The following is a 112,854-nucleotide window of genomic DNA, read 5'->3' as shown; positions in this document are numbered from 1 at the left end:
TTCTGTTCATAAACAGTTGAGATCTTCATCTACTTACACAAATAGACTTGACTTGTTTTAATATATATTTATAAGCTGTTAAATGAGATTAGCAGGATACTTTCAACAAGCCTTACAACTAACCCCCTGCCTCGTAGCTTTTCCTAACAAATTACTTTCACAACTTGCTCTAACAACTTCCCTCACAACTAATTCTCACAACTAATCTTTACAAGATACCCTTGCAATTTTCCCTCACAACTAATTCTCACAACTAATCTTTACAAGATACCCTTACAATTTTCCCTCACAGATTCCTAAATATCCTTTGATGAACTGAACTAGTCTCTTTTTCTCTGTCTACACTTCATAATGGAAGTACAGCATGCATAAGTCTTGACCTTTATGTATCAGACCTGTCCGGCTTTGTTTAATTGGGAAAGAAAAACACAAACTATCAAATCTCTGCCAATCAATGGACAGAAGTAATAATAATGCTGATGCAGCACTTATCTGAAATGAGTTGGTTCATGTTCTTTAATGTATTTTGTTATTGATGACTGAGAAGTATTAATGATCTGGTCAAATCATAATCATTGATCAACCAAGCCACTCAACACTGGCATTTTTACAGCGGGTAATGAGCTACAAAAAAAAATTGTGTGTAAGAGAATAAAAATAAACAACTCCTCTCTCACTTCAGAAACAAACAAGTACTGCACCTGTTTTGTTTCTTTAGCTTCAAAGCTCGAGATGTCACAATTCTGAGCATCAACAAACATGCGACACTCCATATTTAACAAATAAAAGTGGATCAAGACTTTCACTATCACGAAGAGTTTACATATTACATCAGGTCATTAGGGAACATGTTTCAACTTTAAACATTTCAGCTACAGACATCCGTGACGTGAATGCACTTTAAACCTCTCAGCTACAGACATCCGTGACGTGAATGCACTTTAAACCTCTCAGCTACAGACATCCTTGACATGAATGCACTTTGAACCTCTCATCTACAGACATCCTTGACATGGATGCACTTTGAACCTCTCATCTACAGACATCCTTCATCCTTGACATGGATGCACTTTGAACCTCTCAGCTACAGACATCCTTGACATGGATGCACTTTGAACCTCTCAACTACAGACATCCTTGACATGGATGCACTTTGAACCTCTCAGCTACAGACATCCTTGACATGGATGCACTTTGAACCTCTCAGCTACAGACATCCTTGACATGGATGCACTTTGAACCTCTCAACTACAGACATCCTTGACATGGATGCACTTTGAACCTCTCAGCTACAGACATCCTTGACATGGATGCACTTTGAACCTCTCAGCTACAGACATCCTTGACATGGATGCACTTTCAACCTCTCAGCTACAGACATCCTTGACATGGATGCACTTTGAACCTCTCAGCTACAGACATCCTTGACATGGATGCACTTTGAACCTCTCAGCTACAGACATCCTTGACATGGATGCACTTTGAACCTCTCAACTACAGACATCCTTGACATGGATGCACTTTGAACCTCTCAGCTACTGACATCCTTGACATGGATGCACTTTGAACCTCTCAGCTACAGACATCCTTGACATGGATGCACTTTGAACCTCTCAGCTACAGACATCCTTGACATGGATGCACTTTGAACCTCTCAACTACAGACATCCTTGACATGGATGCACTTTGAACCTCTCAGCTACAGACATCCTTGACATGGATGCACTTTGAACCTCTCAGCTACAGACATCCTTGACATGGATGCACTTTCAACCTCTCAGCTACAGACATCCTTGACATGGATGCACTTTGAACCTCTCAGCTACAGACATCCTTGACATGGATGCACTTTGAACCTCTCAGCTACAGACATCCTTGACATGGATGCACTTTCAACCTCTCAGCTACAGACATCCTTGACATGGATGCACTTTGAACCTCTCAGCTACAGACATCCTTGACATGGATGCACTTTCAATCTCTCAGCTACAGACATCCTTGACATGGATGCACTTTCAACCTCTCAGCTACAGACATCCTTGACATGGATGCACTTTCAACCTCTCAGCTACAGACATCCTTGACATGGATGCACTTTGAACCTCTCAGCTACAGACATCCTTGACATGGATGCACTTTGAACCTCTCAGCTACAGACATCCTTGACATGGATGCACTTTGAACCTCTCAGCTACAGACATCCTTGACATGGATGCACTTTCAACCTCTCAGCTACAGACATCCTTGACATGGATGCACTTTCAACCTCTCAGCTACAGACATCCATGAAAGGGACACTAAGTCATTGTTACATATTCATTTGATAAATAGTAAAGTAAGGTATAAGTTTTTCATTCTGCCTGTACACACATTCAAATGTATTAGATATAATGATGTAAAGCTCATTTGGTTCTACAGCCGTACGTAGCCTAAATTTGTATTTTAAAAAAGGTTCAATTATAAAAGTAATATAAAAATGAGACATTGCATCTATATTGAGCAAGGAAAAAAAATTGCAATCTCTTTTTTAATAGCGCTTATTCAGTGGCGTAACTAAGGGGGGGGGGATAATTTTAAAATCCCCCCGCCCCCCCCCCCCCCCAGGGAGGCACAAGTGGTTGTCCGAAATTTATTTGTAAATACATAAATTTATATATTTGATTGACAAATAGTGTCAACGGGTGTCTTTTTTTTTCAACATTTATGGATTAAATTAATCACAAAGACTAAACCTCGATCTAGGTCTATCAGTACGTTGACTTTATTGACATTTTAAAAATATTTTTTCCCAAAGAGATCAAAGTTTTTTTTTAAAGTTAGTCTTTTATTTTAAACTTTGTTGCCACGAATAAAACTGCATGATATTATTGATATACAGCGAATTCCAGGTATCTTGTTACCTTTACTAATAATAGATCTAAATGTCGAGTATTTTATGACTACACTAATTAACCTTGAAGCAAAATATACAGAATCTAGTATAACAGATCTAAAAGTTATTCTTAATAATGCTATAATAGTCCATTATTCGGGTGTGGCGTCTATGATTTCAGAATTAAACTTCACACTCGAGTTATTACCCCTCTATTCATCTTTCCTTAATCCAATGGAAACTCTCTTTTTATTTCCATCTAATCCTTTTGATTTCGCACAAAACATAAACAAAAAACAATGACGTAATATCAAATACTATTAGCACATCCTTCCTTTTGAAGTAATTATCATACCCTTCCTTTTAAAGTTCTTAAGAGTGATATCTACTAGTAGGGCCGGCCCTAGCATTTGCGGGGCCCTATGCGAAACGGATTGCGCGGGGCCTAGTCTGGGTAGGGATAAGCATAATGTCAAAATTATTTATTTTTTTAAATTAGAAAATAGGCCTACTTTCGTCTTTGCAATAAATTTTTATCAAATGAAAGCTCGCTATGCCACTTTTTATTTATTGGCACCCCAAAATGTCCATTTGGTCTATTCTTTAGGAGATTTGAATAAATTTAAAAAAGTTCAGGACTTTATCGTATATTTTGCCTTTTCATGAGATTTCCTGGAGGCCCTGGAAAATCAGGAGGTCACGAAAACCCTGTTATTTTATATACGTTTTAATGGTTTAATTTAATAATGTACACTTAGAATTAGCGCGGGACCTATGAAAGCGCGGAGCCCACTGCGACCGCATAGGCTGCAGTGGCCTAAGGCCGGCCCTGTCTACTAGGAACTTTAACAATTCGTCCACTTCTGGTTGTCTTGACTGGCACAACAAGTTCTCTAGACGTTGGTCTATAACTGTCTGTTTCGTTTGTTCCAACAGTTTGCAGTTCATTGTCTTCATCGGTATCATAGTACCCAGAGATGTCTTCATCGAAACTCTTATGTAAAAAGCGTTGATTTCTTCTGTATGTTTTTCCATCGTTTGTCTTTATGATGTAAGATCTGGGTGCTGAATGTTTTTTTTATGACAACTGCTTTCTGCCATGTTTGACCTAGACGAACTCTCCGACAGAATAATCTTTAGGTAGGAGTCTTGCTTTTGCATCGTATTTCACTTTGCTTTTCATCTGTCGTTCGTTGAGTAATGTCTCTGCATTTTCAGCTACCGATGGTTTCAATAGTTTGGGATCAGTTGGAATGATTCCCTGAGTCTTCTACTCGTCAGCAGTTGTGATGGTGAATACGGCAGTCCACTTATCGGAGTATTTCTATACTCGAGCATAACGAGATATGGATCTTTCCCACTTTTGTATGCTCTTAATCCTTTTGCTTTCGCACAAAACATAAACAACCAACACTGACGTAATACAATTATAATATTAGCACAGAATCTTCTTCATGCAGTGGAAAATTAAGAATGTTTTGCCTATCTGGAATTCTGGTCAAAGCTCCTGCGCCCAATTAATATAGTTCAGAAGAAACTACAAAAGTCTGGACTGCATATACGGGAAGCTGCTAAAGAAATTAGTACCATTTCATGCTTTCTGCAAAATGATGAGAAACTGACAAAAACCCAATCCATCGAAAAAGCAAAAGAAGGTAGTGAATACTATGGATTTCCTGTAATCAAAATAATCAGAAGAAAGAAAAGACTTGATGGGAAGTTTAGTTCTAATGTAGGACTGTCAATAAAACTGCCATTCAAACGTGTTGTGACAGAAGAGCTGGACAGATTTCATATGGAGATGAAGGGCAGATTCCAAAGGCTGGAAAGAAAATGGATACCTTTGGGTTTCTTCTTGAACCAAGACACCTGTTAGATGAAGACACGCTTATGACAAACTGTGCTATTTTTCCTGTTTTTATGATGAAATAAATGGAAAATCGCTTTTTCAATGATGTCATTGATGCACGAGCACTTTTCTTATCTTATCTTATATAATACAGACGTTACTTCAAAAAAGAAGATGATTACGTCCTACGCGTCATGCATTCAGTCATGCATATTAACCAATGACTTAAATTCAGCCAAGTCATTGGTTTTCCTGGCTAGCTCAGGCAACCCATTCCATGCTCTAATAGCACTAGGGAAGAAGGAGTGTTTGTACAAATTTGTCCTAGCATATGGGACGAGAAATGTGCCTTTATCTTTGTGTCTTTCAGAGTATTTTATTAAATTTTGTTTTTGTAGTTGAAGGTTATGGTTCAGTGTTTTATGTATGATTGCTACTTTACTTTTGAGCCTTCTGTCCTGAAGGCTTTCTAAATTTAGTGATTTTACTAAAGGTGTTACTCTAGTCAAATGTGAATATTCGTTTGTTATGAATCTCACTGCTGTATTTTGTGTCTGTTCCAGTTTTTTAATGTTTTCTTGAGTTGAGGGGTCCCAAACGGAGGATGCATATTCTATTATTGGCCTAACCAAGGTTAAATAACATTTTAGTTTTATGTTCTTATTTGATTTATAGAAATTTCTTTTAATAAATCCTAATGCTTTGTTTGATTTTTTTGTAGTTTCATCAATATGTGGATTCCATGACAGTTTTTCATTTATTATAACACCTAGGTATTTTGCGTTTTTAGTCTGTGTTACTGGTTTGCCATGAATAAGTTAAGTGGAATTAATTTGTTTTAGTTTTTTTGTTACTCTTACAACTGACATTTTTCTGGGTGGAAAGACATGCTCCAATTTGATTCCCATTTCTGTAATTCATCTAATTCTCTTTGTAAAATATCTGTGTCCTGTGTTGTTTTTATTGTTCTATATATTATGCAATCGTCTGCAAATAATCTGACTTTTGTTCCTGAAGTAATGCAATTTGGTAAATCATTTATGTAAATTAAAAATAGTAGTGGACCCAAGACTGTTCCTTGAGGTACACCTGAGTTTACTGTTATCTGTGTTGATTTAGAGCCATTTATTATTACAGTTTGTTCTCTCCCTATCAGAAAATCTTTAATCCACTGATGCAGTGAACCATTAATGCCGAAATATTTTAATTTTTTAAGCAAACTATGGTGGTGGACTTTGTCAAAAGCCTTAGAAAAATCTAGTAAGATAGCATCTATTTGTCTAAACCTTTTGAAAAATCATCAATTAGTCCTATCAGTTGTGTTTCACATGATCTATATTTCCTAAAGCCATGTTGGTATGGTGTGAGGACATTATGTTTGTCTAAGTGGTTTATGATGTTGCTAAATATTATGTGTTCTAGGATTTTACATGTGATGCTGGTAAGTGATACTAGTCTGTAGTTTCCTGGGTCAGATTTGTCTCCTTTTTTAAATAGGGGGGTGACATTAGCTTCTTTCCAGTCCTTTGGTACTCTGCCCTGGTTAAGTGAAGCCTGAAAGAGTATTTTGAACACTGGGGCTAGCTCATTGCTTAGTTCTTTGAGTAATCTAGCTGGAATACCATCAGGTCCACAAGCTTTATTTGGTTTGGTGTTGGCTAATAGTTTTTGAATTCCATTTTCTTGTACTACTATATCTTCTATGTTGTTTACTTGGTTCAAATTCAGTAATATGTCTTTGTCTCCTGGGGCTGAGAATGCTGATGCAAAGTATTTGTTTAGGATGTTTGCTTTAGTTTCATTATCATTATGTATTATGTTATGTTCATCTTTTAATGGCGCTATGCCTGTTGTTTCCATTTTCTTAGACTTAATGTATGACCATAGGTTTTTGTTGTTATCTTTAGATATTACATTGTTTATGTATTCACTCTGCAGCTGTCTGCTTACTTTTTGGGTTAAGTGTTTAATTTTTATATACTTTTTGTAAACTCTTTCTGCATTAGTTTTTTTAAATTTTCTATATAGGTTTTCCTTCTGTTTACAAAGCTTCTTTAGTCTATTATTAAACCAGCATTTATTTATTTTGTTTAATGTGTATTTAGTTGGTATATGATTTTCTATAATGCTTTTAAGATGGTTTTTAATGAAATTCCAGAGGTCATCGACTGGTTGGTTAATGTCTTTTTCTAATAAGAATGTTTGTTGAAAGTTTAATGCAGTTTGGTGTAGTTATGCCAGGTTACATTTATTCCAGAGTAAGATTTTTCTTTTGGGTTTTGTATTGGCTACTACTTTTATCTGACTGTGTATTTTTATGATCTCATGGTCTGATAGACCAGGGATAATTTCATAATCAACTACTAATCCAGGTCTGTTGGTTAAGAAGAGATCTAATGTGTTGTTTAATCTAGTTGGCTTTTTAATGGCTTTGTTGAAAGTTTAATGGCTTTTTCATCAACAAACCAGTAATACTATCACCAATAGACATATTGAGGAAACAAGCTTCATATGGGAATTACGTGTGCTCAAAGTATCGACGTAGATGATGTTATAGATTTCTTTGCTGCACAGATTGCACGACGTGAAGCGATATTAATTGAAATTTGTCACTAGTGCATTATTTAACTAATAAATAACGGTATTATTCATTAAAAGAGTCTTGATGATTACTTTTTGTTAAGTTTACTGATATACTGAACCAATTTGATTTGGGGCTTATATATTTTTGCGTACATGATATCATGTCATATGCCGAATGTCAAAATGCAAGGGGCCACAAAGAGGTCAATCCCCCCGGGCCCCCAAATCCCTAGTTACGCCCCTGCGCTTATTGTTTTGAGATCTAAAAATGACAGACAGACTGACTGACCTACGGACCGACAGACTACACAAAATTAAGAGTGGCTTTTTCCCTTTCAGAGGCCGCTTGAAATAAGAGACTTTCTCATTAAAAAAAACAAACCCTGGGCAACCCAAGAATTTACACACTGGGATCATATAAAGATCGAACAAGATATACATTGATAACCCTGTCTTAAAAAATGAAGTTCGAAATAAATATTTTGTGGCCTAACTGGAAAAAAACATGTCACATTTGTTTGATTGAACGATTTCATTGCATTCTTCCTTGTTCACAGAGCTATAAAATAAAGTCAAAGCTGACGCTCTAGGTTCATACTTGAGTAGTGAAGTAATATGATACGACCAATGCAGAAATTAATTTATTAAATTACGAAATGTCTTTCACGTGCTGGACCTTAAGCGCGGGGCGTCTGCAGTAAGATGAACTCAATACATTCTCACAGGTTTTTTTTTTTTCAGAATACATTGCAATGTCTCTGCCAACGCGATTCTACCCATCTTTCTCCCTTCGTAACGGTCAAAAGTTATCCCATCAAATTTTATGATTGAAAATTATTTTAAAAAATTACTCCAAAAGAAAATAATTTTTAGATCCTACACATTAACTACGCACGTGCTCTGGATGTCTCTCCCACACCCTTCCCTCCCAAACCCTTCTCCCCCACACCCTTCTCTTCCACACCCTATTCTCCCACACACTATTCTCCCACATCCTTCTCCCACATCCTTTTCTCCCACACCCTTTTCTCCCACACCCTTCTCTTCCACACCCTATTCTCCCACACACTATTCTCCCACATCCTTCTCCCACATCCTTTTCTCCCACAACATTCTCTCCCGCACCCTTTTCTCTCACACCCTTCTCTCCACACCCTTCTCTCCCACACCCTTCTTTCCCACACCCTTTACGCCCACACCTTTCTCTTCCACACCATTTTCTCCCACACTCTTCTCTCCCACACCCTTCTCTCCCATAACTTTCTCTCTCACACCCTTCTCTTCACACCCACACCCTTTTCTCTCACACCCTTCTCTCCCACATCCTTCTCTCTCACACCCTTCTCTCCCACACCCTTCTCCTCCGTATCCTTTTCTCCCACACCCTTCTCCCCCACACCATTTTCTCCCACACACTTCTCACACACACCCTTCTCTCCCATAGCCTTTTCTCCCACACCCTTCTCTCCACACCTACACCATTCTCTCCCACACCAAATTCTCCCATAGCATTCTCTCCCACGCCCTTCTCTCCAAAACCCTTCACTTTCACACCCTATTCTCCCACACACTATTCTCCCACATCCTTCTCTCCCACATCATTTTCTCCCTCACCCTTCTCTTCCGCACCCTTTTCTCTCACACCATTCTCTCCCACACCCTTCTCTTCCACACCCTTCTCTTCCACACCCTATTCTCCCACACACTATTCTCCCACATCCTTCTCCCACATCCTTTTTTCCCACACCCTTCTCTCCCGCACCCTTTTCTTTCACACCCTTCTCTCCCGCACTCTTTTCTCTCACACCCTTCTCTTTCACACCCTATTCTCCCATACACTATTCTCCCACATCCTTCTCCCACATCCTTTTCTCCCACACCCTTCTCTCCCGCACCCTTTTCTCTCTTACCCTTCTCTCCCGCACTCTTTTCTCTCACACCCTTCTCCCCCACACCCTTCTCCCCAACACCCTTCTCTTCCACACCCTATTCTCCCACACACTATTCTCCCACATCCTTCTCCCACATCCTTCTCTCCCACACCCTATTCTCCCACACACTATTCTCCCACATCCTTCTCCTACATCCTTTTCTACCGCACCCTTTTCTCTCACACCCTTTTCTCCCGCACTCTTTTCTCTCACACCCTTCTCCCCCACTCCCTTCTCTCCCACACCCTATTCTCCCACACCCTATTCTCCCACATCCTTCTCCCACATCCTTTTCTCCCACACCCTTCTCTCCCGCACCCTTTTCTCTCACACCCTTCTCTCCCGCACTCTTTTCTCTCACACCCTTCTCCCCCACACCCTTCTCTCCCACACCCTTTCTTGACATTATTTACCTACACTCCATATATTTCTATTAAACCACTTGACACACTTCCATACATTTATACCTAGACACACCTTACATTTATACCAAACCACTAGACACACCTTACATTTATACCAAACCACTATACACACCTCCATACTTTTATACCAAACCACTAGACACCATGGCGCAGACCCCCCCCCCGCGCGAAAAAAAAATGTGTGTGTACATAATTAATCTTTATTACATTCTGACCCTTCATTCTTTGTGTTTATTGTACCCTAGAATAGGTTCTTCCTGGACTTAGTTTAAAAATTGTAGACTTCACGCCATTGCCAGCAAAGGCGTCTGGGGAAGCGCTGTGAGTTTCCTCAGTGCGGGTTCTCTGAGGACCTCCATGAAAGTGTGGCGCCAAGTTCTACTAGGATGTCCCTGTTTGCGCTTTCCTCGTAATGGCCTCCATGTTATCGCAACTCTTATTGTGCGTAATTCATTTTGTAGGAGAACATGTCCCACATGTCCCGCAAACCTCATGCGACGCTCTGTCACAACCTTACTAAGGAGTCGACTCCTAGTTCGGCATAGGATTTTCTTGATTGAGACCCGATCTCTATAACTGACTCCTAAAATCCTGGTTACGCCCATCGACACCCCTATCTTTTCATAAAGAAAACACCGTCATAAAATGCACCCATTTATTTATAAGAGGCTCCCATCCAATATGAAGACACACTCATCTATTCACAAGACACAGTCGTCCATTCATTCATAAAACACATCTATTCATTAATAAGAAACATATTTCCATTCCTAAGACACACCCATCCATTATAAAACGCCCCCATCCATTCATAAGACATATTCATTCACATGATCTTTTCTACAAAATTCTAATCAATATGATCAGATAAGCAAAACACCAGACACTAAGTACAAGCTAAGATTCAGAAATCTGTCTAGACACTTAGTACAAGCTAAGATTCAGAAATCTGTCTTCATGTCTGCCTGTCTGTCTATACATCACCCAATCTATCTTTCCATCCGTCAACTACCTGTGCAGAAGTGACATCAAAATCTAAAGTGCTGCTTTCAAAATTTAAAAAAAATTGGAAAATTCATAAAAGCTGGAAATTATTTTTATAATTTTAATAAAACAAAACAAAAAACAAGTATGAATGAGTGTAAAAAAAAGTCCTCTCTTACGAAGAAGGGCGGAGCTAAATCTCTGCAGTGAAGACATTATTCGATTCATCCGCTATCAGCATAAGCTAACAATGTTTCGCAATGACAAGGTAGTCACGACAAATCTCTGTCAGAGAGATAAGACTTCAAGACTTGTGTTTACATAAATAGCTTTTAATGTGACGTGTAGGGCTGGACAAACGCAATGATGTGACTTGGAGCCTTCAGTCTGATTTTATTAGTGTAGTCAGTGTAGTCATTGCCACTACAAAGATGTTTTTTTTTTAAGTGATTCACAGGATGGCCCCTGGGGGTGGAGACTGGGGTGGGGGGGGGGGGAGGTGCAAGTTTTTCACACGTCGCGGATATCAATTCAGAATTGAAAATTATTACATCTTAGCCCAGACCTCCCGCAGAACGACAGAGGATGGCGGCGGGCAAGGTTCAAACCTGAGACCATCGAGACGACAGTCCAGAGAGCTTACCGCACGACCAGGCAGAAATTGGGGATAGGTCTACAACAAAGTTATCGGTTGTAGATCCTGTAGATTTATATATTAAATACTAACTTATCATTAATGTGATGTAGGCCTAATATAAATTTTTTGCTAATTTCATCCCCTCCCCCCCTTTTTTTTTTTACCAATTTTTTTAATTAAAAAAAGGCGGGAAAAGTTGAAAAACAAAAGACCAGCAGACAATAGATCTAATTATTATTAGAATGTTCATGAATTTACATGGACGTTTCACATACTCCACCTTATCACCCCTGGCTCCGTTCTTCTCAACCCTTCCCATAAACCATTCGCCTCATCGCGATGTCGCTTGCTACTGTCTGTCTTCTGCTCACACTTCATCTTTCTGTTTTTTTTTCTCCCCAGCCATTCGTCGAGCAGACGATACTTGTAGCCGTGGCTACTCGTGACTCCTCCCATCGTGGGGGGATACTACGGGAACGTATGAAATACCAATCATTGGCGCGGGAGTGTTGAAGCTGTCGTCTGCAGGATTTAACGTGTTGTCACTTGTGAATCTCTCTTCGGACAGGATACGTGAATAAATTCCTAGAAATTTAACACCGATGAAATAGTTAAAAAAAGAAAAACCGGTTTAAATCAAATTAATCCAATTACTTTCAGTAATTAATCATAATTCTCCATTAGAGTGATGGTTCTTGACTAAGACCAGCCAATGAAACGTAAGTACAAACAATAATCTTGACCTAGTTTTTTTTGTAACTACCAGATTTGAAAACTTCTTTAGAAGTACTTCTTGTTTTCATAACAAATTTAGAGTGGATCTTTTGTAACTCTCCTTTCCCTTTCTGTATTGTACTTTTAACTCAGCGGCTACCAACCCAGTGGGTCTCGAAGAGTTTCACTGACTATATATAGCACTCTATTCTCTTTACATAGTGTTGTTTTATTCTGAGGTCACTTGGGGTCACTTTTATGTTGTAAAAGAGGACACTGAGTCAGAGGAAGGAGATAGTGAATACCTCCTAAAGCAAGCATTACGCTGCAGACAAAGTATCCATCATAACGCCGAGGTAAACGACAAGCCGAAATGAGAAGATGAATGAAAACATCATCAAACTACATTAGGCTCATTGTGGAGACTTGCAGATGTCAGAACGAGGTTATTAATGACTCTATCAAATGAACTAATGGTGTCGAGAAACAAAAACAGAATCAGATTTAAAAGAGAAACAAAAAACGTAAAATTGTCCAGACTAAGTGAAGGTAAGAAGGCAACTTTAGGCTAGAGGAAAGGACAGAAAGAAGAGAAGAAGAGACGCAATGTAAATTAACATAGTCACTCCCCTTTTCTCAAATAAAGAACGAAGCACAACCAGTTGACAACCATCTCTTGACCATGACGTTTAAAACAAAACTTTATCTACTAAGCATTAGCACACCAACGCAATGACATAGTGTCAAATGGATTGGTCGTTTAGTAAGATATTTCGACTGTAAAATGTTTTGTAAAAAGTTTTATATGTTTCGGATGTTCCTTCAAAGTTGAAGATAATTTACTTCCTAGTCCAAACCTCCCGCAGGACGACGTGGGATGGGAGCGGGCAGGGTTTGAACCCGGGACCATCGATAAATCCGAACAACAGTCCAGCGCACAAACCGCACGACCAGGCAGTCACGATGGCCGTAAGTTCGAATCCTGATCTCTGCCATCCACTACCCTTCACTACCCTCCACTGCCATCCACTACCCTCCACTGCCATCCAGCAGAAGATGTATGAAAGTCTCTAATCTTTATTTCTGAAGGAACTTTCCAAAAGTATAAAAAGACTCAAAAACAAAGATGAAAATAGAAATAAATACAAACACACACACACACATGAGCAAGTTGTAAGTACCTTGCTAATTGGTACGCAGTAAGATGAAAATAGAAATAAATGCAAACACACACACACACACACATGAGCAAATTGTCAGTCTTGCTAATTGGTACGCAGTAAGATGAACACAAAGTACCAGATTCCTTACTGAAAAGTGAGTGCATTCGCCGTTGTCGCATCACACAAAGAATGAATGGATTTAAACATGAAATGTTTTCAGTCTGACCAAGCGCGGAACTAACATTGGTAGCTTACTGGACTGCTGAATAGATTGCATGCACATTGTATTTATTTGTCTGATAAAACAAAGAATATTTGAATTAATCAATTGAATAAAACAATGTATAGTTACATCTATAGTCTTTGATCAAAGTTTGGAGTTGGCTGTTAATTAGAACAGAAAATATTTTATGGGTCCGAAACCTGAAAAAATTGCCCGAATAGAACGCCTTGAGTATTGGGCTGCCGCGTCAGACCCTAATGATAAAGTGTTATTAACTGGTACGAATTATTCAATAAGGTTAGGGTTATGGTTAAGGTTAGGGGTTTTGTCAGGTCAGTGATTTAAAAAAAACACTAGATGTAGACACTAGATATCAACACTATCTGTTTTTGTTTTGCGCAGAATACGAAACTAGCTGAACTATAGGCTTGGTAAACAGCTGCTTAGTCTTTCTGGCTTGGGACAAGATATTGACGTCGCTTCAGGAGTTTTGAAGCATTACATACTGTGACACTCTTCTTTACTACTCAGCTGTGAAGGCAATTTTTTTTTGTTATATTTTACATTACAACAGCAGCGTCAGTGTAAACCTTCATCTTTTCCTTGACATAACTTGCACCTATCCTCTACATATGTCCACACTATTAGAAATGTTGTGTTCTGCGCATTATGCCAGATTTGATTATAAAAAACCTTCCAATCCTAGACAAAGGTGTCCTTATATATATATATATATATATATATATATATATATATATATCGAAAGTTAATTATATCCTATAACATTTATAAATGTATTTATTGACTGGACAAAGACATGGGCGCTGGTTTATTAAGTTTAGAGCTGAAATGATTTTGTACACGGACAATGGGGAATCACGGAAGTGACCAAAATAAAAACTGACAGAAGACAGCAGGCGCTAGTGACCGAGGATCCTTCGTGTCGTCTGAATGGCAGGTGGACATGAGGACAAAGATGTACTGAAAAAAATGTGAAAAGATAGCAGTGACCTTTATAACTTGAAGGTTGAGCTGTCAGTAGGTCAACAGTTATACATTTATGCCATGTTCAATTATTAAGCACAACCACGCACATACACGCACAGAATTCAAGAAATCTCGTCTCCAAGTCCGAGGTTGTTTTATATTTACGGGGGCCAGCAGTGACCTACATATTTTGTCTCAACCACCATAATACACACTCAACAACATTCCCTATCAACTTTGTCTTAGAGCTACCAATATACACAAAAGTAACTATCAACCTGGCAACCTAAACAAATATTCTTTCTCAGCTATACTGTCGTAGCACTACTCATTTCAATATCTTGACTTTCTGGTTCACTTGTTAACTCACTAATTGTCTCACATCGTTTCAGATGAAAGGTTCCTTTCTACTCATTCCGCTATACCAAATATTTGGATATACATTCTACATACATCTCATTTTCTTGATTTACTTTGATCATTGATTGACATTCTTTGATTGACATTCTTTGATTGACATTCTTTGATTGACATTCTTTGATTGACATTCTTTGATTGGCATTGACTCTTTATTGACATTCTTTCAGGAACATTGAAAACTTTATTCACACTGATAGTATCTTTTTTAAGAACAAAAGTTGGTTGCATTTCATAGTTATTTTAAATTTTAGTATTAATGGCATCATCCTTAAGTAGCTACCAAATTTTTAGAAATTAAATTATTATTTATGTGACGACGTTTTATCGGTCCAAGTAGAACTTTTCTACGTTAGCAGCAAGATCGATTCAAAAGTCTCTATTCAAGAAAACATTTCAATGCCTCTTCAACAACGTGATTCTAGAGCCTACTCCTTTTTTACGTCATCCTACTATTGTTTATGTGAACTGAACAGACCCGCTACAAGACGCCTTCTTAAGATGAGGATGATCTTTGGACCAGAAGTCCATTTGAAACTCGCATTAACTACTGCAGCTTTCCTCAAGCTGTGGTGGGGGCTCTTCATTGGGGGGGGGGGGGGGGGTTGACGCTCTCTCATGAGGGCGCGACGTCCTAACCGATGGGGAGGGGATGAAGCTATTCAAATTATTTTACACGGGTAAAGTTAAAAAGTTGTTCGTTCATTGTTGTTATCAAACAAATTTTGATTATTAACCCAGTAAAATAACATTATCAATGTATAAAAAAGTTAAAATACTGTAAGATAAAGATTTCGTATCTTCATTTAAAATGTCTAGCTTTTTTGTGAGGCTTCTGCAAAATATTGATTAAAAACGTTTTGAAGAAGACATTTCAAAACTTCTCTGCTGAGGTGATTCTCTTTGAATGGTCAGAATGGTCCAAACTCTCTCAAGTGTTTGACATCGCCATGTTGTCGACTTTTTGTGACAAAAACTAAAAAGTTCGCGGCAAGGCTTCTTACTGAACATGAAGATGATTTTAAGACATGCCGTGTGCTATGTGTACCTCGAACGAGTCTAAATAGTGCGATCAATAAAATACTTCATTCTCTGAACGTCTCACTCCGTTATAATTGAACATTGACATGAGCGCTTCTTACTAGGAGAAGAACAATACATTGAAAACGACACAAGCTGAGAACGAAAGGAAAACTTGGAGGAGCTAACGGCGCTTCAACAGACGATATTGCTGCACGGATAGGGAACCTGGTAGTCCTAATGCCCCTCTAATACAATCTCCAGAAAGAACTTTTTGGTTTATACAAAACAGTTTAAAATTACATGACACTATTTAAAAAAAAAGACTTAACGTTTAGCGGTCGGGGGCGACAACAGGAAAAGTTTGAGAAACACTGCTCACTTGCCTCGAATGCCTCGAATGTCTCTCACACCTCGGCCCGTTCACCTCTTCTTAATTGAATTTTATCTGACCTGCACACTTCTTACTGGTAGAAATTGTTTATGCTAGACTTAAGGAGAATGAGTTTCTGAAGCTCAGAAATGCTGAAAAATGCTTGGCGCCTGGGGCTTTTCCCCGGACATCGCTGAAGGATCTTTAAGCGCTCCCCGAGACAAATAGATGACTAAGGTAGCGACAAAGTTCATTTTCTCCTTTAGGTGGTAGTCACAGTTTGAATGACACAGCTTAATGTTATATCGTTTCCCGTCATTAAGTCTAACAAAAGAAACATGTTTGGCTGATGTTAAAAAATATACAATGTAAAATATGCAAAGCTATTTTTAAAACGTCAAAACAATTGGATTTTAAAACAGAATTGCCACTCACTCAGATTAAATTTGTCCAAAAAGTAGGTAATCAGCCCACTGTATTGGTTCAACAAAACAATTACGATAGTTTCTATTGGGAAAAGTTTGGATAAAGTTGATGGAGGGGGGAGGAGTGACACGCTGAGCTAACCGCACCGGTGACACCGACCCTCGTGACGCCACTGTATCTAATATAGGTTTGTTGTTGTTTTGCCTTTGAGCCACATTACACAATAATTTTTGCTGAACTTTTCGAGAACTTTGATTCTCTTAAAAAATATATTTAATGAAGTTTGAAAAACCAAACGTGAATGACAACTTGAGCGACATTCAGTTCTCTATTGCCAAACAGAACAGTGTCTGACTTTTCACAGCAAACAAGTTGGAGATTAAAATGTCCACAGATTACCGTCGTGATGTCAATCAAATTAAAAATACACACACACAAAGACACACACACACACTTAATTAAAGTGATGCCTGAATGTTTCACCAAACTCTGGCTGAGAACTTGCCCAAAGGGAAGACACAAAACAAACGACCGGAAGTCTTGTCTCGCTAATAATAGCACATACATGGCATAATGACTGCAGTTTTAGAGGCTTCACTAAGTCTGGACTGCCGCAGCAGCATGCATGCGGAATTAAGGAATTAGACAAAACACACTTTCTCTTACACACACACACACGCGCACGTGCGAATTTGTGTAGCATTTGTTGATGTTAGATTTCTACGACGGTGAGGGTAAAAATGGGGGGACGCTAAAAACGGTGAGATTGATGAGCAGACGCGAAATGGTGTCAGATAAAACGAAAAGAACCATTGGGTGTCCACATCTTGTTATGCAGAAATGCTATTTAAAAAAAATGAACATTATTTAGACATTTGCATATTCCTGATGAAATGACCACTCTAATGTTCATTTTAAGTGAAATAAAGGAAGTTTGGTGAGAATGACAAAAAGGCAGCAACACGGGCGAGGTCAAAGGTGATATAGATCAGTGGAAGTACAACAAAATGTATGAGTTATATAAGTCAAATGTCCAAGGACTACAGAATTAGTCAACTGCTCGATGACATTGCTGTAATGGAACTAGTAGTTTATTATCAGCTTCTATTTGACCAAAGAAACAAGTTTCTGTGATTATCAGTTTTTGTTAAAAGCATTATCTCTTTTTTTTTTTTGACAAATTTGTTTTTATTTTAATTTAAAGTAAAAATGATGTTTGAAATTGTTAATCTGATGGCTGCCTGGTCATGCGGCTTGCGCGCTGGGCTGTTGTTCGGATTTATCGATGGTTTGCACTAGGAAGTAAATTATCTTCAACTCTGAAAAAAATCAGAAACATGTTAAACATTTTTAAAACGTCTAAAATGAAAAGTCTACATTTAAATCGTTTTATTTGGATGTCAACTTTCAAATAACCACAAATAAAACGTGTTTTAACAATTATAAAAAGAATATAGCCTAAAATTTTATTTGATCTCCAGAGTTACATTTTGCCGATAATCCTTTACGTCTGTCTCATGTTAGTTCGAGGCAGAAGTGAAAGCAGAGCAGTGAGCGGGACATGCGGGAGGCAGTGCCGCGTGATGGAAGACTTGCAACTTATGAGAATATTGTTGGCATGTTCTATAATTAATAACTTAGAAAGGGCAGACAATCTTTTATGTAAGGTTTTCGATTTACCATTACGACAGTGTTAGCTAGAAAGTAAACTAAATCTGAACATAGTCCATTTATCATAGTGGGAACTACAAAACATCTGTTCATGTCGAGAAAAAAGAAAGGTATTGCGCTTCTCATCAAGTAGACAGATATTCAAATTGTGCACATCTTTGTCTAGGTCAGTGTTTCACAACCTGTGTTCCGTGGAACACCCAGTGTGTTATGCGAGGCCTGACTAGGCGCTCCACGAACTGACTGGAATAAGTCACTAGAAAGTCACAACGTGAATTCATCTCTTGAAAGAAAACAAGCAAAGTGTTACTCAGAAATACTCAGAATGTGCGAAGCAATCCGTTAAGGAACAAGTTTGGGAATTACTGATCTAGATAGAAAATAAGATTGGGAATCACTGGTCTAGATAGAAAATAAGATTGGGAATCACTGGTCTAGATAGAAAATAAGATTGGGAATCACTGGTCTAGATAGAAAATAAGATTGGGAATCACTGGTCTAGATAGAAAATAAGATTGGGAATCACTGATCTAGATAGAAAATAAGATTGGGAATCACTGATCTAGATAGAAAATAAGATTGGGAATCACTGGTCTAGATAGAAAATAAGATTGTGAATTACTGGTCTAGATAGAAAATGTGATTGGGAATCACTGGTCTAGATAGAAAATATGATTGGGCATCACTGGTCTAGATAGAAAATATGATTCTGTTTTTCTTCCTCTATATAGAAAATAAGCTTGGGCATCACTGGTCTAGATAGAAAATAAGATTGGGAATCACTGGTCTAGATAGAAAATAAGATTGGGAATCACTGGTCTAGATAGAAAATGTGATTGGGAATCACTGGTCTAGATAGAAAATAAGATTGGGAATCACTGGTCTAGATAGAAAATATGATTCTGTTTTTCTTCCTCTATATAGAAAATAAGCTTGGGAATCACTGGTCTAGATAGAAAATATGATTCTGTTTTTTTTCCTCTATATAGAAAATAAGATTGGGAATCACTGGTCTAGATAGAAAATAAGATTGGGACTCACTGGTCTAGATAGAAAATAAGATTGGGACTCACTGGTCTAGATAGAAATTAGAGTGTGTTTTTCTTCCTCTATATAGAAAATAATATTGGGAATCACTGGTCTAGATAGAAAATAAGATTGGGACTGACTGGTCTAGATAGAAAATAAGATTGGGAATCACTGGTCTAGATAGAAAATAAGATTGGGACTGACTGGTCTAGATAGAAAATAAGATTGGGACTCACTGGTCTAGATAGAAAATAAGATTGGGACTGACTGGTCTAGATAGAAAATAAGATTGGGACTCACTGGTCTAGATAGAAAATAAGATTGGGAATCACTGGTCTAGATAGAAAATAAGATTGGGACTGACTGGTCTAGATAGAAAATAAGATTGGGACTCACTGGTCTAGATAGAAAATAAGATTGGGAATCACTGGTCTAGATAGAAAATAAGATTGGGACTGACTGGTCTAGATAGAAAATAAGATTGGGACTCACTGGTCTAGATAGAAAATAAGATTGGGAATCACTGGTCTAGATAGAAAATAAGATTGGGACTGACTGGTCTAGATAGAAAATAAGATTGGGAATCACTGGTCTAGATAGAAATTAGAGTGTGTTTTTCTTCCTCTAGATAGAAAATAAGATTGGGACTCACTGGTCTAGATAGAAAATAAGATTGGGACTCACTGGTCTAGATAGAAATTAAGATTGTTATCCTCTTGAAACAACAAGAAGTTCTATATCAATGGCTAAAAGAAGTCCCATCGTTCAATAGCGTAAAGTTATTCAACTCACACAGAAGATGGTGCAGAAACGAGTGGATTGCTTCCAACAGTTTGCGCGGCCTGTAATGGTTCCGAGCGTCCACTTCTGCTGACCCAAAGGTTTTCTTTTAAAGAAAGTGTGAGTTTTAAAAGTAACTTTAACGTAAACAAGCAAAATAATAAAAAAAAACTCAAACAAAGTATATCTAAGGAAAAGAACAGTAAAAAAAAAGTCAAGGTCACATATCTCAATACTGCAGGAATAATCTCCCTTTTTATATATAAAACAAAATTAATAATTAATTAGTTAATTTTTTATTGATTCATGTGTTGTCATCGACAATGAAGAATTGTGCAAAGTTTCAACTTGATTCGAGATTGGAAAGTGGGAGAAAAACATGTACAAAACGTAAAAAGAGGAATAACTCCACATCTCTCAATAAGTAGCATTAATTTCCCTTTTTAGTACCTAACAAAATAATTATTTACCAATAATCAATTAATTAATTAGTCAATTTTTTAATATGGATTTATGTTTTGTTGGTTACCCGTACTACAATTAAGTGTGTAAAGTTTCAACTTGATTAGAAAATGGGTGTGGGAGAAATAACGTAGAAATAAATTGTACCAGACAGACGGACAGACAAACAGACAGACAGAGTGATTAGATATAAGCTTTGTAATAAAAAGTTCCATATTTCTTTTTTATTGCCTACCGCCTCTCTTGACACAAGCATTAGAAATGTACGGCACTTATTAGACCTAAAGATAATTAATGACAATGTTCAATGGTTCCAGCCAATGAATGTAAATCTATGTCTATTTGAACACCAATGCCATGTTATCTAATCAGTTCGGTGCTTTTTAGAACCAGAACTAGACCATTCATGTCCCATCATTGAAAAAACCTGTTCACTGGTTGATTCATTAAAGTATGTCACTTTAACTTCAAGCTGCCAACTGTTCAAATTTATTGTGTCAGTTATTACGAAAGTCTCACAGAACGATTGGTTGCGATAAGACTCCTTACGGCTAAAGTTTTTTTTTTTGCTTGGTGTTCATTCAAGTTGGTCAGAAAGACGTGAGTCTTGTAGTCGTGTCGAAATATGAGAAGTCAACAGATGGTACGCTTAGTGGTGACACACACACTGAATAAAATCAAGTTATTACAACAATATATCTTTTGGTTATTTAATATGTCTACTATCTCTCTTTCTTTTTCTCTTTCTCTTTTTCTCTCTTTATATATATATATATATATATATATATATATATATATATATATATATATATATATATATATGCATGTATGTGTGTGTGTGTGTGTGTGAACAGCGTAAAGCAAGAATACATCTATCTATCTATCTATCTATCTATCTATCTATCTATCTATCTATCTATCTATCTATCTATCTATCTATCTATCTATCTATCTATCTATCTATCTATCTATCTAAAAAGCAACTGTTTGCCAATCTACCTATCTATATCTCTCTCCACATGTTAATTAACTAAAACAGCACTAACAGCTGTTTGCTAGATACATTTGTAGCAACTTTAAAAAAAAACATTCCTCTTTCTCATTTTTTTTATAGATGTGTATCGAGTCTTCGTGAATTTCCATGCAATACCAACAGTTTTAAAGATGACCTGTGCCCATTACAAATGACGAGAAAAACATCGCTCAGAACATGACTAGCCAAAACTGACCATCCTGGACATAAACCCTCCCCCACACAATGTGTCCTTTGTTCTTCTCTGAATGGATAGAACTCACAACTACACTAGGATAATGTGAGGAGGATACCTTCTAGTGAAATTTCATACTTTTTGGATGGTCAGAAGCCCAGAGGTAGTGTCATCAGGACAAGGAGCAGTCCAATTAATAGACGGCCATAAGAGAGCATTCATTTCAAAGTGACTTGAGACTTGCCATTGTTGAACAATGAATGAACACGCAGCTTATTTCCATTGGGACCTACTTCGTCAGCCTCTTCAGACGCCACAGTTTGGGATGGGAGCACCTTTCTTTGATGTTAACAGGTCAGATTTTTTTTACAACAAAAAAAAAAAAAAAACAACTCCTAAACAACGTCCGTGTTGGTAGCCGAATGATTTGGTTGGTAAAATGTTCGATTTAAGTTTGATATGGCTGATTAAAGTAATTAAAAATATAAATGTGATTCGACCATTAGAAATCAAAACAACCTAAATAATATCAATACCACTTTATTCGTTTGAAGGAAAAGTCTTAAAGACAATGTTGACCATCATTCCTGCTGACTGCTCTCTCTCTCTCTCTTTCTCTCTCTCTCTCTCTCTCGAAAACGTCACTTTATATACGATAATTTACGCACCTTGCGCACCGTTGAACCCAATGAATAGTACACGAAGTGGTGCAGACTGGTTCCCAGCTTGTGTGTGTCTAAACAAGTTTTGGAATGTAGATTCAAAATAATTTCCTTTGCTTTCCTATGTTTTGTTTTCAATTGATATTTCGGACATAAGAAACAACTCAACAGACTTTTAATTCATTTCCCATTTATTTATTATACTTTGTGTAATGGAGTGTGTGCGTGTGTGTGTGTTTCCATGGTGAAGTTGAGCAGAAGTTAGCGATTGGTTTGAGGCTATAAGCGACACTGTCGTCGTCTTAGGTACACCAGACGAGTCCAGTATGTCAGAATGTACAGACGTGTGTTTGTAGTGAGTTAGATTTTGTTTCAAATGACATGATATATGACTCAAGTCTACTACATTTATTTCCTTTGATCTCCAGTTGAACATGTCGGTACTGTATTTAAAAGTTATATTTAGTTTTGTTTACAAACAAGTTATTCCATTTATTTCAAGTCTTATAATAAATGATATATAATAAATAAAATAATATACTAGACATACTAAATATACACAAAGGAGTATTTAAAAAAAAATAGTTACATGCCTAAATGACTATTATTAAATAAATCCGAATTTTTAATGTGTAATGTCATTGTACATCTATTCCTATTTCTAAGTCAATAGAAGACCAGTGACAGTTAAACTTGTTCAAAGTAAAGAACAAACTCAGGACGTGAAGACCTAACATTCAACATGTATTTGTAAAAGGTTGAAATGTTACTATTTTTGGTACTCAATTCAAAATGGCTAGTTTTACCTACTTTACGGCAGTCGAGCAGAAGTCTACGCTTGAAATTCAGCGTGTTCGCGAGTGGAGAACGAGCGGAGCCTTTAGGAAGTTTCATTAATGTTTGGGGGGGGGGGGAGAGGAAGACTATTTAAGAGAGTAAAACGATAGATTTAAAGGGTGATTAATTGAAGACAGTTATTTAATTAAAAGATTAATTCAAGACAGTTAAACATTACAAGATTCATTCAAGACAGTTAAAGATTAAAAGATTCATTGAAGACAGTTAAAAATTAAAAGATCAATTCAAGACAGTTAAAGATTAAAAGATTCATTGAAGACAGTTAAACATTACAAGATTAATTCAAGACAGTTAAACATTACAAGATTCATTCAAGACAGTTAAAGATTAAAAGATTCATTGAAGACAGTTAAAAATTAAAAGATCAATTCAAGACAGTTAAAGATTAAAAGTTTCATTCAAGACAGTTAAAGATTAAAAGTTTCATTCAAGACAGTTAAAGATTAAAAGTTTCATTCAAGACAGTTAAAGATTAAAAGTTTCATTCAAGTCAGTTAAAGATTAAAAGTTTCATTCAAGTCAGTTAAAAATTAAAAGATCAATTCAAGACAGTTAAAGATTAAAAGTTTCATTCAAGACAGTTAAAGATTAAAAGATCAATTCAAGACAGTGAAAGATTAAAAGTTTCATTCAAGTCAGTTAAAGATTAAAAGATTAATTCAAAACAGTTAAAGATTAAAAGTTTCATTCAAGACAGTTAAAGATTAAAATTTTCATTCAAGTCAGTTAAAGATTAAAAGTTTCATTCAAGACAGTTAAAGATTAAAAGTTTCATTCAAGTCAGTTAAAGATTAAAAGTTTCATTCAAGTCAGTTAAAAATTAAAAGATCAATTCAAGACAGTTAAAGATTAAAAGTTTCATTCAAGTCAGTTAAAGATTAAAAGTTTCATTCAAGTCAGTTAAAAATTAAAAGATCAATTCAAGACAGTTAAAGATTAAAAGTTTCATTCAAGACAGTTAAAGATGAAAAGTTTCATTCAAGTCAGTTAAAGATTATGTCAGTTAACGAAATGTCTTTATATGTCATTGTTTCATCTCATGCTTTAATCTTATCTAGAATGAATATTTGAAGAAATATTGATCTTAAAATTGTTACCTAACCTAACCTTAACCTTAACCCTTCTGGTGTAGTACAGACTGACGTTTAATTCTACGTGGACTTCTTCAATTTGATAGGTCAAGAAATGGTCACGTTTGCCAAACTATGTTTTAGAAAAATCAAATTGGATGAAGCTTTGTGCTGGAAATAAAACTGGCCAGAGATAGCTTTCAACAAACATTTGATGGTGGATTGTTCAAGTCCAAAGACTTACTAATGATGGCTGATCTCTGTTGACGTCCCAAGGGTTGTGTCCCTTGTTGTCTCAGCCAATGCACCTTCAAGGTTTAAAGGTTGCGTTCATAGAAAGTGACTTTGATCTGGTCTCTCCAGAGAGCGAGGTCATGTTGACCGATTCTTGGGAGCTGAAAACTTAAGACCTCTGTGTCCATCTTGATCTTCATTTAGTGGGGCGCTGTTTACCATGTGAGAGCCCCATAGATTTACCTTCACTGGCTTGCTAGGGTTTCAACAAGGAAGCGACAAACATCCAAATAGACACATAATTGTGTTTGAGAGAGACAAAGAAATATTTTTAAAAGCATAAGAGAGAGAGAGAGAGAGAGAGCGAACGTCGAGAGAGAAAGAGAGAGAGAGAGAGAGAGAGAGAGAAAGAATAACACTTTCACACACAAGCACACACACTAATAAACAAACATAAAGGCGCGTGGCTCCCCACAAAAAAGAGAGTTAAGCGTTCCTGATTTTAACACAGTCTCGCTTCCAGTGCCTTGACTTTGACTTTAATAACATTAGAGAATATCGCATAACGTGAAAAGGTCAACATTAGAGCAATGTCACATGACGTGACAACGTCAACATTAGAGCAATGTCACATGACGTGTGTTAAGGCTTCCGCGCGGTGTTGATTCTTGGCAATCTGTCTAGTGTAGATCTGACTGGAAGTAACGCTGAACTCAACACTTCAGTAACACCGGCGAAAGGCCGAAACAATCAAATATGTAGTCGACGCTGATGTTGGTCTATAAAGATATTTAATACTCAAGAAGGGAATCGTTCGATGTCAGCTATGTCCGTAAATCCGTATATCTATTGTACTCAAGTCTACTACTCTACACGAAGCGTCTTCTTTGTAGCGTCACTTAGAGCGTTCTTGTTTTTTAACCAACTTTACGTCATCGTCGCTAAGTAAAACTTTACCCTATTCCCGAAACAAATAACTAATTCCTAATCATGTCATAACACGTAACAAGGTCAACATTAGAGCAATGTCACATGACGTGACAATGGCAACGTTAGAGCAATGTCACATGACGTGACAATGGCAACGTTAGAGCAATGTCACATGACGTGACAATGGCAACTTTAGACTAATGTCACATAATGTGACAGAGACAACCTCCTGACAATGTAAGTTGTGTGGATTTCAAGCTGAAATGGCAGAATACTTACTAGAACTAGGTGAATGTGTTGTGGAGAAATGTCCTCATCTTATACAGACGTTACTTTAAAAAAAGAAGATGATTACATCCTACGCGACATGCATTTAGTCTTGCATATTAACCAATAACCTAAATACTGCAAAGTCACTGGTTTTCCTGGCTAGCCCAGGCAACCCAGAGAGCAATGACACAATCAACTTTGACAGTTTGGACACTGATAGCGTTTCGTCATCCCCCCTTCCCCTCGAACGTTGACCACTTTGTGATGTGAACTTCTCACATTGTATCCTAATACTTAACCTCTCCATCTGTACCCGTTGCTTTCTAGACAACACTGCACACATTGTATCCTAATACTTAACCTCTCCATCTCTACCTGTTGCTTTCTAGACAGCACTGCACACATTGTATCCTAATACTTAACCTCTCCATCTGTACCTGTTGCTTTCTAGACAACACTGCACACATTGTATCCTAATACTTAACCTCTCCATCTGTACCCGTTGCTTTCTAGACAACACTGCACACATTGTATCCTAATACTTAACCTCTCCATCTGTACCTGTTGCTTTCTAGACAACACTGCACACATTGTATCCTAATACTTAACCTCTCCATCTGTACCTGTTGCTTTCTAGACAACACTGCACACATTGTATCATTGCACATTATCATTGCATAGATGATTGTAAGATAATTGATATATTTGGTTCATCCCATCAGACGACATTTTTGTGAAATTTAATGTACAAATGTATTGTAAGAAAGACACAAAGAGTTGTAAATTAATTTTTAATAAAAATAGCCTCATTGATTTTGTGTTGAATCTAAACTACCATTAGAAGTTTGATTTCTATGAAGTGTTCACAATTTGACGACCTATCTGCTCTTTGTTTACGTTTTAATTGTCAGTAGCCGGTTTACATTTTTTTTTAAATTTCATTTTAACATTCAAGTGTGTGTGTGTGTATGTGCGTGTGTGTGTGTGTGTGTGTGTGTGTGTGTGTGTGTGTGTGTGTGTGTGTGTGTGTGTGTGTGTGTGTGTGTGTGTGTGTGTGTGTGTGTGTGTGTATATATATATATATATATATATATATATATATATATATATACAGAAAGATAGAAAAAAAAAGGAAAGCGTTAAGGAGACACGTGGTAGGGTAAAAGAAAACCTTTAAACAAAAAGTGGAAAATCGGAGGAGATTTTAAATAAATGAAAAAAAAAATATGAGAAGTATAATAATATTGCATACTTTTAAAAATAGGCAAACAAGTGTCAACCGGAGACTTAACAAAAAAGCCAGCTATTGGTAGATTTGCACACTTTTAGGAAAATCCTCCACATTAGAATATTTTTTTTGTTGTCAAAACTAAATATTCCCTAAATTAAGTTCTGCAAAATATTCAAATCCAACGACGTTGTGTAACAGCTAATGATTTCAGTTACTGATCATAATATAGTGAAAGTTTTGTTTGAACTTAGTGACAATGAAGTGTGAAAGTAATCTGAGCAGACGATAAAATATATATTTAAAGATGTTTTTTTCTGATAAGACACGTACCAATTACAACTGGTTTACTGAAAACTTTTACATTGCACATATTTTAAATTCATTTTCGAAACATTATTTCACATGCAGCTGTTCACGTTTTGTTTTTTTTGGTCAATGTTACCATTATTTCACTCTGGCCAATACAGACAGATAACAAATAGTATAAGTAAGTATGAGTACACATTTTTTGTGGAGGAAAATCGATTGGTAAATAATTTTAGTTAACATGTATATAGTTTATGTTTCATAGTTTCTGACATCGAAATATGAAAAACTTCCAATGACTTTTTCTTAACTCAAAGGTACGATTAGTTCTTTATGTTAACTATAAAAAATCAAATAAATTACTAAGGACATATTCATTTGTCGAAAACAAATGCACTAAAGCATCTTATGTTTGTCATGCTAAAATATAGAAACCCTTCTTTTTACATGCATTGCTCGCCATAGTGGACCCTTATGGGCCGCCTTTGAGTTTGTGTTCGAACCCAAACTATCTTTGTTATCTTTGTTTGTTTTTTTTAAATACTACCTGCACGACACCAAAAAATCATTTTGTTAGAAGAGCTCAATGACTAAAAAAGATGTACACACACTTACACAAAACTAAACATATCTGTTGTCCAGGAGTGGTTCTTTATCTGACACACAAACACACACACACACTGGCGTATAGAACTGAATAGATTACAATATTGTGGGAAAGAAATCTGATTTTGAAAACAACAATTTATTAACCAAAATAAAAGAGGACTTCAAAAATGAAACAGAGAGAGAGAGAGAGAGAGAGAGAGAGAGAGAATGGAATATCATGGGCATAGCCCCAGGGGGGTTGGGGTTCAACCCTCCAAAATGAAAAGTTTGTGTCTGAATTTTGCATTGTTTTTTTTTAGGGGGGGGGGGGAGATTTTAATGTTAAACCACCACTTGCCCAGCGCAACCGAAGGGGAGGGGGTTGGGTTTAAAATCCCCTTCCAGGTGGTTTAAAGGTTAAAACCCCCTCTTCTATAAAACGATAAATAATGCAAAAGAACAGTCCCCAAATTCCATGAGCGTAGCCAAGGGCATTTGAGTTTAAAACCCCTTCCAAATTTAATTTTACGATAAAACCCCTTCTTCCATATAACACTAAAGCATACAACAGTCACCAGATTTTATGAGCGTAGCCAAGAGGGGTTTTGTGTTTAAAAACACCTCCAGAGGGCTTTAAGTTAAAACCCTTCCAGAGGGTTTTGAGTTTAAAATCCCCTTCAGATATTTTTTAGGTGAAAAATCCCTTTTCAATTTTATCCTAAAGCAAACTACAGTCACCAAATTCTAAGTGCGTAACCAATGAGGTTTTGAGTTGTTGTTTTTTTTAAAAAAACCTCCAGAGATTTTTTAGTTAAAATCCCCTAACAGATGTTTTTGACGATAAAACTTTCCTTTTCGATCTAAAATCTAAAGCAAACTACAGTCCACTAATTGCATGAGCATAACCAAGAGGGGTTTCACATTTCTACAAATCGCTGGGGGCTCTATTCATAAAAAGCAGTGAATAGCAGATTTAGTTTTTGAACTAATATTTTTAGCGGCCCCCGAAAGGGGAAAAGACGCTATTTGTTTTGTGCGAAATGTCTGTCCGTCAGTCCGTCTGTCCGTCCGTCCCGTTTAGATCTCGTAAACTAGAAGAGATATTGAAAATCCGACTTCACAATATTTTAGACCATTCAAAGTTCTGATGCAACGGCTACTTTTTTTTTTCCTGAAAGCGAAAATTCTAATTTTTAAAAATCAATTATGCAAGAAGTTTTTTATAAGAAAAAGCTAATTAGTATGCATTATATGTTACACCTAATTTAAGACGAATAGTAATCTTATAAAAATCATTTTCGTGAACATTTTTTTATATAGCGGAAATTTTTTTTTTTTTTTTTTTTGAGAATTCGAAAATGAGATTGAGCCTTTTCAAAGAAATTAATTTATTTAGTTCGAGCCGAAGGTCCCGGGTTCGAATCCTGGTGAAGACTGGGATTTTCAACTTCTGAGTCCCCAGCTCTAATGGGTACCTGACATTAGTTGGGGAAAAGCAAAGGCGGTTGGTCGTTGTGCTGGCTACATGACACCCTCGTTAACCGTAGACCACAACGACAGATGAACTTTACATCATCTGCCCTATAGACCACAAACCTAGTTAGGCCAGGTTCACATCTAACTTTACATTCACTTTCACGTATCCTTTGATCTGCGGGACGGTTGGGGCACTACACAAGATCTATTAACCTTCTTTCTCCATTCTTATCTCTCATTTGTCTTTGATATAATTTCATTCGAATGTTCTTTCTGAAAATATTGAAGCCTACCTGGGTGGACCACTGGTCGTGCGGTTTGCGCGCTGGACTGTCGTTTGGATTTATCGACGATCGAAGGTTCAAACCCTGCCTGCTCCCATCCCCCGTCGTCCTGCGGGAGGTTTGGACTAGGAAGTAAACCATCTTCAACTCTGAAGGATTATCCGAATTATGTAAAACATTTTACTTCGGGGGCCGATTTTGAGTTTGTGTTTCCACACAAACTGTCTTTTGTAACCTTGTTTAATAGCAGAATAATGCACTGTAGATACCTCAGAATGTGCATTTTTTTTCTTTTAAATACCGGAAATAGTACTTGGCGGCGGGGGAGCTCACAGCTAAACAGCTACCCGCTACGCCCATGTGGCATACGCTTAACAAAGCCAGATAAAATTGAAATAATATTCCTATTCTTGAAGCCTCCATTTAAGATGTGAATATTTAAATAGAATTTCCAAGTGTGCACATTTTTGGACTCCTCTATATATAAATACATTCCATGGTCACGTCCAACAAAAAATGTGTAGAACTTTCTGTTCAGTTCGAACTACATTTTGAATAACTTGAAATGTTTCGAATGTCCACCCTTTAGACACTTCTAGAACCATTGCCGATTTCTTTTTGTATTGTGTTTCTGTAGTGAGTTATGAACTTGCACAACTTGTGGTGGGTAATTCGTAAATAATAAGATCATCTTTTGGAAATCGGTTCAATGATTTAGTGATTCGGTGATTCACAAAACTGTACTGAACCATTTTGAACCAATCATGGCTACATTCACATTATTGACATGGCGATGTACATCCTTTAATGGTGTATTCTGTTTGATCTCGTCACGCCAAAAATAACTTTGAAAAAGCGAGAGTTCCACTTTGAATTTGAATTAGGAGTAAGAATATTTGGTCGTCTGAACGTCACGTGGGAGGAAACACATAAACGTCATCAACGATCTTTTCTTAACGCCATGAGGTGGGAAGGGGATATTAAACGAGAAAACATTTGATTCAAACAATCAAAAAGAACACCAAAAGTTTGAGTATTTTGTTTTATTCTTATCATTTGTCACTGACCTACATTTCTTTAGTTTCTTACTTATATATTTGCCCTCCATGTCTCATACTTTGCCAAACGATTTTCTCGAGACCCGCCCATTATGGAAGTGTGTAGATGAAATAAAAATTAACTGTTGACTAACACTCAAATGTTCCCTATCCAGAGGAAGCGTAGTGAGGGGGTGAGGGTACGATGTCCCTGGCGCCACCCTCAGGGGGAGGGCGCCACACGCAAAGAGGCGCCAAAAAAAGTTATTATAGATATTTTAGTTAGGTAATACATTCTAAGATTATTTGTATTAAATTATTATTAAATACTTTTAATTTATAAGCCTATATTTCTATGTGATGTTCATGGAAACTGGGGAGGGGCGCCAATAAAGTAACTTGCCCCGGGCGCACGTTTTTCTCACTACGCCAAAAGTTAGCCAATTAGAATAAGATTAGAGCTAGTTATAGAATAGTTAGATTGCACTGGTTTCAGCTTTAAAAAAAAATACGTTTATAAGTGAGGAGTGTAGAATGAGGGAGTGATGAGGGAGGTGGACACAAAAAAAGTATGATCGTCTGCTTGACTGGAAGTTGTGAAGGCAGACGTGAGGTGTGGAGTAATCTCCCCATCAAACATGGCGACCGCGAGTTTGCTTTCGCCCCACTAATGCGGCACGCGACAGCAAACAGTATTGAGAAGCTTTTGACTTTGCACAAGGATTTCTGCAAGGGGTGCTGAGATGTCACTACAAGCGAGCCAAGAGTTTGCTTTCTCAATTTAGGAACTCTCGAGAACAAGTTGCTGAGGATGTAGGAGAACTGGCTGAACATTGGCCTTTTAAACAATTTTGTGGGATCTATTTTTTCCCCCCATAAAACTGATGCTATTAATAACAGAAGTCTTTGAGCATTTTAAACGTTACACTCAAATCATCGGTTTAATCTTAAACTCGTGTATTTGGTTGGTTTAGTTTTTGCTTTGTGTATGTTTAGTTTTATGAATGGGTTGAGTTTATGTCTAAGAAAATGAAAGAGACAGTGGTTGAAAGAGACTGGTTGAAAGAGACAGTGGTTGAAAGAGACAGTGGTTGAAAGAGACAGTGGTTGAAAGAGACAGTGGTAGACGGTCTTGTTCGTTGATGGCTTTAAGTTATTTTTATTTGCTAGACCTCATAGGTTTGATACGCTAGCTGGCACATTACAGTTTTAATGAAGTAGAGTTGACTTGAAAGAAAAAAACGCAACAGCGATTGCAACAAGAAAAATAACTTTGTTTATCAACATTGTCTGAGCATGCGCAAGGCCAGGGTTGTAAACTATCGAGTGTAGGAAATGTTTACTTTGTCTCTTGACTTTGTAGTGACCACGAAGTATGAGGATCATCTTGAATTTCAGAAAGACTTTGACTTGTGATAGACTAGTCAGGATCTGAAGGAACGCAGTTCAAATCTTCAAAAGTTAACAAACTGATTTTTTTAAATTTAATGTTTGTCAATGACATCACACTTTTATTTCATTGATATCTTCTAAATCTCAGCTACCAAGTTCTGGGTAACGCGACGGGATTTGAAAACATTTGAAAGGGGAAAGGAGGTGATGCACATCTAGCGCGGAAAACAACTTAATATCCATATGTTTGTAACAAATGGTTTCAATCTTAAAGTGAAATTCCATTGGGTCGTTGCTAATGACATTTAATATTTTAAAATGTATCCAATGAAAATAGTTTTACAGTTTCTGCTTCTATCGTACCCCCCCCCCCCCACAAACACACACACTCCCTCTTAGAATCAAAGGCTAAGCACAAAAAGGTCGAGGTTATTGTGATGCACTATGGGATGTTCTATTATGATAGCAGCATATTATATGTGTCAGTGAGTTATCTCATTCTCGATCACTTCCCAAGTCGTCACGTCCCAGGTCATTGTAGGTCAGGGACAAGCGATGTATTCATGTGTCTCAGTCGTGACACGTTATCAGAAAATACAAATGGGTCGGACATACCAGGATCGAAACTCAGTAATAATCTGGTTGTATAAGAATAGTTCTAAAGTGTGTTCCCTTCGCGAGACTCGACTCTGTCATGATCAGGTGATTACAATAGAATTAACCCATCCAAACAGTACAGGTAATATTACGTACATGCACAAACTTGTTGGAGTCTGGGCAAGTAGCAAAGGAGGCCCCATTATTACTTATCTTTAGCTTATAAATTAGAGACGTTCCTTACAAAAAATAAGATAATTACGTCCTCGTTAGGGGTCTCGTTAGGGTCATGAAACAATTGAGTTTATAGTAGAGATGTCAGTCATCTGGTGAATCTGGAGAACAGCACTGCGCATATACACAACACTGGTATTTCATTCAAGGTAATGGATGGATTTGAACTGTAAGTGCTCAGTTTTACAACGTAAACGTTTGATACAGCAGCTTGCAACTTGAAGGTGGCCGAGTACAACCAGTGTATGGAGGAGGATTTAAACTAACTAGCCTAAGTAATTACGTTTACTTGCTGGCACACCTTCCAGTGTGTTTCAAATTTGATAGAATTAGTTGAATTGTTTTACTATCTCCAATGCCGACTATTCTAAGGCATCCTCAGAGAGACAGAATAACGCTCTGTGATGTCAGTCTACAACTAGGTCCCCCAAGCCCAGCCGCTTGTCTTGGTGCTGTGGTATACAGTCACAGAAAAATTAAATCTAACACCGATCACCATATTTCCTTAGTGGCGAGGCCTCAGTGAATTCAGCCAGTAGCTTAAAGACCAACTGAAGAGGTTTTGGGGTCCATCACAGAAGCCGCTTCAATACTTTTCTGTAATATAATGCTTAAAAAAACATGTGCAAAATATTTTCTAAGACTACTAAATTTAAATCTAGATCTACATCTAAACTCAGACTTTCTTGAAAACAAAAAAGCCTCTCCATTCTCATTCCATTCACACTTCACACAATCTGTTCTATGTATTAATGCTCACACTATTCAATGAGCCAGTAGTACATTTCTATAGGACACAGACACACTCACACATAGCAACTAATTATAAAAACGACACTATAAGTTCAATGCTGCCCGCAGAATATTATATATATTTCAAGGTTGAAAACACAACAGAAAGTGACCACTGAACTTACTATAATGACTACAGCACCAAACAAGAGTACGGTCTACATTCTACATCTAGTATATGTATATGTCAATTAATCCATCGACAATTTATTTTCCAAGTCGGCTAATACTCGGTAAACAGAATATTAATATTCATTCTAGTGTCGTGTGCAGCATGCCCGCACGTTGCCCCATTTACTCCGCTTCTAATGTACACATCCGCGCTGTCATTAAATTCACATTCATTTCTCTAGTAAGCTGCGTCAATACGTAGCTAGGGAACTAGTTGTTCTACTCTGTGACGTCCTTATCAGTTCTATCAGTTTCATAAAACATCTTCATGCGCATGGATTTCATTCAAACCTATCAGGAACACGACTCGATTTACATTCATTAATAAGTTGCAGGGCCGAGGAGCGCAAGTCATGAATTAGAAATATCGTATTGAAACATTTTGAGTGATTTTCTTTATTTGCTATTATAAGGACTAACGTTTATTAGTCAAATACTATCTAGATCTAAATTTGATGATTGAGCAATTTAGAGAATAGAATTGTAGAGATAAGTGAAACTTGAGATTTCACTCGTTCCACTAAGAAAAACTGTGTAATGAATGTTGTGCTAATTGCTGGCCAGGAGCGTTGACAAGTGCTGTCCTGTTAACATGAGAGCGATGCTGGCCAAAGGAAGCTGCCTGTCTATTCTGGAGGCGTTTCAAATGTTTGAAAATGTTGTATTTAAAGATTGCAAGCCAGGGTAAGTTGTTTTTTTTTTTTCAAGGGAAAACGGGTTGAAAAAGGTGGGTTTTTTTTTTGGCTTTCTCCTTGTTTCTATGTGATTATCATTTTCCTTTTTTTTTTTTGAATTTTTTTTTCTTTTTTAAACCATTGAAGTGGCTTATAATGAGGGAAGCATTACAAGGTCGAGATTCTGTAAACAATCTGTCAACTGAGATCATCAACTTGATGCACTTGGAAGGGTTTTGTACGGAAATAGTCAATATACCATACAACACAACATATACAACACCTACACAACTTATACAACACCAACACAACATATACAACACCTACACAACTTATACAACACCAACACAACTTATACAACACCTACACAACTTATAAACACCAACACAACATATACAACACCAACACAACATATACAACACCTACACAACTTATACAACACCTACACAACTTATACAACACCTACACAACTTATACAACACCTACACAATTTATACAACACCTACACAACTTAGACAACACCAACACAACTTATACAACACCTACACAACTTAGACAACACCAACACAACTTATACAACACCTACACAACATATACAACACCTACACAACTTATACAACACCTACACAACTTAGACAACACCTACACAACTTATACAACACCAACACAACTTATACAACATCTACACAACTTATAAACACCAACACAACATATACAACACCAACACAACATATACAACACCTACACAACTTATACAACACCTACACAACTTATACAACACCTACACAACTTAGACAACACCTACACAACTTATACAACACCTACACAACTTATACAACCCCTAAACAACTTATACAACACCAACACAACTTATACAACACCTACACAACTTATACAACACCTACACAACTTAGACAACACCTACACAACTTATACAACACCAACACAACTTATACAACACCTACACAACTTATAAACACCAACACAACATATACAACACCAACACAACATATACAACACCTACACAACATATACAACACCTACACAACATATACAACACCTACACAACTTATACAACACCTACACAACTTAGACAACACCTACACAACTTATACAACACCTACACAACTTATAAACACCAACACAACATATACAACACCAACACAACATATACAACACCTACACAACTTATACAACACCTACACAACTTAGACAACACCAACACAACTTATACAACACCAACACAACTTATACAACACCAACACAACTTATACAACACCAACACAACATATACAACACCTACACAACTTTTACAACACCTACACAACTTAGACAACACCTACACAACTTATACAACACCTACACAACTTATACAACACCTACACAACTTATACAACACCAACACAACTTATACAACACCAACACAACTTATACAACACCAACACAACATATACAACACCAACACATCTTATACAACACCAACACAACTTATACAACACCTACACAATTTATACAACACCAACACAACTTATACAACACCAACACAACTTATACAACACCTACACAACTTAGACAACACCAACACAACTTATACAACACCAACACAACTTATACAACACCTACACAATTTATACAACACCTACACAACTTATACAACACCAACACAACTTATACAACACCAACACAACTTATACAACACCTACACAATTTATACAACACCTACACAACTTATACAACACCAACACAACTTATACAACACCAACACAACTTATACAACACCTACACAATTTATACAACACCTACACAACTTATACAACACCAACACAACTTATACAACACCAACACAACTTATACAACACCTACACAATTTATACAACACCTACACAACTTATACAACACCAACACAACTTATACAACACCAACACAACTTATACAACACCTACACAATTTATACAACACCTACACAACTTATACAACACCTACACAACTTATACAACACCAACACAACTTATACAACACCTACACAATTTATACAACACCTACACAACTTATACAACACCAACACAACTTATACAACACCAACACAACTTATACAACACCTACACAATTTATACAACACCTACACAACTTATACAACACCAACACAACTTATACAACACCAACACAACTTATACAACACCTACACAATTTATACAACACCTACACAACTTATACAACACCAACACAACTTATACAACACCAACACAACTTATACAACACCTACACAATTTATACAACACCTACACAACTTATACAACACCAACACAACTTATACAACACCAACACAACTTATACAACACCTACACAATTTATACAACACCTACACAACTTATACAACACCTACACAACTTATACAACACCTACACAACTTATACAACACCTACACAACTTATATAACACTTACACAACTTATACAACACCTACACAACTTATACAACACCTACACAACTTATACAACACCTACACAACTTATACAACACCTACACAACTTATACAACACCTACACAACTTATACAACACCTACACAACTTAGACAACACCTACACAACTTATACAACACCTACACAACTTAGACAACACCTACACAACTTATACAACACCTACACAACTTATACAACACCTACACAACTTATACAACACCTACACAACTTATACAACACCTACACAACTTATACAACACCTACACAACTTATACAACACCTACACAATTTATACAACACCTACACAACTTATACAACACCTACACAACTTATACAACACCTACACAACTTATACAACACCTACACAACTTATACAACACCTACACAACTTATACAACACCTACACAACTTATACAACACCTACACAACTTATACAACACCTACACAACTTATACAACACCTACACAACTTATACAACACCTACACAACTTATACAACACCTACACAACTTATACAACACCTACACAATTTATACAACACCTACACAACTTATACAACACCTACACAACTTATACAACACCTACACAACTTATACAACACCTACACAACTTATACAACACCTACACAACTTATACAACACCTACACAACTTATACAACACCTACACAACTTATACAACACCTACACAATTTATACAACACCTACACAACTTATACAACACCTACACAACTTATACAACACCTACACAACTTATACAACACCTACACAATTTATACAACACCTACACAACTTATACAACACCTACACAACTTATACAACACCTACACAACTTATACAACACCTACACAACTTATACAACACCTACACAACTTATACAACACCTACACAACTTATACAACACCTACACAACTTATACAACACCTACACAACTTATACAACACCTACACAACTTATACAACACCTACACAACTTATACAACACCAACACAACATATACAACACCTACACAACTTATACAACACCTACACAACTTATACAACACCTACACAACTTATACAACACCTACACAACTTATACAACACCTACACAACTTATACAACACCAACACAACTTATACAACACCAACACAACTTATACAACACCTACACAACTTATACAACACCTACACAACTTATACAACACCAACACAACTTATACAACACCTACACAACTTATACGGCACAAACAGAGTCTAAACGTCGCCGTTCTTCTATCAACAGTGCGAGTCACGTGATCCCTTCTGAAGTTATCCAAATTTAATTTTTGATGATAATATTTTGAAAGATCTTAAAGGTCCAACCAGTTTCATTGTTTGGTCAATAAGTTGTTTTCTTCCCAAAGATCTACATAAACTGTCAAATTTCTAGGAAAATCGTTACAGTCGTTTTCTCAATATATGTCTAGTGATTTTTAAATCAGTTTCTTGCATACATGAAGAGTTTGGAAACTGATAGGAGGAATTTTCAAAAGTATGTATGTCTAGGAATAGAAATAGTGAAGATGTTCATCCATGAAGGCAGATCTTGTTGGTGTATCCGATGTACAGAATAGTTGAATCAACGAAATAGTCATTTGTGTGTGTGTACTTGTCAGCACTGCAGAATCGAAGATGTATCGCTTGAGGCCTAAAGTAACTTTGATTGAGTTGGCCACAGTGATCTGTCAATATGGCGTCCTTGACATTGTTTATTCTTTTTTATTTCAAACTTAAGACATCCAAATCTTCCTCTTTTCATTTGATTACTTTTGTAGATAGCTTCCATTAAATCGCCACCGCATTTCTACATATCACTTTGTCTTCTTTTATCTAGCTAAACTCTATTTCTTAAAGAATGTAGACGGGACTTTTGAATTCTAACAGTAGCCTAATTAAAGAGCAGATTAACCTTTAATATGACAATCACCAATAAATAATGATTTGAGATTCTGGAACACCGAGGTCCAAACAAATATTGTTACTAGAGGGGAATAACATTATTTTCATTTTCCTCATAGCTTCGACTGTGACCCAAACAAAGGCACATTTATAGAACCACTGGTTCATCGTATCTCTATTTGAAATGAGATAATCGAGGTCACACCTAACGGTCCGATAGCCTGTCGTCTGCCAGCATTTAGTAACCCTTGGCTTGTCCCACAGGTAACAGGCCATCAACATCAACCTGGCACGTTTTCAGCATCTCTTACCTACAGTACGTGCGAGCAAGAGATCTGGGCCACTTCAACAACGATGTGGGGGGGGGGTGGAAAGTAGAATAGGCCAGCCCTACCATCCCCTTCTCAAACGAGGTGCATTAACTCCCTTTGACTAATAAATTAAACAGCTCACAGTACGCCCGTTTGTCATATCACGTGACAATGATAACACTGCACTTAACGTTACACACCTTTCAAAGTGGAACACGTTTTGTGGATGTGTCAGTGTTATTAAAACCAGATCAAGGAACGGAAGTGCATCGGGCGGCACGTGGCTTGTAAGAGCGAACAGTAAGGTATCACCAAATCAACGTTTATTCATGGCTCTATTCTCTAGTTGCTTTGTTCTTTCTTGCCAATGACGACCGGGACAAAACAAAACAAAACAAAACCCAAAACAAGCTGATTGGATAAAGTGCTGTTCTTCTCAGTTGATCAACAACTTAAAATGAAAGACTTCTGACAGTGAGGAGTGGGAAACTTTGGTTGCGCGCATCACCATAGCACCTTAAGTCTAGGGTCCAATGTTGATGAAGATAATAGTATTTATTTATTCTATTTCCACAAACAATGTCTTCTAATTAACTGCTGACTTTTGTATGACCACTTGGTCCGTTAGAAACTAGGCATGTGGAAACTGGAAAATAAAAGTAATTGAAACGCGTTTCTATCGGGCACTGGTATTTTGTAGTGAATAGAACAAGTTGACCTGCCATGGTGATGAGATGTAGTTCCAGACAGCTGGTCTAACTAAACCGTTGTAGGTGTATTTACTTGCACACACATCTTAAACATTGAAAACTGTTAGTACAGACCAAAATAAACTTCAAAATTCATAACTATTTACAGCTTTCCATTTCAATGTAGATATAGAAGTAGAAACACAAACGAAACCTCAAGAGGTCGAACGATTTTAGACACTATACCAATTGTTTATTTGTCGGGAGCCAATTGTTTGTGAAACATTGGTACATAGGTAGCATGGCTGCTCTCAATTTGTTAACAAGAATATGAGAATCTATGAATTAACAAGAAAAATAAAAATTTAATTTTTTTTTTTTAAAAAGCTTATATTTAGTATAATTGTATCAGTTAGTTTGGGTTAGTCATGTAATGGATCTAGACTAACAATTAAAAATGTTTGTGATTAGAAATATTTTTACCATTTGTTTTTGTTTAGCTTTATTTCATGCTTTGAGCTTTTCAATGCGCTATCTCCAGACCAGTTGGGAAACAAAAAAGGGAAGAAGGGGTTACTGTGTGAATTTGAAATGCATTTTATATTTTTGAAAAAAGTTCAACGATTTGAGGACTCTATCCTACCATAGTGAGGTATCAGTTGCTGTACTAGTGGTGTGCTTATGAAATTAGAAAGTTTTATAGTTATCTATTGTTAGTTTCAAACTCTGAAGCGACTGCATAATTCAAAGTATAGAGGGGACCAATTCAACATACACCACAATGTGACCACAACACCTGGGCGTAGCCAGGATTTTTTTTCGGGAAGGGTTTTGGGGGATTCCCCCCCCTAACCCCCCCCCCCCCCCTCCGCGGAAAAAAAATTATATATATATATATATATATATATATATATATGTGTGTGTGTGTGTGTGTGTGTACATAATTAATCTTTATTACATTCTGACCCTTTCGGAAGACGTTTATTGTTTATTGTAGACTCCCCGCCCTTGCTAGCAAGGGGGTCTGGGGGAGTTCGCAGCGCTCCCCCAGCGCGGGGTGAAACCCCGCCGCCGAGCACTATTTCTGGTATTGAAAGCCAACAAAATGCATATTCTGAGGTATCTACAGTGCATTATCTTGCTATTAAAAAGTTTTATTTCAAAAACCTAATGTGCTATTCTTACTGACTTAGACCCTCTTGCGATGTTCGGCGCATTTTCCGGCAAGCTGTTTCCGCAACTCTTATTTTGCGTAATTCATTTTGTGTGAGAACATGTCCCGCAAAACCTCATGCGACGCTCTGTCACAACCTTACTAAGGATTCGACTCCCAGTTCGGCATATGATTTCTTTGATTTAGACCCGATCTCTATGACTGACTCCTAAAATCTGTCTTAGTCATCTTTGTTGAGACACATTTAATGATTTTCAATTTCGGCAGAAGCCACTGGTAAAAATTTTTTATTTTTCTTGACTACGCTCTTGGAATTACATGCCTGTATTTCGCTTTAGATTTTTCGTCAAATCATCTGTTGAGAAGTTTTAAACTAAAAAATCTCTGGAGTTTTTTTTTTGTTTTTTTTTAATTCAAAACCCCATTTAGATACGATCATAGAATTTGGTGACTGTAGTTTGCTTTAAAATAATATTGAAGAGAGAGGTTTTCAACTCTAAACGCTCTGTAGGGGAATTTTAAACTCAAAACCATCTGGAGGGGTTATAAACTTTAAAGAAAAAGCCATCTGGAGAAGGGGGATTTAAACTCAAAACCCCTTTGGCTACGCTCATAGATTTTATAGTGTGTAATTTTTTTTAATTTTTTTTCTATTGAAGAGGTACTTTTTAGCTTCAAATCCCAACTGGAGGGGAGGGGGGTTTAAACTCAAAACCCCTTTGGCTACGCTCATAGAATTTTGAGTGTGTAATTTGCTTTTTTTATATTGAAGATGGGGTTTATCGAAAATTTTGGAGGGGGTTTTAAAATCAAAATGTTCCTCAACTGTGCTGTTGGAATTTGGGGATTGTTGTTTGCATTTTTTTTGTTTTGTTTTATAGAAAAGGGGGATTTAACTGCAAAAACCTCTGGTAGGGGGTTTAAAATTCAAAACCCCCTGTAGGGGGTTTTAAACTCAAAGCCCCCTGGTAGAGGGATTTGTATCTCAAAACCCCCTGATAGGTGTTTTTTAAATCTCAAAACCCCCTGGTAGGGGGATGTTATCTCAAAACCCCCTGATGGGGGGGATTTCATTTCGGGGGGGGGGGGGTTTGAACCCCAAGAACCCCCCCCCCCTGGCTACGCCCATGCCACAACATATATATGTCAAGTATAATTTATTTCCCTGTTGGATAAGAAACAAAATAATTAATTATTAATAATTAATTAACTATTTGGTAATTTGTTAAAAATTGATTCTTGTTTTGTCAGGTACAAAAAATAATTGTGCAAAGTTTCAATTTGATCCGAGATTGGATGTGTGAGAAATACAAACTTTTTACCAGACAGACAGACAGACAGACATTTGATATAAGCTTTGTAAAAACTATCAGCAACCCCAACCCGCCAGTACAAATCGAATCGAAAGTTTCGCTGATATTATTCTATTGTTAGGCCGACTAACGACATGATACCACAGAATACGGAGATGCAAGCATATATTAATATTAATATTATTATTATTATTATTAAAATGATAATATTCAAATGTGTTCATTGAACTGATAATTGAGAGTTATGGTTCAATGTATATCTGGCTTATTTGGTGTTTTTAATTGATAATCTAATTGAGCGATTTCTAAGACTTTTAGAAAGAAACTTTTCATTTTTGTTAAATTTCTATATTAGGGGTCTTTCGTAAATGACGTCACGCTCTAAAAAAAAAGGGGGGGGGGTAGAGAAAATGTGACACTTTGTGACAAGGGGGAAAGGGTGGGGGTAGCGATTTTGTGACGTCACAAATTTAAAATTCTGAAAAAACACAAATAAAATATTTTTTTAATCTTCAAAAATATTCGAAAAAATAATAACATTTTTTAGGTAATAATTTCAAAATGAACTTCTCGTGTAGTTTTATTCTCAAATAAAAAGCATTGAAAATATAGAGCTATTTCAGTCTTGTTTGAGGAGCACGATGAAACCTCTTTGGAAACAAATTGATGAGAAATAAATAATTTGAAATAAATAATTTTTTTAATTTTGTGACTTGACGCAGAGAGGGGAGGGGAGGGTCTGAGAATTTGTGATACTTTGTGACAAGGGGGGGGGGGAAGGGGGGGTCAAAAAAGGTCATTTTTTGCTTGACGCCATTTACCATGTATCCCTTATCGCTGAAAGGGGGGGGGGTATGCAAGTGCATAGTATGAAACACTGATTTTAAATGGTGTTTAATTTATATTCAATTTATATACATAAAAATTACAAAATTTTAGTTTTAACTCAAAAGTAAACATTTTATTTAAAATACATTATCTTATATAAAAGAACACACTTAATTTAGTAATAAAAAAAAATACTTAAAAAAAAAACATTTTTAAAATATACGAGACACCGGCCCACGTTAGTAATAGTCTCCCATGTTTTGTCCTAGTTAAAGTGAATAGTTGTAGAAATTGTGTATTTTTATGAAAAAAAACTAACTACTTGCATATTTGATTTTGAAATTAAATGATTCTCTATCAGAAAAGTAAAAAGTAGCCTTTGCATCAAAACTTTGAAAGTTCTAAAATATCATGATGTCGAATTTTCAACATCTTTTATAGTTTCTGTGATCTAAAGGTGACAGACAGACGGAAGGACAGACAGACAGACCACACTAAACTAATAGCAACTATTTCCCTTTCGGCGGCCGCCAAATGCAAAATGCGCGAATGAAAATTTCAATTGTAAATTTTCCTTTGCTAGAAATATAAGAACTAATTTGTAGTGACTCCCATCACTAGATGACAATATAGAATGAAGAAAATATGGAACATTAACTGTTGGACTGAGTGACAGGCTTCACTTAATGACTTTTGGTGACATCTGAACTTTTCTCACTTAACACTCAAGGTCAGATTAGTGAGCACAACGTTAATGACCCTAGGTCACACTTGAAGTCCCAGAGATGGGCTGGGACCAATGAGAAGAGGACAGGTGTGTGAATGGAAGCCTGTGTGTGTGTGTGTGCGTGTGTAAGTGAACGAACTAGATATTTGGTACATTCATGGGTTATCTGAGTAGTTCAACACGATTTGTCTCCCTTCCAGTTCGTGTCTTTCCTACTATTTATCTTATAAGAAATGTGGACAAATTGTGAACAGTTTTGTTATGGTCATAAGCAAGTGTCTTATCTCTGAGTAGAATCACGATTTGATTCGGAATCGCTTCACTCATTCATTAATTAGTCAAAGTTCTGTTTGAACCCTAGCTGTCCTTTTACGTGTGGACTTTTCTCCTTCCAATGTTTATGTAACCAACAGTTGCACTTTTACCACTACGCCACGTGGCACTTGTCCGTTTGGCCACTAGGGAAACAAAACATTTTCTACTTCCTAGTCTAGGAACAAGTTGAAACTTTGCATAATTATTTCTTGTTTCTTATGTATTGTTATTATTAGTTTAATAAATTAGTGGTAATTAATTAATTTAGTGTTAGACAGAAAAAAGGAAATTAAATCTTGCAATATTGAGATATATGACGGTACATGCGCAGTTCTTCCCCTTATATAAGCTTTTTTAAAAAAGTATTTTCATATTTTGCTAGTTTAATTTATGCTTTTTTTTTCATTACCAGATTTTATTTGTGCATCTAGTCTAATTAGGTCTTAATTCGTAAGCTCTAGTCTAACTAAATCTATAATATATAGTCCAATTCCAAGTAGATATATAATCTATAGTCAAAGTAAATCTATAATCTTTAGTCTCTATAATCTATGCCTGCCTTATTAGGTGTTATGCGCGTCCATATAAACTGTAAACAAAGAGTGGATTACTGATGAAACATATGACTTTCTGTGATATCCCATACGATCTAAATTTGCATACATAATACATACATTTATACAAAGGCAGCACTGAGGACCAAATTTTCATTGTTTCAAGAGCTTAACTTTACATTTGTATTGAGAAATATTTGTGCTTGGCTCTGGTCCAATCACAATGATTGTCGTTCCTTGGAGGTGGAGAGTATCTGACAGAAGTTTCTGTGCTGTCTTCAGAGTTTGTAACATCCACACACACACACACCAGATAGTCTCTCCTCGCTCATGTCGACATATCTATCACAGCGAAGCAGCAAAGCACGTGACGGCCATTCAGAAAGTTTGATGGGAACATTTACATTTCTGAAACTTGGCGAGAAACCTAGGGGAGGGGGGTTGTAAGATGACGTTCAAGAATGAGGAGTACAGAGAGACCTGGTAGGTACAGGGGAGAGAGATGAGGGACAACAGAACCAACAGACTTGAAGTTTCATTTGCATTTATTCTGAGAGCAATTAGAAGAACGTGTCCCCTACGTGATCTGTGTACCAGGGGCGTACCCGGTGGGCGGGACTTAGGCTGTGCCAGCTTGGACTAGATAATACGTACCGGTACTTTCCAGACCGTCCATCTTTTCAACGTAGCTACTGCTTGCTTCTGTGACAACCTGACAAGACGTTTGTCTCCTTCTTCTCTCTCTCTCTCTCTCTCTCTCTCTCACTTTGTGATATTTGGGGGGGGGGGGCAGTTTCTTAGCACTTAGAACTTTTTTTTTTCTGAGTGAGAGAGAAGAAAGAGAGAGAGAGAGAGAGAGTAATTGAAATCCAATGTTATTGTCATGACGCTATAAATATTGAACTCCATGGACAGAGTCTAAACTAGCTTATATTTTATCTGAACGTTTTAACAAGCCTGAACTTTTTTTAGTATCAAATTAATTTTAAAATAGAACAAAGTCCAATAAATAAATCAGGGAGTGGGGAATAGGTTTTATAGTCTATTATGAGTTTTAATATTTTTGCGACTTAATGATTTCATTCTCAATATATAAAACAAAGTGAATTAATTACGACTTAATAATTAAGTAATTTGTTGTTTTTTTAATTTATTCATGTGTTGTCATCGACAATGAATAATTGTGCAAAGTTTCAACTTGATCTGTGAATAGGAAGTGGGAGGAATAAGGTGTACAAGATCCCACCCAGAGTAAGTTGATATAAATTGAGCTCCGTTCCATGGACACTAAAAACTCAAAACAGGTACAAACGGAAGTCAGCAAATGTACAAATTCGATAAATGAAATTGTACAAACAGACACAATGCACAAACACACAAATGCACTTAGAAATTCGACTTGAACCTAATTGACAGGTGCTTTCATTCCGAGACTTCAGCGATAATGATTTGCAGAGTTAAGATTGATTCTCTTCGTTACATCCCACATTACAAATGTATGTTCCCCCGATGCAATGGCGCTTTGCTTAATTGCTCGCAAGTGGAGCTCATTATTGAGGTCACTCTGTGAAAGCAATCTTATTTCAAAAGTCTTTTTGTTTCAATATCTCCTTCCTTTTACTTTGTTCTCACCTCTCTAGTTCACCTCTCTAGTTCACCTCTTTAGTTCACCTGTCTCTAGTTCACCTCTCTAGCTCACCTCTCTCTAGTTCACCTCTCTAGCTCACCTCTCTCTAGTACACCTCTCTAGTTCACCTCTCTAGATCACCTCTCTAGATCACCTTTGTTCACCTCTCTCTTTCACCTCTCTAGATCACCTCTGTTCACCTCTCTAGTTCACCTCTCTCTAGTTCACCTCTCTAGTTCACCTCTCTAGTTCACCTCTCTCTAGTTCACCTCTCTCTAGTTCTTCTCTTTTGTTCACCTCTCTCTAGTTCACCTCTCTCTTCACCTCTCTAGCTCACCTGTCTCTAGTTCACCTCTATAGCTCACCTGTCTCTAGTTTACCTCTCTAGTTCACCTCTCTCTAGTTCACCTCTCTTTAGTTCACCTCTCTCTAGTTCACCTCTCTCTAGTTCACCTCTCTCTAGTTCATCTCTCTCTAGTTCACCTCTCTAGTTCACCTCCCTAGCTCACCTCTCTCTAGTTCACCTCTCTAGCTCACCTCTCTCTAGTACACCTCTCTAGTTCACCTCTCTAGATCACCTCTCTAGATCACCTCTGTTCACCTCTCTCGTTCACCTCTCTAGATCACCTCTATTCACCTGTTCACCTCTCTAGTTCACCTATCTCTAGTTCACCTCTCTAGTTCACCTCTCTCTAGTTCACCTCTCTAGTTCACCTCTCTCTAGTTCTTCTCTTTTGTTCACCTCTCTCTAGTTCACCTCTCTCTTCACCTCTCTAGATCACCTGTCTCTAGTTCACCTCTCTAGTTCACCTCTCTAGCTCACCTGTCTCTAGTTCACCTCTCTAGTTTACCTCTCTAGTTCACCTCTCTAGCTCACCTTTCTCTAGTTCACCTCTCTCTAGTTCACCTCTCTCTAGTTCACCTCTCTAATTCACCTCTCTCTAGTTCACCTCTCTAGTTCACCTCTCTCTAGTTCACCTCCCTAGCTCACCTCTCTCTAGTTCACCTCTCTAGCTCACCTCTCTCTAGTTCACCTCTCTAGTTCACCTCTCTAGTTCACCTCCACTGCCCCCAAATCTCACACACTTCAGTTTTATCTGCCACATTACAAGGGAGATAATGTAATGTGATGGTAGAGAGGGGTGGAGAGGGGTAGAGAGGGGTGGAGAGGGGTGTATGCACACAAAAGGAGCGGGAAAGGGAATTGGTTTAAAATGATGATGAATGGTTCATGAGTGTCCTCTTAGCCAGTTCTCCCCAAGACTTTCTTTTTCTTCTCTCCCGCCTCCTACCCCTCCCTCACGACCACCACTGACTGGAGAAGTACGTCTGGAAATAACCTAGTAGTTGTATCTTCACTGACCTTGTAGCTAACTTGTAATTGTTGTATTTTATCGAATAGATATAGTTTTTCTATTTTAAAATTTCAAATAGGTATTTAATTTCTAATTTTAAATGTATCGAATAGATTTTATATTGACATCTGATAGACGTTTAAGGAGCTCTATGTCCAGTTGCGGGGCCTATTGCCTGGTAACTGAGCTGTCAAAGTCTTGTGCTGCACGAAGCTCCAGTGCAGGAATTTGGTCATCACCCTAAGCGTGAACGTCCAGGGATATCATGTATTCTTTCCATCACCTACTTCCGGTCCTAAATTATCGTATACAACATTTATAGCGGCAGAAGCCTTGGTCGCCATTATGTAAAGGGAAGCAATCATTCATCGTCTGCAATATAAAACTCTTGCAAAAGTGCATACTTAGTTTATTTTAAGCCTTCCCTTAAAACATGTGCCCCGAACTAATAGAAACAATCCTTGTGGACATCAATTTGTAGTCAAGGGACAGATGTAGATTTTGAAGAATATTCCTAAGATTAGTTTTTAAACAAATGTAAAAGTGTTGTTTTTTTTTATGACTTCATTTGGAAACTTGGAAGGGGGGAGGGGAAGCATTGGGGTCTGCATTCCATGTAGTTTTAATGTCTTGGTGAATTTTGCATGTGTACTTTTGTAAAGTGCTAATTCCTGGAGAATGGACTCGTAATAAAAATCGTTGATTGGTGAAAAATTTGCAGACTATATGGTTTGGCTATTTTCCCGCGCTCTTGGCTTTTTGTTTCCCTTCAAATTTGATATTTTCTGCTCTCCTCTCTCTCTCTCTCTCTCTCTCTCTCTCTCTCTCTCTGCTTCTTTGATTCTTTATGTTTAAAAAAACAACAAAAAAAAAAAAAACAGGTAACCAGAGGATTTTGTGTTTTCAGGCAAACTCCTAACATAAACCCATAAGCAACCCAAGTGGGTCTTTTGTTTGGCAAGCAATGCAGTTCCAAAGGGTTTTTCTGATAATTTTGAAAACATGTGGATGAAATTAAATTAAAATAGTGCCTTTTTCCCCTTTGACTTAAATATATCTCTCGTGAACTTGTATACTAGTAATTATAATTATAAAGAACTCAATGTATTTAGGTTTAACCAAATAAAATCACCATAGGAAGCCTGGATAGCCTAAATTATGAACTTTAAGTTATCAATTACCACAATGGTAACTTCCTTCCTTCTCACGTCTGCTTCTTGTCATAGATAAAGGAGCAGACATGCCGCCCATTGAGACTTACTGGACCATTTGGTTCTCCTGCAAGTTCTTCAAAAAAAAAAAAACGGAAAGAAATCTGAAAGATATCGAAGCCTAGACAAAATCTTGTCACAAAATTCTTCCTTAACCATCGCGACTCACCGGATTGAAAGGACGACAAATGAAAGAAAGAAAGAGCTTAGACTAATGTAGATTATAAATTCAATATAATAGTATAATAATGTCCAAAGAAATCATACATAGAACAAAAAGAATTATATATCCTTTATACATTCATTATACTTAGAAAATATATGCTCTTTTCAACAAGTATTTAAGATCTGACAAGGTCTAGGTTACAAGCAATCAAGAGAGGAAGGTGACTGTGTGGACATCTTGTGGTTGTCTTTCCATGTTGTGTTGTTTCTTATAAACCTATGTCATTTTTATTAAGTATTCTCTATATGTAGCTGTTCATTATGTGTTCTCTATTTGTAACTGTTCATTATGTGTTCTCTATTTGTAATTGTTCATTATGTGTTCTCTATTTGTAACTGTTCATTATGTGTTCTCTATTCGTAATTGTTCATTATGTGTTCTCTATTTGTAATTGTTCATTATGTGTTCTCTATTTGTAACTGTTCATTATGTGTTCTCTATTTGTAACTGTTCATTATGTGTTCTCTATTTGTAATTGTTCATTATGTGTTCTCTATTTGTAATTGTTCATTGTGTGTTCTCTATTTGTAATTGTTCATTATGTGTTCTCTATTTGTAATTGTTCATTGTGTGTTCTCTATTTGTAATTGTTCATTATGTGTTCTCTATTTGTAATTGTTCATTATGTGTTCTCTATTTGTAATTGTTCATTATGTGTTCTCTATTTGTAATTGTTCATTATGTGTTCTCTATTTGTAATTGTTCATTATGTGTTCTCTATTTGTAATTGTTCATTATGTGTTCTCTATTTGTAATTGTTCATTATGTGTTCTCTATTTGTAATTGTTCATTATGTGTTCTCTATTTGTAATTGTTCATTATGTGTTCTCTATTTGTAATTGTTCATTATGTGTTCTCTATTTGTAATTGTTCATTATGTGTTCTCTATTTGTAACTGTTCATTATGTGTTCTCTATTTGTAATTGTTCATTATGTGTTCTCTATTTGTAATTGTTCATTATGTGTTCTCTATTTGTAACTGTTCATTATGTGTTCTCTATTTGTAACTGTTCATTATGTGTTCTCTATTTGTAACTGTTCATTATGTGTTCTCTATTTGTAATTGTTCATTATGTGTTCTCTATTTGTAATTGTTCATTATGTGTTCTCTATTTGTAATTGTTCATTATGTGTTCTCTATTTGTAATTGTTCATTATGTGTTCTCTATTTGTAACTGTTCATTATGTGTTCTCTATTTGTAATTGTTCATTTAGTATTTCTCCAAGTTTCTATTTCTTTCTCTATTTTTCTCTTTCGTTCTCTCTCTCCCTTTCTCTCCCCCTCTCTATATTTCTCATTACCTGGCTGCCTGGTCGTGTAGTATGCGCTCTGTATTGTCGTCCAGATGGTCCGGTGTTTGAAACCTGCTGCCCCCCCCCCGAAACATGAAAAACAAAAACAATCTTTCTCTCTTTCTATTCTCTTTAACCAACACATATCAACCTTTCTCCCTCTCTCTCTCTCTCTCTCTCTCTCTCTCGACTTTAACCAACACATATCAACCTTTCTCGCTCTCTCTCTCTCTCTCGACTTTAACCAACACATATCAACCTTTCTCGCTCTCTCTCTCTCTCTCTCTCGACTTTAACCAACACATATCAACCTTTCTCGCTCTCTCTCTCTCTCGACTTTAACCAACACATATCAACCTTTCTCTCTCTCTCTCTCTCTCTCTCTCTCTCTCTCTCTCGACTTTAACCAACACATATCAACCTTTCTCGCTCTCTCTCTCTCTCTCTCTCTCTCTCTCTCGACTTTAACCAACACATATCAACCTTTCTCGCTCTCTCTCTCTCTCTCTCTCGACTTTAACCAACACATATCAACCTTTCTCGCTCTCTCTCTCTCTCTCTCTCTCTTGACTTTAACCAACACATATCAACCTTTCTCGCTCTCTCTCTCTCTCTCGACTTTAACCAACACATATCAACCTTTCTCGCTCTCTCTCTCTCTCTCTCTCTCTTGACTTTAACCAACACATATCAACCTTTCTCGCTCTCTCTCTCTCTCTCTCTCTCTTGACTTTAACCAACACATATCAACCTTTCTCGCTCTCTCTCTCTCTTGACTTTAACCAACACACATCAACCTTTCTCGCTCTCTCTCTCTCTCTCGACTTTAACCAACACATATCAACCTTTCTCGCTTACACATTCTCATCACTCTTTTTCCTTATCTCTCTCTCTCTCATTTTGTCTTTCTTTCTTCCTTTCTCTCTCTCTCTCTCTCTCTCTCACACACTTATATAGGTCACTTTATTTATATTTTTGATAATATTACGGAGCAGTATTGTGTGTGTGTGTGTGTTTAAATATCTTCTAAGTTGTGTTTTTCACCTGTGCAGTGTACTGACTTGACTTCTTGCTGACTTAGTTCAAATCTCTGTGGATGTGTCAGGAAGAAAAGTACGAAAACAAAACATAAACAAACATAAACAAATATAAACAAACAAACATGTAAACTAATGACATGTAACTTCATTGTAATACATGCTGCGGGGGCGAGATGCTTTCAATTATCTCTACGCTCCTTGCAGTGGTGACAGGAGTCCCTGGTCTACAAGGCCAGGTCCAGTATGAAACATGAATAAAAGGTCATACTTCTGACCTCTGACATTATTTGCTTTAGGTTATCTGTATGTTACGACAAAACTTAAACTGCCGAGCAATCAGGACACAAGCTTTATGATATAAACCTAATCAGTTCTACAGACTCAGAACTTATTTCTTTTTTGAAGTTTAAGGGGTCATTCTCAAATGAGGTCATATAAACGCCATTAGCAGTACTTACTAAATAACTTCGTTGTATGAATTCTCTTTACACGAGGACGCGATAGTTAGTTTTTGTGTGTAAATATTAACATCCTTCCATGTCACCGGTGTATTTCCCCCCCCCCACTTTGTTTAACAGCCCCCGCCTCATTGCTTTATCCCTTGTCCGTTTTGTTAATCCAGCCCGACCGCCCCCCACACCACTGGCCCTACGCACGGATCTCAACCAGCGAGAATTTACGAGACAGCAGTGAGTGTGTGTGTGTATGCAAGTGTGTATGCGTTTTAGGTGTAAGGACATTATGATAAATTTGCCCTGAGCTCATTTGCATTTAATTAGAGCAGTAGTTAAACTGGAACTAGGTAAGCTCAAAGATTTACACGCCACTTTATGTAATGCCTTCGTTTGTGTGGGGGTGCTGGGAGCTGCCGGGGGGCATGTAGCTTGGACCTGTGTGTTGGACTGTCTGGGTGAGGGTTGGTCAGTGAGGTTTTATTTAGCAGCACTGAAACGCTCATTAAAAATATAATCTTTGTTTTAACGGAAATACTCTGCAATTAACTCAATTTATTCGTCTATTAAAGAACATTAAGAAGATTGTGATCACGTGATCGAACTGCAGTATAAAGAAAAATATCTCTATTTTAATATTTCTAAAATTTTCTTCTAATTGCTTTTTAAACTCATGTTCAATTCGATTGAATTCGGTAAAAAAATAATAATAATCTAAACGTTAAATCTAAATGAGAAGTTTCTATAAATAAATATTCCAAATACTTGAAACTATTTATAGGACAGAAGTTCTTCTACGTCATTTCTGTAGAGCTTTGAGTCAACAAAACAAAGGGAGGGAGAGTGTGTGTGTGTGTGTAAAAAAGGAGAGCGAGAAAGAGAGTGAGATTAAGAAAGAGATAAAGAAGGAAAAAAATGGGGGAAAAAAGAGAAAAAAAATAAGAGAAAAAAGTGAGAGGGAGAAAGAGAGTGTGAAAAGGAGAAGGGATGTTAAGGTAAGTTAAAGAAAAGAGAAATGGAGAGTAAGAGAAGAAAGAGAAGAATGCCACACAAATAGTTGACCAAAGAATCACATCTTTCATTCATAAGATGAACTAGACTACTACAAGGGAGAAAGTAGATCTAGTTCCAAACCAAACCTGGTTCCACTGTGTTTCACTCCATGTACTTCACAAACTTTTGGCAATTTTGTATTTTTTTTCTGCCCTAAAGGATTTTTTTTTCTATTTAGATGCAGTCGTTAAGAAAAAAAATCCCCCCACGGACGTTAAATTGAATTCAATTCATTTCAACAGCTCAGATTGAGAGAAACTAAAGGGCGATTAGCTGAAATGAAGCCACGCCTAGAAACTGTTTCTCTCCCTTCAGTCACGGGAAACAGGAAGTAGCCAATGATTGAATCTGACCTTGGCCAACATGACCTTGATTCGAGCCTTTGATTTTGTTTGTTGTTTGTCTTAATGAGATGCGGATAGTCAAATTTAACAAATAGATCTAGTCAAAACTAAAATCAAATAAATATTTACTTTATGAAACTGATGATCTTGTATTTTTGAAATTTCAACACAATACATTGTCACGCATTTCATTTTTTTTTTTCATACCATTGAAAATGTTTTTTTTTAGGCATTATGATCGAACCACAGACCTATATACATTATATCTAGACTGGACATATGATCTTTTAACATTACAAATAAAAATGTGAAAATTGTATTTAAAAAAGTTGAAACATGGCGTTGTTTTGTAAAGTATTGTTCTGTTATTTGAAGGACTGTGACCTTGTAACCAATATTTCTAATGAAGAGTGGAAGACAGATTTCAGGTTTCATAATTGACACTGCATTGAGTGTCTTGCATATGAAATGTAAATGGATGTTAAATCTTTTCAAACAAGGCCTTCCCATTTCTACAAGCAAGCAAAAGAAAACAGGTTTTGTCATTTTCCTTTGCTGAAAGGTGAAATTATTTCTAGTGAAATGATTAAAAGTACAACACTTATTAAGATTCCTTAATTTTGCAATTTATAAAAGCAAATTTTAAGACGTCAAGAACCGGCTTTCAATACAATTAGCCCACCATTTAGCGCAGAAGCTGATTTAGCTCCAGAGGACATGACTCGAGCAAAGAGAATTTCCAGTCAGTACTTCCACAGGAGTCTTATGAGTGCCAGAATCTGTATGTCAACACTTTACAAAATGTGCTGCTGTTCACACTCAGTCTTAGGGCACACATACATCTGTTCTTCTTCTTCTTTGTTCTCATTTTACATGTTGGGAGGTTCAGAACAGTGTCTAAGATGAACCGCGCAATGTTTTCTAGATCAGGCAGTTCTCCGAATAGTTTTGGCTCTATAGGAGGGCCTTTGGCCAGAGTCCTGTTCGGGTCTCTGATTTAGTATGCACCATTGAAGGACATGGTCAGCATTCTCTGGCTCCAAAAGGGCAAGTTTCGCTCGTCCCGACATTTAACTTCCGGAACATATATTGTCTCATCCAGTGAACAAGCATTATATTTTGGGTGGGGGGAAACTAAACAAGTATAATTACTGGTCGATTTTGACTGACTGTAATTTGACAGCAGCCACAAGGGTAACAACTAGTAAGCTAGTTCCACAGTTCCGGAAAATTATGCACGAGTGTAAAAAGTAAAATACTGCACATTAAGTAAAACTGTATATTAATGGGGTATTGTAATATAAAAAGACAACAGCAATTAAAAAAAAAATTAATTGATTTCAAAAATTGCTAACTCTTGTTGTAATTCCTTAACGTGGAGTGTGGAAAAAAAGAAACGTGAATATAATACAGTGTAACTATGAACTAAAAGTTAGCTAGAGTATCTTTCTAAGTTGTATATACATATGCGGCCCGCCATTCCCAAATTTAAAGAAATGCGGCCCTCGATCCAAAAAGGTTGCCCACCCCTCATCTAGATATATATATAGGTCTGTGATCTGATCATTATCGGTTAAGAATTTGTTTCCGTTTTCTAGTCTAGGTCTATTTATAGGTCTATGGATCGAACCCACGACAACTCAGCTAACCAGCAACACTATCATGTGCGCAATTGCAGCTTAATTCTTTTTTACTTTTTTTTTTAAAGTTTTTGACGTGAGACTTGAGGTTTTCACGTGAGACTTGAGGTTTTCACGTGAGACTTGAGGTTTTCACGTGAGACTTGAGGTTTTCACGTGAGACTTGAGGTTTTGACGTGAGACTTGATTGAGGTTTTGACGTGAGACTCGAGGTTTTCACGTGGGACTTGAGGTTTTCACGTGAGACTTGAGGTTTTCACGTGAGACTTGAGGTTTTCACGTGAGACTTGAGGTTTTCACGTGAGACTTGAGGTTTTCACGTGAGACTTGAGGTTTTGACGTGAGACTTGAGGTTTTCACGTGAGACTTGAGGTTTTCACGTGAGACTTGAGGTTTTCACGTGAGACTTGAGGTTTTGACGTATGGTTTTGAACCTATTTTGACCACGTTTTGACTATGAAGATTATGAAGTGTGAGCTAAAAGACATTGAAAAACTCCATGGCGGTAATATAGAGCCAAAATAAATAGACTCTTCATCTGCGTCCAACTTCTGCAGTAGAAATGTTATATTCTTTTGGTTTTTATTTTAAGTCTGTGAAATTGATGTGTTTTTTTTTTCTTTCTTTGCTTCTAAACAAACACACTCCACACCCACCCTTTCACCCACACACACACACATTCTGAACTTACTTTCATGTGTGGCTATGAAACAAAAACAAACCCACCCCTCCCCCACCAAAACTAAATTTTGAAACCTAAAGAAAAAAAAAAGAAATTTAAAATTTCGTCGGTGACATTAATAGATGAAGAACACCAAACCTCTCAAAATAAAAATGTACAAACAATCAAAGATGAAAAAAAAAAGAACTGGGCGATTGGACAGCAAATCAAGGGAGGAAATCAGAGGGTCACTTGAGAAAATATTCTTGCGTTTCTGAGCAGAACTCTCTGGTCTGAGTCTCTGAGAAGCATCGACCCTTTCCTTTATAAAAAAAAAAAATTTTCCCATTCCACCCGTTCTTGGAGTACACTATCTCAGGGGAGGCAAATGAAATCAAGTCTAGTTGGCACACTTTGGCGGCCGTAATTACCTCCCCGTTCTTCACTAACTACTGATTACATTGGCTTGATTTAATAGGGCGCTGGTAGAGTCGGGGACCTCGCGCCCTCCCCCCATGCTTCATTCTCCCGCCTTAGTCTTTTTATTTCTTCCTCTACGCCTTTTTGTCAAATGCTTTATCTCCCTCGTCCTCAGAATGTCCTCTGACTCTCTCTCTCTCTCTCTCACAATTTACCTCCATAGCAGATCCTCTTATTTTGTCAACATGATCTCCATATTTTTCTCATACACTCTGTCTCTCTGTCTCTCGCTGTCCGTCTGTCTGTCTGTCTGTCTCTCTCTCTGTCTGTCTCGCTGTCCGTCTCTCTCTATTTCTATCTCTCTATCTTCGTGCCTCTTTCTCTGTCTCTCTGTCTGTATGTCCCTCTCTATCTGTCTGTCTCTCTGTGTCTCTGTCTTTCTCTCTGTCTCTCTCTCTCTCTGCATATCTCTGTCTGACTGTCTGTCTCTCTGTTTATTTCTATCCTCGTCTCCTTCTCTTTATTTTTCTTTCTCTTTTTTTTTCATTTTCTCCATTTCTTTACAGATCACTCAAAAAAATATCACCTGAAAACTTGAGTCTATATTCTTTCATCATAGTCCTCGACAGGTAATGATATTTTCCATCCTGTCTTGAGACTTTGTACTTCTTTCTACCAACCGTCTCAGACTCTGAGCTTTCATGATATAAAAAAAGGTTTTGTGATTATTCCATTCTTGCTTTCCAATGTTTATAAATTAAGATTATTATGAATCATGCAGAGCAGCTTGATAAGAATCTAGATTAAAATATTATTATTTAGATACGCTTCTGAAATGTCCCCGGCCACCTCCCCGCCCCTGACTGTTTACTTTATGTTTTCAACCCTATGATTGGCTATAACATTCAAATGGAACAACATCTTCAAAGAAAACGTCATCGCTGAAAGTAGTCTTCATTTCTTTGGTAACGTACCAACGTGGGAGACTTGGCTAGCCGGGGTGCCGCGCTTCTCTAGGCTGCCCGGAACCAATCGTGGCTATTGTGGCCGGAATTGGTTTATCGCGTCCCCAGAACTGGTTTAGAAATCGGATTAGCCGATCCTTGAAAGAGAGTGGGCACCAATTAAGGTCCTTATTAACAACATGAATAATTGGAAGGAGGCACCGCTAAGCAGTTGGAAAGAGACTCTTTGAAAAGGTCAAATTATTATCTGTAGGGAGCAAGGGGGTGGGATACCTTAGTGAACATTCAGGCAACAAGAAAGACTTGGTGGGAAGGAAGGCAAGTCTGGGGAATCTCTATCTATTTATGTATCTATCCATGTATCTATCTATGTATCTATGTAACTATCTATGTATATATGTATGTATGTATGTATGAATGTTTGTATGTATGTATGTATGAATGTATGTATGTATGTATGTATGTATGTATGTATGTATGTATGTATCTATCTACCTATCTACCTATCTATCTATCTATCTATCTATCTATCTATCTATCTATCTATGTATGTATGTATGTATGTATGTATGTATGTATGTATGTATGTATGTATCTATCTATCTATCTATCTATCTATCTATCTATCTATCTATCTATCTATCTATCTATCTATCTATCTAACTAATGTGATCTTGCATTACTTGTAATATATAGTTTATCAAAAATATGAGTCTTCAGAATGATATTACTGATTGACTTAACACTGTCATCAATAAAACTGACTTTGTTATCTATAACACTGACATTGTCATCTATAACACTGACATTGACATCTATAACACTGACATTGTCATCTATAACACTGACATTGACATCTATAACACTGACATTGACATCTATAACACTGACAGTGTCTTTTTCTATGTTCAAACAAAAAAAGCTTGCGTTATTCGTGGGTTTGAAAAAATAATTTAAACATTTTTAATTTAATTTGTACAAATCGTTTCTTTTTCTTGTACCAAACACTGATCAAAACAAATTGTGCACCAAGTCTAATCATTTTAAAATATTAAGTAGCTCGTCTCACTCTCTGTCTTTGTGTGTGTGTGGCGTGCAATGTTTTTATTTTTAAAGTAAAACAAGAAAGGTGAACGGAAAGACCTTCTTTTGTTTCTAAATTTGGAAGGCAAACAAATTCTTCCACTTTTGTCCTACAATTAATGACGCTAATGTATCAGTGGTCCTCAAATTTGTGGACTATTAACAATAACAATGTCATCTGCCAAAAGTGTTTCGTTCAACTAAGCGTGAGATGGGGAGATGTTTGCATCACCTTACAGTCATTGGCGGATCCTTGGGGAGGGGGGGGGGACGATCGACCCACTTAGAAGGGGGGCGGGCGGGCGAATTTTAGTCGAGAAATCACATAATTTTATACGAACGATCTACTTATGTTAAAAATATATACTAATTATTTATATTTTAGCTATTGTTTTCCCCTTATAGTATGTTGGCGATTTGGTGGGGAGGGGCGATTGCATCGTCCCGCCCTCTTCCGACCTTAACTTTCGAGTGGGGGATGGTTCAATCTTTTTGTAGAAATCACAGTTAGTTAACAGAACTACTCATATGTATATGATATAAGCTACTTATTGATGTTTCAACTTAACCAATCTTTATATTATGTCCCTTACCCTTCTGGTAGGTAGACCGATTCAGTGGAGTGGGAGGGGGGAGGGGCGATTGCATATACTGCCACCTCACCTTAACCATTTGAGTGGGGGGGGGGCGATTGCATCAACTGCCCTCCTCACCTTAACTCTTTGAGTGGGAGGGGGCGGTCCAATTTTTATGTAGAAATCATAGTTAATAAACAAGATTAGTTAAATATCTTTATCATATAAGCTACTTATTGATATTTGAACCCGTTTCTCTATTATATCGCAATACATTTCCTAAACTCTGAGTATTTAGCGGAAATACATTTCCTAAACTCTGAGTATTTAGCGGAAATACATTTCCTAAACTCTGAGTATTTAGCGGAAATACATTTCCTAAACTCTGAGTATTTAGCGGAAATACATTTCCTAAACTCTGAGTATTTAGCGGAAATACATTTCCTAAACTCTGAGTATTTAGCGGAAATACCTTTACTAAACTCTGAGTATTTAGCGGAAATACATTTCCTAAACTCTAAGTATTTAGCGGAAATACATTTCCTAAACTCTGAGTATTTAGCGGAAATACATTTCCTAAACTCTGAGTATTTAGCGGAAATACATTTCCTAAACTCTGAGTATTTAGCGGAAATACATTTCCTAAACTCTGAGTATTTAGCGGAAATACATTTCCTAAACTCTGAGTATTTAGCGGAAATACATTTCCTAAACTCTGAGTATTTAGCGGAAATACATTTCCTAAACTCTGAGTATTTAGCGGAAATACATTTCCTAAACTCTGAGTATTTAGCGGACACTTTTCTTTTTTTTAGAGAGAGCAATTCGCGTGGTGGCCAGGTAGTTCATTCTTCCAGTAGCTCGCAGAACACTTAGTTAGGCTTTGCGGAACACTTAGTTAGGCTTTGCGGAACACTAGGGTTCTGCGGAGCATAGTTTGGGAAACACTGCGCTAGTGGATACAGTGTACTATAGTGTATATATTTGTTCCTTTACTATTTCCTTCAAGCTAAACATATTGGATAAGTACGAGAAGACTGATGACTAATTCTTTTTCACTTCACAGCTTTCATAAGACTCTTTGAAGTCTAGACACAATCTAAAGCTTAGAGTCAAGTCTTAATGGCTAGTACAAAATAATAGAATAAAATAAAGTGTATTCTGGGAAACGCGAAAATTAAGGCTGGACCTCGAAAGGATAAAAGCCGTTATTTTGTGTGGTCTCTCTGAACGTCTGTCTGTAAGATCTCAAAAACTAGAAAAGATGATGAAAGTTAGAGTTCAAATGTGGACATTTTGAAAGGAGCAAAAAACACAATGTATGAAGATTAAAATCAAGTTTAATGATATATTCTATATGTGTCAAGTTTAATGATATATTCTATATGTGTCAAGTTTAATGATATATTCTATATGTGTCAAGTTTAATGATATATTCTATATTTGTCAAGTTTAATGATATATTCTATATGTGTCAAGTTTAATGATATATTCTATATGTGTCAAGTTTAATGATATATTCTATATGTGTCAAGTTTAATGATATATTCTATATGTGTCAAGTTTAATGATATATTCTATATTTGTCAAGTTTAATGATATATTCTATATGTGTCAAGTTTAATGATATATTCTATATTTGTCAAGTTAAATGATATATTCTATATGTGTCAAGTTTAATGATATATTCTATATATGTCAAGTTTAATGATATATTCTATATGTGTCAAGTTTAATGATATATTCTATATATGTCAAGTTTTATGATATATTCTATATGTGTCAAGTTTAATGATATATTCTATATGTGTCAAGTTTAATGATATATTCTATATGTGTCAAGTTAAATGATATATTCTATATGTGTCAAGTTTAATGATATATTCTATATGTGTCAAGTTAAATGATATATTCTATATATGTCAAGTTTAATGATATATTCTATATGTGTCAAGTTTAATGATATATTCTATATGTGTCAAGTTTAATGATATATTCTATATGTGTCAAGTTTAATGATATATTCTATATATGTCAAGTTTAATGATATATTCTATATATGTCAAGTTTAATGATATATTCTATATTTGTCAAGTTAAATGATATATTCTATATGTGTCAAGTTTAATGATATATTCTATATGTGTCAAGTTAAATGATATATTCTATATGTGTCAAGTTTAATGATATATTCTATATGTGTCAAGTTTAATAATATATTCTATATTTGTCAAGTTTAATGATATATTCTATATATGTCAAGTTTAATGATATATTCTATATGTGTCAAGTTTAATGATATATTCTATATATGTCAAGTTTAATGATATATTCTATATATGTCAAGTTTAATGATATATTCTATATTTGTCAAGTTTAATGATATATTCTATATGTGTCAAGTTTAATGATATATTCTATATGTGTCAAGTTTAATGATATATTCTATATGTGTCAAGTTTAATGATATATTCTATATGTGTCAAGTTTAATGATATATTCTATATGTGTCAAGTTTAATGATATATTCTATATATGTCAAGTTTAATGATATATTCTATATTTGTCAAGTTTAATGATATATTCTATATGTGTCAAGTTTAATGATATATTCTATATGTGTCAAGTTTAATGATATATTCTATATGTGTCAAGTTTAATGATATATTCTATATGTGTCAAGTTTAATGATATATTCTATATGTGTCAAGTTTAATGATATATTCTATATGTGTCAAGTTTAATGATATATTCTATATGTGTCAAGTTTAATGATATATTCTATATTTGTCAAGTTTAATGATATATTCTATATGTGTCAAGTTTAATGATATATTCTATATTTGTCAAGTTAAATGATATATTCTATATGTGTCAAGTTTAATGATATATTCTATATATGTCAAGTTTAATGATATATTCTATATGTGTCAAGTTTAATGATATATTCTATATGTGTCAAGTTTAATGATATATTCTATATGTGTCAAGTTTAATGATATATTCTATATATGTCAAGTTTAATGATATATTCTATATATGTCAAGTTTAATGATATATTCTATATTTGTCAAGTTAAATGATATATTCTATATGTGTCAAGTTTAATGATATATTCTATATGTGTCAAGTTTAATGATATATTCTATATTTGTCAAGTTTAATGATATATTCTATATGTGTCAAGTTTAATGATATATTCTATATGTGTCAAGTTTAATGATATATTCTATATATGTCAAGTTTAATGATATATTCTATATGTGTCAAGTTTAATGATATATTCTATATATGTCAAGTTTAATGATATATTCTATATTTGTCAAGTTTAATGATATATTCTATATGTGTCAAGTTTAATGATATATTCTATATGTGTCAAGTTTAATGATATATTCTATATATGTCAAGTTTAATGATATATTCTATATTTGTCAAGTTTAATGATATATTCTATATGTGTCAAGTTTAATGATATATTCTATATGTGTCAAGTTTAATGATATATTCTATATGTGTCAAGTTTAATGATATATTCTATATATGTCAAGTTTAATGATATATTCTATATGTGTCAAGTTTAATGATATATTCTATATATGTCAAGTTTAATGATATATTCTATATTTGTCAAGTTTAATGATATATTCTATATGTGTCAAGTTTAATGATATATTCTATATGTGTCAAGTTTAATGATATATTCTATATGTGTCAAGTTTAATGATATATTCTATATGTGTCAAGTTTAATGATATATTCTATATGTGTCAAGTTAAATGATATATTCTATATGTGTCAAGTTTAATGATATATTCTATATGTGTCAAGTTTAATGATATATTCTATATGTGTCAAGTTTAATGATATATTCTATATGTGTCAAGTTTAATGATATATTCTATATGTGTCAAGTTTAATGATATATTCTATATGTGTCAAGTTTAATGATATATTCTATATGTGTCAAGTTTAATGATATATTCTATATATATTTATATAGCGCTAGTTTCATGCTTATAGCATGCTCAGAGCGCTATGGTCTAATCGCATTGGTGGACCAGTGGGGGGGAGGGGGTATCTGGTAAAACGTTTTTCTGTGCTGCCTTTAGGCGCTCAGTAAACACAACCCTGCTCGAGTCGGGTGTCGGACCTCGAGCCCCCTTCATATATAGCTAAGCTAAACTTGGCCTCTTGACCACGCATTTCATGTCATATGTCATGTTTAATGATATATTGTATAGGACTAAACTTGTAAAATAATGAAGAGAAAAACAAAACTCCTACAATTGTACTAGGTCTATAGAGTCTAGTTCTAAAATCTTACAATTGTACTAGGTCTATAGAGTCTAGTTCTAAAATCTTACAATTGTACTAGGTCTATAGAGTCTAGTTCTAAAATCTTACAATTGTACTAGGTCTATAGAGTCTAGTTCTAAAATCTTACAATTGTACTAGGTCTATAGAGTCTAGTTCTAAAGTCCTACAATTGTACTAGGTCTATAGAGTCTAGTTCTAAAGTCCTATAATTGTACTAGGTCTATAGAGTCTAGTTCTAAAGTCCTACAATTGTACTAGGTCTATAGAGTCTAGTTCTAAAATCTTACAATTGTACTAGGTCTATAGAGTCTAGTTCTAAAGTCCTACAATTGTACTAGGTCTATATAGTCTAGTTCTAAAGTCCTACAATTGTACTAGGTCTATAGAGTCTAGTTCTAAAATCTTACAATTGTACTAGGTCTATAGAGTCTAGTTCTAAAGTCCTACAATTGTACTAGGTCTATAGAGTCTAGTTCTAAAGTCTTACAATTGTACTAGGTCTATAGAGTCTAGTTCTAAAGTCTTACAATTGTACTAGGTCTATAGAGTCTAGTTCTAAAGTCCTACAATTGTACTAGGTCTATAGAGTCTAGTTCTAAAGTCCTACAATTGTACTAGGTCTATAGAGTCTAGTTCTAAAGTCCTACAATTGTACTAGGTCTATAGAGTCTAGTTCTAAAGTCCTACAATTGTACTAGGTCTATAGAGTCTAGTTCTAAAGTCCTACAATTGTACTAGGTCTATAGAGTCTAGTTCTAAAGTCCTACAATTGTACTAGGTCTATAGAGTCTAGTTCTAAAGTCCCACAATTGTAATAGGTCTATAGAGTCTAGTTCTAAAGTTCCACAATTGTACTAGGTCTATAGAGTCTAGTTCTAAAGTCCCACAATTGTACTAGGTCTATAGAGTCTAGTTCTAAAGTCCCACAATTGTACTAGGTCTATAGAGTCTAGTTCTAAAGTCCTACAATTGTACTAGGTCTATAGAGTCTAGTTCTAAAGTCCTACAATTGTACTAGGTCTATAGAGTCTAGTTCTAAAGTCCTACAATTGTACTAGGTCTATAGAGTCTAGTTCTAAAATTTTACAATTGTACTAGGTCTATAGAGTCTAGTTCTAATTACGTCACGATGACTGAAATAAAAAACAAAAAACAAAACTAGAATGAAGCCAGGCTGAGACAAAAACAATAAAACCTCAAACAAAACACCAAATCAATTTGAAGAGCCCAATCGATGGACACGTTCTTGAGACAAGGGCAAGAAGAATATGGCCAAGGGGCGGAAGGGGAAGTCAGTTTTCTGGCGCGGTCCCAGAGCCCTTGCTCGACACGGGCAAATCTACCTATGAATAAATTTGCCATTTCGGCGCCCAAGACGCCATGATCCATCGGAGCGATGTGAAACTTGTGATTGATGAAAGCTATATTCAAAGGATTTGTGTTTAATCAATTTTCCGACATTCCGGAATCCCGCTTGCAAAATGAATGGTCGAGGTTTGGAGGATTCCAGAGGCGAAGCTTTAAGTCCCCATGTCTAATTCAGTTCCTGTCTGGTGGGGGGTATGCTTCGGAAAAGGGAAGGCGACGATTACTCCAAGGTGCCTTAGAGTTTGACTTGAAGTTTTTATTAATTTTAGATTTCATTTGACACGACTAAACTATCTCAAATTGATTGAATCAAATTCCCTAGGATGAAATTTATTTTTTATTCTCTCTATTTCAAGACTTTATTTTTTTTTTGTTTCCATCTGTTTTCCACTTTTTCTCTTCATCTCTCTTTCTTTTTCTTTCTCTCACTCTTCTCTCACTCTTTCTCTCTCTCTCCTCTCTCTACTTCTCCGTCATCTCTCTCCCTCTATTTCTCAGTAAAATGTATTTTTAAAAAATTGTACTGCATATAACAGTGAAAGTGTCTCTAGTTGTAGATCTTGCCTTTGTTTTGTTGTAGGATTTCATTAGTCGATTTCTTTTCATAAAAAAACAACAACCAACCAACCTTCAATAGTCAGCTTAATTCAAGATTTTTAGAGGGGTTTTTTTTTTTGATATATCATCTACTAATGTAACGTAATTGTAACCCCCCCCCCCCAAAAAAAAAAAAAAAAAAAAAAAAAAGAAAATAACAGAAATCTCATAGTAAATTGCTCAAATCTAGTAGAATAGTTTATTCTGTGTGCGGGTGTGTGTACTCTATACGCTATACAGGGAAGATTTAAAAAAGCGGTGGACTAGCTCCCCCCTTCTAGTGGCGGCCTGATCGTGCGGTTTGCGCGCTGGACTGTCGTTAAGACTTATCGATGGTCCCGGGTTCAAAGCCTGCCCGCTCCCATCCCCTGTCGCACTGCGGGAGGTTTGGACTAGGAAGTAAATTATCTTCAACTCTGAAGAACATCCGAAACATGTAAAACATTTTACAAACCTTCTAATTATGTGTTTTCCATGTCAGCTTGGGGGGGGGGGGGGGGGCTACATAACAACAACACGACTATTTCAAGTTGTAAACTATCTTTAACCGTGGTCTTTTGCCTTTATAGTAACTTGCCTGTATGGTAACTCAGTGAGTGTCCATTAAGTGTCGACATTGCGCCCATTTATGACCCTTTACCAATGAGACCAGGAATGAGAGTTGTCTCTTCACCAATCTCTTTGAGTGAAGGCCGAGCCCACGGATGGGACAGGTTAGCGGAGTCTTTCTTGCATCCTCTCCATGTGCGATGCTTGTTCGCTAGAATGTGCTGTGGAAGCCCACTGGAGGCAGTGCTCTATTGAAGTTTAGCTCATCCGTCTTCTCCTAACGGACGTTTCCACAGTGGTGCCAGGATGAAGCCTGGAATATACCCCCGTGTATGGTAACTTGCCTGTCTAGTAACTTGCCTGTCTAGTAACTTGCCGGTCTAGTAACTTGCCTGTCTAGTAACTTGCCGGTCTAGTAACTTGCGCCTGTGCGGTAACTTGCCTGTCTAGTAACTTGCCTGTCTAGTAACTTGCTGTCTAGTAACTTGCCTGTCTAGTAGCTTGCGCCTGTGCGGTAAATTGCCTGTTTTGTAACTTGTATTATATGGTTACTTATTTGGTAACTTGTCTGTGTGTCACCTTGCTTATGTGGTAACTTGTTTATGTGGTAATTTGCCTCTTGCCTATCTAATAACTTGCCTGTATAGTTTACCTGTTTGGTTACTTGCCTGTTAATCTAAATTTCCTGAAAACTTACACGCCAAACCTTCACCACTGTGTTAATGAGCATAATTAATAATGAAAAAAAATGACATGTTTCTACTTTAATGGGGGACAACTCTTGATAAAAGTTTCCTTTTTTTACTTCCAGTATCCTAGAGATCAGGAAAGAGAAGTCACGTGATGCGGCACGCTCCCGACGGGGCAAGGAGAACTACGAGTTTTACGAGCTGGCCAAGCTGCTCCCACTTCCGGCCGCCATCACCAGTCAGCTGGACAAAGCATCCATTATTCGACTGACCATCAGCTACCTGAAGCTTAGAGACTTCTCGTGCCATGGCGATCCCCAGTGGACACAAGAGGGAGGTCCACTGCTGGGTAAATTGAATAAAGGTAAATGCTCATTTCTCCCATAAGTGTTATCTCCCTTACAATGAACTCGAGCAAAAGAAATACTGGGACGATGTCCTAATAGTATAACTATATTGTGACTGTACTGAGTATATTGTTATTATGTTATAACTACATTATGACTTTATTATGACTATGTTATGATTGTGTTAAGACTATCGATTATTATGTTATGTTTATGTTATGACTACAAATTGACTGTGCTATGACTAGTTACGAATGTGATTATTATGTTAGGACTGACGACATATTGACTAAAGTTATGTTCAGACTGTGTGTTTTTGATGTTATGGCTATGTTATGACTGGATTGTAACTATCTCATGAGTATGCTAGAGGCAGAAGTGGTGGATTAGAGTTTCTCAGCTTAGTTCATAGTGGGATGGAGGAGTGGTGGATTAGAGTTTCTCAGTTTAGTTCATAGTGGGATGGAGGAGTGGTGTAAGGTACTGGGGTAGATGGCCATTACATAGTGACATCTCTCAATATCTCTTTCAGCTTTTTAATGAGAGTTTAATATTCTCATAACATTTATTTGAGTCTAAAGGCTTACGTTTTATATTCCTGTTTATATAAGGGCTTGTACTTTAATGCTATCCTGGCTTTAGGGACCCAACTTGTCTAGATGTGCTCACTTTAGCCATTCCCCCTCGGTCGCTAACCAAACCACTTCTTTTGAACGTCCAGTGGTCAACATATGAAGATAATTATTTCTACTTAAATTGTGTGCCTGGTTATTATAATTAACTTGTAGTGTCTGCCTTTCCACACCCTCAATCACATGGAGATGATAGTGTTGATGATGATGATGATGATGGTGATGATGATGATGATGGTGATGTTGATGATGATGATGATGATGATGGTGGTGATGATGATGATGATGTCTGCAATTAAGGAAAAAATAACGACGTCTTGTATGCATTTAGATTATAACCTTATCACCAAAACGTTTGGACAGGATGTACCTTACTACTTTTAATGTATTTTTGACTTATATCATACCCATATAGCAGCGGTTCTTTTAGCATCAGGTGTGTATCTTTCACCACCAACGTCTGTATTATTAAAAGGTATCGATGAAAATAATTAGGTGTAACTAGACACATTAGCATAATATGGACATTTTTTTTCTGTTTAGGTCACACGTCCCGACTGGACATTGCTGACCCATTCGAGTCCAGGCAAGGCACACATATACTTCAGGTAAGATGTTCAATAATAGCTTTTTGTTTTTAGTTTGACATAAAAATGTGAACATGAAGTAACTTCAAGTAATGGAAATGTAAAACTTCATTTCACAAGAGGGAGAGAACTTTGATACCAGGAATATTGTTCCTTCCATTGTAACACTGTTCAGACAATCCATTTTTCATGAACCAGATCTATCTTTCGATACTTCAATTAATTCGAAAGGAATAGACATCCAATACTTCTCATGTTTAACTTCACTGACTGTACTGTACTTCAATGTTCACAACTTGTGTTTTTGTATTTGTAAGTTATGATTTAGAGTTTGTTAGATAATTGTGAATAATTTAGTTTTACCCAGCCGAATATTACAATAAGATGTTTGATATTTATATACTTCGAGTATCTGTGTTTAAAAACATACCTGTTGTTAATTATTGATAAATTGCTAACTTTTGAATGATTAATGTAAGTAAGTGCTATAAAACATAATCAAGGAAAGCTTTATTCTTTATGAGTTAATGTTATCATCATTGGTTGATGTTACATGCTGCTTTTAAATGTTGAAGCCCTAAACACATTTTTAGCAATTAGCTTTAAGCCACTTTAAGCGATTATAAATAGCACTTGATGTGCCCGAGTGGCTTGTTTCCCCCAGGTCTACTGTTAAGAGTTGTCTGAGCTTGTGTCCGAAGCTTTATATTGTGAAATGTTGCTAGTCCATGATTCATGTTGACGTAATCGCTTAAAGCAAGTCTGTTCTTTTTTTTTTTTTAGCGAGGTGCATTTCTGCCCACACACACACATTTCCACACACAATGCGTTTTAAGGTCGACGAGTGTAATATTTAGTTGGCTGCAATTTGTCGATAGAAAATAGTTTGTGTTTGAAAAGAAACAAATCCTTGTCGTTGTATTTCATTTGCAAGAAGTTGTGTGGGACAGACAGACATCAGGTCACATTACACCTCAAGCACTCGCGTAGTAAGTGATCAAAACAACACCTGGCCGTCTAAGAAAAGATCAAATCTGAGTCCAACTTATCTCTGCCCCGCCTCCACTCACGTCACACTGTCATACAAACACACACACGCACTCACGCGCGACCCTCAGCCGGAAAAAAAAATGACTTACGTGCTGAGATTTTAAGGTGGACATTGAGGGGGAAGGGAGAGTGAAGGAGGTGGGGGGTCTGGCCCTGGGAGGAAGCACTGCTACAACGCTGGACGAATACGATGACCGGAGCCTGAGCAGAATTTATTAGACGTCTAACGTGTGACAAATGATGTTGTCAGTTGTCTGGTGACACTATCACTATCACCTGTCTTCTATCGAGCAGTAATTGATGCCAGTCATTCAGTCAGACTGGCACAACGCGAGTGATTAAAAAACAACTTCCTAAATGTGCTTTTGTTGTCTGCTTGTGTGTCTGTGTGCGTGTTTGTGCGTGTGTGTGTGCGTGGGGTTTGGAAGATAAGGCCTCCCTCCTTCCCTTTTTTCCCTTAGCCAGACTCTTCAATTGTCCCTCAGTTTAGAACTAAAACAAGTTTCCGCTTTGGTCTCGTGAAAGTATTTCCCTTCAAGATCACAGCTGACTCAATCCTAGATACAAATTATTGTGAAAAAATACTTTAGAAAAAAAAACCAAAGCTTATAGTAAGCAAAATTGTATCAATTAGTTTGAATCAGTCAAGTCATTAAATTTGTAATAGATCTAAACTAACAATAATAAATCTGTGCGATTAAATACTTTTTTACGCTTTGTTTTTTTTAAGCGCAATTGTTTTAGCTTTCTGAATACGCTATGATCCAATCACTTGTCTCACTAAGCTATGATCCTATCACTTGTCTCACTACGCTATGATCCTATCACTTGTCTCACTACGCTATGATCCTATCACTTGTCTTACTACAATATGATCCTATCACTTGTCTCACTACACTATGATCCTATCACTTGTCTCACTACACTATGATCCTATCACTTGTCTCACTACGCTATGATCCTATCACTTGTCTCACTACACTATGATCCTATCACTTGTCTCACTACGCTATGATCCTATCACTTGTCTGGATCAGTTAGAAAGGGGTAGGGGGAGAAAGAACGGGGTATGTGGATAATCGCTTTTTAAATGCATTCATTAAAAAAAAAGATGAACGGCTAGAAATGGAACAAGGCCTCATCAAGCTAGTATACCAATCATTGTTCCTAAAGAATTGGAACTAGACTAGAGCCTCCTCATGCCCGTATACCAACCAATGTGCCCAAAGAATTGGAACTAGACTAGAGCCTCCTCAAGCCCGTGTACCACTAGACTAGAGCCTCCTCATGCCCGTATAGCAAACAATGTGCCCAAAGAATTGGAACTAGACTAGAGCCTCCTCATGCCCGTGTACCAACCAATGTGCCCAAAGAATTGGAACTAGGCTAGAGCCTCCTCATGCCCGTATACCAACCAATGTGCCCAAAGAATTGGAACTAGGCTAGAGCCTCCTCATGCCCGTATACCAACCAATGTGCCCAAAGAATCGGAACTAGACTAGAGCCTCCTCAAGCCCGTGTACCAACCAATGTGCCCAAAGAATTGGAACTAGACTAGAGCCTCCTCATGCCCGTGTACCAGCCAATGTGCCCAAAGAATTGGAACTAGACTAGAGCCTCCTCAAGCCCGTGTACCAACCAATGTGCCCAAAGAATTGGAACTAGACTAGAGCCTCCTCATGCCAGTGTACCAACCATTGTTCCCAAAGAATTGGAACTAGACTAGAGCCTCCTCAAGCCCGTGTACCAACCAATGTGCCCAAAGAATTGGAACTAGACTAGAGCCTCCTCATGCCCGTGTACCAACCATTGTGCCCAAAGAATTGGAACTAGACTAGAGCCTCCTCAAGCCCGTGTACCAACCAATGTGCCCAAAGAATTGGAACTAGACTAGAGCCTCCTCATGCCAGTGTACCAACCATTGTTTCCAAAGAATTGGAACTAGACTAGAGCCTCCTCAAGCCCGTGTACCAACCAATGTGCCCAAAGAATTGGAACTAGACTAGAGCCTCCTCATGCCCGTGTACCAACCATTGTGCCCAAAGAATTGGAACTAGACTAGAGCCTCCTCATGCCCGTGTACCAACCAATGTGCCCAAAGAATTGGAACTAGACTAGAGCCTCCTCAAGCCCGTGTACCACTAGACTAGAGCCTCCTCAAGCCCGTGTACCAACCATTGTGCCCAAAGAATTGGAACTAGACTAGAGCCTCCTCATGCCCGTGTACCACTAGACTAGAGCCTCCTCATGCCCGTGTACCACTAGACTAGAGCCTCCTCATGCCCATGTACCACTAGACTAGAGCCTCCTCATGCCCGTGTACCACTAGACTAGAGCCTCCTCATGCCCGTGTACCACTAGACTAGAGCCTCCTCATGCCCGTGTACCACTAGACTAGAGCCTCCTCATGCCCGTGTACCACTAGACTAGAGCCTCCTCATGCCCGTGTACCACTAGACTAGAGCCTCCTCATGCCCGTGTACCACTAGACTAGAGCCTCCTCATGCCCGTGTACCACTAGACTAGAGCCTCCTCATGCCCGTGTACCACTAGACTAGAGCATCCTCATGCCCGTGTACCACTAGACTAGAGCCTCCTCATGCCCGTGTACCACTAGACTAGAGCCTCCTCATGCCCGTGTACCACTAGACTAGAGCCTCCTCATGCCCGTGTACCACTAGACTAGAGCCTCCTCATGCCCGTGTACCACTAGACTAGAGCCTCCTCATGCCCGTGCACCACTAGACTAGAGCCTCCTCATGCCCGTGTACCACTAGACTAGAGCCTCCTCATGCCCATGTACCAACCAATGTGCTCAAAGAGATCCTATTTTTACTTTCAAACGTTTCTCTCTACGTAGCATAAAGGGAACTAATTCAACTTATATCCTCTTAACAGTCTACAACTTCTTTCCCTTGTTAGAGATACCAAAAAATTAATTAATTACCAATAGTCAATAACTGATTGCTTATTTTTTAAAATTGATTCTTGTTTTGTCAGGTAAAAGAAATAATTTAGCAGAAAAAAAAATTTTTTTTTTTACTATTTCATCTCGTTGTAACGTACATTGATAGTTCTTCTTCTTTTTGAATAACGTTCTTCTCTCTTGCACGCAATGCTCATTAGGAACAAAACTCTAATCAGTAAAGAAAAGACTCAAAATGTTAAATAGTATTTTCATTATAAGCTGAAATTGTGCACATACCACATAACACACATACCACACATACCACACAGTATTGCTTGCTAGCTAAGTAGTTGTTTGTCCTGGACATTGTAGATAAGAAATAAAATAAGGAAATAACAAAATAAAAAATCACCCTCTGGGTCAGGAATATATGATTTTGTGATTTACCCATCACAAAAGAGTTACGAGACACCGATAGCAAAGACAAACAGACACAAACACTCTAGCAATCAAATTATTGAATAATATTAAACTATCTGATCTAAACATTTCACATGTAAATTTTGAGTGAATCTGGTGTGAATGTATATTTAGATTTTCTATAGTTTTCTATAGTTTTCATGTTTTTGTTTGGTGTAATGCACAAATTTCAAGACAAATTTCCTTATGGGTATTAAAGATGATGATTATATTATGATTTCTATTATATAAAAACAAAAGTCTGAATCTCCTACAGTAATGTTCTAGTAAGTGATGTCAATACATCAGGACAAAACCTAACTAAGTTGACATCACAAGTCATGGCCAAGTTTGTTGAGCTGAGTAGACCACATCTCTAAGTTTGTTGAGCTGAGTAGACCGCATCTCTAAGTTTGTTGAGCTGAGTAGACCGCATCTCTAAGTTTGTTGAGCTGAGTAGACCGCATCTCTAAGTTTGTTGAGCTGAGTAGACCACATCTCTAAGTTTGTTGAGCTGAGTAGACCACATCTCTAAGTTTGTTGAGCTGAGTAGACCACATCTCTAAGTTTGTTGAGCTGAGTAGACCACATCTCTAAGTTTGTTGAGCTGAGTAGACCGCATCTCTAAGTTTGTTGAGCTGAGTAGACCACATCTCTAAGTTTGTTGAGCTGAGTAGACCACATCTCTAAGTTTGTTGAGCTGAGTAGACCACATCTCTAAGTTTGTTGAGCTGAGTAGACCACATCTCTAAGTTTGTTGATCTGAGTAGACCACATCTCTAAGTTTGTTGAGCTGAGTAGACCACATCTCTAAGTTTGTTGAGCTGAGTAGACCACATCTCTAAGTTTGTTGAGCTGAGTAGACCACATCTCTAAGTTTGTTGAGCTGAGTAGACCGCATCTCTACCATGACCGATGGAACACAAAGTACCAAAACGTGTCAGTTTCTTTCGACTAAAGTCTGCTCATCAATAACTTGCCACGTGTTCTGACCTGATTTCTTTTATTTGTTTCGTAGCGTCGTCTCGAGTTTGATTGAATTCCACTATTTTGTCTCGCTCTGTAATTAGTTACCCAATCATTGGACAGCTGGACAATAGGCCGGACACGTGTGACCAGTTTTCCATTGCACCAGAAGTAGTCTTAACTTACACCTTGGCGCGCGCCTGAAGGGTGCCGGGGTCTGTGAGGTCTTAAAGGAAGGAAGCGTAAGGCTAAGTTGTTCTTTGACGCCCTCGAGTCACCTCTGGTAACCTTCGCCCCACCCACACGGTCCCCACTTAGTAGTCCTCATCAGTTCCGTCTTATTACCCACGTGACGCAGGGATCATAGGGTCATTAGCCCGACCTAGGGGAACAAACTCTCCGGTCCATCAGGGGTTAGAACGCCTTTTTCTTCTTCTTACAAGGAATCTGAGAGTTATGACAATTACGCAGCCGGCCAATGGGGCGTTTTTTTTCTCCCTTCTTTTAGTCCGTCCCTTCTCTCGTGCAATTTTTTTCCTCATCCTTTTTCTGAGACTTACGCCAGGGCTATAATTAGTTAGGGCCATCAGAGGTGAAGGCCATGAGGTGGCCAAGAAAGAATTTAAAACTAAAGGAGTTTAAAAAAAAAGGAGGGGGGAGATGTAACTTAAGAAGTTCTAGTTCCATCATGGGGCGTTTAGTCACGGAGAGTTACGGGAGACATAGAAGATGTCACAAAACGCTCGCCAGGGGTCTCGAGGAAACACCCTCCAAACTTTTTGTTTTTGTTCACGTGACAATACAAACTGTCGTCGTCTGGAGACAAAAACAAAATGGCCGCCCTACGACTGTAGAATACAATTACTGGAGACGTTGTTGGTTTAAGGGGGAGAAGACTGGATGAGGAGAGGGGGCTGTTAGAGGGGGGTATGTCCGAAGAGGTCAAAAGGGGGGTTATGTCGCAAACACATTATGCGATTGTTAGAAGGACTAACCACCGGAGGCCGGGGTGAGGGGCGAACATGTCATAGCGAAACAAACTGAGCAAAGGTTACGCGGCGCGTGAGTCGGGAGAACAAGTTTTCTTTCGCACACACATTCGACTGGACGGCGTGAGATCGCCTTCGAGAGGGAGGGGGGGGGGCTTGCGGTAAGTTCAGGATCCTAACGCCTGTGTCGCACAGTTCATACCCTTCCCTTTTCTATTAGTTCGAGAACCTCTGAAGTTCCTTATTTAACAGTCACATAGGGACCTTTTGAATAACTCCAACCGCCCCGAGCTATTGTCTGAGACAGGAGGTCACTCCTTTTTGTTCGTGGGACTCAGCTCTTAAGAATAGATGTTAAGGGGTGGGGGGGGGGGGACAGAGCCAGTGTTGTGTTTTATTAGTTATTAAATAGCCGCTTGTCCCTACAGAGGTCATCTCTGGTAGTTAGCAGGTGTAGTACAAGTTTGGTCAGGGGAGGAAAGGTCAACTCCAGTGACGGAACGGGTGATGTCGGGATTACGAGGACCGCGAAGAAATAGGTCATGCGAGACAATAGCCAGGGGTCATCAACACCAGTGGCTAAATTGGAAAGGAGTTTGGGGGGGGGGGAGGGAGTATGTTGATGCTGGTGGTGTTTTGAGTTAAGTCCCAGGGATAAAGAGTTGTCAACTAGAGCTCGTGTAATGAAAGGTTTAACTGGAGCGTCTTTGGTTCGTCATCTTTGTGTGTGTGTGTGTGTGTGTGTTTATGAGCGTTTTTATGTGTTTGCTTTTGTATTTGTACTTAAGTGTGTATTTATTAAATCCTCTCTCTCTCTCTCTCTCTCTCTCTCCCTCTTTCTCTCTCTCTCTCTTTCTTGCCGTCTCTTTTGTTCTAAATATATATCACGTTTATCGTATCCTCCTCTCTTTCTCTTTCAACTCTACTTCTTTTTCTTTCTTCTACTTAATAAATCTTTCCCTCTCTCTCTCTCTCCGTTTTTTTGTTTTGTTTTGTGACTCCCTCCTTCTGGTTTAGTGCAATATCATTTATAGGAATATATAGATGAGAGAGTGTGAGAGAAAGGGAGAGAGGGAGAGAAAGGGAGAGAGAGAGGGGGGGCAAACGGAGAGGAGAGATAAAAGAGAGAGAAGCAAAAGGGAGAAAAAGAGAAATGAAATAGTCTCGAAATATATTTATATATATATAGAGAGAGAAATGGAAAAGGAGAGAAAGAAGAAAGAACGGAATATTGAAAGCTGCTTGAAATACTCTCTCTGTGTCATATCCACAATCCTACTGAAATAAACATTTTCTTTTAAATTCATGAAAACAACAACTGAGATGTACACTGGAGGGGGGTCAGATTTGGGGAAAGGTTAAAAGGTTCCAGAAGTAGACAGAAGAGGACACATGTCCCCGAACCACAGGAACAAACACAAATTTACATTTGAATTATTTTTAATTTGACCATAATGCCCCGCGACGTAAAGGAAGGCAATTGGCAACAAAAGCGAACTGTCGTCTCCCTTTGATTTCAAGTCACTCACACTAATCTCTCTATGATGTGTGCCATCCGGCTCATGCTGTCCAGTGAGTCCCCTTCAAGGGTTCACTAACCACCCACAGGTTTCACTGATAGAACACAGGGAAGATAATCAGCTTTTTTTTTTGCGACATTTTTAGCTTGAAAAAAGGTCAATATGAAACTTACGGGGTATCCTTTTTTGTTACACAGTTACTGTCCTTGTCCGTTGTCCCATGAGAGTAAAGTTGGCATTATATAATATAATATTATTATTATTATTATTATTATTATTATTATTATTTTAGTCTAGTTTAGTTCATAGGTTGACAAAACTCTCCAGAAATCTATTATCTACAATGTATTTATTTGTGTGTGTACTAGCTGCTCAATCTGGCCGTTGTTCACATTTTTTAACTGTTATTTTTGTTGTTCATCGTTTTCTAACTGAACAAATATTTATGACTTGTATCAAATATGTATGACTTGTATCAAATATGTATGACTTGTATCAAATATTTATGACTTGTATCAAATATTTATGACTTGTATCAAATATTTATGACTTGTATCAAATATCTACTCAACTTCTCAGACACATCTCAGATGTTCTATCAATGCAAAAGATCATTACATCTTATACGTATCCATGTGTCGTGCATGTTAATTAGAGTCATTAGTTTTCCTAAATGATTCGGGCAACCCGTTTCATACTCTAACGGCATTAAGGAAACCTTGTATGAATTTGTCCTAGCATTTGTAATAGAAAATGTGTCTTTATCTTTGTGTCTTTCTGTGTATTTTTATTAATTTGTGTTTTTGTATTAGTAAGTTATGGTTTAGTGTTCTATATACTATTATTACTTTACTTTTTATTCTGTCCTGGAATGTTTCTCAATTTAGTGCTTTACAAATAATGTTACTATACTCAAATGTGAACATTCATTGGTTATAAATTCCACGGCTCTATTTTCATCAGTTCTAGTGACTCACTCAGTCTGTATGGTAAAAAGTTTGAACATTTTTCCCATTCTCGGGTCAAGTTCAAACTTTGCACAATTATTCATTGTACCTAACATTGTATCTAACAAAACATGATTTAATTAAAAAATTAATCTAGTTGGTAATTAATTATTTTGTTTGACATCAAAATAAGGGTAATAAATGCTACTTGATGAGTTATGTGGATTTATATTTAATTCCCTTATTACGTTTTGCCCCGTTTTTTCTTCCATTTTCCATTTTTTGGATCAAGTTAAAATTTTGCATAATTATTCGTAGTCGATGACAATATATGGATCAATTAGAAAAACACCAATTTTTCACCCAGTTAGTGGTAGTTAATTAAAGGTCTATTTATATAGCAGAAAGGGAGCTAAAGCCTGCTAAGTTGAGATAAATGGCAGTGATTAGAATTGTTTTTTCTTAGATAAGCTTTGTTTTTTTAAAAGTATCCTTTTAGCCTTTGCTTGTTTCTTTTTTGTTTTATTGATATGGGAGGTCTCAGACCAAAGTCATGGGAGGTCTCAGACCAAAGTCATGGGAGGTCTCAGACCAAAGTCATGGGAGGTCTCAGACCAAAGTCATGGGAGGTCTCACACCAAAGTCATGGGAGGTCTCAGACCAAAGTCATGGGAGGTCTCAGACCAAAGTCATGGGAGGTCTCAGACCAAAGTCATGGAAGACAAGTCATGGGAGGTCTCAGAACAAAGTCATGGGAGGTCTCAGACCAAAGTCATGGGAGGTCTCAGAACAAAGTCATGGGAGACAAGTCATGGGAGGTCTCAGACCAAAGTCATGGAAGACAAGTCATGGGAGGTCTCAGACCAAAGTCATGGAAGACAACTCATGGGAGGTCTCAGACCAAAGTCATGGAAGACAAGTCATGGGAGGTCTCATGGAAGACAAGTCATCTGAGATCTCAGACCAAAGTCATGGAAGACAAGTCATGGGAGGTCTCAGAACAAAGTCATGGAAGACAAGTCATGAGAGGTCTCAGACCAAAGTCATGGAAGACAAGTCATGGGAGGTCTTAGACCAAAGTCATGGAAGACAAGTCATGAGAGGTCTCAGACCAAAGATATGGAAGACAAGTCATGGGAGACAAGTCATGGAAGACAAGTCATGGGAGACAAGTCATGGGAGACAACTTATGGTCTAGAAGGGCAGCAACCAATACTGTCTCTCTTTCCACACGACTAACTGGAGAAAAAAAATGACGCAGGTCGCGGAGTCTGTCTAAACATACCGCGCGTTCCCCGATTGTTTGCACAGACATTTGGCGGATAACCTGCGCTAATCGATGCGTCAACTTTCCCTGATCTGTAGATAAGTCGAAACGTTCCGGTCCCTGTTTCGGGTCCTGCTGAAGAGTGGCTAATTACGGGCCACTGATGGCTTAAAATTCCTCTTCTGTGGTTTCCCAAACAGTCAGAGTGATGCGGGGGGATTGAATGAACCCAGGATAATCACAATACAAACAGAATCTGGGAAGATGAAACGGAACAAGCCTCTAGATATATTTATAGATGGCGCTGTGACGTTGTCTCATTTCAATAATAAAGTGATAGTTCAAAAAAATAAAGTTGACAAGGGAGAAAGTGAAGTGAGAATGTGTTGGACACGTTTTACTTGTAGTTTGACTGTTAGTAAACTCTTGGACCAATACTTGTTCTCGGTGTTTAGTGTGTGAGACCAGCGAGTGATAAGGGAGAGAACTACACAAAGGATGGGTAATGCTTTAAGTGAATTACGAGTTAATGTCCTTGAATCACCGGCACGGTCAAAGATGGCTCTGGGAGCACATTATTTATCAAACATGGAAACTGAATGTTAAATCTTTTGTAGCAGTCCAATGGTTTGAAGTCTTATGAACAAATCAACGTTATCTTGTATGTGAAAATATCATTTGACAAACATATAACATCTTACTCAAACATTATAACAAATCTGCTGCTGTGGCATTTGACGTCTCGAGAGAAGATCTTTTCACTTTGCGATGATAGTAACAACTATTTTACACATATAGGTCTAAACACAAATGTCTAATTTGTAACATTGACTTGTAATGGCGGCTTCACAAGCAGGTAGGGATTGAAAGTAAGAATGCTCGCTCAACAGATTAGTTCAGGACAAGCTTCAATAACAGAAGTAATAAAACAAATGCACCTCACAAACAGAATACATCACATCCAACACACACACACACAACACCAACACCAACACCATCAAACTTAGCAAAAAAAACAACAACATCTAACTTGGAATTTTTACCACCGAATCTGTAGTGAGTCTTAACTAGACGTCAACGCCCCGCACCCCAGCCACCCAAAGGGTTGAGGATTCCCCTCACGTATGGCCCTCACGGGACTCTAAGACAAAATTGCTTCTCCTCAATTTGGTAAATTGAATAGCAGACTGAGAGAGTTGGCAGCGAGTGGTCTTACGGGGAGGCAGCTTGAACGGACATGAGGGGGGGGGGAGGGGATAGAGTCTGAAGAGTTGGGGAGAGAGAGAGAGGGAGAGAGAGAGGAGGAGATTGAGAAGGAGAGAGAGAAGAGAAGGAGGAGGGAGAGAGAGAGAGGAGGAGGAGGAGGAGAGTGAGAGTGAGAGAGAGAGGGGGGGGATAATGATAGAGAGAGAGAGAATTAATATTCATAGTTCGTGAAATGAGGGGTAGTAAATAAGAGAATAAACAGGATGATAAAATTGGAGATATACAGAGGGAGAGAAAGAGGAAAAGAGAGAATCATATTACAAAAGAGAAAGAGAGAGAGAGAAAAAGAGAGAGATAATCATATTAAGAGAGAGAGAGAAGGAGAGAGGGAAATAGAAAGAAAAAGAATCATATCAAGAGAAAGAGAGAGAAAGAGATTGAGAGAAACATATTCAAATTTCGTGATATAAAGTCTAGTAAAGAAGTGTATCTAAAGAATGAGAAAGATAGTAGAGAGAACGAAATTACAAGAGAGTTAAGAGAGAGAGAGGGAGGGAGAAAGAGAGAGAGGGAGGGAGAAAGAGAGAGAGAGGGAGGGAGAAAGAGAGAGAGGGAGGGAGAAAGAGAGAGAGGGAGGGAGAAAGAGAGAGAGGGAGGGAGAAAGAGAGAGACTGATATTACAAGAGAGATAAAGAGAGAGAGGGAGGGAGAAAGAGAGAGAGGGAGGGAGAAAGAGAGAGGGAGAGGGAGAAAGAGAGAGGGAGAGGGAGAAAGAGAGGGACTGATATTACAAGAGAGATAAAGAGAGAGAGGGAGGGAAAAAGAGAGAGAGGGAGGGAGAAAGAGAGGGAGGGAGAAAGGGAGAGGGAGAAAGAGAGGGAGGGAGAAAGAGAGAGACTGATATTACAAGAGAGATAAAGAGAGAGAGGGAGGGAGAAAGAGAGAGAGAGGGAGGGAGAAAGAGAGGGAGGGAGAAAGAGAGAGACTGATATTACAAGAGAGAAGCAGTGATAAAGAGAATGACTTTACTAATGAGAGAGAGAATGACATTACTAGAGAGAGAGAGAGAGAGAGAGAGAGAGAGAGAGAGAGAGAACAAAACCTAGAGACAGTCCTAGATCATATCAAATCTTTAAAGTCACAGCTCTGCAATGGAATGTATGTATGTGTATGTTTGTTTGCTTCATACTATAGTGTGTGTGTGTGTGTGTTGGTAGAGTACTAACACTTAATACTTACACAGACTCACACACACATATGCTTTCACTTATTTGTATATATTAATCACTGCTTAATTATTTCACTAATTCTAAAAAAAAAAAAAAAAAAGATTTAAATAGTATTACCTTTTACATTTTCTCTTATAAGCTTGCAAACTCTTTATGGGTTCAAAAAGTTTCTCACTGGACGGCTAGCTTTAACGACGTCCTAAGAAATTTTACAGTTTGTGTGTGTGTGTGTGTGTGTGTGTGTGTGTGTGTGTGTGTGTGTGTGTGTGTGTGTGTGTGTGTGTGTGTGTGTGTGTTTGTGTGTGTGTGTGTGTGTGTGTGTGTTTGTGTGTGTGTGTGTGTGTGTGTGTGTGTGTGTGTGTGTGTGTGTGTGTGTGTGTGTGTGTGTTTGTGTGTGTGTGTGTGTGTGTGTGTGTGTGTGTGTGTGTGTGTGTGTGTGTGTGTGTGTGTGTGTGTGTGTGTGTGTGTGTGTGTGTGTGTGTGTGTGTGTGTGTGTGTGTGTGTGTGTGTGTGTGTGTGTGTGTGTGTGTGTGTGTGTGTGTGTGTGTGTGTGTGTGTGTGTGTGTGTGTGTGTGTGTGTGTGTGTGTGTGTGTGTGTGTGTGTGTGTGTGTGTGTGTGTGTGTGTGTGTGTGTGTGTGTGTGTGTGTGTGTGTGTGTGTGTGTGTGTGTGTGTGTGTGTGTGTGTGTGTGTGTGTGTGTGTGTGTGTGTGTGTGTGTGTGTGTGTGTGTGTGTGTGGTGGTGGTGGTGGTGGTGGTGGTGGTGGTGGTGGTGGTGGTGGGCTCATTGGCCACAGGTAGAAAACTCCGGTTTGACCGTTCTAATGTTTCAAAATCCTCTTAAAATTAAATTTGGCTTTCTACTTTGAAATTTTGCACACGTCTTTCACTGTTTTCAATGCCGTGAATTCGTCCCTGGACTCTGTTTCAAACCTACTACATAGTACTTATCACAGCACTTGTTACGTAATGAAATGGACAGTATGAAAACTGTGACATCTCCCACGTGTAAGATATAGGGTCAAGACCATAATGAAGGAATCGTTAAGCCTGGACGTATGAAGGTGGATCTCTATCAGTCCAGCGACCACTGAATGTTTACAATAAGTCTTCAAAACAATTAGACAAAGCGTTTTTAATTGTCGTTTATATTTACAAATATTTTATCAACTCACTCTGTCTGTCTGTCTGTCTGGTAAGTATTTGTTCACATTATTTTTCTCACACCCAATCTCGGATCAAGCTGAAATTTTGCACAATATTTCCTTGTGCCTGACAAAATAAGAATCACTTTTTAACAAAAATAACCGATTAGTTAATTATTTGTTGATAATTAATTCTTTTGTTTGGTATCGAACAAGGGAAAAAAATTGCAATTGACAGCTGTGGCGGTATAAGTTGAATACCCCCGTTTTACGTCGCCTAAACGTTTGAAATTAATAATAGATAACAATGAAAACCATATATTTCCATAAGCACCTACCAGGCACTGTAGTGATTGTGATGGGTTGAGGAAGCTGAGCCTTCGTCTTCAATATTGAGTCGTAAACCTTATTTAATTTTTGTTTATACATTTTAAAAAGCTATCACGGTAACCTTCAACAAGGTAACCTTCAACAAGATACCTCTCCCTCCCTCTTTCCTTTCCCAGCTGGTTCAGACAAGTGATAGGATCATAGTGATAGGGTCATAGTGATAGGATCAAAGTGATAGGATCATAGTGATAGGGTCATAGTGATAGGATCATAGTGATAGGGTCATAGTGATAGGATCATAGTGATAGGGTCATAGCGCATTGAGAAAGCTAAAAGCATGAAACGGCGCTAAACAAAAACAGTTGATAAAAATATTTCTATTATTGTTAGACTCGTTGTGTTACAAATGTAATACCACAAGACTGATCCAAACTCATTGAATACAATCACACTTTGTAGAAGCTTTGTGTTTGTTTCAACAGTTTATTTCTTCATTTCTCCAGTCATCTCGCTATTAGAAGGTTGGGGGAGAGGACAGGTGGTATAACACTTCCAAATTTTAACGATTTAGCGATCCCCCGCTTGGACTCCCCTGTTTGTAGGTCATGTTAGTATGTAAATAGATGTAGGTAGTGGTCATCCCAGGTCACGGCATACATCACATCTTGGCCTGTCAGAGGCTGACAAATATATTGCTCCCCTGGCCGTGTTAGCTATGGTCGCAGTGGACACATGAGGGGACTGTGGGTGACAGTCACTACATCACAGGGTGACGGACACTGGGTGACGATGACCTCGAGTGTTAACAAGACATTTCTAGTGTGAGATTGTGAGAGAAAACCTTTGAGAGACTTACACTACAATCTCATTGGAACACGCTTTAGACAACTACTGTACGCTTAGTCTTCTCCTAAACGTGGTACGATAGAGTGGATGTCTTAAGGAGAATGTTCTGTATAGGGAGAACAGAAAAGAAAAAGATGAAAGAAAAGATAAATGGAGAAAATCTATCTATATATATAAATACAGGAAGAAAAAAGAAAGATACAAGCACACAAAAGTATAGCAGAAAAAGAAAGATACAAGCACACAAAAGTATAGCAGAAAAAGAAAGATACAAGCACACAAAAGTATAGCAGAAAAAGAAAGATACAAGCACACAAAAGTATAGCAGAAAAAGAAAGATACAAGCACACAAAAGTATAGCAGAAAAAGAAAGCTACAAGCACACAAAAGTATAGCAGAAAAAGAAAGCTACAAGCACACAAAAGTATAGCAGAAAAAGAAAGCTACAAGCACACAAAAGTATAGCAGAAAAAGAAAGCTACAAGCACACAAAAGTATAGCAGAAAAAGAAAGCTACAAGCACACAAAAGTATAGCAGAAAAAGAAAGCTACAAGCACACAAAAGTATAGCAGAAAAAGAAAGCTACAAGCACACAAAAGTATAGCAGAAAAAGAAAGCTACAAGCACACAAAAGTATAGCAGAAAAAGAAAGCTACAAGCACACAAAAGTATAGCAGAAAAAGAAAGCTACAAGCACACAAAAGTATAGCAGAAAAAGAAAGCTACAAGCACACAAAAGTATAGCAGAAAAAGAAAGCTACAAGCACACAAAAGTATAGCAGAAAAAGAAAGCTACAAGCACACACAAAAGTATAGCAGAAAAAGAAAGCTACAAGCACACACAAAAGTATAGCAGAAAAAGAAAGCTACAAGCACACAAAAGTATAGCAGAAAAAGAAAGCTACAAGCACACACAAAAGTATAGCAGAACAAGAAAGCTACAAGCACACAAAAGTATAGCAGAAAAAGAAAGATACAAGCACACACAAAAGTATAGCAGAAAAAGAAAGATACAAGCACACAAAAGTATAGCAGAAAAAGAAAGATACAAGCACACACAAAAGTATAGCAGAAAAAGAAAGATACAAGCACACACAAAAGTATAGCAGAAAAAGAAAGATACAAGCACACACAAAAGTATAACAGAACAAGAAAGCTACAAGCACACAAAAGTATAGCAGAAAAAGAAAGATACAAGCACACACAAAAGTATAGCAGAAAAAGAAAGATACAAGCACACAAAAGTATAGCAGAAAAAGAAAGATACAAGCACACACAAAAGTATAGCAGAAAAAGAAAGATACAAGCACACACAAAAGTATAGCAGAAAAAGAAAGATACAAGCACACACAAAAGTATAGCAGAAAAAGAAAGATACAAGCACACACAAAAGTATAGCAGAAAAAGAAAGATACAAGCACACACAAAAGTATAACAGAACAAGAAACTTGCTACCGAATACAAACAAAGAAAGCTCTCGAAAGAAAAACGATCAAATACAATAACTAATAAGTGGTAGGTGGTAAGTGGTAAGTGGTAAGTGGTAGGTGGTAAGTGGTAGGTGATAAGTGGTATGGTAAGTGGTAGGTGGTAAGTGGTATGGTAAGTGGTAGGTGGTAAGTGGTATGGTAAGTGGTAGGTGGTAAGTGGTAGGTGATAAGTGGTATGGTAAGTGGTAGGTGGTAAGTGGTAGGTGGTAAGTGGTAGGTGATAAGTGGTATGGTAAGTGGTAGGTGGTAAGTGGTAGGTGATAAGTGGTGTGGTAGGGGGTAAGTGGTAGGCGTAAGTGGTAGGGGGTAAGTGGTAGGTGGTAAGTGGTAGGGGGTAAGTGGTAGGCGTAAGTGGTAGGGGGTAAGTGGTAGGGGTAAGTGGTAGGGGTAAGTGGTAGGCGTAAGTGGTAGGGGGTAAGTGGTAGGGGGTAAGTGGTAGGGGTAAGTGGTAGGGGGTAAGTGGTAGGTGGTAAGTGGTAGGTGGTAAGTGGTAGGGGGTAAGTGGTAGGGGGTAAGTGGTAGGGGTAAGTGGTAGGGGGTAAGTGGTAGGGGGTAAGTGGTAGGGGGTAAGTGGTAGGGGGTAAGTGTTAGGGGGTAAGTGGTAGGCGTAAGTGGTAGGGGGTAAGTGGTAGGTGGTAAGTGGTAGGGGTAAGTGGTAGGCGTAAGTGGTAGGGGGTAAGTGGTAGGTGGTAAGTGGTAGGGGGTAAGTGGTAGGCGTAAGTGGTAGGGGGTAAGTGGTAGGGGTAAGTGGTAGGGGGTAAGTGGTAGGGGGTAAGTGTTAGGTGGTAAGTGGTAAATGGTATGGGGTAAGTGGTAGGTGGTAAGTGGTAAATGGTAAGGGGTAAGTGGTAGGGGGTAAGTGGTAAATGGTATGGGGTAAGTGGTAGGTGGTAAGCAGTAGGTGGTAGGTGGTAAGCAGTAGGTGGTACGTGGTAAGTGGTAGGGATAAGTGGTAAATGGTATTGGGTAAGTGGTAGGTGGTAGGGGTAAGTGGTAGGTCGGTGATATAACCAGAACACTTAGAACCGAGCAGAATAGTTTGAAGACAATGAATGTAAAGTATGAATTGTCAACATTATTTCTTTGATTAACACAACTAAATAAAAAACCAAACAAACAAGAAATCATTTGTAGAATAAAACTCCATATTCAAAAACCAGACTTTAATACGTTACGTTACTAAGCATAATAAAACCTCTTTAGAAAAAGGGATATAGATAACTTCTAAAATAAATGTGCATAATTTTGTGTTTTAAGATTAGAGTGCAGAGTTTTGTGTTTGTCATATCGAGAAATACACCAATAAAAATTAAACTATTATATTTTTTTCCTCAGTCCTTGGACGGCTTTGCATTTATATTGGCCAGTGACGGTAGATTCTTGTATATATCTGAGACAGTCTCCATATATCTTGGATTATCACAGGTGAGTTAGTGAGAGCTTGGTGAGACTTATATTAAAAGTAGGCATAAGTAATTGCAGAAACACAAATTGACGGACATTAACACCTAGGCAAGGACTCGAGTCTATTTACCACAGCATAGGGCTCTATCCCAGAGCTTCCTCCACCACCATCACATATGACGACTTTTGTGTAAACATCTTTTTCATATCATAAACAAAACGTATATTGAATTTAAAAAAAAACGAGGTCTGTAATTAAGCCTTTTTGTAACAAATACTTTATGATTGAAATAGCGACTGCAACTTGAGACTTTGTTAAAGAATCCTAGGCACTTAAAATGTGAGAGAAATGATCAATCTTATAGACTTGTTGTTACTTGCGCTTTCAGCCAGAGACCCGGATCACGCCGAAAACAAAATAGTTGTAAACATTTCTTATGGCTGGACTGGAGCGGCGCTTGACAGTTGGCGCGAATGTTTCCCGGTTAACCGTCTGGGTCGTTGGACGATGTCCTTGTGTTTGGTTTTTAGGAATTTTGATTTTCTGAGAACAGAGGGGTGTGGGAAATTCTGACAGCTTACAATTCCCCCCCCCCTCCCAATTCTTTTGGCTGCTCCTTCTATCCTCTCTGTGATTCCCCCTCTTCCAGAAACGATCAATCAACACCTGCAAAGTGGATTACTTCGGTTGAGGTCATTTAAATATGGCTTAATCAAATTTGGCTGCACATAATTTGGCTTGTCCCCCGCCGCGAGAAACTCCGTCTCTGCCAGGGAGTGTCTGCTCGAGGAAATCCCCAAAAGACTTGTAGGAAACGAGAATTGAATAGGGCGGGAAGGAGGCGGTGAAGAAGCAGAAAGGGGGGGGGGTGAGTAGAGAAAAGGGGGAGGTCCCTCGAAAAAAAAATGAAGATTATAAAAACGGAATAATTGCTTTGCAAATTTCTTTCAAGATATTTAGAAAGCATTTTTAAAATCTGAATATTGCTTGTTGCTTGTTGAATTGTAAGCTTCTTATTAACTAGTAAACATTCATTGAAAGGAATACATTTAATATGGCTTTCTCCATAAGCCTAGTTGCCGTGAACAAAAACAGAAGAAAAAAAGTTAGTGGTACTGAAATCAATTTCGTTTTAAGATACTCAACCATTAAATTGCAAACAATCAGAATAAAACAGGAGTTCCATATAACGGAAACCAGAGTTGTAGTATCAGATCAGTACAAGTTGTTTCCCTTTGAATTCAATGCTATCTCAATCTCTCGATACTGAAGTTAAAGAAGATGGCGTTCGTTCAAAGGGAAAGAAGCCTGCTAAATTTAATACAAGAACAAGAGAGATAAGTGAGTCAAAATTGCTGTTCAAAAGTTTGACCTCAGGCAATTCGAGCGATTTGATTAAAATTGATTTGGAAATAATTGTAAAGTTAACTTTGGAGATATTATAATTGAGAATTGAACTGTTTACGAGATTGATGTGTGGCCAGCACAAGAAGCCATCATCTGGAAGCTAGAGACATGATCCGTACGTGAAGTTAGACCTTAGTCAACTTTTTTTATTTGCGGTTCACTTACTATAGAATTATCATTTCAGCCCACAATGTAGCCTCTACTCGAAAACTTTCTAACAAATAATGAAATAGTAGATACGTCAAGGTTGTCAAGGGCAAGTCATTCGATGGTTTTTCATTTCAACCAAGCGCCAATTCTGCAACCAATACATTCCGCAAGTGCATGTGTCTTATTCTTATATGTCCTGTCACCATTGCTTCAGTCAGAAATTAAACGACTGCTGCATTTCACCTTGACCTACAAGTGATCAAATGTCTTAACTATGACTGATTCACTTTCTGTTGACAATAATTTGCTTGTTGTACTGTGTGTTCCCTTGGACGTCATTCAATAATACTATATACCGTTCGGAGAATTAAACATTTACTGCTATAGAAATATATATAATGGTTTCTCAATATGCATATATGCAATATAAACTATATATCGAAAACATTTACACACATATAGATCTCCTGTTTGTGTGACAACTTTGTCCACACTCCTAAAAATATATGTATAACATCTGGGGTGCAGCATCTGCTGTTTGTGTGACAACTTTGTCCACACTCCTAAAAATATATGTATAACATCTGGGGTGCAGCATCTGCTGTTTGTGTGACAACTTTGTCCACACTCCTAAAAATATATGTACAACATCTGGGGTGCAGCATCTGCTGTTTGTGTGACAACTTTGTCCACACTCCTAAAAATATATGTACAACATCTGGGGTGCAGCATCTGCTGTTTGTGTGACAACTTTGTCCACACTCCTAAAAATATATGTACAACATCTGGGGTGCAGCATCTGCTGTTTGTGTGACAACTTTGTCCACACTCCTAAAAATATATGTACAACATCTGGGGTGCAGCATCTGCTGTTGTCAATGAAATGTATGTACACAATCAGTGTACGAATTCATAAAAAAAGTGTCGTCTGTTCATGGCAGCAGGAAATGACGTCACGTCTATATTTAAGTTGCTGACATGCGTGTTTGTTTCATTTTCTTATGTTTTTTTCTAATCCTGATTTGCTGGTAAATTCTGTTTCTTAACATCTCAATGTCTGTTTGGTTGTTTGTTAGTTTGTTTGTATCCAAGAGAAACTTGTCTAAAACACACAACATCGTCTGCCGATGAAAAGACTGTGCGCGTGCCGATGCGATTTGTGCGCGTGTGCATTTTGTTTGTTGCCATCCACTCCCCCCTTCGTCCCGCCCCCCCCCACCCCCCCAGCGGGACGCTTGATGACAAACGAGAATGAATAGTCCTCCGGGAAACTAGATCAACTTAATGTGGCCCACCGCCAGAGCGAGCTCGCCCCTGAGGGCTCTGGAGGTGCTGCCCTTGACAGAACGTTAATTGAGAAGGCCGAGTCCCTGTGGCGCTAGTGCCAGTACATTTTCTGCAAGGGTCATCAGGATTGTATAGAAACAACAAACAAGTTGCTTTCAACAGTTCAAGTCTACAGAAAAGTGTATGCAAAAATGTATGTAAAAGTGTATGTAAAAGTGTATGAAAGCTTACAATCAAGTGTACAAGCGCGTGCACAAAAATGTACTTAGAAAGTTACAGAAAATAATAAGTGAGGGCAAAAGTATTTAGTTTGAGACCTACGCAGCTAAAAAGGCTGGATAAAAATGTGTTATATTTAATTGTGTATGAGAGTGTTATGTGGCCAGCACCACGACCCACTGGGCTGGTTCTACCTCGTTTCTTTCCTTCAAGAAGTCCAAGGACCAAAACTAATCAGAAAAACTCTCCAAACCAAATCAGCAACCAATCTACACTAGGACAATAACCGGATAGCCTTTGCACGCTCTACCCCTCAGCCTTGACGTTACCTAGCTCATGTCAATATTACTGACCTCTTTAAAGTTGACCACTTACTGCTAATGAATTGACTATAACTTTCTTATTGTGTTACCAGGTGGAGATGGCGGGCTCCAGTATATTTGAATATGTCCATCCGAAAGATCACTCCGAGTTGGCAGAACATTTAGGAATGTGCATCGTGTCGGGTGCGAACTCTTTTTTAATAAAAGTCATTCAAATACTTCATTTCCATCAACAGAGTGTCATTTCATTTATAGTCATTCAAATACTTCATTTCCATCAACAGAGTGTCATTTCATTTATAGTCATTCAAATACTTCATTTCCATCAACAGATTGTCATTTCATTTATAGTCATTCAAATACTTCATTTCCATCAACAGAGTGTCATTTCATTTATAGTCATTCAAATACTTCATTTCCATCAACAGAGTGTCATTTCATTTATAGTCATTCAAATACTTCATTTCCATCAACAGAGTGTCATTTCATTTATAGTCATTCAAATACTTCATTTCCATCAACAGAGTGTCATTTCATTTATAGTCATTCAAATACTTCATTTCCATCAACAGAGTGTCATTTCATTTATAGTCATTCAAATACTTCATTTCCATCAACAGAGTGTCATTTCATTTATAGTCATTCAAATACTTCATTTCCATCAACAGAGTGTCATTTCATTTATAGTCATTCAAATACTTCATTTCCATCAACAGAGTGTCATTTCATTTATAGTCATTCAAATACTTCATTTCCATCAACAGAGTGTCATTTCATTTTTTTTTAACAAAGAAAAAAATTGACCAACATCTATATCTCTCTTATTTACTTTTAAAATACTCAATTAAAACAGGTAGATCTATTTCACTAATACCTACCTGTCTCCTCAGGACCTTCCAACAGCTCGCCAGGTTCCGGTTCAGAAGACGGATCGTCTCCCAGTACACCAAGACCAAGTTCACCCTCATCAAAAAGTAAGTTACACACATGCACATACATGCGCGCGCATGCCTTAAAAATATTTGTAATCGCACATATTTATTATTGTTAGTCTAGATGTATTACACATTAAATTACATGACTGACCCAAACTAATTGCTAGAGTTATAATTAATATAACTTAAGCTTCGCCTTTTTTTAATGTATATTTAAAAAAAATGTTTTTCTTATTATGGTAAATCTTTCTTCTCTTAAAATTTGATTCCCATTGAAAACATGTCTCAATGAAACATTTAGTGGGTTCTGTGCACTTTCAATCAGCTCTGATTCTTCTAGTCTGTTCTGAAAATAAGAACAAAGGGGATGGGAAGCGTGCTCATTGTTACAGACATGCTAGGTCGTAATGGCAAAGTGGTAAAGCGCTAGGCGTCCAAACAAATGGATCTCGGGTTCGAATCCTGGTGAAGATCTGGATTTCGTATTTCGGTATTTTGAAGACGTCTCTGAGTCCACTCAACTCTAATAGGTACCTGACATATGTCAGTGAAGGTAAATGCGGATAGTCGTTGTGCCAGATGACACCCTCGTTAAACCTCGGCCATAGAAACAGATGAAATTTACATCTTCTGCCCCAAACATCGCAAGGATTGAAATGGTTACTTTTATTTTACGTGAGTCCGTATTATCAAATCTAATCTAGTGCCGCATTATTATGTCTGAGCGAATGTAACAAACCTAAGTAATACCATTCACAAAGTTTAGGTCAAGTCTACTTAACCAGAGGCATATTTATTTTACCTAGTTAATATGAAGTCCGCATTATATCCACAGACTATCTTATGGTCAACAAAAATGACCACAACGTCCACAAGTCCTTCTCTCTACGGATGAAGTCCACACTGACCAAACGTGGCGTCCAAGTGAAGAGCTCAGGGTACAGAGTAAGTCATTGGGACAAACTTCTTTTTCTGTTTTGTTTCTAAGATACAGAGTCAGTGAAAGAGGGTTAATTCTTGTTTTGTTTCTAAGATACAGAGTCAGTAAAAGAGGGTTAATTCTTGTTTTGTTTCTAAGATACAGAGTCAGTGAAAGAGGGTTAATTCTTGTTTTGTTTCTAAGATACAGAGAATTAGTGAAAGTTCATTCTTGTTTTGTTTCTAAGATACAGAGTCAGTGAAAGAGGGTTAATTCTTGTTTTGTTTCTAAGATACAGAGAATTAGTGAAAGTTCATTCTTGTTTTGTTTCTAAGATACAGAGTCAGTTAGTGAAAGTTCATTCTTGTTTTGTTTCTAAGATACAGAGTCAGTTAGTTCATTCTTGTTTTCTTATGTTCTTTATTACAGTGCTTCTTAAACTATAACTAGGGACGCCCGAAGACGTTTACTCCATTTAGTCACCTAGGGGGTCTGGGAGAACGCTGTAAGCTCCCCTGGTGTTTGGCGTCTACAACGCTCCTAGTAATAAATTCAAATAAATTTAAATGAACAATTGGTGGAACGCATTGAGATGACAATTGAGGCACTATAGCGTTTACTTGATATTGGCTTGATCGTCCCAAAAGATCATCTACGTCTTATATAAGACGTCTTGTAGTGGGTTCTTTTGTTTACACAAACGACGTCAACAAAACGGTGACACGTCAACCGCGGAAAGTTAACCTTCCTGGAGTCAGAAAGATAGATTTTAGAATGGCAGTGACGTATTAAAATGTAGTCTACACAAGGACGTTTCTTGTCGCTGGATCCTCAAAACAAAATTCTTTGCCGTTTCTTCTCTTCAGGTCGTTCATATCTTGGGGACTTCAAGACTGCAGTCGAGTTATGGCAGCTCCAGGACTGAGTCTCAAAATGGCACCAACAGCAACAGCAGCAGCACGAACAAGTCTAGTTCATCCGAACCCCCGCTTCTTGGACTTGTAGGGATGGCCATAGCTCTCCCTCCCCCCACGATTACTGAACTAAGACTGGAACAAGATACTTTCATCACAAGACTAAGTCCAGACTTCAAGATTATTTACTGTGAACCAATGTAAGTCAATGTTCCCACTTAGTTCTTTGAGTAGGGTGTCCAGCTGCCTTATTACTGGCAATGCTGTCCTGTGTCATGCCTTTAGAAAAGAAACAAGATAATCTCTATAAAGAAAAGCCAAAAGTGTTTACGGTTTCGGTTTAGTTTTTCAGCAAGTAACAAGTAAGGTAACAAGTAAAGTAACAAGTAAGGTCAATCTGAAATGATTAGAACGTGAGTGTTACGTTAAAACATTATCAGTAGATTTGCTAGAACGACGCTGGCTTTGAAATTAGCACCTAGAAACCTATTTCCGAAATTAGCACCTAGAAACCTATTTCCGAAATTAGCACCTAGAAACCTATTTCCGAAATTAGCACCTAGAAACCTATTTCCGAAATTAGCACCTAGAAACCTATTTCCGAAATTAGCACCTAGAAACCTATTTCCGAAATTAGCACCTAGAAACCTATTTCCGAAATTAGCACCTAGAAACCTATTTCCGAAATTAGCACCTAGAAACCTATTTCCGAAATTAGCACCTAGAAACCTATTTCCGAAATTAGCACCTAGAAACCTATTTCCGAAATTAGCACCTAGAAACCTATTTCCGAAATTAGCACCTAGAAACCTATTTCCGAAATTAGCACCTAGAAACCTATTTCCGAAATTAGCACCTAGAAACCTATTTCCGAAATTAGCACCTAGAAACCTATTTCCGAAATTAGCACCTAGAAACCTATTTCCGAAATTCAGATAAAATCAGAACTTTTGATTAAACTTTTAATAAACATTCTGTGACATAGTATTCCAAAGGAAAGTTCTTACCGAGATAAACACTCCTATCATGAATGACAGAGGAAATAAAAATAAAACCACTCACCAGTATAGAAGATGTATTTTGAATTTCATGATCTGTTGTCTAGAAGAAGTGAACCAATAAGTGACCTGGGAACAAAAGAACACAATACTTTCCATGATAGAAGGCTTTTTGTTTTCCAAACTGTGCTGCTCCCAGAACCCTAGTGGTCCTCGAACTACTGGAGTATATATTGTATAATTATTCATTAGACCTGACAAGACATGGATCAATAAAAAAATTTAATTATTAGTATGTGTTTTAATTTTGATGTATAACTCTCGTTAATTAATTTGTTTCATTTTGAAATGAGGGGAATAAATGCTACTGATGAGAGATGTGGTTCTGTATACAGACATTTAGTTTCCTAGCACATATTGACGCGTTGCTTCTTCCACTTACCATTTTCGGATCAAGTTGAAATTTTGCAGAATTATTCATAGTCGATAACAATACGATACACGAATTAATTCTAAAATTAACCAGTAAGTTAATCATTTAGTACTAATTAATTAATTTTGTTCTAAATAGCAGAAAGGGAGATAAACCCCATAATTTTTATATAAATGGCAGGACTTAACGGTTCCTTCCCTTAGATTTTTTTTACAGTTTTCTTTTTCTCTATTGCGTGTTACTTAACACGTTACATAAAGGTGTCCTGCTTAACACGGGTGTGACCACAATGTTACATAATGGTGTCCTGTTTACCACGGGTTTGACCACAATGTTACATAATGGTGTCCTGCTTAACACGGGTGTGACCACAATGTTACATAATGGTGTCCTGCTTAACACGGGTGTGACCACAATGTTACATAATGGTGTCCTGCTTAACACGGGTGTGACCACAATGTTACATAATGGTGTCCTGCTTAACACGAGTGTGACAACAATGTTACATAATGGTGTCCTGCTTAACACGGGTGTGACCACAATGTTACATAATGGTGTCCTGCTTAACACAGGTGTGACCACAATATAACATAATGGTGTCCTGCTTAACACGGGTGTGACCACAATGTTACATAATGGTGTCCTGCTTAACACGGGTGTGACCACAATGTTACATAATGGTGTCCTGCTTAACACAGGTGTGACCACAATATAACATAATGGTGTCCTGCTTAACACGGGTGTGACCACAATGTTACATAATGGTGTCCTGCTTAACACGGGTGTGACCACAATGTTACATAATGGTGTCCTGCTTAACACGGGTGTGACCACAATGTTACATAATGGTGTCCTGTTTAACACGGGTGTGACCACAATGTTACATAATGGTGTCCTGCTTAACACGGGTGTTACCACAATGTTACATAATGGTGTCCTGCTTAACACGGGTGTGACAACAATGTTACATAATGGTGTCCTGCTTAACACGGGTGTAACCACAATGTTACATAATGGTGTCCTGCTTAACACAGGTGTGACCACAATATAACATAATGGTGTCCTGCTTAACACGGGTGTGACCACAATGTTACATAATGGTGTCCTGCTTAACACGGGTGTGACCACAATGTTACATAATGGTGTCCTGCTTAACACAGGTGTGACCACAATATAACATAATGGTGTCCTGCTTAACACGGGTGTGACCACAATGTTACATAATGGTGTCCTGCTTAACACGGGTGTTACCACAATGTTACATGATGGTGTCCTGCTTAACACGGGTGTGACCACAATGTTACATAATGGTGTCCTGCTTAACACGGGTGTGACCACAATGTTACATAATGGTGTCCTGCTTAACACGGGTGTGACCACAATGTTACATAATGGTGTCCTGCTTAACACGGGTGTGACAACAATGTTACATAATGGTGTCCTGCTTAACACGGGTGTGACCACAATGTTACATAATGGTGTCCTGCTTAACACGGGTGTTACCACAATGTTACATAATGGTGTCCTGCTTAACACGGGTGTGACCACAATGTTACATAATGGTGTCCTGCTTAACACGGGTGTGACAACAATGTTACATAATGGTGTCCTGCTTAACACGGGTGTTACCACAATGTTACATGATGGTGTCCTGCTTAACACGGGTGTGACCACAATGTTACATGATGGTGTCCTGCTTAACACGGGTGTGACCACAATGTTTTCGTGAAATCGTTTCCTGTAATGTATGTAAAAATTTTGCATATTTCAGAATTACTGACTTGATGGAGTTAAGTGTCGAAGATGTGACTGACAGACTTTTATATGATCTCTGCCATGTCGCTGATCTCAGGAGTTTGAAAAGATCTCATGAAGATAGTAAGCGAGGCGTTTGTTTTTTCTACAAATCTCATGAAAATCACTCTGTCTGTTTTCTACAAATCTCATGAAAATCACTCTGTCTGTTTTCTACAAATCTCATGAAACTCACTCTGTCTGTTTTCTACAAATCTCATGAAAATCACTCTGTCTGTTTTCTACAAATCTCATGAAAATCACTCTGTATGTTTTCTACAAATCTCATGATACTCACTCTGTCTGGTACAAATATCATGAAACTCACTCTGTCTGGTACAAATATCATGAAACTCACTCTGTCTGGTACAAATATCATGAAACTCACTCTGTCTGGTACAAATATCATGAAACTCACTCTGTCTGGTACAAATATCATGAAACTCACTCTGTCTGTTTGGTACAAATATCATGAAACTCACTCTGTCTGTCTGGTATAAATCTCATGAAACTCACTCTGTGTGATACAAATCTCATGAAACTCACTTTGACTGTCTGGTACAAATCTCATGAAACTCACTTTGACTGTCTGGTACAAATCTCATGAAACTCACTCTGTCTGTCTGTCTATCTGTTTGGTACAAATATTGTTCACGCTATTTGCACAAAATATTTTTTTTTCTGAACAACACATGAATCAATAAAAAAAAAGTGTTATCCATTAGTCCTAAGTAATTTTGTATTATATAGATACAGTACTAGCTAAGGGTAGATAATCATTGTACAGAGGAGAATTAGTTTGAATTCAAGTCAAGTAACTTTTTTAAAAATAAAATTGATGTGTATACATTCTATTTTAGACTACGTTTTTATAAAGTGGATATAATTTTTTTTTAGTTAATATTTGGTTCTGAAATCTTGAATAAATATTATTTATTGTTTCTCTCATTATTCAGTCTTAAACAAGGGCCAAGCATTGACTGACTATTATCGTATTATGAACAGACATGGTGGTTACGTCTGGGTACAAACCTGCGCCACGACGCTGCTAAATAACAAGAACGCTGAGGATCAAACCATTTTGGCAATCAACTACGTGGTCAGGTAAGAAGTAGACTTTGTATATGTCTCAGACATGGGTCAGGTAAGAATTAGACTTTGTATGGCTCTCAAACATGGGTCAGGTAAGTAGTAGACTTTGTATGGCTCTCAGACATAGGTCAGGCATTCTCGTTACTTAATGAACGTATTGATTGTTGACTGAGTTACACATCTGGCTCACATATTATACACACGTGTACTCATCATATACACATTTTGACATATCTTGAGCTTTATAGACACCTTCCACACATAGTAAGCAGCACTGTTGATGTACACATCTTAAACACAGCTTGCACACATCCTGTACATCTTTCATCCAAATCTTATAAATATTTAATACACATCTTATTCATACATTTCTAAATATTACAAACTCATTCAACATCAATTTCAAATTTAAAACGTTTATTACTGTCCTTAAAAATGAAATATAAATGTCTATTATTTCTTTATAGATTTCAACCAATACATAAGCTGAAAGATGTCAACATACATTAGTTTTTAATATGCAGAGATATAAAAAAAAAATCATTTTAATTGTCTGTTGAAAATTGTAAGTCTAATAGTCTAGTGTTGTATTTCACTTTCTTTCAGTGGTGTTGAAAACAAAGGTGCGGCTTATGACCTCTGGCAGTTGACTGGAGATGTGACGTCATCAATGAGTAGCTCTTCAAACAGCAGAGTTAGAGAAGACAAACTTAAAGGTGATCTTCAGTGGCTTTGTCACCAACATTGAACATTCACAATTCGTTAAACACTGCTTAAGCAAAAGTTCTTCTGTTGATTACACTTATGTACATAACATTTTGTTTCTTCTTCTTTCCAGAACTCAAGTCCTGTAAACCTTCAACCCTTGGCATAAACAGAATTGGCGCCACCATTTCTTCCCCTTCTCAAAGTCCAAACAGCTTTCAAAAGCTGGCTAAGAACGACGACATATCTGCCATTGAGAAGATTTCTCATACTGACCGCTCGCCCAAATCCCAACTTGATAGCCCCGCAACTGACGCGGACACCCTATCTCCGGGCAAAATGTCATCCAGCGGCATCATGTCTGACAATAAGAATAAGAGACGAAAGAACGAGAATCCACGAAAGCGAAGGCGGACCAACAGCGGCTCAACGGAGATCGTAGAAAAGAATTCAAATATAACAGTGGATGATATAGAGAGAAATAGCTCAGCAGGGGAGACAAATGTGTTCGATCAGAAAGGGCCGACAGCGCCTTTATTTTCCTTGCACCCAGATCACGTGACTTCATCGTCCCCGGAAGACTTATCTATGAAAAAAGTTGCAAGCATACCTCTAGATCGCAGAGTCATCCAGTTCTCATCCAGCAGCGTTACTCAGGATCGCAAATCTCCCGTTAGAAAAAAGAAGAGCGGTCAACAAAAATTGGACAAACTGTCCACCAGCCCCATCTCTGTTTCGGGAAGCTCGGTGCAGGAGTTAGAAGCTGCCATGAACCGCCATCTTCCAGTCACATCAACATCGGGACTAGACAGTTCTATCAGCGTGGAAAGTCACTCGTATCCCAGCTCCATGAACGCCTCTGCGAACATGGGCAGAACTTTCTCCACGGGGCCCTTGACAAATACCACTCCTAACAACACTCACTGGCTGGGCTCGCACTCAAAGCCTTCCGGTGCTACAGACGTGCTGACAGCGTCAAACTTCTTGAGAAGCCTTTACGCTAATAGAGAATCGGTCATCAAGACCAGCTCACGAACTCAAGTTCCGTATTTGAATTCCGAGCCTCCTACGAGCCTACTGACTCCTCCGGAGCCAGACCCTGCGACATATAAGGATCAAAACAATCCTTATATGTATTCCAAATCAGATTCTCTTAACCACAGCCAAATTTATGACAAAGAAAGTGGGTTTGAATCCAGGGATCACTACTTCAGAGAACAAGCACAAAAAGATCAATTCTCTTTCATTCCATATAAAGATCACATTTCTTCCAGCTATATTGATCACATATCCTCATCAATGTACAAAGATCATATCACGTCACCATACAAAGATCTTTCCGCGTACAGGGAGATCATCCCGTCCTTCTCTATACCCAGTCTGATGAGTCCGTCTGGACGCATGCATCAAACGTATCCCAGCCTACCCCATCACTTCTCAGTGCCCATCACTTCCGCAGCCATGGACGCTTGCAGCATGACGCCGCCATCTTCCAATTCCCCGGAAGTGAACAAGCTGCAGCCCCACCCACCGTATGACATCACAGGATACTCCTCAGATCTATCCGGCGCGTGCACCCTGTCTCAAAAGCAGGCCGTGAGCCACGGCCTCCCTCCCCTGCCCCCACCTTCGCCTGGTCACATCAACCACAGCTATCACCACGCGCCACATTTAAATAAGGACCAGCTTTTCCAGAACGGTGGTGACCACTTGACCAGAGGAGGGTATTACGGGCCTACGGGTCACTCCTCCGGCTCTATGTATATGGACTTGAACCAATCCTCAGCAGCTAACGGACAATATGAAGCATGCTCCAGGTCCATAATACCATGGTACTGACTATAGAGTAGATAGACAATAAAATAATACCATGGTACTGACTATAGAGTAGATAGACAATAAAATAATACCATGGTACTGACTATAAAGTAGATATACAATAAAATAATACCATGGTACTGACTATAGAGTAGATAGACAATAAAATAATACCATGGTACTGACTATAGAGTAGATAGACAATAAAATAATACCATGGTACTGACTATAGAGTAGATAGACAATAAAATAATACCATGGTACTGACTATAGAGTAGATAGACAATAAAATAATACCATGGTACTGACTATAGAGTAGATAGACAATAAAATAATACCATGGTACTGACTATAGAGTAGATAGACAATAAAATAATACCATGGTACTGACTATAGAGTAGATAGACAATAAAATAATACCATGGTACTGACTATAGAGTAGATAGACAATAAAATAATACCATGGTACTGACTATAGAGTAGATAGACAATAAAATAATACCATGGTACTGACTATAGAGTAGATAGACAATAAAATAATACCATGGTACTGACTATAGAGTAGATAGACAATAAAATAATACCATGGTACTGACTATAGAGTAGATAGACAATAAAATAATACCATGGTACTGACTATAGAGTAGATAGACAATAAAATAATACCATGGTACTGACTATAGAGTAGATAGACAATAAAATAATACCATGGTACTGACTATAGAGCAGAGAAACAATGTAAAATAATAGAACCATAAAGAGATCAATAGACGTGACACAAACCAATACGGGTGAATAAAGATACTTTTTATGAGGTTAATTTTTATCTTAACTTTCACTTGTAAAGATTATAATTAGCCTTTGACCCTTAATTGATTCTTTTCATTAAGGAAAATGAGATCTTCATATAACACATCAGATAATGAGGAAGCTACTTGGGGGTTGTCCTGCGATACTGACTTAGTTTGTTGCTTCCAGTAACAGTGTCAGGATCTAGAGAGCTACTCTCCAATCCACTTTCTACATCAATTGTACATTACGTTACCGGGATTCTCGTGCAAGGTAGTAGACCTTTTGTAACAATCTTACTGGACTTCATTGTGCTACTAAATCCAAGCGATAAAACTTTCTTGTCATGTTTCTTTGATAATCAGTCCCATGAATCTGACATTTGGAATAGCTGAGAACGTTGTGTATGTATGAACTCATTAAAGCGTGGTTACCACATTGTCATGCGTTTGGTCTTCTGATTTGTTTGATGTTGTCTCTTGGTTTAATCCAGGGGTGGGCAACCTTTTTGGATCGAGGGCCGCATTTCTTTAAATTTGGGAAAAGCGGGCCGCATATGTATATACAACTTAGAAAGATACTCTAACTAACTTTTAATTCATAGTTACACTGTATCATATTCACGTTTCTTTTTTTCCACACTCCACGTTAAGGAATTAAAACAAGAGTTAGCAATTTTTGAAATCAGTTAATAATTTGTTTAAATTACTGTTGTCTTTTTATATTACAATAACCCCACTAATATACAGTTGTTCTTAATGTGCAGTATTTTACTTTTTGCACTCGTGCATAATGTTCTGGAACTGTGGAACTAGCTTAGTGGTTACCCTTGTGGCTGCTGTCAAATTACAGTCAGTCAAAATCGACCAGTAATTATACTTGTTTAGTTGCCCCCCCCCCCACCCAAAATATAATGCTTGTTCACTGGATGAGACAATATATGTTCCGGAAGTTGAATGTCGGGACGAGCGAAACTTGCCCTTTTGGAGCATCACCAGAGAATGCTGACCATGTCCTTCAATGGTGTATACTAAATCAGAGACCCGAACAGGACTCTGGTCAAAGGCCCTCCTATAGAATCAAAACTATTCGGAGAACTGCCTGATCTAGAAAACATTGCACGGTTCATCTTAGACACTGTTCTGAACCCCCCAACATGTAAAATGAGAACAAAGAAGAAGAAGAACAGATGAATGTGTACACAAATAGTGTGAACAGCAGCACATTTTGTAAAGTGTTGACATACAGATTGTGGCACTCATAAGACTCCTGTGGAGGTACTGACTGGAGCTTCTCTTTGCTCGAGTCATGTCCTCTGGAGCTAAATCAGCTTCTGCGCTAAATGGCGAGCTAATTGTATTGAAGGCCGGTTCTTGACGTCATAAAATTTGCTTTTATAAATTGCAAAATTAAGGAATCTTAATAAGTGTTGTACTTTTAATCATTTCACTAGAAATAATTTCACCTTTCAGCAAAGGAAAATGACAAAGCCTGTTTTCTTTTGCTTGCTTGTAGAAATGGGAAGGCCTTGTTTGAAAAGATTTAACATCCATTTACATTTCATATGCAAAAGACTCATTGCAGTTATGAAACCTGAAATCTGTCTGCCACTCTACATTAGAAATATTGGTTACAAAGTCACAGTCCTTCAAGTAACAGAACAATTTCTTCCTTGAGATTTTATATTGTTCTCGTTTACCTTGCCCATGCGATGATGGATGAAATAATAGATTATTTTATTCATAATCGAAACTACCTGTGGTTAATACCCCTAGCACTAATAAGTTTGATTTCCGCATCCATTCATTATCTGAAATGAAATTTTATTCAGCTTTGTGCAATTTTTCCTGTTTAAAGTTTATGGTTGGGGTTTAAATAAAAAAAATTAAATAATTAGTATATATTATTAAGATAATAATTTTGTACTCGAATTGTGTGATTTATCTATAGGAGAAAGAGGGCGCGGATCCGCCAGTGGTTAAGGTAGGCCGATGGAGGTGAGCTTCCTTGGGACTAGAATTACAAAAATTCTTTGAGTCAACTCTTACGAATAAGGACAACCAGGTCCACCGCGAGGACTTTGACCGCCTGAGTGCAAAAACACAACAAAAATGCCGCCCTTTTTCTTTTGTTTTTCTTTTGTTTACCATTTACTTTCCCCAATATGTTTTCAATAAAGCTGACAGGACTCAGGGGTTAGGGTTAATAGGTTTTCAATAAAGCTGACAGGACTCAGGGGCTAGGGTTAAGATGTTTTCAATAAAGCTGACAGGACTCAGGGGTTAGGGTTAAGATGTTTTCAATAAAGCTGACAGGACTCAGGGGTTAGGGTTAATAGGTTTTCAATAAAGCTGACAGGACTCAGGGGTTAGGGTTAAGATACTGAAATGTAAAAACCTCTCTCTTCATCAGGATTTGAACCGGTTCGGAAGCCCAGTGCTTTACCTTTGTCACCTTGCAAAGGCCGTGCCTCCTATATACGCATATAAAGAATTTTGGTCTTGTATTTAATAACATCAATATTAAACTAATGCTTTGTATTAAGCGGAGAGGATTTTATCAGTAGTTTTTCATAATTTTACGCAATTCTTAAGAGTCACGTGTCTACTGATACGTTCATTTGTCTGGCAGAGACTTTTCTATTTTATTATTTAAATACAAAGCTGCTCACATAAATACGAAGATTCTAAAATTGCACAATCTCATGAGATATGACATTTCGAAACCTGGATTTCGATAATCCCCTTTGAAACTCTTATTGGAGAATTGTTTAAAATGATTATTAGATTGACATTCGAGTAACTTGAATCATACATTTTTTAACAAAATTCTTCATCACAATTTTTGAAAAATTCCTTTTAGCAATATTGTATTCTCCTGAGAAGTAACACATTTAGCTAGACTCCGTTAGCAGTGACACATTGCTTGGTCTTTAACTTACTTGAAGATTTATGACAAATTACTTTCAAGTCTACTCACTTTAGTACTTACGCTATCCACTCGACATTTGAGTTTAAACTCAACTTCTCTCCCCTCTCCCCAGTCTACTCTCATGGACTTTGGTTTAGAATTTTTTTTTATCGAAAAGGAAAGATGTAACGTACAAACCCTGTGGAAGGGGTTTAAACTCAAAACCCTGTGGAGGGGGTTTAAACTCAAAACCCTGTGGAGGGGGTTTAAACTCAAAACCCTGTGGAAGGGGTTTAAACTCAAAACCCTGTGGAGGGGGTTTAAACTCAAAACCCTGTGGAGGGGGTTTAAACTCAAAACCCTGTGGAAGGGGTTTAAACTCAAAACCTGATAAGACATGAATCAATAAAGAAAATAAACAATAACTTAATTAAATGTTGGTGATTAATTACTTTGTTTGATTTCAAAAAAGGGCAATAAATGCTACTTAATTAGAAATGTAGATATATTGGTAAAAGTACATAATGTATACTTTTGAACATGAATAAACATATATATTTATGAAACAGGAAAGAGAACACACACACACACACACACACACACACATATATATATATATATATATATATGGATTTAGTCCCCTTAGTACTTTGGACATCTTTTTTCTCGCACTTCCCATTCTAGGACCAAGTTGAAATTTTGCTTTATTCTATTCCTACATTTATTTATATAACAGAAAGGGAGCTAAACCATCTAATTTTCAGATAAATGGCAGTAATTAGCCGTTATTTCCCCTTAGATAAGCTTTTGTTTAAAAAAGTAAACTTGTTTCATTGTTTGTTTCATTATCTCCTATGTAATACAAGTCAAAACAAAATCATACTGATATTACATTGTCAGTCAGTATCGTCAGTTGCCCGTTAGTAGAGAGATTTCTAATGACAGAAGGAGCACGAAGGAGTCATTCATACTTTTTAATTGTCCCTTCCAGCTCCACCTCAACGTAAGAAGGCCTCAAACACAGCGGAACGACGTCACTGTATTGACTGCGGTCCGCAATCTTTTCTTATCTCTTCATTAAGTACGATGCACTAGTTGGTTGAAGTTTGTCGTTGAATCGTAGCTCCAGAGAGTTCAACTAACCCTTGTAGCTCCAGAGAGTTCAACCAACCCTTGCAGCGCCAGAATGTTCAACTAACCCTTGTAGTTCCCGACAGCTAGTTCAACTAGCCCTTGTAGTTCCAGACAGCTAGTTCAACTAACCCTTGTAGTTCCAGACAGCTAGTTCAACCAACCCTTGCAGCTCCATAGAGTTCAACTAACCCTTGTAGTTCCAGACAGCTAGTTCAACTAACCCTTGTAGCTCCAGAGAGTTCAACTAACCCTTGTGGTTCCAGACAGCTAGTTCAACTAACCCTTGTAGTTCCAAACAGCTAGTTCAACTAACCCTTGTAGTTCCAGACAGCTAGTTCAACTCACCCTTGTAGCTCCAGAGAGTTAAACTAACCCTTGTAGTTTCAAACAGCTAGTTCAACTAGCCCTTGTAGCTCTAGAGAGTTCAACTAGCCCTTGTAGTTCCAGACAACTAGTTCAACTAACCCTTGTAGCTCCAGAGAGTTCAACTAACCCTTGTAGTTCCAGACAGCTAGTTCAACTAACCCTAGTAGTTCCACACAGCTAGTTCAACTAACCCTTGTAGCTCCAGAGTTTAACTAACCCTTGTAGTTCCAGAGAGTTCAACTAACCCTTGTAGCTCCATAGAGTTAAACTAACCCTTGTAGCTCCAGAGAGTTCAACTAACCCTTGTAGTTCCACACAGCTAGTTCAACTAACCCTTGTAGTTCTAGGCAGCTAGTTCAACTAACCCTTGTACTTTCAGACAGCTAGTTCAACTAACCCTTGTAGTTCTAGACAGCTAGTTCAACTAACCCTTGTAGTTCCAGACAGCTAGTTCAACTAACTCTTGTAGTTTCAGACAGCTAGTTCAACTAACACTTGTAGCTCCAGAGAGTTAAACTAACCCTTGTACCTCCAGAGAGTTCAACTAACCCTTGTAGTTCCAGACAGCTAGTTCAACTAACCCTTGTAGCTCCAGAGAGTTCAACTAACCCTTGTAGCTCCAGAGAATTCAACCAACCCTTGCAGCTCCTGAGAGTTCAACTAACCCTTGCAGCTCCAGAGAGTTCAACTAACCCTTGTAGTTCCCGACAGCTAGTTCAACTAACCCTTGTAGTTCTAGACAGCTAGTTCAACTAACCATTGTAGTTCCAGACAGCTAGTTCAACTACCCTTGTAGTTCCAGAGAGTTCAACCAACCCTTGCAGCTCCAGAGAGTTCAACTAACCCTTGCAGCTCCAGAGAGTTCAACTAACCCTTGTAGTTCCAGAGAGTTCAACTAACCCTTGTGGTTCCAGACAGCTAGTTCAACTAACCCTTGTAGTTCCAGAAGGCTAGTTCAACTAACCCTTGTAGCTCCAGAGAGTTAAACTAACCCTTGTAGTTTCAGACAGCTCGTTCAACTAGCCCTTGTAGTTCCAGACAGCTAGTTCAACTAACCCTTGTAGCTCCAGAGCGTGCAACTAACCCTTGTAGTTCCAGACAGCTAGTTCAACTAACGCTTGTAGTTCCAGACAGCTAGTTCAACTAACCCTTGTAGCTCCAGAGTTTAACTAACTCTTGTAGTTCCAGAGAGTTTAACTAACCCTTGTAGCTCCAGAGAGTTCAACTAACCCTTGTAGCTCCAGAGTGTTCAACTAACCCTTGTAGTTCCAGAGAGTTCAACTAACCCTTGTAGTTCCAGACAGTTAGTTCAACTAACCATTGTAGTTCCAGACAGCTAGTTCAACAAACCCTTGTAGTTCCAGACAGCTAGTTCAACTCACCCTTGTAGCTCCAGAGAGTTAAACTAACCCTTGTAGTTTCAAACAGCTAGTTCAACTAGCCCTTGTAGCTCTAGAGAGTTCAACTAGCCCTTGTAGTTCCAGACAACTAGTTCAACTAACCCTTGTAGCTCCAGAGAGTTCAACTAACCCTTGTAGTTCCAGACAGCTAGTTCAACTAACCCTAGTAGTTCCACACAGCTAGTTCAACTAACCCTTGTAGCTCCAGAGTTTAACTAACCCTTGTAGTTCCAGAGAGTTCAACTAACCCTTGTAGCTCCATAGAGTTAAACTAACCCTTGTAGCTCCAGAGAGTTCAACTAACCCTTGTAGTTCCACACAGCTAGTTCAACTAACCCTTGTAGTTCTAGGCAGCTAGTTCAACTAACCCTTGTACTTTCAGACAGCTAGTTCAACTAACCCTTGTAGTTCTAGACAGCTAGTTCAACTAACCCTTGTAGTTCCAGACAGCTAGTTCAACTAACTCTTGTAGTTTCAGACAGCTAGTTCAACTAACACTTGTAGCTCCAGAGAGTTAAACTAACCCTTGTACCTCCAGAGAGTTCAACTAACCCTTGTAGTTCCAGACAGCTAGTTCAACTAACCCTTGTAGCTCCAGAGAGTTCAACTAACCCTTGTAGCTCCAGAGAATTCAACCAACCCTTGCAGCTCCTGAGAGTTCAACTAACCCTTGCAGCTCCAGAGAGTTCAACTAACCCTTGTAGTTCCCGACAGCTAGTTCAACTAACCCTTGTAGTTCTAGACAGCTAGTTCAACTAACCATTGTAGTTCCAGACAGCTAGTTCAACTACCCTTGTAGTTCCAGAGAGTTCAACCAACCCTTGCAGCTCCAGAGAGTTCAACTAACCCTTGCAGCTCCAGAGAGTTCAACTAACCCTTGTAGTTCCAGAGAGTTCAACTAACCCTTGTGGTTCCAGACAGCTAGTTCAACTAACCCTTGTAGTTCCAGACAGCTAGTTCAACTAACCCTTGTAGCTCCAGAGAGTTAAACTAACCCTTGTAGTTTCAGACAGCTCGTTCAACTAGCCCTTGTAGTTCCAGACAGCTAGTTCAACTAACCCTTGTAGCTCCAGAGAGTGCAACTAACCCTTGTAGTTCCAGACAGCTAGTTCAACTAACGCTTGTAGTTCGAGACAGCTAGTTCAACTAACCCTTGTAGCTCCAGAGTTTAACTAACTCTTGTAGTTCCAGAGAGTTTAACTAACCCTTGTAGCTCCAGAGAGTTCAACTAACCCTTGTAGCTCCAGAGTGTTCAACTAACCCTTGTAGTTCCAGAGAATTCAACTAACCCTTGTAGTTCCAGACAGTTAGTTCAACTAACCATTGTAGTTCCAGACAGCTAGTTCAACTAACCCTTGTAGTTCCAGACAGCTAGTTCAACTAACCCTTGTAGCTCCAGAGAGTTCAACTAACCCTTGTAGTTCCAGACAGCTAGTTCAACTAACCCTTGTAGCTCCAGAAAGTTTAACTAACCCTTGTAGCTCCAGAGAGTTCAACTAACCCTTGTAGTTCCAGACAGCTAGTTCAACTAACCCTTGTAGCTCCAGAGAGTTCAACTAACCCTTGTAGTTCCAGACAGCTAGTTCAACTAGCCCTTGTAGTTTCAGACAGCTAGTTCAACTAACCATTGTAGCCCCAGAGAGTACAACTAACCCTTGTAGTTCCCGACAGCTAGTTCAACTAGCCCTTGTAGTTCCAGACAGCTAGTTCAACTACCCTTGTAGTTCCAGACAGATAGTTCAACTAGCCCTTGTAGTTCCAGACAGCTAGTTCAACCAACCCTTGCAGCTCCATAGAGTTCAACTAACCCTTGTAGTTCCAGACAGCTAGTTCAACTAACCCTTGTAGCTCCAGAGAGTTCAACTAACCCTTGTGGTTCCAGACAGCTAGTTCAACTAACCCTTGTAGTTCCAAACAGCTAGTTCAACTAACCCTTGTAGTTCCAGACAGCTAGTTCAACTCACCCTTGTAGCTCCAGAGAGTTAAACTAACCCTTGTAGTTTCAAACAGCTAGTTCAACTAGCCCTTGTAGCTCTAGAGAGTTCAACTAGCCCTTGTAGTTCCAGACAGCTAGTTCAACTAACCCTTGTAGCTCCAGAGAGTTCAACTAACCCTTGTAGTTCCAGACAGCTAGTTCAACTAACCCTAGTAGTTCCACACAGCTAGTTCAACTAACCCTTGTAGCTCCAGAGTTTAACTAACCCTTGTAGTTCCAGAGAGTTCAACTAACCCTTGTAGCTCCATAGAGTTAAACTAACCCTTCTAGCTCCAGAGAGTTCAACTAACCCTTGTAGTTCCACACAGCTAGTTCAACTAACCCTTGTAGTTCTAGACAGCTAGTTCAACTAACCCTTGTACTTTCAGACAGCTAGTTCAACTAACCCTTGTAGTTTCAGACAGCTAGTTCAACTAACCCTTGTAGTTCTAGACAGCTAGTTCAACTAACCCTTGTAGTTCCAGACAGCTAGTTCAACTAACCCTTGTAGTTTCAGACAGCTAGTTCAACTAACCCTTTTAGCTCCAGAGAGTTAAACTAACCCTTGTAGCTCCAGAGAGTTCAACTAACCCTTGTAGTTCCAGACAGCTAGTTCAACTAACCCTTGTAGCTCCAGAGAGTTCAACTAACCCTTGTAGCTCCAGAGAATTCAACCAATCCTTGCAGCTCCAGAGAGTTCAACTAACCCTTGCAGCTCCAGAGAGTTCAACTAACCCTTGTAGTTCCCGACAGCTAGTTCAACTAACCCTTGTAGTTCTAGACAGCTAGTTCAACTAACCATTGTATTTCCAGACAGCTAGTTCAACTACCCTTGTAGTTTCAGAGAGTTCAACCAACCCTTGCAGCTCCAGAGAGTTCAACTAACCCTTGCAGCTCCAGAGAGTTCAACTAACCCTTGTAGTTCCAGAGAGTTCAACTAACCCTTGTGGTTCCAGACAGCTAGTTCAACTAACCCTTGTAGTTTCAGACAGCTAGTTCAACTAACCCTTGTAGCTCCAGAGAGTTAAACTAACACTTGTAGTTTCAGACAGCTCGTTCAACTAGCCCTTGTAGTTCCAGACAGCTAGTGCAACTAACCCTTGTAGCTCCAGAGAGTGCAACTAACCCTTGTAGTTCCAGACAGCTAGTTCAACTAACGCTTGTAGTTCCAGACAGCTAGTTCAACTAACCCTTGTAGCTCCAGAGTTTAACTAACTCTTGTAGTTCCAGAGAGTTTAACTAACCCTTGTAGCTCCAGAGAGTTCAACTAACCCTTGTAGCTCCAGAGTGTTCAACTAACCCTTGTAGTTCCAGAGAGTTCAACTAACCCTTCTAGTTCCAGACAGTTAGTTCAACTAACCATTGTAGTTCCAGACAGCTAGTTCAACTAACCCTTGTAGTTCCAGACAGCTAGTTCAACTAACCCTTGTAGCTCCAGAGAGTTCAACTAACCCTTGTAGTTCCAGACAGCTAGTTCAACTAACCCTTGTAGCTCCAGAAAGTTTAACTAACCCTTGTAGCTCCAGAGAGTTCAACTAACCCTTGTAGTTCCAGACAGCTAGTTCAACTAACCCTTGTAGCTCCAGAGAGTTCAACTAACCCTTGTAGTTCCAGACAGCTAGTTCAACTAGCCCTTGTAGTTTCAGACAGCTAGTTCAACTAACCATTGTAGCCCCAGAGAGTACAACTAACCCTTGTAGTTCCCGACAGCTAGTTCAACTAGCCCTTGTAGTTCCAGACAGCTAGTTCAACTACCCTTGTAGTTATAGACAGCTAGTTCAACTAACCCTTGTAGTTCCAGACAGCTAGTTCAACCAACCCTTGCAGCTCCATAGAGTTCAACTAACCCTTGTAGTTCCAGACAGCTAGTTATACTAACCCTTGTAGCTCCAGAGAGTTCAACTAACCCTTGTGGTTCCAGACAGCTAGTTCAACTAACCCTTGTAGTTCCAAACAGCTAGTTCAACTAACCCTTGTAGTTCCAGACAGCTAGTTCAACTCACCCTTGTAGCTCCAGAGAGTTAAACTAACCCTTGTAGTTTCAAACAGCTAGTTCAACTAGCCCTTGTAGCTCTAGAGAGTTCAACTAGCCCTTGTAGTTCCAGACAGCTAGTTCAACTAACCCTTGTAGCTCCAGAGAGTTCAACTAACCCTTGTAGTTCCAGACAGCTAGTTCAACTAACCCTAGTAGTTCCACACAGCTAGCTCAACTAACCCTTGTAGCTCCAGAGTTTAACTAACCCTTGTAGTTCCAGAGAGTTCAACTAACCCTTGTAGCTCCATAGAGTTAAACTAACCCTTCTAGCTCCAGAGAGTTCAACTAACCCTTGTAGTTCCACACAGCTAGTTCAACTAACCCTTGTAGTTCTAGACAGCTAGTTCAACTAACCCTTGTACTTTCAGACAGCTAGTTTAACTAACCCTTGTACTTTCAGACAGCTAGTTCAACTAACCCTTGTAGTTCTAGACAGCTAGTTCAACTAACCCTTGTAGTTTCAGACAGCTAGTTCAACTAACTCTTGTAGTTTCAGACAGCTAGTTTAACTAACCCTTGTAGCTCCAGAGAGTTAAACTAATCCTTGTACCTCCAGAGAGTTCAACTAACCCTTGTAGTTCCAGACAGCTAGTTCAACTAACCCTTGTAGCTCCAGAGAGTTCAACTAACCCTTGTAGCTCCAGAGAATTCAACCAACCCTTGCAGCTCCAGAGAGTTCAACTAACTCTTGCAGCTCCAGAGAGTTCAACTAACCCTTGTAGTTCCCGACAGCTAGTTCAACTAACCCTTGTAGTTCTAGACAGCTAGTTCAACTAACCATTGTAGTTCCAGACAGCTAGTTCAACTACCCTTGTAGTTCCAGAGAGTTCAACCAACCCTTGCAGCTCCAGAGAGTTCAACTAACCCTTGCAGCTCCAGAGAGTTCAACTAACCCTTGTAGTTTCAGACAGCTCGTTCAACTAGCCCTTGTAGTTCCAGACAGCTAGTTCAACTAACCCTTGTAGCTCCAGAGAGTGCAACTAACCCTTGTAGTTCCAGACAGCTAGTTCAACTAACGCTTGTAGTTCCAGACAGCTAGTTCAACTAACCCTTGTAGCTCCAGAGTTTAACTAACTCTTGTAGTTCCAGAGAGTTTAACTAACCCTTGTAGCTCCAGAGAGTTCAACTAACCCTTGTAGCTCCAGAGTGTTCAACTAACCCTTGTAGTTCCAGAGAGTTCAACTAACCCTTGTAGTTCCAGACAGTTAGTTCAACTAACCATTGTAGTTCCAGACAGCTAGTTCAACTAACCCTTGTAGCTCCAGAGAGTTCAACTAACCCTTGTAGTTCCAGACAGCTAGTTCAACTAGCCCTTGTAGTTTCAGACAGCTAGTTCAACTAACCATTGTAGCCCCAGAGAGTACAACTAACCCTTGTAGTTCCCGACAGCTACTTCAACTAGCCCTTGTAGTTCCAGACAGCTAGTTCAACTACCCTTGTAGTTCCAGACAGATAGTTCAACTAACCCTTGTAGTTCCAGACAGCTAGTTCAACCAACCCTTGCAGCTCCATAGAGTTCAACTAACCCTTGTAGTTCCAGACAGCTAGTTCAACTAACCCTTGTAGCTCCAGAGAGTTCAACTAACCCTTGTGGTTCCAGACAGCTAGTTCAACTAACCCTTGTAGTTCCAAACAGCTAGTTCAACTAACCCTTGTAGTTCCAGACAGCTAGTTCAACTCACCCTTGTAGCTCCAGAGAGTTAAACTAACCCTTGTAGTTTCAAACAGCTAGTTTAACTAGCCCTTGTAGCTCTAGAGAGTTCAACTAGCCCTTGTAGTTCCAGACAGCTAGTTCAACTAACCCTTGTAGCTCCAGAGAGTTCAACTAACCCTTGTAGTTCCAGACAGCTAGTTCAACTAACCCTTGTAGTTCCACACAGCTAGTTCAACTAACCCTTGTAGCTCCAGAGTTTAACTAACCATTGTAGTTCCAGAGAGTTCAACTAACCCTTGTAGCTCAATAGAGTTAAACTAATCCTTGTAGCTCCAGAGAGATCAACTAACCCTTGTAGTTTCACACAGCTAGTTCAACTAACCCTTGTAGTTCTAGACAGCTAGTTCAACTAACCCTTGTACTTTCAGACAGCTAGTTCAACTAACCCTTGTAGTTTCAGACAGCTAGTTCAACTAACCCTTGTAGTTCTAGACAGCTAGTTCAACTAACCCTTGTACTTTCAGACAGCTAGTTCAACTAACCCTTGTAGTTCCAGACAGTTAGTTCAACTAACCATTGTAGTTCCAGACAGCTAGTTCAACTAACCCTTGTAGTTCCAGACAGCTAGTTCAACTAACCCTTGTAGCTCCAGAGAGTTTAACTAACCCTTGTAGTTCCAGACAGCTAGTTCAACTAACCCTTGTAGCTCCAGAAAGTTTAACTATCCCTTGTAGCTCCAGAGAGTGCAACTAACCCTTGTAGTTTCAGACAGCTAGTTCAACTAACCCTTGTAGCTCCAGAGAGTTCAACTAACCCTTGTAGTTCCAGACAGCTAGTTCAACTAGCCCTTGTAGTTTCAGACAGCTAGTTCAACCAACCCTTGCAGCTCCATAGAGTTCAACTAACCCTTGTAGTTCCAGACAGCTAGTTCAACTAACCCTTGTAGCTCCAGAGAGTTCAACTAGCCCTTGTAGTTCCCGACAGCTAGTTCAACTAGCCCTTGTAGTTCCAGACAGCTAGTTCAACTACCCTTGTAGTTCCAGACAGCTAGTTTAACTAACCCTTGTAGTTCCAGACAGCTAGTTCAACCAACCCTTGCAGCTCCATAGAGTTCAACTAACCCTTGTAGTTTCAGACAGCTAGTTCAACTAACCCTTGTAGCTCCAGAGAGTTCAACTAGCCCTTGTAGTTCCAGACAGCTAGTTCAACTAACCCTTGTAGCTCCAGAGAGTTCAACTAACCCTTGTAGTTCCAGACAGCTAGTTCAACTAACCTTTGTAGTTCCACACAGCTAGTTCAACTAACCCTTGTAGCTCCAGAGTTTAACTAACCCTTTTAGTTCCAGAGAGTTCAACTAACCCTTGTAGTTCCACACAGCTAGTTCAACTAACCCTTGTAGTTCTAGACAGCTAGTTCAACTAACCCTTGTACTTTCAGACAGCTAGTTCAACTAACCCTTGTAGTTTCAGACAGCTAGTTCAACTAACCCTTGTAGTTCTAGACAGCTAGTTCAACTAACCCTTGTAGTTCCAGACAGCTAGTTCAACTAATCCTTGTAGTTTCAGACAGCTAGTTCAACTAACCCTTGTAGCTCGAGAGAGTTAAACTAACCCTTGTACCTCCAGAGAGTTCAACTAACCCTTGTAGTTCCAGACAGCTAGTTCAACTAACCCTTGTAGCTCCAGAGAGCTCAACTAACCCTTGTAGCTCCAGAGAATTCAACCAACCCTTGCAGCTCCAGAGAGTTCAACTAACCCTTGCAGCTCCAGAGAGTTCAACTAACCCTTGTAGTTCCCGACAGCTAGTTTAACTAACCCTTGTAGTTCTAGACAGCTAGTTCAACTAACCATTGTAGTTCCAGACAGCTAGTTCAACTACCCTTGTAGTTCCAGAGAGTTCAACCAACCCTTGCAGCTCCAGAGAGTTCAACTAACCCTTGCAGCTCCAGAGAGTTCAACTAACCC

At 38.0% G+C, this 112,854-nt stretch overlaps 1 protein-coding gene across 2 annotated transcripts; it reads left to right on the top strand.

The window, feature by feature from the left end:
• The first annotated feature begins 11,765 nt into the window (after window positions 1–11,765).
• On the top strand, window positions 11,766–99,855 carry LOC106055478 (protein trachealess-like). Of its 2 annotated transcripts, XM_056024380.1 has the most exons (13): window positions 11,766–12,000; window positions 21,661–22,108; window positions 66,434–66,675; window positions 67,834–67,898; window positions 85,564–85,653; window positions 89,112–89,202; window positions 89,910–89,993; window positions 90,790–90,899; window positions 91,740–91,987; window positions 94,990–95,096; window positions 95,969–96,116; window positions 96,711–96,820; window positions 96,943–99,855. In XM_056024380.1, exons 2-13 carry the CDS (start codon window positions 22,011–22,013, stop codon window positions 98,646–98,648), a joined length of 3,099 nt encoding a protein of 1,032 aa, XP_055880355.1. In that variant the 5' UTR covers window positions 11,766–12,000; window positions 21,661–22,010; the 3' UTR covers window positions 98,649–99,855. The 2 variants fall into 2 exon arrangements, with proteins under 2 accessions (XP_055880355.1, XP_055880356.1); XM_056024381.1 differs by lacking the exons at window positions 11,766–12,000; window positions 21,661–22,108 and adding an exon at window positions 34,052–34,570.
• The last annotated feature ends 12,999 nt before the right edge of the window (window positions 99,856–112,854 follow it).

Source organism: Biomphalaria glabrata, chromosome 3, assembly GCF_947242115.1.
Source record: "Biomphalaria glabrata chromosome 3, xgBioGlab47.1, whole genome shotgun sequence".
NCBI lineage: Eukaryota > Metazoa > Mollusca > Gastropoda > Planorbidae > Biomphalaria > Biomphalaria glabrata.
This window is presented reverse-complemented; position numbering and strand designations above follow the sequence as displayed.

Coding starts and splice junctions, on each gene's coding strand:
- LOC106055478 (XM_056024380.1), top strand. CDS start 22,011: ATGAATGAACACGCAGCTTATTTCCATTGGGACCTACTTCGTCAGCCT. Junction 89,203..89,909: donor AGGAATGTGCATCGTGTCGG/GTGCGAACTCTT, acceptor CTGTCTCCTCAG/GACCTTCCAACAGCTCGCCA. Junction 90,900..91,739: donor TGAAGAGCTCAGGGTACAGA/GTAAGTCATTGG, acceptor TCTTCTCTTCAG/GTCGTTCATATCTTGGGGAC.